Source organism: Cygnus olor, chromosome 1 (genome assembly GCF_009769625.2).
Source record: "Cygnus olor isolate bCygOlo1 chromosome 1, bCygOlo1.pri.v2, whole genome shotgun sequence".
NCBI lineage: Eukaryota > Metazoa > Chordata > Aves > Anseriformes > Anatidae > Cygnus > Cygnus olor.
Genome location: NC_049169.1, coordinates 164,296,159 through 164,422,621, shown reverse-complemented (window position 1 = coordinate 164,422,621; position 126,463 = coordinate 164,296,159). Strand labels below are relative to the sequence as shown.

General features: G+C 37.9%; 1 protein-coding gene and 1 long non-coding RNA gene across 38 annotated transcripts; one reads left to right on the top strand and one right to left on the bottom strand.

Annotated features, from left to right (window-relative positions):
* Positions 1–9,605: 9,605 nt before the first annotated feature.
* On the bottom strand, positions 9,606–15,910 carry LOC121061145. 2 transcript variants are annotated; one of them, XR_005814972.1, is made up of 5 exons: positions 15,825–15,910; positions 15,652–15,699; positions 14,377–14,433; positions 13,871–13,994; positions 9,606–10,332 (listed from the first exon to the last, which is right to left on the bottom strand). It is a non-coding gene; the product is annotated as an uncharacterized LOC121061145 (long non-coding RNA). The 2 variants fall into 2 exon arrangements; XR_005814973.1 differs by lacking the exon at positions 15,825–15,910 and having other exon boundaries at positions 15,652–15,709.
* Positions 15,911–39,676: 23,766 nt separating this feature from the next.
* Positions 39,677–121,843, top strand: SCEL (sciellin). 36 transcript variants are annotated; one of them, XM_040539264.1, is made up of 23 exons: positions 39,681–39,967; positions 60,723–60,831; positions 61,467–61,501; positions 63,062–63,184; positions 68,236–68,768; positions 70,115–70,188; positions 74,589–74,703; positions 75,405–75,467; positions 75,789–75,860; positions 82,489–82,557; positions 84,415–84,480; positions 88,095–88,160; positions 89,602–89,697; positions 90,196–90,231; positions 91,424–91,495; positions 102,317–102,376; positions 103,433–103,489; positions 104,558–104,617; positions 106,097–106,186; positions 107,954–108,028; positions 109,377–109,485; positions 112,243–112,345; positions 120,397–121,843. In XM_040539264.1, the coding sequence occupies exons 6-23, from the start codon at positions 70,146–70,148 to the stop codon at positions 120,456–120,458; spliced, it is 1,314 nt and encodes a 437-aa protein (XP_040395198.1). In that variant the 5' UTR covers positions 39,681–39,967; positions 60,723–60,831; positions 61,467–61,501; positions 63,062–63,184; positions 68,236–68,768; positions 70,115–70,145; the 3' UTR covers positions 120,459–121,843. The 36 variants fall into 36 exon arrangements, with proteins under 36 accessions (XP_040395316.1, XP_040395309.1, XP_040395198.1 ...); XM_040539368.1 differs by having other exon boundaries at positions 39,682–39,967; positions 60,796–60,831; positions 70,115–70,185; XM_040539326.1 differs by lacking the exon at positions 68,236–68,768 and adding an exon at positions 40,449–40,671 and having other exon boundaries at positions 39,682–39,967; positions 60,796–60,831.
* The last annotated feature ends 4,620 nt before the right edge of the window (positions 121,844–126,463 follow it).

The window sequence follows — 126,463 nt, the reverse complement described above, 5'->3', positions numbered from 1 at the left end:
TGCTGAAGACTTAGCATGCCCACATCCCCCCATACTGACATAATTTGTCAGCAATTACTTCATTGCTAGTCCATTTGAGTTTAGAAGATAAATAAATAAGCGCATGGTATCTCTGTGCTTTATTCAACTTTGCTACTAGAGGCTACCCTGTTAAACATCTTAGATGCTGCTGAGAACAAGTGTGGGAGTTTAAAAAAATGTAATGAAATATAATGGGCATAATATAATATAAAAATGATAAAAAATATTTCACTCTTTTTCACTCTCAGATTTATTACAAAACATTTTTAAGATGTTTCAAAGACTCCTTACTAATTTCAAAACTATAAGAATGCGGGGAAAGAGATCTTTGGGTAAAAAAGTTAAATTTCTTTCTTAATCCATCCTGGGATATTTAACCTCTGAAAGGTCAAAATATATAGTCATTTTTGTTTGCTGGAAGAAGAAAAGAACTTCAGACTTGGGCTGAGAAGATATTATTTGTAATCAGGTTGTTCTTCAAATCTGTCTGTTCCTACAGCAGCAGGATTTCTGCTTGCAGAGACAAAATTGTAGTGTTAAGCAAAAAGCAGACTCCCCATTTTCCAGAGCCTTGGCTGCAGGGAAGACTCAATTAACCCTCTGCTGCTGAGGGAGAGGAGCTCAGGTGAGAGAGGAGCAGAGGCTGACTGCATTGCAAATGTAGTAGAGAAAGGAGAAGTGAAGCAGGACTGGTTGTACTTCCATTGCCTTATGTCTTCCTGGCCTTCATTGACACATTGCGTTTACAAGGCTGGACTCTGACCACATCCTTTCTTCCAAGCGCATCCAGCTCTAACTGAAAGTGTCTGAGATACTGGGAAGGCTGTGACAAAGCCCAGCAGCATGATGCTTTAATAGAATGATGTTAAGGTAGGCATGGTGAGTCCTAAACGTTGGCATAGGGTTCAAAACCTGCTGGAATAGCATTGGAAGATGTTTAGGGCTAAGGGATCCAAATCTGTGTTGTGCTTTTGGACTCAGGAGTGTAATGTACACAACAGCACACGTTTGCTCATAGAAGATTGTCCTGGTTTCAGTTAGGACAGAGTTAATTTTCCTCCTAGTAGCTGGTAGGGTGCTATGTTTTGGATTAGGATGAGAAGAGCGCTGATAACATGCTGATGTTTTAATTGTTGTAGAGCAGTGCTTACACCAAGCCAAGGACTTTTCAGCTTCTCGCTCTGTCCTGCCAGCGAGCAGGCTAGGGGTGCAGCAGGAGCTGGGAGGGGACAGACCCAGGACAGCTGACCCAAACTGGCCAAAGGGGTATTCCATACCATCTGACGTCATGCTGAACAATATATAGGGGTGGCTAGCCGGGGTGGGGGGGGGCCAGCTGCTCGGGGATAGGCTGTGCATCGGTCAACGGGTGGTGAGCAATTGCATTGTGCATCACTTGTTTCGTACACATTATTACTATTAATACTATTATTATTATTATTATTGTTATTATTTTTCCTGTCTTAATAAACTGTCTCTATCTCAACTCACAGGCTTCACTTTCCCGTTTCTCTCCCCCATCCCAGAGAGGGAGGGGGGAGGGTGAGCGAACGGCTGTGTGGTGTTTAGCTGCCAGCCGGGCTAAACCACAACAGTTCTTTTGGAGCCCAACGTGGGGCCTGAAGGGTTGAGATATCAACAGATTTGACCAGAGTGTGTTAAACTAAAATTGGTATAAGTATTCGACCTGCTTAATAGTTGCTAGTCACAATGTTGATTGCCTTAATCTCAAGTCTGCTGTGCCTATTTCCCAAATTAAGTTTTATAGCACGTTACTTTCTGTATGTGCTCCCTGTCTCGCTGTTTATCCTTTCCGGGCCCTGGTTTAAGATTGTTATGGTACTGTGTGGTGTAACGATGGCTTATGAAATGATGAGATTTCTGGTCATGACTCTAACCTGGTATTTGTACTCAGCACCGTCGTCGACTCTATACTTCGGAAACCATATCTCAGAAACTATTAGCAATTACACCTATTGCCTTTTTTCATCAGGGAGTCAATCTGTGGAGGGGACAGGGGAAGATATTTTTTCCTACCTGTTCACTCTCCCTTTCTCCTTCACCACCCTCTTATCCCCCGAGCTAGTTACGGTAGCTCTCCAAGATGTTGAATATCCGTGGGATACTCAGACCAGCATGTTCTTGTTGTTATGTCTCCTGAATGCGCTTCAGGTTTTGTTTAAGGTTAAACAGCTACTTAGGAATCTCATCTGGAGATCTGTCTTGAGTCGGGATAGTTGCGAGTGGCAGGGAGTGTGGGAGGATATGGGCAGGTTTCTAGAGCAGTGGGCACCTCCAGTGTTTTGGACATTCACCCCTGAACAACTGCAAAATCCTAAAAAACTGGTAGAATGCTTGAAAAAAAGGTGTCATGACTCTGGCAGTTCCAAAGTGACACAAATCACTGTAGTGTGCTGGGGTCTGGCTTGTGCCTATTGAGCTGCAATTGATGCTACTATCAACCTAGTGACAGACCCTACAGCCGCTCCAGCTCCCACAGCCGTTCCAGTTCCAGCTCCTGCAGCCGTTCCAGTTCCAGCTCCCGCAGCCACTCCAGCCCCTGCAGCTGCTCCAGCTCCTGCAGCCGCTCCCACTCCTGTGGCTGGGTCAGAGAAACGAGCCATAGCAGTGCAAGTTGCCCCTGTAGACAAAGTGAAAAAATGGTATAGAGACTCAGGTCGTTTAGAACGCAGACAGTCTTCTGCTAGGTCTAGGTATAGAGAAGACAAGGCTGGGCCATCAAATGTGCAGGAGGATGAAGATGAGGATGAGGATGTTGAAAAATCAACAGTAACTACCCGAACCCTATACCAGCGTGAGCTATGAGATGTGCGAAAAGATTTTGGTCGCTGTATAGGTGAGTAGCTTGTCACCTGGCTGCTCCGGTGCTGGGACACTGGAGCCAATTGTGTGGAATTAGAGGGCAGGGAAGCCAGGCGGCTGGGATCCCTTGCTAGAGATGCAAGCATTGACAAAGCAATTGGAGATGGAGCATGATCTCACAGCCTCTGGAGGCGTCTCCTGTCAGCAGTGAAGGAAAGGTATCCCTTCAAGGAAGAACTTGTATGTCTACCAGGCAAGTGGACCACCATGGAGAAGGGAATTCAGTACCTGAGGGAATTAGCCGTACGGGAAGTAATTTATAAGGACCTAGACGACGCACAAATATCCACAGATCCAGATGAAGTCCAGTGTACCCGACCCATGTGGCGGAAGTTTGTACGGAGTGCACCATCATCATATGCCAGCTCATTGGCAATAATAGCCTGGAAAGAGGATGAGGAACCCACAGTGGATGAAGTGGCTAAACAACTCTGACAGTACGAAGAAAGTCTCTCCTCTTCCCTACAGGCCTGCGTCTTGGCCGTGGAGAAACTCTCTGAAGAGTTCCACCAACTTAAAGAGAATTTATCTTCCCCCCCCACCTGAACGAACCAGTGTCCACCAATTAAAAGAGAATACTTTGGAGAAACTTTCTGAAGAGGTCCACCAACTTAAAGAGAGTGTATTTTCTTCCCCACCTGTACAAACCAGTGTCTCGGCTATTAGGCGTAAACGTTCATCCATGCAAAGAAGACAACATGGTGGGTACACACCCCGCGCCACCCTGTGGTTTTACCTACGTGGCCATGGAGAGGACATGAGAAAATGGGATGGAAAATCTACTGAGACCCTAGAGGCATGGGTACGTGAGTTGCAAAAGAAAACAATCGAGAAAAAGGGGTTCTCTGAAAAGTTTGCTGCTCCAACTTCCAGCAGGCAGTCCTTTAAACACAGAAACGAAGATTCTGACCAGGACTAGAGGGGCCCTGCCTCCAGCCACGGGGAGGAAAGGGACAATCGGGTTTATTGGACTGTGTGGATTCGATGGCCTGGCACGTCAGACGCACAGAAGTATAAGGCTTTAGTAGACACCGGTGCACAACGTACTCTAATGCCATCAAGCTATAAAGGGCCAGAGCCCATCTGTATTTATGGCGTGACAGGGGGATCCCAGCAGTTAACTGTATTGGAGGCTGAAGTGAGTCTAACCGGAAATGAGTGGCAAAAGCACCATATTGTGACTGGCCCGGATGCTCCGTGCATCCTTGGCCTAGACTATCTTAGAAGAGGATATTTCAAGGACCCAAAAGGGTTCCGCTGGGCTTTTGGCATAGCTGCCTTAGAGGCAGAGGACATTAAACAGTTGTCTACCTTGCCCGGTCTCTCAGAGGACCCTTCTGTTGTGGGGTTGCTGAGGGTTGAAGAACAGCAAGTGCCAATCGCTACCACAACTGTGCACCGGCGGCAATATTGCACCAACCGAGACTCCCTGATTCCCATCCACGAGCTAATTCGTCAACTGGAGAGCCAAGGAGTGATCAGCAAGACCCATTCACCTTTTAATAGTCCCATATGGCCAGTGCAAAAGTCTAATGGTGAGTGGAGACTAACAGTGGACTATCGTGGCCTGAACGAAGTCACGCCACCACTGAGTGCTGCAGTGCCAGACATGCTAGAACTCCAGTATGAACTGGAATCAAAGGCAGCCAAGTGGTATGCCACAATTGATATTGCTAATGCATTTTTCTCCATCCCTCTAGCAGCAGAGTGCAGGCCACAGTTTGCTTTCACTGGAGGGGAGTCCAATATACTTGGAATCGGCTGCCCCAGGGGTGGAAACATAGCCCTACCATTTGCCATGGACTGATCCAGTCTGCGCTGGAGCAGGGGGAGGCTCCTGAACACCTGCAGTACATCGATGACATCATTGTGTGGGGTGACACTGCAGAGGAGTTTTCGAGAAAGGGAAGAAAATAGTCCAAATCCTTCTGAAGGCCGGTTTTGCCATAAAACAAAATAAAGTTAAAGGACCTGCACAAGAGATCCAGTTTTTAGGAATAAAATGGTAAGATGGACGTCGTCAAATCCCAATGGATGTGATCAACAAAATAACAGCTATGTCTCCACCAACTAGCAAAAAGGAAACACAAACTTTCCTAGGTGTCGTGGGAGAATGCATATTCCAAATTACAGTCTGATTGTAAACCCGCTCTACCAAGTAACTCGTAAGAAGAATGCTTTTGAATGGGGCCCTGAGCAACGACAAGCTTTTGAACAAATTAAGCAGGAAATAGTTCATGCAGTAGCCCTTGGGCCAGTCCGAACAGGACCAGATGTAAAGAATGTGCTCTACACCGCAGCCGGGGAGAATGGTCCCACCTGGAACCTCTGGCAGAAAGAACCTGGGGAAACTCGAGGTCGACCCCTGGGGTTTTGGAGTCGGGGATACAGAGGATCTGAGGCCCGCTATACTCCAACCAAAAAGGAGATATTGGCAGCATATGAAGGAGTTCGATCTGCTTCGGAAGTGGTCGGTACTGAAGCGCAGCTCCTCCTGGCACCCCGACTGCCGGTACTGGGTTGGATGTTCAAAGGAAGGGTCCCCTCTACACATCATGCAACTGATGCTACATGGAGCAAGTGGGTTGCACTGATTACTCAGCGGGCTCGAATAGGAAACCCCAGTCGCCCAGGAATCTTGGAAGTGATTATGGACTGGCCAGAAGGCAAATACTTTGGGATATCATCAGAGGAGGAGGTAGTCCGTGCTGAAGAAGCCCCACTGTACAACAAGCTACCAGAAAATGAGAAGAAATATGCCCTGTTCACTGATGGGTCCTGTCGTATTGTGGGAAAGCATCGGAGATAGAAAGCTGCTGTATGGAGTCCTACACGACGAGTTGCAGAAGCTGCTGAGGGAGAAGGTGAATCGAGTCAGTTTGCAGAAGTGAAAGCCGTTCAGCGGCCTTAGATATTGCTGAACGAGAAAAGTGGCCAGTTCTCTATCTCTATACTGATTCATGGATGGTAGCAAATGCCCTGTGGGGGTGGTTACAGCAGTGGAAGCAGAACAACTGGGAACGCAGGGGCAAACCCATCTGGGCTGCTGCATTGTGGCAAGATATTGCTGCCCGGGAAGAGAACCTGGTTGTAAAGGTACGCCATGTAGATGCTCATGTGCCCAAGAATCGGGCTACTGAAGAACATCAAAACAACCAGCAGGTGGATCAGGCTGCTAAGATTGAAGTGGCTCAGGTGGACCTGGACTGGCAACATAAAGGTGAATTATTTATAGCCCGATGGGCCCATGACACCTCAGGCCATCAAGGCAGAGATGCAACATACAGATGGGCTCGTGACCGAGGGGTGGACCTGACCATGGACACTATAGCACAGGTTATTCATGATTGTGAAACATGTGCTGCAATCAAGCAAGCCAAACGGTCAAAGCCTCTTTGGTATGGAGGACGATGGCTGAAATATAAATACGGAGAGGCCTGGCAGATTGATTACATCACACTCCCTCAAACCTGCAATGGCAAGCGCCATGTACTTACAATGGTGGAAGCAACCACCGGATGGCTGGAAACATATCCTGTGCCCCATGCCACCACCCGGAACACTATCCTGGGCCTCGAAAAGCAAGTCCTATGGCGACATGGCACCCCAGAAAGAATTGAGTCAGACAATGGGACTCATTTCTGAAACAACCTTATAGACACTTGGGCCAAAGAACACGGTATTGAGTGGGTGTATCACATCCCCTATCATGCACCAGCCTCCGGGAAAGTTGAATGATACAGTGGACTGTTAAAGACTACACTGAAAGCAATGGGTGCTGGGACATTCAAAAATTGGGAAACACATTTGGCAAAGGCCACCTGGTTAGTCAATACTAGAGGATCTGCCAACCGAGCTGGACCTGCCCAATCAAACCTGTTACGCACTGTAGAAGGGGATAAAGTTCCTGTAGTGCACTTAAGAAACATGCTGGGTAAGACAGTCTGGGCTACTCCTGCCTCAGGAAAAGGCAAACCCATTCATGGGATTGCTTTTGCCCAGGGACCTGGATGCACTTGGTGGGTAATGCAAAAGAATGGGGAGGTCCGGTGTGTACCTCAAGGGGACCTAATACTGGGTGAGAATAGCCCATGAGTTGAATTGTAGTATGTTAATTATTATATAATACTGTATGTCATCACTACCATGATTGCTATATATCATAGATGAAAATGGTGATTAATTTGAAGGTATTGGAAAGAGTGTAACCTGAGCATGACATAAATGGTGTGGAATAAGGGGTGGATATCTGTCCTGGTTTCAGTTAGGACAGAGTTAATTTTCCTCCTAGTAGCTGGTAGGGTGCTATGTTTTGGATTAGGATGAGAAGAGCGCTGATAACATGCTGATGTTTTAATTGTTGTAGAGCAGTGCTTACACCAAGCCAAGGACTTTTCAGCTTCTCGCTCTGTCCTGCCAGCGAGCAGGCTAGGGGTGCAGCAGGAGCTGGGAGGGGACAGACCCAGGACAGCTGACCCAAACTGGCCAAAGGGGTATTCCATACCATCTGACGTCATGCTGAACAATATATAGGGGTGGCTAGCGGGGGTGGAGGGGGGCGGCTGCTCGGGGATAGGCTGTGCATCGGTCAACGGGTGGTGAGCAATTGCATTGTGCATCACTTGTTTCGTACACATTATTATTATTAATACTATTATTATTATTATTGTTATTATTATTATTATTTTCCTTTCTTAATAAACTGTCTTTATCTCAACTCACAGGCTTCACTTTCCCGTTTCTCTCCCCCATCCCAGAGAGGGAGGGGGGAGGGTGAGTGAATGGCTGTGTGGTGTTTAGCTGCCAGCCGGGCTAAACCACAACAAAGATATCTTTTTTATTTGTCCTTAGCTTTTTTGTAAAAAGTATATCTTATATACAACTACACTGTATTACACTAGGCTAAATTTACTTTAACCTTTTAGACTCACAACAAATAGTTTTAGTGCTATGGTATAAACCACAAAAGTCTGAAATGACTTTTGTAAGTCATGGATATGCATGATTTGCTGAGATTAATAAATAGATAATTGCCACATCTTGTTCTCAGCCATCTTTCCGAAAGGTGTAGAAGTCTAGAAACTCATCATACAGGGAAATGGGTTGTCACCTTGATCTCATCTAGTTTGTCAGAATTTGCCCTGCAGGTTTGTTACGAAGTCTTCCAGCATTACCAACACAACAAATGCTGCACACTACTTCCCAGTGCTGGGATGTTACTGACATGCAACAAAATCACCTTGAATCATGCTGGAATGTGGGTAAGGTACACATAAATAATTTTCATATAGTTTTTAGTATCTTTTTTCAAAGCTTACATCTGCTGTCCTACAGCAAATGTTAGAGGCAGCTGAATGCCCAATTTAAGATATTTTCATGCCAAGATTGAAAAAAAAAATAGTTTTGAACTTAAACGGATATATATATAATTTTTACAGACCTAAAAATCTACTTGGGCCGTGAGATTGTTTGGATTGTTTAGAAGTTAAAGTAAACAGTCTTACAAAAGAGGTCTGTTGTGCACTTTGTGCAGAGACCAAATAGATAGGCGGTCCATATAGCTTGACCTGTCTTTCCTGTTGTCAGTGGACCTTGATGAAGCCCATGTACTGATTCCTCCTTATTTTCAGCTGGTAATTTCATTAAAAAATCTTCTGTAAAATACACAGTATTTTCTTTGGGGAAAAAAAACAACAATAACAACAAGCCAGGTGCATATAATAGGTAAGACAGATGCAGAATTTCTTTGCGATTATAACAGGGAAAGCAAAAGATTCATAGGATTAATCTATAAACTGACCAACCATATATCCAGATTTTTTTCTGTTAAAATATAGGTCATATTATTAAACAACTTACATTTTAAGTTCCAGGATCTAACCCAACAGATTATCATACTTTTAAGAAGTTATAAGTAAATTTAAAAGATGTTTTAAATATGCGAATTCTGAGTTGCCTTGGGATTTTAATATTCATATTAAGACTCAAAATGGAAATGATTTCAAATACTTAATTTAGCTCCATGAATATTTTAGAAGACCAAATTAATGTGTAGGATGTAACACAGTGCCTAAAGTCTGTTTGCAAATCAGTGAAATTAAATGAGATGGTCTCTTTATTGTCTGTATTTTAACAACTTTAAATGAAAATTTCCTAGGGAGTATCACATGAATCTTTTTGCTTATCGCTTGCTAATATACCATATATTTTTTAAAATACTGTATATTATTTAGCTTTATACTTTTCTTAGCAGAATAATCCAGTGAATCACAGCAGGTGTCAACATTAGGTATCAGTCTCCTGTTTCAAGGAAAAATGAGCACAAAAGCACAGAGATTACCCATACAAAGTATTATAAATAATAATCCATACAAAAATGTTTTGGTAGTTATTGACATTAACAGTCTAGGAAAAGACAGAGCAATTTATTTTTGAATGAAAGCTTCAGACATTCTCCCTGGTTGTTACTCATGCTGTCAATACAAATTCATATTGACCTGTCACATATATTGTTATAAAAGTTAACTGTTGTAAATGCTAATGATATCGAAATCCTAAGATATTATTCCAGAAAACTGGTATACAAATACTGTGACTGATAACCTTATTTTGTGTCCTAAGAAACAGAAATCTGTTCTCAATTGCAAATATTCCAGAAATAATTACTAACTCCACTAATAATAAATAAGGTCCAATTTTTATTTTATTTATTTATTTATTGCCACACCTGGTAAATGCTGACTGTCATGATACTGACCAGTTACTACTGTGAATACGAGGAAGGAAAAATGACCAGACACATAACATCAGCTCTTCTACTTGCATAATAGAGAAATTGCTGTATGGGATTTCTGGAAACTTGAGCATGCACGTGACAGTACTGTGCTGAGTACAGCCCTGGTACTGCCTGCTTTTCTTCCCTCAGTCCTGCCCCAGTGGGTGCCTTCCCAGAAAACACATGAATGCAAAACGTGCCATAGTGGTCGCTGTGGTTGTAGTGGTGAGGACGGCTATCACCCACATCAACCAGGAGGATGCCTACAGCTAACTATTCCTATCTAGCACCTCTCCTCTGAGTCATGTTTGATGCCCCTTTGGCCATAAAAAAAAATGACCATTTTCAATGCTCTTTATTTTGTTCTCAGATTAAGAGGTCTGTGATCATGGTAGAGCTGCATTTTTTGAAGTATAAAAATGAGAGTATGCATCCAAGCTGTCTTCCAGCAGGCATCTCAAAATGAAGTAGCCTCTCAGGACTTGCGTCATATCTGCCAACCCGACGTGGATGCGGCATACATCATAGAGCATCTGAAATAGCACCAGATGACCACATTTGGGTGTTAAACATCAGCTTCACTTCCTCTGAGAGGAAGCATGTGTTTAAAACTCTGTTCTAAAAACTGGAAATGCTGCATATGCATATTCTTGCTGCAATTAAAAAGAGGGATAGTCAGTCAACTTCACCTTTAAAATATCAATGAGTTATAACATATACCATCACTTGCCTAATTGCCTTTGAGACACAGAAAAGAGAGAATTGATAGCAACAGAATTGATTTTATGTTTAAAAAAATCATGCTGATTACCATCCCATTTTCAAATTCTAACCATCTCTGCAGTCTGTTTAGAGACAAAAACTCCATCATCTCATACGTTGAAAGTTGTAATGGAGCCGTTCAAAGCAAGAAAACATTTTAAACATGAGCTCTTTAACCCATCTGACATTGATAGTCTTATCTCAAACTCTAATTTCCTCTGCCTTTGTATTTGTACTCTGATATGAGAAAACATGAATTAATCGAATGCAAAATGAATAGAATCAGTACTGAATATTTGTCTTAGTATGAACTGAACAAATATACAGTAGTAGAAGAATGTGATGTGTATATCTTATTACCAAAATGAATTTAGCCAACTACTAGGGAAGCAGAATTATGAGGTAGCTCTATGAAGAATAAATCTTACATTATGAGCACATTTACATGCTTGCCTTTTTCTTCCTTTCATTTGTAACATTTTTTTTACTGTATCTCATCATGTTCAAGATGATTTGTTCTGAAATAGCTACAATTGAATCTCTTTTAGTTAGGGTGATAGATATGTACCACACACCTTCACCATAAATCATTTTTGAGGAAAATCTTCCAATATCATTTAGAAATACAAGCCTACCATCACATATATCTAAATGGCTACACATTTTTCCTTATTCCTTAGACTTTCCTCAAACCACATGATTAGAAATGGTTTTCTTTAGATTCAGCATGCATTACATGAAGCAGAATTTATTACCTTACTGGACCTTACTGAGGAAGAGGCCTCTTGTCCATTGAGTATCCACAAACACAAGACTCTCTATATTTCTGGTGTCCATCTCTCTACCTCTCCAAACTTTGCTTGCTTTCTCTGTCACATTCATCACTTGTAATATTCAAAAGTTCTCTTGTATTTTTGAAAAAGTTTTTTGTACCAGCCTGAAAGAATACAACTCACTATAGTTGAAATTTATTTGTGCATGATCTGTGGTAGCTTCTTGCAATGTATTGTGTGTACCAGTGGAATTTAAGCTTAAACCCCTCAATTTCTTCCAGTGCTGAGATTAAAAACTCACTTTTAAACTTAAATGAACTGCTTGAAGTGAGGACAGGCAGCAGTGCCCTTTCTGAGCAGCTCAGACTCTTCCCTCCACCAAAGATTGACTGGGAGCCAGACAGCAGGCATTCCTCTCTGCTGCTGAGTCCTTCAAGGAACGCACATCCCAAAGGAGCTTTTACAGCAGTCCCAAAGCATGTAATGAATTGGGATCCTTGGAAAGCATTCTTGAAAATGTCTTCTCTAGAACACACCTAGAAGAAGGTGGGATTCTTTCTGCAACAACTAGGAAGGGATACCCCATCCCGCTGGCCTGGATTCAATGACATATCAGAGAGAGTTCAAATCTTGGATTGCAAGGCAGTGTCTGAACAGAAGGCTGTATTCTGCTCCAGGTCAAACCTGGAAGCCATTCAAAGCACTGGGGAGGCAGAAAATAGCAGGAAAAAAAGATTGTTTTAACATATAATGATCAGAAGAATCACTGGAGATGGAAAATCTGACTTCTGTGCTCTAAGATGATTTTACTTTTAGCAGTTAGATAAGTATGGGACAAAACTTCTTGGGTAGTGACTTAATCTGCTAGTTTTTAAAAAGTCATTTGCAATCCTACAGAGTTTTTTGAAAGAAAGGATTTAACCTGTATTTTGAAGAGAACATTATGCACATCAAAAGGCCCTGAGCTCTAGAGAATAATGGGATTTTAGATGTCTTTTGGTTAAGTCTAGACATTTTCCTGCTTAGCATGCCATCTGTTTGGAATTCCACCCTGAGACATCTCCTTTTACAGTGACAATGCAGGTCATTCTCAAGAGACATTTTGTTCACTTAACTTTTAGGCATCTAACTTTTTTCTCTGGATTAGTCCCAAAACAACCTCTGATTTATTTTTTTATTTTGTACTACTGATTTTCTATGAAATTAAAGTTAAGCATCATTCTGAAGAAACAATATTGCTTTTTGCATATATAAAATTTTCTCCTGTTTTGACAAGCAGTTAAAGCAACAAAACTGTATCTCTTTCTAAAAACACACACATATGTTGTATTAAAAGGCAGCACAGCCTGTGTTAAAGACAGGTGCAGTCACACTGCTGTCAGAGGTGGTGAGCTGTGAGCTAAATGAAGCATCCGTGAAGGACCCCAGTAATTAATCCTATTCCTGCTCTATTCTCTACTGAAAGGGCACTTGTGAGTAGAGGAAGCTTGACCTATTATTCACAAATATGTAGTTTCTCAGCTCAGGATACTCATAAGTGTTTGAGAACATGGCCAGCGAGTCCTCCACAACTCTGTCAGATGCACTTTACATTGATCGCCTAACAACCAATGGACAAAATTTTATTTACTATTATATGCAGTGCAGGTTGGCAATAGATTTGTAAGGACAATTGCCTGAGCTTATGTTGAGAATCATTTAAGTCTAACACCCTTTTTAATCCCCTGAGCCATGCCAGATCTCTAACAATCTTATTATTAAAGAACCAGCACATTTAAATTAATATTTAATTTACAGAGCATTTTACTTGTAAAATGCTAGTTGCAATGCAGTAAAGATTTGCTTGGGTATCTTCCAAAATTATGGGGAATTATGCTATCATTTTAGCAAATAACTTGAGACGTGGTATTCCTGGTGAAATATCAACAGGACAATGCTGTATTTTCTGCTTACTTGTATCACCCCGCTTGCAAGTCTCTGCCTGCACCATGACCCTGTAACAACTGTGGTTAACCACTGTCTGTCCGCAATTCAAGCAGTTCTTTGAAGAGCAAAAGTGTTTAATCTGTACTTTAGTATTTATTTATCTATTGTATTACTGTGTTGAATGCATCTAAAAAGTTGATATGTTAAATACACAACTTGACACCAGATTTCATCATATTTGTTATGTCTCCTTACAGGAGCTTCTAATGTTTTTAAGCCAGATCCTATTTTTGACTTTGCAATTAACCCATAATATTTCCAGGATGTTCCTTGCTACAAAGACGGAACTGCCAGCTAATTTGTTAGTTCCTTCCAATTTTTTAAACTTGATGAGGATTTGGCATCCTAGATTCCTACCTTGTAAGGGGAGCACTGGCTCATCTCCATCAAAGGAGTCTTACTGCCAAATCAGGGCAACACAACAATGAAGCCAAGAGGGTTTCACTGGCAATGCATTAAAACCAAAACAAAACCAAAAAACATTAAAGCTTCAAGAAAGAAGACCTGAAGTATTGATTCAGACAAGCATACCAACTCTTTTGAGTTCTTACTCTTCAGTCACAATCCTGGAGGCATAGATTGCACATCCCCAGGGATCATACTGACTTTTGGAGGACCAGCATAGGCAAACACAGCTGTAAGCCTGACGTCCAAACACTGAGTAAAGTACCTGCAGTTTCTGAAGGTTACACAAAATATGCTGCTTCTAATGAGCTCCATTTTTCAAATCATCTCTAAGTTCTCAAGGCTGAACATTTTAATATAGATGGAAGACACTCATACAGTGATTCTAGCTGTAAACCAAGAAATGCATAAAATAGAGTATGTCATTAAAAAATATGGTTTTGAGACAGTCTAAGTGACGAAGACCAGATTATATAAATGTATTAAAAAAAGAAAAAAAGAGAAACAGTTTCAACACTTTTTTTGTGCTCTGCTAAATTGCATTTTTTCTTTGTTTTACCTTTTTTTTTTCCCCTTTTAATGCTTCTGTTTGAAACCCAACCCTGTAGTATGATACATAACCTTGTAACATCATTGCTTTCCTTTCTCAGTAATTTTCTGTAATATGTAACATCAATTTATAATCACGTTTTTACAAAATTAAAGACATTATACCATGGGCCTAGTGAGAATTGTTATAGTGTGCTTTTCCAGTAGAAAGGTAAAACTTACCTTTAGTATCAGACCAAATAAATGATCAACAAGAAGTTCTAGAAAGATTCAGCCTTGCTATGAAAGAAACATATACATCATACAATTAGTTTGGGAGAGTTTCAAGACACTATAAGACTTCTGATAAACATAGCAACAATCCCTTGTACTGAATATTTCAAATCATTTAGATAAAAGCAATAATAAAATGTGAATACTGTCCCTGCCTGAAATAAGTATTAGGTATGTTAAAATAACAGGTTACAGATTAAAATGACATTTCAGATCAAAATATGTTCTCAGTAACAGCTGAGTTAACAGTGAGTGATTTATTGAACTCAGTGGAGACATTCTAATGAGCGCAGCTATAAAGTGGTTTCACAAGATAGTCACATCAGTTGTAAAATAATGCATATCAAGTATTAGTATCTCTCCCTCAGCAACGCAGTGCGAGAGAGAGGTGAGCAAAAGCTTGTCTACATAAAAGGGAAAACAACTATAAAACCGCAGTGGAAACTAGAAGTTCAGAGATTCAACTAATTAATGCAACAAATTCCCCATGAAAAAGTTTTTCTGTCCTTTTTGATATATATACAAATATAATTGTTAGAACACCTATTGTTCCATTTCCATCCCAATTATTCTGTCAAGGATGGGTATGTTTGTGTTAGAGTGGAGCCTAGGAAACACAGTCAGGACCTCATCATGCTAAACAACCAACAGAAAAGTCGCGCTGGCGATCGAGAGACAACTATTTTGCATTTGAAACAGAGAATGAAATTAGTTTGCTACACTGAGGTCTTAATCCTTCTACTTCTATTCCTGCAGGTAGCTCAATTCAAGTCAATGGGATCACTTGCTTGAGTAAAAGAAGCAGGATTTAGTTCCTCCTTAGTGCTGTGCATTAATTAAAACGAGGGGAAGAGAGCACTAGACAAGTCATACAACAAGCTTGCCTTCAAGTCTTTTGTGTCTGTCGAGAGGAAAAGGGACACTCAGAACTGCAGTTTTCCTTTTCAAAAGACAGATACATGCTGTTCTTTTTACATTTCAGTCTTTCATCGAGGAACAATAAAAGATATTGCACTTTCCTCTGCAAGACTTGTTTGTGCAGGAAAATTCACTAGTGCATTTATAGTAGTATGTATTTAATCAGACTAGTGTAACAACCCATTGCTAATACTGTTATGCCAGAATAGTTACACCATAAATTTCTCCATTTTAGACAGCAGCTTTGTTCTGGAAGTATGATCATTTGACAGGTGAACCCGCTGCTACAACTACAGAAGTACTCACCGCCCAGGATTATTTCCCATGTAGTTTAAGTGTCCTCCTGCATACTGCCTGGTGCTCCCATTGTTAAAAAAAAAAAAAAAAAAAAAAAAAAAAAAAATCAATTTTGTATTTACCAAAGAGCACCAGCAACATCCACAATGTCACCTCTATATGGGCTTATCACAGATACCTACAATGCCTCCTATCAATATGATTCAGGAGGACTAATGCCCATCCAACAAGAAATATGGAGTTGCATATCCCCATCATATAATTTGGACAATTGTACGGTCAGCCTTGACTTCTCCACTGTGATACTTGTTAGCCCATTGCTCCCTTATCTCCAAAGCCACTGCTTCCCTTCTGGCTAGGGACCAGAAGTAAGTCCAAGTTTTTTGGCAGTGCAGACAGGTTTTGTGGACAAGCAGGTTTCTAGGAAGCTAGTGGGATCCCACGTGGGTAAGAGAGGGTGGGGAAAGGTCTGTAGGGCTCCAATGAAACTACAGATAGGACCAATATGTTCAGAGAAAAAAGGGTTTTGAGATGCTGCAAAAAGACATGAGGACTCCCTCATTCCTCTCCAAGACCACCACACCCTCTCAGACTTCCTTCTTTCTCATTCCTGTAGTGATCTGCACTGACCTTTTGCTTATTACTTTTCACCATCTAGAGTTTCCTGAAGTCATTGAAGAGGACAACAAAGGCAAGGTTCTCCCATTGCAGGGGAAGAAAGGAGTGAAACATACAAAAGCCAGAACTGTACCATATATTTGTAAAGTCCCCAACACATTCCCTTCCCAAGAGGGACAAAGGATTATGTAGTCAGAGACATTACTTCTCAGGCTAAAGCAGCTCCATCACCTACTCTCCAGAAACAGGCAAATCAATCCACCTTGCCTTAAAATAGCTGCAGGATAATATATAGAGCCAGCCTCAGAACTTAATTCAAACCGTAGGGCAAGAGCTCCAGATGAATTGACTAAAAACAGACAAAAACAAACAAAACAAAACAAAACAAAACAAACAAATATAAACCTTATCTGTCCCTTATTTATCTTCCCTCCTCAGTAGTTCTCCCTGTACTATTTTTTTTTCTCTTAATCTGCAAGACCAAAATACCTCCAAGTCAAGTCTCACACCTGGCTCCCCTACCAGCTGCTTTTTATTGTCAGCTTGGGCACAGGTGGAAAAAGAAATTAGGACCATCATTAACCATTTTTGTGCTGTTTCCCTATAGGACATGTATACCTCATTTTATGAGCCTATACGTAAATGTTTTTTGTTCTTTTTTCAGTGTTTTCATAACTAGGTTAAAAACAATAAACCAATACACCCAGTGCTCATTTCTAAAATGATGCCCCAGCCCTGTAATTCTAACAAAAGGCAAGGTGAAAAGTGTAATGAATCTGTTTAAGCACTTCTTAGGAGAGGAAATGAAACTACCCATTTTTTCTTTCCTTTTTTGTAGGAAACAGCAGAGCAAACATTATTATAACCAAAATGGGAATATAAAATGAGTACAGTATCATAGCAACAGACAGAAGTTTTTTGTCAATATTTGTATGGTTTTGAACATCCCTGTTATTTGTGTAGTATATTGATATTTCATAAAGAAAATGTAGTAAATTAACTATATAAAATTAAGCTGTCAAAATGGAAGATTTTACATTCCTTATCATTGGCATTTATTTAGCACTGTAAGAGTGAATTCTGATTTCCAAACATCTTTTTTAACTGTGGAAGACAGATCACAAGAAAAGGACTGGTAAGTCCTGCCACACTGGGAGAAAAAAATCCTCAAACATTTTTGGAATGGACTTTGTGCTTCACAGTTTTCAAGTCAATTTGCAAATTAACAGTTTTCAGAAATTAACTTTCATTCCAACTGAGTAAATTGTCAACATGGCATGTAACATGAAAACCTTGTTTTATTGAAATTAATGGCAAAAATACTATCTTCTATGGGATTTAGTGTGTATCAATCTAGAAATGTGGTTTAGTGGTAGCTTGAACTTGATTTTCTTTTTTAGGCAATTTCTTGCAAAAGGTTGCTTAGGTCTATTTTGTCTAAGCTCTTAAATATTGTGTGCTGTAACCAAGCAACACGACTAGTATTTTGCAAAGCACCTAACTAGCTTCCTAGACCAGGGCTAAATTCACAGAAAAATGTGCTGTTACAATATGTGCCTTGCAAAGATATTGCTGCCTAGCAAAATCCCTCCATAGCACCATGGGATGAGGGTACCATGCACACCTGCAGAGGTATTTATGTCTGTGCATGTGTGTGTGTTTGTGTGTGCATGCATGTGTGTGTAGAATCAGGGCTTGTGAATGGGGAGTGTAAAACAAGCAAGAAAAGTAAACAGCTAGTCAGTAAGAAATATGGGGGAAAAGGCATTTAAAAAAAAAAAAAAAACAGTAATTTAATCCTGGGTTACAAGATGTACTTGCATTAAACTGGGATCCAGAGTAATGAGTAACTCTGGAGATCAGGTTTCATTCTTGTGCTATCTGCCTGTCCTTGTCACATTCCAGTTGTTTTATTCAAGGCAGAAAAGATTCAATAGGAAGGCTTGAGTGTATTTCCTCTTTCCAAGATAGCCTTCGTACTGTATAAAGAATGGAAATGTTTTTGAGGGACGTGGAGAATGCAGCCGAAATCACCTAATGCAGCTGAATCACCCTCCAACTATATTTTAGCAAACAAGCATGGCTTTTGAGACATGATTTTAATTTGTAGAAATCAGTTCCTGTGACCAGTTTTGACTGGAGAGAGGCACTTGCTCCATCTGTGACCTAGCCTCTCTGTGTCTGGCTAGAAGAACTGCCAATGGTACCCTTCTCTTTTGTCAAAGGGCAGTTTGGAGGAAGCAAAAGCATCCCTATTCCTTTGCAAGGTAACTTCATCAGTTTTCCCTAAAACTCAATGAAAACTGGCACTTCTTGACACATTGCACCAGTTAGGGCTTGACAGAATGCCCATGGTTAGCCAAGGGGCACTTGTGTAGAAAGGGCAAAATGGTCTTGGCTAAATATGTCCAAAATAGAGGCAGGGAGTAGCTAACACTTAGGCAGCATGGACAGACAGGGTCTAGTGGTTAGAAGTGCAGCTTCAGTAGGATTTTAGTTTTCCAGCCTTTTAAAATATGGTACCGAGGCTTTGAAAGTCCTTCAAAAATTGTGTAACTTCCTCTAACAAAGGGAAGGCTTTAGATAAGACATTACAGTTCTGGTTGTTTTGAACCGCAGTATTTTGATCTGATTCTAAACTAAAATTTATTGATTTTTCTGATGATGGGGGACAAAGTCATCTTGTATGGTCCTTTATAGAAGCTCTGCCAAGTATAGAGAAAATCTAGAAAAATATAATGGGTTTATTCAGATATGCATGGAATGTCAATTTCTCTACAAACTGGGCTAGCTCCTTTTAATGAATGGGATGATAAATAAAGAAATATTCAGGCTGTTGTGTCTTATCTTCTCTTTGCTTTATTACTCCATGGTCTTTTTCCCCTGATTGGCATAAGTGCATGAGAAAAATCAGGCACTTTCATTTTAAGGAGGAAATTCTTGAAATCAGAACTCTCCTCTTGCACCAAAAGTCAGTGTAGCACAGGAAAGACAACTGCTTCCCTGAAATGGTACCTGAGGGTGTTATCACACTCTGAAACAGCTTGTCTGCACCAGAACATTATTTCTTTTGGAAAAAATTATACTTTAATTTTCACTGGGGTTTCAGTCAAGCTTCTCTTTTCCTGTAACTGTTAATCTCCCCCCGCCTCCAAATTGCTATTGTAGAGGTAGCTTTTTCTTTAAATTAAAAAGACAGTTTCATAGTGTCCTTCTATTGTGCAATAGCAATGGAATATGGCCTATAGTCCTTTGTCATTCAAAAATACATGCTTTCAGTTGAAAAGGTGCATTTTTCTTTTCCTTGGTCTTTCTTCCCAGATACTTTGAAGTCTGAGAAATGATGCAGCAGATGCTGAGCTGAAAACTAGAAGATATATAATGATTTAAGTGTCAGCTGCCTATTATTTACTGTTCTTTTAGTTCACTATGATAGAAGACTGCAGCTGTGCAAATTAGAAAAGAAATTTTAAAAAGCTCATATATTTCATTACATCTTTCTACTGCTAGGGTTGTTTATTTTCAAAACAATATATTCTTTGCTGATTAAAATCAATATATATTTTATTATGATTTTTACATAGTAATTTTCCTGTTGCCAGTGGCAACTACGAAAGGAGTAAATACAAACAGCTAGAGTATTCCATGCTTGTTTGCTGGTTGTTACAGTGACATGGGCAAAGCACTTAGGGGATTAACCCATTGTCATCATTTTGCACTGGTAAATTAGGGGATTATTGTCTTTGTTCATGACAGCCTCAGTAGACCCCAAGAAGGCATTGAGTCAGAGGGGTTATTTTCTAGCTTGTCTCCATATGGGAATTTTGGAAGGAGGTGGGTTTTTATAGTTGACTTCATCACGTCTTTATACCAAGGATCATAGATGCTATTAGGCATTGGCCATTAGCTATTGCTTAGGAATGTTTTAAAAATCAAAGCCCTGGAAAACTCTTTTTTTTTTTTTTTCCTCTTTTGTCTTAAGATCTCTTATAATTCAAAACTAATTCCTGACCAAGATCACTCAGAGGGTTAGGAAACATGGCCTATAAGGAAGGATTGACTGAACCGTGTCAAGAGAGAGAAGATTGTAAAGAAAACATGTTCAGATAGTAAAAAGCAGCTTCTAAAGTGGTGGAAATCTAGCTATTCTCTGACGCATGTGCTTAAGATAAGAAATACTAGGTTTAAACAAGAAAAGTTAAGTTAGATATTGAGATAAACTTTCTAATGGCAGAGAGAGAAAACATTAAAAATATGTTATGGATCAATTTACCAAGAGTGACACTGGCATAGGCAGGGCAAGGAAAGGTGCAGGACAGGGGTCTTTTTCCCCTTGTGCTTGTCTTTGGTCTTTGTCCTTGTCCTTGTCCTTGTCTTGTCCTTGTCCTTGTCCTTGGTCTGCTCAGAACAGTGAAACCTGAGAAGAGATGATTTTGTGCTGTGCCTGCCAAAATATGTGCCATCTGAGCTGCCTTCAGATAGCAGTTACCTGCTACCTGCAGTAGCAGTCTCTATGACACTTATATCACCTTAGGGACACCATTAATACATGGGTTTTCTTGAAATTTGCCCTACCTTTCAAGGAGTTATATATACAGTAGTAGAAACAAATATTTTGGCTGGACTACAGCTAAACTGTGAACATGGTATAGGGGAAGCTCCCTATATCATTTTGCAATTTGATGTTTACATTTTAATCTCTTCTCCTAAAACTGTTATAATTCATCATTGATTTAGCTTCAGTGTCACAACTCAGTCCTGCAGCTCAAAAGAGATATTCCTAAGAATGACAATTTATAAAGCTGAAAATTCATGAATGTTCACAAAAAAAAAGCAAGCAAACACCACCAACAACATTTTTATTCCAGATATTACACTTGCAGATTTTCCGTTTTATATCGTGTTTTAGGCTTCAATCTAACCTGGATGCAATAAGGAAAGCCAACTTTTCCCTCTGAACCTGTCTTTTCAAAATTTTGGCACAAATTACAATACAGAAATGAGCAGTATCACTATATTTTCTGCTGATATTAGAAAAGATACTACCTGAAGTGGTTACAGAGATCAGTGAGGTAGCTTTGCAGGAGATGACTAAATTACTTAAAAATTACAAACTATGGAATGACTGAAGATATTGAAGAGAATACTCAGACTATGGAGCCAGTGACCTCTAAAACAAAAGGTTCAGTTCCGATTCTATTCACAGAATCATAGAATCATTAAGGTTGGAAAAGACCTCCAAGATCATCTGGCCCAACCATCACTCTACCACAAATGTCACCCACTAAACCATGTCCCTAAGCACCAAGTCCAACCTTTCCTTGAACACCCCCAGGGACAGTGACTCCACCACCTCCCTGGGCAACCCATTCCAATGCCTGGCTACTCTTTCTGAGAAGAAATGTCTACTAATTTCTAACCTGAACTTCCCCTGGTGCCACTTGAGGCCATTCCCTGTAGTCCTATCACTAGTTACCTGAAAGAAGAGGCTGACCCCCAGCTCCCCACACCTTCCTTTCAGGTAGCTGTAGAGAGCAATAAGGTCTCCCCTGAGCCTCCTCTTCTCCAGACTAAACAACCCCAGTTCCCTCAGCCGCTCCTCATAGGACTTGTGTCCCAGGCCCTTCACCAGCTTTGTAGTCTTTCTCTGGACATGTTCCTGGGCCTCGATGTCCTTCTTGTAGTGAGGGGCCCAAAGCTGAACACAGTACTTGAGGTGTGGCCTCACCAGAGCAGAGTACAGGGGGATGATCACCTCCCTGGTCCTGCTGGCTACACTATTCCTGATAACAAGCCAGGATGCCGTTGGCCTTCTTGGCCACCTGGGCACACTGCTGGCTCATGTTCAGGCGAGCATCAATCAACACCCCCAGATCCTTTTCCTCTGCACAGCCTTCCAGCCCCTCTGCCCCAAGCCTGTAGTACTTCATGGCGTTGTTGTGGCCAAAGTGCAGGACCCGGCACTTAGCCATGTTGAACCTCAATTGCAAATACTTGAAAGTTGTCATAAGGTTTCTGTGGGCTACAAAGAAATCTTAGGTTTTAATCTGTTACTTTGCAGATAAAACTCACCCTCCATATATAAATAGCAAAATGTTTTAAGAAACGCGAACTGTTTCATAATATTTTGGTGCTCTCTTGTGACACTCTCACATCTTCTAAGAGCAGACTCATTTTTCCTTCCTTTTTGTACCCATCACCCAATACTGTGACGTTTTATCTGTTGGATGGATAAGAGATTATGCTGCTGTGGCAGTTAATCACTTGTAGTCAGGGATACAAATATCACAGCGGAGCTGGATGAGTTAAATTTAATGGGTGTGTAACTGACAGGAATATACAGGATAAGCATTTTTTATTACGTACTTCTCAGTGCCACTCAGTTCACAGCATGCTCCACAAACATTGGCAAGGAAATATGTCATGTGTCAGGGAATGAGTAATAGAGATTTGTGTGAATTATGGATGCCAGAGAATGTCTAATTATAGCTCATGAAAGGCCAAACAATAGGGGTTAAAAACACCAGAAACATTCCCCAAAACAGAAGATGGATTAACAAGTCTTGGAGAGAACTGCCAATATTAATAGTCACTAAAATTCCTGTGTGGCCAAGAACCCATGGGTAAAGGACTAGCCTAGATCTGTGGAAAAGAGGGTCTGGTTGTGACAGAGTACAGGATGAAATGAACTTCACTTGTTGAAAAGGGTTTCCAGAATCTTAAATATAAAGCAATGTGTTAAACTAGGCTGGAAGCAGGGAAGGAGCAGCTTTTTCCTAACTAAAAAAATAATAAAAATCTGACTTGTACTTCCAACATACAAAATAAGGCAGCAGATGGAGTTGCTAGGAGACAGAAGGCAAAGAATGAGAGTATGAATGTGCTCTAATGTCTACACAATAGCAAAGAGTACATGAAACAAGCCAGAGCTACAGATCTTGCTGTCAGCTATTACTACTACAGGTGATGAAATTTAGTCTTTGTGCTAACCAGGTAAATGGTAAACCTGAACAATTTTAATAAGATGATCGATGAGGGTGATACTATGTGATATTTAATGATAGTCTGTAGGAGACCTTTGCAGCCACAGAACTACAGTACAATTCAGGTGGGAACGACCTCAGGATGTCTCTAGTCCAACCTCCTGCTTAAAGCTTGGCCAGCTTTTTTTAGTCCAAATGAAATTGGCTACACCTTCTGTCACACAGGTTGAAAAACATCTCATAAAGCTACAGAAAGTACCAGTTTGAGAACAAATACTGAATTCAGGAGATGTCTACTAGTTTTCTGTGGAATTAAGTGTTATCATCTGAAAATAGCTGCTAAAGATCTAAAAAAAAAAAAAAAAAAAAACCTTGAAAGATCTGTTTGTATTCTTATGAGATACAGTATTGCAAACATCAGAGCTGACATGAAAAATACCAAGATAAATTTAGCAGAACAGTAAAAAATAACAAAGCTATTTTGGGATCCTGGAAAATACAGGTAATAAAGCATTTGAACAAAACCACAAAAAGCACAGAAAATAGAAACAGGCATTAGGGTGAAAGTGGACAATGAATTAGGGAGGAGTCACCAAACACAAAGACTGTGCAGTGCAGGAATCTGTACACAGTGTGAAGCCCTGGAGCAATGCTGGTGGTTAAGCAAACCTGATCTACAGCATTCAGCCATTCAGCACAAGCCAGCTCAGTGATTAAACGAACAAAACAAAACAAAAACAGTGTAAAGATGTTCAGTACATGGTCAGCTGATACTAGTTCTCCAGGACTGGCTTGTGCACAACCTGTCTCCAGTGGGGATAGGACGACTGTGTCTGTGCTGGTGCCACCATCTGCTGCAGGGATGTATTTCCCATCCTTTAATGAGTGAATTGTGTCCTACAGCTTGCCACACTCCCCGTTGAGCAGCCCAGCCCTATCTGTAGCATGTAGCATTTGGATATTGCTAGTACAGCAGCTATCCCTTGCAGTCACTTACTCACAGGCATCTCTAATGCTGGTGTATTTGTGCGTGATGCCAAGGGTGTGTTTGCCTAAGGAGTTGTGTATTATGGCAGCTCATCCCCTGGTAGGATGGTGTTCAAAGGCTGGGCTGGGTGGAGGTAGTGAGAGTTGTCTTGACTCACCCTCAACCCTTATTGGAACAGGCCCTGAGAGGCTTTTATCAGGGAATCAGTTGCATGTTTTAGCTGCGTGGAAACCTAGCTGTCCTAACCCATGAATGATCAGCAAGTGCACGTGGGCAATAGAGGCAGCCCCAACTGGCAGCTCAGATGTACCCAGAACTTGTGCTTCCAGGTGCTTTAACTCACTCCAACATCTGGCAAGCCTTCAAAGTGAAAATGGGCACATTTATTCTAGGAAACCGAGAGGTCACAGTCTTCATTGCAATACTGGAAACCCTCTTTCTGCTAATTTTCATGTCTCCTGGTCCAAAGGAGCATACATATTTACAATGTTTTTCCATGTGCCTATGGAATATAAATATGTAAACACCAGACTTGTAGAGAAATCAGTTAATAAGATTCAGCCCCATAACATATTTAATATCAGTATAAAAATAAATACCTATTAATATTCCTTCTCTTATTATCCAGTGGCATTATGTCTATTGCTCTAAGAGGCAGAATTTCCAGGATGGGATTAAATTAGATAAGGAAAAAAAAAGTCAAAGTGAGTGGTGAGAACATTTTGCAGTGTCAGCATGCGTTGTGGCTGGGACAAGTTTGCCAACTGCTTACCAAAAGGTTTGTCAGGGCACTGCACTTTCACCGTGCCTCAGTTGGAGGAAAGCTAGGAGGGAGCAGAGAGCAGAGGATGAAGCAAAGCCATCCCTCAAGATGGTTCAAGTGTTCTTCCATGCCCTTGCCACCATGTTTTGTCATCTATGTCTCTGCATATACAACTGAAGTGTTAAAGGTTTTATATTATTTTCCTAAGGGTACTTCATTGAGCAAGTGTTGAAAGAAAGACTGTACTACGTTAGGAAATGTAGCATAAATGCTGAACAACATCAGGCCAAACGCATTACCTGATTTGGTGCAGCAAGTGGTCTATGACTCTTTTTGTGCCTTGCTTCTTTCTGCAAAGTCAGCTTTATTATTCTTTTTCTCTGCCGAATCAGAGGTCTTAACAATACTGCTATGAAATTTAAACAAACAGCACAACAAACAAACAAGTCAGTACATGGCCTCTCATGGCACTGTGGTCTCATTCACATTACCATGTATTTCAACAGTCTCATTAATACCTCTGATTACAATTCTGAAATTCTCAGTAGCTCCATTGTGGAATATTTGACAATTTATTTAGGCTTCTTCATCATTTTGAACATTAGAAGTGAATTGCTCTTCAGGAATGTCATGAAATTTATAGGCTTTAGTTGTCTGAATGGTCAGAGATCTCATCTTTGAACAACTTATTACAATTAATTTTTGTAAGATGAAACCTTGCAAATGATCTCTCTATTTTTTTTCCAAAACTTTGCCCAAAATATAGCTCTCTGTTAGTAAAGCAATAACTTTTGGAATCTTCATTTATCTTCATTTCAAATCTGGTAGTATATTAAGAACATCAAGATAATTGATACAACAGAAAAAAAATAAAGATAGTGAGAAACTGTTTTCAAAGAAAGTCCTCTTCCCACCCACAAGAATTTAGAGAACAATGAAAAGTGAGTTAAGGTAGCAACACTCTCTGTAAACTTGCTCGCAGCCATTCACATTTTAATGCCACATGTAACTCAGTGAATTTTTTTTATTTGTTCATTCTTTGTCCTTAAACTCAATAATATAATAATGATTTTAAAAAGTAATACATTTTTTAAAAAATGCATTGTAGCCTGTATGCAGAAGAATGGCTCCCTGACTCACACCTATGTATGCATGTCAACTATTATATTTTAAATACACAAAAGAACAAAACAATCGTTCAGATACCTTGAAGTGTTTGTTCATGTACGAGGCAGGGAAAGAGAAAATTCTGCAGTGATACAGAATTGGGTGATACAATCTAGTGGAGGACTAGATCTGATAAAAGCTAAGGCGCCTGTTCATCCCAATCCCTTTTGGCCTCTTCAGAGTGCCTAAATTAGGAACTAAGTGCTGTCTGAAGCCTACATAGTCAGTAGTGGGAGATAAGTTAGTGTGCCCTGCAGTCCTGTACCAAGCCCTGATTGCCCAGATGGGGGAGAGCTGCTAGAGAACATGGTGGTTCCCTTTTGTCTTCTGCACCTGTACCTCATTCACCTGGAAATCAAGACAGACAATGGTGTCTCACTTGGGTGTCTTGCATGTCTTAGTGCTGGGTTGGGCATGCACCCAAGTCTGGGAACCCTAGTGGGTTCCCAGGGGCATCTCCAGCAAGTAATTCAGCTCTGACACACTCCCTGGAGCTGAGTCTCTTAATAGACTACAAAAAATCTCTAGGCATGTTAGTTAAATGGCCAGAGAGGTAAGGTGAATCCAGGTCTTAGGAACCCAGACATGAGGACAGCAACATCCTGAATTTTGGGTATATTGCTGGATTTAATATTATGTACATAGCCTTTCTAAATGGTGAAATGCCTCACTCAGAGGGTGGTGAGGCACTGGAACGGGTTGCCCAGGGAGGTTGTGGATGCCCCATCCCTGGAGGCATTCAAGGCCAGGCTGGATGTGACTCTGGACAGCCTGCTCTAGTGGTTGGCAACCCTGCCCAGAGCAGGGGGTTTGAAACTAGATGATCTTTAAGGTCCTTTTCAACCCAGGCCATTCTATGATTCTACGGGAGCCAGTGGCCTGTTCCAGTGCCCGACCACCCTCTCAGTGTTGGAACCTATTCCTGATATCCAACCTGAACCTACCCTGTCTCAGCTTCATGCAACTGTCTTCACATCTGCCCTTACACTGTACCTAGAGAACAATTAAAGTTAAATTGCTACTCTTATGTAACCTTATTTTATTGCAGTTGGTCTTATTCTCAGAAAAAGTACTGGACTGGGATCTGTGGGCAGGTGAGGCAGGGAAAGGGTGTCAGGGGACACTTGGGATATGAATGGAAGGTCAACCCATAAAGGATGTTAAAACAAACAAGAAAGTGGCTGGTGAGTCTGGATAAAAGGCAGTCAAGCCTCAAGTGTTGGATATTGAGGGGCACAATGTCAGAATACTGCTTCCACTTCAGTCCGTTTTAGGAAGAAAGAAAACTAATTGCTTCCAAAGGCTGCCTATCTGTTCATCTTTCACTTCACATACATGTCTCAGGCATATCTGTGGTACTTGGACTACTGCGTAGTCTGCTATCATTCCACACCTTGGCTTCCCATGTCATGAAATCATTAGTTGGTTCAGACTTGTCAGGATGAGCTCTGGGATGCAGTGGGAAGGCATCCCTGCAGAGCCAAGCTCAAAGGCAATGCTGCCACAAAGGCAGCAGGTGCTGCGGCAGGTGGCACCAGTGAATCAGGACATAGATTTTTCATTCCTATGTCCATATTAAAACCCACTTTCAAGATACCTCTGTCAGATCAACCATTTTTTGTGACTCCTGTTGGAACAGAAACTGCTTAAGGGCACTTACATTCCCCAAATAGATCTGTTCTCTGCACTCCAAATTGTCGTCATGAGTTGTTATACGGGTGTGGCATTTTAATCAACATGGAGGTAACGGCTGAAGCAATTTCATGTTGCAGTAAGAAAAGGTTTAAGATCTCTTATCTTTCATTAGAATCTAGCATGTTATTTGTTAGTACAAATGCCATTGCAGAACAGGTTGGTGCAGGAAATGAAGAAACTTCAGTGTAAGTAAATGTAGGATGAAATCAACATTCATTTTAGTTCACTCCCCTTACAAGGAAAATACCCACATCAGTTTTGGCTCAACAACATGAAAATATTTTTTTCTGTTCTGGGGTTTGAATTAACACCTAGCTGAAATAATTGCTAATATGCTTTAGTGATTCATTGTGTAACAAAACTAAATTTATCTTCTGATAGAATGAAACAGTCAAAATATAGCATTTAATCTATTTTAATGACTTCCTAAAGAAGGGTCAGAGTCTAATATCCTCTTTTGACTTAGTTGCGGTAAGAATGCTAGAGGGAAGGAATTTAAAACTAATGAGTCTAAATATGTTTTTCTTAATTTACAAGTGCCATTGAAATAATCCTTATTTGTTTCAAAGTAATTTTGAAGGGAATGGAAGCAGGTTTGTAACCTGGCCAATTGGATAATCTCAAAAGGTGTAATGATATAAAATTACCACTCCTTCCTTGGAGGAAAAAAAAAAAAGCAATTATTACAATTTACCAACCTGACTGTTGGGGATTTCATTTGACTTCTTACTACAGCTTCAGTCATGGTGAGCCCCTCCAGCAAATTCGAATAATTTAAAAGGGTGTACTTTTGCCACTGAATTTGCTGGTTAACTTTGTCTACAGACTGTAAATCCATTTTAAAGATTTTAAAAAGTGGTCTTCAGGTTTACAAGAAATAGACTCAATATTCCCTTCTGAGTAAAGAAAATAGGAACTAATACTATTTATACACATATATGTTTAGGACTAATTTGCACCTTTTAAAATTAAATCATTTTGCCTTCTTGTTTTTATCTAAGTGATATAGTATATTTGCTCCTTCCATTCTGCTTGATTAGCGCTCAGTACCTAACAACAGTTTGTCTAAAAAGTTGGCCAATCTGGGGGGAGTTTACTCTGCATTTTAAATTTCCAACAAAAGCCCATAACTTGGGAAGCCTGTCTTAGCTTGCTGTAATACACACATCTCCCAAAGTAATGGAAAATAGTGAGCCAAAATACAAAGTAGCACAAAAAAATCTTGAATCGTGAAAATCTTGAGCACACCAGCAAACACTGTTAAGTAAAAGAATTCATGTATTTTAAATACACAAAATTTTCTGAGGACCCAGTTTCCCTTGTCTCCTTAGAAGAGCAAGCACATCCATTCACTCCACCTGCTTCCATCTCTACTTAAATTAACATCAACCCTTATCCACCCACAGGATATAAGCTGGTTTTTTTTCACCTCTTGAAGTCTCCTGGTCCCTCCACAGATGTTATTAATGTTAGGAATCTTACTGATTTCATGCCATTCCTAGCACTGAATGTTAACAGCTTTTGTCTCATCCACATGTGAAACACAAGGGCTACCCCTGTACTCATAAATCCTGTAGTCCCAGGATCTTCTGGCCAGCTGGCATGGACCGATGTTGTTTGTACTATTGAAGTCTCATAAACAAGCTTGCTACATTCAAGCTGCCTATTGGGAAATGGTCCCTGGCCTTTTCTTAGTCTGAGGGTTTGTTTGGGAACTTGTTTGCTGGTCAGGGCCAGAAACATACCAGAGTCTTTTTTAGCAGTTTATCAGTAGAGATAGCAAAATAGCAGTGTCACAGTCTGTGTGCCAATCTACCAATATAGGCATAACCAGGTGGATTTGTTTTTAAGGACGTCCTTGGATCTCCATGTCCTCTGGACATGGTGAGGGTACCTCCAAGTGGTCATCTCTCCCTACCCAGCTTAGCTAGTGGTGGTACAAGTGAGGAGGGCACCCCTTGCAAAACTCTTCTGGAGTATCCCTGTCCTGTCTTTGGGAAACAGAGAGAATTCTTGGTTTTGCTGCAGAGGAACAGTGGTGCTTCTTTTTCACAGACAGTAGTTTCATTGTCTGCCCTCTCTGGTAAAGCAAAAGTTTCTCAAGGGTCAGAATTTTATGGAGGAGCTGTAGGAGAGTCTGAAAATTTTTATTCGACAGGGATAATTGTATTTCTGATAGGTTCATGATTGGAAGATTTGTTTCATCTAACACTTTTTAGAACCTGGAAAAACAGGTACTATTTCCTTAATTACAGAAATAACAGGTTATCAGTCCAATATTTCCAATCCAGTACAAAGAGGTCCTTAGGAGAGCTGAGGTAGCAGTTTCTCAGCCCCATGCAAACTTGACTCTGCTTTGTGATTTTTTTTTTCCTGTAAACTTACAGCCACAAGCACCAAATCATGAAGCTGAAGTGTAAAAATATCACTTTATTGTATTAAGGAATAACTTGCATAATACCAAGCTTCCAAGATTTTTCTTTCTAATTTTATCATGGCCTTTATTTTTAATTCCTTTTTTTTTTTTTTTTGTCACACAGTAAGAAGGGCAGAGTCACATTCTTGCATCTTGTGATTAGGTATGTAAGTCAGCCGAGTCCTAGTGTGAAAAAAGAAAACAAAGCATTTCTAGTTCACTCCAAACCCTTCTTTTAACTGTAGCTCCTTTAATTCATTATGGGCCTACCAGATTTGAGGCAACAGAATAAACAGACTTTCAGAGATGCTGTTAGCTCCAAGTATGGTCCTTTTTCACTGAGGCAATTTTTAGTTTTATTTGCTACAGATTATTTTATTCAGTGTTGTTTTTAGGCTGAATTGGAATGTAACATTGTCATGTCAGGTCAAAAGGGAAAATGCCAGTCAGTGTTTCCCTGTGGTTGCACACACGTAAAACCATCATCATGTCCTTTCAATGAACTCTGCCATTATTCCTGAGACAGAACTGTTATGTTAGCTTGCATCACTGCAGATATTATCAGTTATAAAAATATGCAGCTTTCTATAAGCCTTGTGTTCAACAGTCAAAGGAAAATACCTACAAACCTTGTCATGAAATATTATCAAGTCTAACTTTCCAGAACTGTTTTTTTTTTCTCCCTTCCTTCCTCCTTCCCTTCTTTTCTTTCTTCTGTCTGTCCATCTGTACTCTCATATTGGATTTTTTTTCAGGTGGGAAGAGAGAGTGGTATATAATATAGTTAGTAAGGCCCAGACCTTGGACCAAGTTTATACTAACCTTTGGCAGTGTTTGTCTGTATAACTTGATCAAACAAATCCCCCTTTTCTCTTTAGTTTCTAAAACAGATTAACAATGCTTGCCTTTTTTTTCCTGTAAACTCTTCAGAGTCTCTTTATAAAAATCTATTATTATATCTGCTAGAATTCCTCCAAGTAGTATTTAGAGGCTTTTAGAGAATGAGAGGAGAGGATTAATTCATTATTTGATTTATTTTGAATCTCAGTCTTTTGAATGACAGAAATGCAATGCCCATTACCTTGGAGATAGACACATCTGCAAATCTGTTAGAGTTAAGTAACAGAGTACTGCTTGCACAAGCTGTAATTTAAAGGTTGAAAAATCTTGCATCATCCCTGAAATATAATACCACAGATGCTCAGTTTTCTAATGCTGCATTTTAAAAAGCTCTGGGACAATTTCTTAAATAAGTCCTTACACAGTCCTCTTCAGTCCTTTTGAAGAGAAAATACCTAATTCAGTTTATCTCCTTTATTTTGATAGGAAATTATTTTGAATAAAGGTAAATTAAAAACTAAGCAGGTATAGTTGAGTAAATAGCCCTGTATACGTATTATCTCAGGTTCTAGAAGCAATAGATCTATATCAGCATGGCAATGGCCCAAACTATTCATACCTCTGAGGAAGAGCTACTTACCATAGGCATAGTGCTACACTGATAATGTTACATAGCTTTTAGCCTAAATTGAGCCAAAATATCTTTACACAGTAATATATTTCAGATATACACATACCTAGATACACCCAGCCAGATAGAAACTGATTTTTTATCTCCAAAAGGGCATTTACACTGTGACATTGGTTATTCTCTGTGTTTATCCCAGGTTCCAGCTCCCAGTACTGCAGACAAGTTAGTTCAGTCTGATCTGGAGCAGAGTAGTTCCGTTGGAGGGTGAGAGGGATACAGCTGGGAACTTGTTTATGCTGGAGTCCGTGTTATATCAAATGAGCACGGGGCCATCTATACCTCCTGCCATGGAAGCCAGGGGCCCTCACGCTTTGGTGGGGATGAGAAAAGCAGATAAACCATGTCCACACAGCTTTACAAAAAAAGTTGTCCTTGATTTGGAAGGCTCCTGGCTCAGATGCTGGTTTCTCCATGGCTTGGCTGTTTTTGTTTCTTTCCTCAGCTTAACAATCCATGTAGGTATCAAATCAAGGTGTGTGGTTACAAACACAATGACTGCTGAGAAACTTGCAGAAGAAATGCAAATAACTTTAATTTGGATGACAGAAGGCTAGGCCTCTGCCTTCTGAGATTTAGCTTAAAACTGGAAATCAGCTTCTCCTTTGCTACATTTTGCAGTGAAGTCATAATTATGTGTTTGGTGTTAGTCTGTTGCCATGGATCGTAGGAATCAGGGGAGGCCATGATGATGTTGAAAGGTCACTTCAATCTCTAATGGCTATGGTTCTGGGAATGACTAATGGCATTGTGCTAGTACAAATGTAGTGCAGGAATGGTATGATGAGTAGTGACTGACTTGCGTTTAAGCATAAATATCTCCAAGATTTAAAAGAAAGGATGACAGAAGCATATTAAAAAGGTTTATTTTTAAATTCTTCTTTATTTTTTTCTTTCTGCCCTTCTCCCCTTTTAAAATTGGTATATGTTCATTTTGTTCTTTTCTGAGTGAGATTGTATGGTCATTGGATGAGGTCATTTCTCTTATACAAATTATAACTTAACAAAGTGGATGTATCAATAGATGTTATTTCTCATATAAATTTATGATCATATTTAAACTGTCATCCTTAGATAATGCTTCACAGGGGAAAGAGTTTGACTAATAACCATCATTATTTTTGTTTTCCTATAAATATTTTAGGACTGTCTTTAAGATGTGACCCTTCTTGTCTCATCATAGGAAATAAAGTATATTGTTTATTTTCCAAAGCACATGTTTGAAGTGTTTATCTGAATTCACGGAGTTTGTGCTTGGTTTGGGACAGTTAGGTTTGATCTGGCAGAACAGCATGACTGAGGCATTCTGAACTAATATAGCCCTAATGGTTATGTCAGAAATGTTTTAGGGGATGGGAAGGAGACAGAGCACAGATTTCTACTACAGCAAAAAAATGGTAAAACAAAAGGAAGCAAGGAGTATGCCAACAGTGAAAGCTGTCTTGCAGAATTTCTGTGCAGCTCTGATTAAAACCTTTTGTTTACTTAGTGAATTTGACAGGAAATTTAAAAAAAAAAGAGGCTTCCCAACATTACTTTCTCTTTTCTGTTTCTTTATATCTTTTCCTTCCTTCCTTCCTTCCTTCCTTCCTTCCTTCCTTCCTTCCTTCCTTCCTTCCTTCCTTCCTTCCCTCCCTCCCTCCTTCCCTCCTTCCTTCTTCTTTCCATCTCTTTTTCTCTCTCTCTTCTTCCCTTCCTTCCCTCCACCCCTTCTCAAATTTTAAAAGTGAATCCATTCTATAGTCTGTCTTTTTATTAAATGGACTATTTTAACTGTAATTTTTTAGCTGTACCCATTTTCTAGTTGTGAAATGTTTATTAATTGATCAGTATTACCACATATGTGTTGTTTTATATTTCACTTTGTCATTTAGAGGAGTTCATTTCACATTTTGCATTCTTGAGAACTGTTTGTAGAAGGTTTCATTTGTTTGCAAATAGACATCTAGACCAAGCTGCTACTCACTGCTACTGTGAAATAGTGGTATCTCCATCTCTGTTTGAACAATACACACAGCTTCATGACAGGTCTGAACTGCTCTTTGTTTTAATGCCCTCTGTCAGTTGTGACATTTAACATTCACAATTCCCACAACCAGTATTCCGGATGAAAATTTCCTCTTGCCCCTCAAACACTGTTTCCCAGAAGTATAACTGGAAGATAAATTAAGTGTCCAGAGAAGAGCAAGGCTTAGATTAAAACCTGGATAACCCAGAATGCTCTTCCCACTGCCAATAAAGACTGTGCTTTCAGCAACTGACCCATACCATAGAAAAGCACTTCATTTGGGCAGTATTGCCTGCCAGTCCAAAAGCAACCCAAAAGCTCAAGTATCTTCAAGTTTTAGCCTGTGCTGAAATAATCCAGTCCTGATATGAACCAGTGTCAGTGTGCTTGCCAGCCTATGCTGACTACAATACCTTTGGCAATAGTTTGGCACGTGACATTTGGATACATCAACACAGCTGAAAGGAGAGAGAAAGGGGTGAATGTTTGAGCCCACAGGCTGGCTTATGTCTGCACTCCCTGTGGCTCATCCCTTCTCTAACAGACCTGTCTTGGAGACAGTTGTTGTGGTCCACAGCAGAGCCACAGAGAGAAGAAAAGTTGGGTAATATGAGTGGTGGAGGATCCTGAGCAGGAGCTTATTTATTTATTTATTTATTTATTTATTATTTATTTAGCAGTGTGTTAAAGACCCTTTGGGACTAAATCAGTGACTGGTCTTGAGCTGGTAAGAAAATCAACAATGAATAAATGAAACCCAAATCCACATTGATGAAAAACCCTCCCAAAATGACGACAGAATGTTCTGGTCAGTATATTACTCTAAAGCTGTCCTTTGGCAACAAAGGAGATTTTGCATTGTGCTAGCAGCTTTAATGGGAATTTCTTCCTGAAGGCTAGGGAAAGGGTGATGTTGCCCGTATTTCCCCAGTTCTGCTAGCAGAGAGGGCTCTCCACGCTTTTCCGCATCCCCTGTCATTAGCAAGTCATTTCCTGCCCTCTATGGGCTCTGCCTCCTGAGAAGCATCTTAGGTATGGCATGGTGTTCCTCCTGTCCATTCTCACAGCTTTTTCTTCTTTGAAAAGCAGTGAAATCCTTTTGCTTCTAAAGAAAGACTGCAAGTTACCTGAGGCTGTTGCTCAAAAATTCAGTAAATAATCAAACATTAAGTTGCCTTTTGTGTTGCACTTCATAGTTAGGGGACTTGCCTAGGTGACAATGGAAAATCAGGATAAAAATCTCTAACTTCCCCTGCTTAATCCTTTGCATTAATCACACATCTCCACTCCTCTTTGTGTGTACATTGCCGTTCTCAGAGGCAGCTGCACTGTGCCATCAGCAGGAGAGTAAAGAAAGGAAAAGAAAATCCCTGTGTTAATCTCAAGTGCAGAGATATTTTTTTCTCCAATATTAAGATACCTTCTGATGTTGCACAACTGCACCATTGGAGCATGTCTTGTGCCTTGGCACATGCTGCAGATGATCAAAGCAGCAGAATTTGTTAGTTTAAAACAATATAAAAAATAAAGGGTGGCAGAACATCCAGGGTTGAATATAGCACCACGAAATAATGATGAAACAGGGGATTCAGACTTTATAAAGTGCTTTTTCAGCAGTTCACCAATGCACAGAATAACATTGTCAGGTAGATCAGGTGACTAGTTCTGAAATAATTTATTCAACAGATATTCTCCCCATTTTCATTCTCCCAGAAATTACTTATATAGATTTTGTACATGTAGATTTTTTTCAGTATCCATTTCTCGATTCCATAGATAACCGTCAACATAATGCTGTCTTCCACGACATTGAGAAACACATTTTTCCCCAACATTTTTCTTTGCTTGCTGAGCAAATTTAAACTGCATTATTAAATGAATAGTGATCAATTCTATTCAATCTGTTCATTATGAACTATTTCTCAAAATACAACAGATTCTATTTGCAACATTTCTTTGTTTATACAAAAATAATATTGAAATGAATAATAACCTTTTCATAGTATTTCTATGAATGATTGCTTCATTCCATACCATCAAACAGTACAGAGAAGGCAAATATTCTCCATTCAGAACAAATCTTTGCAATACATAGTTTTAGGCACCTGGTTCTTTTCAGGAACATGAGGTCTAAAGTACTGCTTGTGAGTAATCGTCAGTATCAGTAATCTTCGCATGATTTATTAATGCCTTGCTAAAAAGCTCTGATGTAACTGTCCAGCGCTGTTTTATTTTTCCTATAGGGAGAAAAAAAATCCCAAGCACGGTCATCATCAGCTGGCTTGTGTCCAATAATTCCAAGCAGCACTATTTAAATAAAATAAATAAAACCAATCAGTCAAACCTAGCAGTCCTTTCCTCTGTAATAGTGGGAGGAGAGGGTGAGATCACCAATTGTGCAAAGCTTAAGTGACCAGCTGACTTCTTTGTCTGCCAGCCTGCATGCTCTCCACTAGCAAAGCAAGCTAGGAAACATTTCTCCCCAGTACTTTGTGAATAAGCAGCTTTCACATATAGCCCCATCTGCACTATGAGCCTATGTGATATGGCGAGAGTCCTCCTGAAGACAGTGTATGCCTCCACAAATTGTATTCCTTCTTACATCGCACCTGTGAAAAGAGACACCTTAGTTTATGAGTGATGCATAGCTTTAATTCTCATGGTTGTGAATAAGAGCAAGGCACCTGAGAACACTGAAAGTAATTACTCTATTTTGCCTTCTGTTTTAGCTCCTGGGACTGGCTTTGTTCATAGCAGACATTATGAGAATTTCTCACCGTCTTTAAGACTGTCACTTGACCTTTTTGGCTTGGAATGGTTTATGATGTGTTGCCTCAATTCTGAAGAATGGATGCAGGCAGTTAGGGGCTGAGCTACCTTGTATGGAAGAAATAGTCTCTGCTGTCGAAGTCAAATTTTCCTTCTGCTTAATGTATTAAAGGACCACATGACCTTCCTGCGTGGTAATGGGCTTCTTTCATTTGTGAGTTCTCTATTTGAGAACAAAAGCAGTCTATTTCAATTTATATATAGTATGCATGCCTATGATTTGTGTTCAGTCTTCTGGAGATTTGTAGGAGATTTTGTACTGTAGGTTAACACAAAACTGTGAACTGAACTCATTCTTAAGATACAGCTCATGTGCTTCTGTATATTGCATGTAGGAAGACAAGATTTCTTTTTTCACATGCCAAATAGACTTATATTTAAAACTCAGGTATAAGAGGATGTTATCTGTCAAAATCCAACTTGTTTTTTCATTGTTGTTTCATAAAATGAAGGAGAAGTTGTGCCTCCTTGTAACTGTTGTGATTTTTCAGTATATTGAGGAAAAACAAGTGGGCAAGAGTTCAACAGTTCCCTTCATTCCTGCTGGAAAGGGAACTATTTTTCAGCACGTCCAGTTAGAAACTGCAGCAGACAGGGATGAATGAGAGGAGGGGCTTAATACACTGTAGTTATTCTGAATTAAGATTAAAATGCTGCTTGATAGCTGCTGGCTTTTTTTAGTAGCAATTATTCTGAGTGCATGATAATACTTGTTAGTGACTGCACCTGCTTTAAGCTCTCCACTCCTTGATATGTTCTTGAACTTCTGCCATTTTGCAAGGGGCACTGAATCGAAGGTTTTGATGGGTTGGGGGGCACTGACATTATAAAATTAGCATGTCCTGAATTACTGCTCAAGAATCAGTCTTGCAGGCAGTGTACATTTTGTGGAATTGCATTCATGGTTAACTGATATTAAATTACACTGTTGTCTTATTAAAATGCTGTTAAAACTTCTACTTAATCAACGACCATGATTTTATTCAGCTATGTTAAAATTGTAACATATTGTTAGTTATGAATTATTTTGATAGAAAATTCCTGTGTCAACCTAATATATCAATGTGTAAGTGCCCGTACTCTCCACTGAGTACTGGCAGATACTGGGTTATTTGTGTACTACCATTATAATTTATGCTATCCATGATTCACTTATAAAAATACCATTCAGTCCATCAGTCTGAATAAATAACTTAAAAGAGATTTGATGTACAGACTGAATTAAACTCAACTGGTTAGTATGTTCAGGCATGAGTGCATCTATATATACAGAGCTCATAATAAATTACTTTCAGTACCTTTCAGTTACAAAGATGAAGACCAGCATCCAAAAGCTCAGCACACAGATAAACTATTTTTGGCTTTAGATAAGGCTTTTACTTCTAAAAGTATTCTACAGGCAGCAGTTCTGCATCTAAGATGCTTATGTTTTAATCAAGGACTGTCAAACTTTGTGATAACTAAGGGAGAGATTACTTTATTGCTGTTTACTCAAGGATCAGATGGCAAATAAATTTTACAGTTTTAAAGGATGATGGAAGATGATCTGAGGACCATGTGAGAATTCCTCCATGGCCTGCCACTTTGATGGCCTAATTTGAGTAATGAGCAAATTTTACTATGCCCTGCATACAAATTCCACAAATAACTGCGTTACAGATGTAGCATTGCTGCAAAGATCCAGTTTTCTATTACCTTTGATAAAGGGGAATCTTTACTGCAGTGTGATAAAGTAAAATATTACCCACATCATGTGAAAAAACATTATCTATAAACAAAATTCAAGACAGTTCAATGGCCTTGACTCTACAGGATGTCATGGTAAAGATCAAAGTGTTCTCTTTCATGATAATAATTTATGATTGTGCAGTATCATAGGGACAAAAAAGCAGATTCATTAGTGGATGAGTAGAGTAGGTGATATAAGTAAACAATCCAGAACAAATCCTGACTTCAATGAAGTAACTCTTATTTGTCTAATTTCATATCTTCATTTATCCTTGAATTTTCTTAACAAACATTTTGCAGACTGTATTTTATTTGTTTATTTATTTGTTTAGTTTACTTTATTGAAGATAGCAGGAGTCTGCAAAGAACATGGTTATGTCTTTCTCTTTCTATGTACAGTTTATTTCTATGCCTTTGAAACACAGATTTCTGAAGTCCTCTGTTGCAAAAGCACAGCTCTAGCTTGCCTGTTTGATATATTCCTTCAACAGTTTTTATACACAGTTCTTGTTTTAGAGTGGCATTTAGTAGCTTTTGTGAATGAACACAGATTCCTGCTGGCTACCTGCTTAAAACAATGTCTGTCTGCAAAGATACTTTACAGTGCCAAGACTTGTGTAACATGAGATATTAACCTGGGAAAGTAAATTGTTATTCCCGCAGTATGTAACATAGAGACATGCTCTAAAGAGCTCAGCTGAATGGCTGTTGCTTCACTGCAACTTTTCTCCTGGAAAAAAAAAAAAAGTATGGAAAGATTTTAGATTACACTATTAGCTGGAATTTATTTTGACTAAAACAAACTTGAATTTAAAGGCAGACTGTTCGAGGAAAGAGTGGAACCAGGCCAGGGAAATTTGTCATGAGGGGTTTTCTGGTAGAAGAAGCTGGCTGGAAGCAAAGATGGAAGAAGAATGCAAAGAAGGTGCTAGAAGATTAAGATGGAGAGCAGGAAAGTAGGCTCTGTGGGAAGCCTCCCCTCACTGTAGTGCTCTGCAGTGCCTTCTGGCAATGCCATTATTCTGTTGAGATCAATGGGATTTTTGCTCCTGGCTTTTGTGCAGCAAGGATCCCACTCTTGATGCTTATCACTAATACGTGACCTTGCAGGCAAGGAAGTTATTGCAATTTAGAGTGCCTCAAAAAATAACTTGTGTCACATGCCTACTGGGTTCAGTAGGAAGATAGCCTTCATGTGTCAGAAGGGCAGATATATTTATTGCATCTAAAGATCATCCCAGTCAGATTTCTGTATCAGATCACTTTGTTTACAGAGCAGGAGGAAAGCTGGGCATGTCTGGATTTATTCCCACATGTTGACTCACAACTATCCTACTCAAAGCCAAAACCACTCCTAGTAACACAGTCACCAGCAGCAACTGCCAACCAGCCAGAGCAGTTAACAGCAGAGACAAACTTTCAATATGTTTTAACCTGAAACTTGAATCTTGGTAGAAGAGGGATTTGAGCTATAGGAAGTAGTAACTGGAGGCATATTAAGGGACATCTCATCAGTGATCAATAGACCCACGGCTTTATAAACAGTGGAAATTCTCGCATCTGGAAAAGTCTTTCTAGCTACTCTCTTCAGTGCCAAAATTGGTAAGTCAATGTTATAGCGTTAAGCTTGCCTGGGGAACTTTGAAATGGGGATTAATTTAAAAAACAAACAAACAAGCAAATGCATTTGTGTTTGACACTCAGTGTTTTCCATATAGATTCTTCTAAATTTACAAGCAGCATTTCCCCTTCCACTCCTGCCGTGTGTAATCTGGGCTCTGATCGTCATGTCAAATTCTTTTTTTTTTTTTTTTTTTTTTAAATTCTCTGCCCTAATATTTAACTTTTTTAAGTTGATATCAGGAAATTGATCAGTTATTTAGATAGACTGTATTAAAATGACCCATTGATATAAAATCCAGTTCACACATACTTAGCAGGGTGGGAATAGTAAGACAAATAGAAAAGATGCCAAAGTTTTCTGGTATTGTTTCAAGTGGAGATGATACGGAATGTACACAGAACGTTGTTTCTTAAGGATGTGTTGCCATTCTACATTTAACAATTGCTATATTTTATTTAGGAGTTCATTACCTTTCAGTCATAACTGAAGGATGATTGACACTGTTTTATTGTACTGCAAGGAGATTTCCATGATATTTAACAAGTGTCTCCTCTAAAAGATGACCTTAAGGATAAGGACTGGGATAATCATCCACTGAGGGACAAAGAACTAACTTAGACACTGTTTGTTCTGCAGAATCTTTTTCTTTATAAAAGCTTTGAGGAAATATAGTCTTTCAATGGTAGGTTGAATCAATGGCAACTATACTGACTTCCTCAAAACTCTTCCAAACCCAAAGCTTTTACTTCATTGTTATATTTATATCTTGCCCTATCTGTGTCCTTGCACCCATCACATATAAACTTTCTTCAGGAATGATGACAGTAGGCCTTATGCAGCTACTTGATATATGCTCGTTGAGTTTAGCGTAGCATTTGTTCCTATAGAGTTTAGAAAATATACACAAAATCATTTAATCTAAGACATTGAATAGAAGTACTCAGTAGACAGGGTTATATTTACTTGGATCAGGAACAATAGGCTTAGTTATTCACCAAGCTTCAACAGGTTTCAAATTCAGTTAAGGTTTTGACTTGCATTCCACCAGTATGAATACTTGCTCTGGTATGTGAGCCAATTGACTAAGTCACCTCAGGCAGTTGAAATCTACTTTAAACAGTCTGTAAAACCAGCCTGTGAGGCTAGCATCTGCCCTCTTATTGTGTGAAAAGATGGACAAAGAGGCAGAACTCAGACTAACATGTAGAATGAAATAGAGCAAGGTACTGGGGATAACCAATGTATTAATTAAAAAATTAGAAAAACTTGGAAGAGGTGAAAATATTGCTGGAGACCTCATGGTTTGTTATGTATTCATACTAGATGCAGGCAGGGTACCATTCACATTTTAAAGAGTATGTTATGAACTATAAATAAAACTAGGGTTGTCCCTTGCTGTTATACCAGCTTCTTAACCATTTCAAATTCTGCAAACAGTACTGAAAGGGACTAGGGATCACTAGGCCAGTCTCTTCTGAATTTGTGTAAAACATGGCTGCATCTTTTTAACAGGATGATCTTATGCTAAGATTGTTTTTTTCCTGGAAAGAAGATGAAAATGCCTGAATGTCAAATCCTGACCAGCACTGCTGTTGTGCAGCTCAGTTCTGCATTGTGGTTTGCAGTGAAATGCTACATCATTCCTCCTTATTTATGGGCTTTTGCTGCAGTTGCATTCTGCATATGGATTTTTCCGGAGCCAAGTTTTCCACAAGCAACAGAATATCTAAAGCCATCAAAAGATGGCTATCATCCAAAACTAAATATCATTTCAGTTCCCTTTCTTGATCTGAGGAAATTTGGAATTATAATAAAGAGGCTCCTAGAACTGTGTTACACAAAAGAGTAAAATGAGGGTGACTCTTTTCTTGCTTTGCTTTTCTTGTTGCATAACCATGAGATGGAATATATATATACATTTCTATTTTCACTATTTATCTGTTCATAATCTATGACAAGCAAAGGGCAGCAGACAAAAGCTGCTCATTCTAAGTATACATTCAATCTAAAGTTTTGCAAAACTGAAAAACAATAGAGGAAAAATTTTACGTGTTGAATTCGGGTACCAGTTTTCACAGAAATACTTGAAAAACGATCAATACGAATACATCTGAGCATTTGGGGTACAAGTATCCCAAAATTTAAAGTAAGCCATCAAGGAAAGAAAATCAAATATTCAAGTTTAAGAAGTCTAGGGAGATTATTTCCTCTTCTTGTGCCCAAGTAGTGAGAATCACAGAGGTGTCCGGTGCAATTAAGCAGGTTTAAGCTGCCATTTCTGGCTTCTGGGATTTCAGTCGTGTGTTGGAGAAAGCTCTTCCATTTGCTGTGCTGAAGATTATTTGATAACAGATCTTATTTTTATTACTTTGTTTCCACCTAGTGTTCAAACTGCAAATTACACTAAATTGTAAGTATGTTCTAGAATCGGTACCTGTAGATCAGCATTGGGCTCAGCTAGGAGGGATTTGCTTGTGAAATGTAGCAGGAGGCTTAAGGACAGATAAAAAGCATGTATAGACAGTGATGTTTTAAATTCTGTTGTGTTCTAAGACAAAATAAATTTGGCCTTGGTCTTATACATTTTAATATGTTATATATGCTTACAAAAAGTAAAAGAGTAATGGTATTGCTAATGTCAAACAGCACTTCATACAACACAATTATGGCAACAGCTTTGATAACTATATGATGTTTTGTATTTATGCTTTTCTTATGAAAAACTAGATACAACAATTCTGTTTATTTGCCTATTCTTGTAACTAGAACAAAATAGCTAAATGACCTAACTGCACCATATACACCATCTGAAAAAATACAGGATTATTATTTATCCAAGCTTCTGATGTCTGATGTGTGGGGGGACAGAATGTCTTGTCTTGTCTTGAGGATTTGTAATTTGGACATTTTCTTTAGGAAAAATGCTTCAGTTCTTCTTCTTCTTTGTCTTTTTTTTTTTTTTTTTTTTTTTTTTTACCCTTACATTTTCTCTTTGAGCACATGCAAAAGTTAATGTCCAGATTAAGGAACTAACTCATAGTTTCTTGGTCCTTCATTCAGGACAGTGTACTAGCTGTTGTGGTCACCTTCACCCTTTTTTTTTTTTTTTTTTTTTAAGTGTCCAGCACTGGTTACTGCATTAGGCAACCCCTAACAACATGTACTGCATTCAACTTCTTTCAGGCCTTCATCTGAGGAAGTATCTCCTCTAAATGAGGAGATACTTGTCACCCATTTGAGGTGTGGCTTGGACACCAAGCTGCTTGCTCCAAACCAGGCAGATAGCTACGCAGAGGTATACGTGTATGTGGCTGGAGAACTCTGAATAAAAGGGAATTTACATTTTGCAAGAGATAAGCAAGTGGCTGGCTAATGTTTCCAGAGTTACAACTTTGTATTTAAATTTCATTTTCCTAACCAATCTTTTTCCTTGATTTGTAAAGTGGTGTATTAATATCATAGATGTGTAAGACAAAGAGTCCTTTCTGTTGAAATGTGTTTTTGTTTTGATTTACAGACTGCTTATAGTGACAGTAAAAGACCAATTAATTTAACTTCTCTAAAGACTAAGTGCATACGGGTCTACAGGTCAGCAGTTGTCTATCAGAACCCGCTTGTTAAAATATTGGATTATTTTTACAACTGTGAGCATTACTGTCTGAACTTGGAGCTACAGAATGGTTCAAGCCTAGATCAGTTGCTATTACCCAACCTTCCTGCTTGAGTAGTAAACCCAAATTTTATTTATATATTTTTTTGTTTTTGTTTTTTCTTATTTGTGAAATAATCTTAACTGAATTGAGCTTTTAATGGAGACTCTATGGGCAGGGTTAGGAAGGAAAGAGCACTATTTTATGATATTCTCTGTTGCTACCTGAAAGCCCTATCCCTGACAGAGAGATTCCTGCATTGAAGTGTAGATTTGCTTGGTCTGAGTCCCAAAATCATCTGGCAGGACCTGTAAACTAGGGAAGGCATCACTGTAGATGTAGCTCTACACTACAGAAAGCAGCCTCTGAAGGGGTAGGGTCTATACGTGGGGTCTATGGGGAAGATGCACTCATCTTGGAACAGCTGCTCTTGTTTTGGATCATGGTAAGCTGAGGGGCTATTTTATTCTGCATAGTTACCTGATCATATGAAGACAATCTCAGCTTTTATGGTACTTTAAGCAGAGTGGGACTGGAACGGTGTCCTTCCAAGGGGATGGAAGGCAGGACTTTGCTACAGGAGAAAAGACATACTGACAGTATCTAAAGCCAACAATAAACTAGTGCAAGCAGAGTAAATTATTTTTGACAGTATGGGAAACCTCAAGATTACCTGATATAATTAAAATCAGTACATTCACCTCTAAGTAATCATTTGTAATAATAGGTGTCATATTTCTTACCCTGTCATCCTTTAAGGAACTGCTCTTGGCAAAATAAATAGATTTCCTTGGAGGACTGCATTTATGCAAATAGATGATGATTAAACTAAATTAGCATTATGTATTCTCTTCAGCCTTGTATATACAATCCTGTCCTGGGATCTTTGGGCTAATGAGTATGCGGATGAAAATGTTTTATGAGATACTGTGGAAAACTAAATAAATTATTAGAGCTTAAAGTAAGGAGGAAGGTGACTTTGATTTTTGCAACGTTTTAATGCTGGTACTATATTTTGAATCACTCTTTTCTATTAAGAAGGCTAGTAGAAAGAAGGACACCTTTGACTAATGTTCTTTTTTGATGCTTTCCTTTACAGAGGAATGGCCACACTAGGTTAGACGTAAAGAACCATCCAGGTGAGGAACTTGTTTCTGACAGAGCTCAGTCAGATGCCTCAGAGGAAGGATCTGCATTGCAAGGCTCTTCAGTCAGACTTAAGGGCACAGCTCACCCTCTAGCATGAAGATAATAAAGCTGTTCATCTACCTTGAACAGTCTTGTGATACCAGAAATAATGAATTAACAGTTCACAAATTTTCTATCTATTGTACTGAGTGTGAAATACAGCAGAAGCTCCCAAGCCTTATCCTTGCTTGAACCCTGGATGTAGCAAATATAAGAGTTGCCATAACCTGGAGGCACCACGGAGGGCTGGGAGGCGGGGGCAGCAATAGCTGTGGGCAGAGCAGCCCAAGACCCATAAGAATTCATACCTGCACATGCCTAAGCAAGTGGACTGAAAAATCCTATCTGCTGGTAGAGATAAACGTTTTAAAAGGGAGTAATCTAACCCCTTGTGTTTGGTGCTGTTTTGTGAGGATTTCAGAACTTCCATGTGTCCCAAGTTTTATGGGGAGAACTTCTGGAGGTCTCAGCAAGAACATCAGAGCAGTTTGGGGAAAGTCAGACATAGCCACAGCATTCAGGGAGGCGCCTGCCACTTACACTGGCATGCAAAGCTCTGAGTCAGCTTTGTATGGAGTCAGAGACCTTAAATGAGGCATGGAAACAGAGACACCCAAACATGGAGCTACTTGAAATTCACTTTTTCTTTGTGTAGACACTTAGGAGTAGTCAATACAAAAACACTGAGGGTGGGGGATTTCTTACATCTCACAGGTACCTTTTTCTGAGGTCTGTCCATCTGGGACCAGAAACAGATTAGTGTTCGTTTCTTCAAAACATTAGTGTTTGTTTCTTCTTCATTGTTTCTTCAGAGTGCTGACTAAGGACTACTCTACCAAAAACAAATTGAGGAGAAAGTAATACAAGGGACACACAGCCACCTTGTTTTCTCTGTATGAGCAGAACTCCTCCTGTTATTATGGCATGATGCTCATGACAACTATAGAGAAAGCTTGTCATCTGGAACATTAATTTTGTACAGGATTATGTTTAAGTTCAGTAAACTAATATATATATATATTTTACAACTGTGAAATATAGTGTGGAATTAAAATATATAAATTTATTGTTAAAGTTTCCCTCATAGGTGCACTATGATGTCTGCTTCTAATACATACTTGTCTATTTGCCTGAATGCATATTCTGTACCTTGTTGAATAAATCAAAGTTGTTATGTATTTTAGCTTTCATAGTTCTACTGCTTATGAGATATTGTGCCTGTGCATTCAGATTAGCTTGGATGTTCATCACAGATGAACATCTTTAGTACTTACACAAAACTGCAAGTGACTAAATACTATTTGGCTCAGAGTGGAGCATCACAATATAATATGCCTTCTTATGATGTTCATCTTTTCTCATAACAGAAATTTATATCTGTGTTTAAGCAGCCTCTTGTACATGAATTTCACTTTTTGAGCTTGTACTATAGTTTCTTTTTCCAAACTTCTTAATAGTCACCTCTGTTGCAACAGAAGAATGAAAATAAATCAGTACATTTTCATAATTAATTAATTAATTATAAGGCAAAAGAGGAGATAGTTTACATTTCATTGACTTTATAATAATAGAGTTGCAAATGTACGTGTGATTACTTCCTTCCGTCTTGTTCATTATTACACGAAGAGCTCGGGGAAGCCCTTAATCTTTTTCACCAACCATGGTTGTCAGAGATAGGATGTGGCAAGGATGGGAGGAAAGAAAAAGGAAGGAAACAGGTTAGCACTGTCCGATGGAAAGATGCACATAATTACAGACAAAGTGTGGACTGCTTTTCAAAGTTATTAATTCTAGCTTCATCTTCCCTTTAGGGAAGTAGCCATTTATACAGTGTACATACAGCTTAGGAAATTGACACTTGTAAGAGGAAGGAAAGCCTATGCTTTAGATGGTTGAGTCTAACCTAATCAAGTCACTGGTGGTGTATCCCAGGGCTTAACACTGGGCCAATACTGTTTAGCATCTTTGTTAAAGATCTGGACAAAGGAACAGAATGCTCTCCCAGCAAGTTCGCAGATGATGCAAACTGGGTAGGCTGGCTGATGTGCCGGTTGGTTGTGCACCCTGACAAGCTGGAGGATGAGACAGAGGGGAATCTCATGAAGTTCAACTTCATGGGGTAAAGCATGGTTAACATCGGTAAAGGCAAAATCCTATGTCCTGGGAGGATTAACCCCAGGTACCAGTAAATGCTGGGGGCCAGCTGGGAAAGCGGCTTTGCTGAGAAGGTCCTTGGAGTGGAAATTGTCCAGGAGCTGGAAAACGAGATGACCATGAGTCAGCAATGCACTCTCATGGCACAGGGCCAGCAGTATCCTGGGCAGGTTGAGGGAAGTGATCATGCATCCCTACTTTGCACTGGTGAGGCTGCATCTGGAGTACCATGTCCAGGTCTGGGCTCCTCAGTACAAGAATGATATGCACTTACCAGAGCAAGTCCAGCACAGGACCACGGAGGTGATTAAGTGCTGGGAACATCTCTCATATGAGGAAAAGTGGAGAGAGCTGGGACTGTTCTGCCTGGAGAAGGCTCGGGGGATCTCATCAATGTGAATAAATACTTGCTGAGAGAGAATCAAGAAAGGGAAGCCAGACTCTTCTCGTTAGTACCCGCTGACAGGATAAGAGGCAATGGGAAGAAACTGAAAATCTTGAAATTCCATCTGAACACAAGAAAATACTTTTTTTATTGTGTGGTGTGGTCAAGCACAGGAACAGCTTGTCTGGAGAGGCTGTGGAGTTTCCATCTTCAGTGGTATTCAAAACTTGACCAGACCACCATCCTGGGCAACATGCTCTAGCTGATCATGCTTAAGCAGGGGTGTTGGACTATATGAGATTAAGAGGTCCCTTCCAACCTCAACAATTCTGTGATTCTGTGAATTGATCCTATTATTTGATTAAAGTCTGCCTGCAAGTGTAGTAGTGTAAAAACGTAGGAAAGTATTTCTTTTGTCTTTTGAGTTGTTGACCAATTTAGTGGTCAGTCGACTTCCTTAATGCCTAAAGTGATAATGGTTCCTATCACTCAAATCCCATCCTCAAGTTTTGTCCTTCCCATTAGTGCTTGGAAGATATCAAAGATCACTAATTTAGGAACAAATTTTGAGATGAGGAAAAGTCTTTCCATATGGAAAATATGATGTACCAATAATATTTGGCAAATGCTGATGTTTTTAATAGCTTTTCCCATATGTATACATGTAGAGATATGAGCAAGGTGTGATTTGTAGATGAGAGAAAAGCTAGCACAGTACTTTAAGACTTTAAGAGAATCAGGACATACTCTGAAAGAACGTAGATTGTTCTTTCTAAATGTTGTCATGTCCTTTAGGTTGAAATCCTGTGGGAAAGTTGTATTGTAAAAGTCTGTAGCTGCTAGGGCAGGGAAAATACTCTGTACTCTGGAGGAAGAATATGACTAGAAACAACATGGCTGACTTTACGGAGAAGTTAAAATACTAATTTTGAGGTGTGAACTGTCCTTTTGTTTCAATAGTTGCTAAATTAAGGTACTAGCTTTAAAAGATGGTTTCATGACTGGTGTAAACCTCCTAATAGTACCCTGACAAATTGGTGGTGTTGCCTTACCCAGTATTTTATTTTATTATTATTTTTGCTATAGGCTTCTTCTGTTCTTTTGATCATGAGACCTGCAGTGAATTGGATCAGTTTACTGATCTGACTGAGTTGATGTAAGAGACTATTGCACGAACATGGCCAAGGGCAGGACGAGGAAGGCAGAACTGCTCCTCCTGGTGGGAATGTGGTATTAGATCAGTTTAAACTGATAATGAAACCGTGCCCTTGCTGCTAACCACAAAAGCTATTGTCAGCACCCGTTTACTGGATCACCGCACTGTACAGTTAGGTTAGTGACAGAGACACTGATTCATGGCAATCTCTGGGGTGTTCCTGAACGGATAGTCACTGCAGTTAGACCTCTGAACATTTAGGAGGCTGAACTCTCAAAATCCTTAGAAAAATTATATTAAGAGGCTATCACTGAACTTGGCCTTCTGCACAAACCTCCGCAGGCTGTTTATTTGTGGTATTGTCTTCAAATCTCTCAGCTCTCATGTTTTCAGCTAAGCAACCATCCTTCCTCATCCTGTGCATTTGCCTTTAATTGCTCCTTCTGCAGCATAATTCAGATGCTACTCTGTCCCGACCACAGGCCGTGTGGAAAGCATTGCTAACATGCCACACATTTTTCATGACAGTTCTCATGCAGTATCACTGCTCATCCTTTCTCTTCATCTGATCACAGATTTTCTAGAATGTAAAATTTCTGTAGAAAGCTTTTTTTGATTTGTTTTGTTTGTTTGTTTTATATAAACACCTCTATCCACCTTGCTTAAAAATGGTAGGAGATATATATCTTCTGTATATACAAGACTCCAGTTCTCAAACCCTTTCATAAGCACAGCTCTGTATGATTTGCACTGTCAGTATATGAGATCAGACAGATCTTGACCTTCCTTTTCTGCTTGCTTCCATTTTCTCTTTGACATTGCCCTCCTTCCTAATTATTTCAACTCTTCTTCAGCTACTTTGCTACCTACTTTCAAATTTCTTTTTCCATTTACTCTCCTTCTTCCAAATATTGGCACTTACAAGTCATGTCCACACTGTGCTCTTTTCATGAATTAAGTTTTGGTCTGACTAACAACGATCTTTGTGTGTGTCATGGTGCTCACCTATTACCTTTGGAAGGGCAAATTTAAAACATGTATTTTCTCAAATAACTAAGTACTGGAATTTTAGTTCTAAATGTTTTGATTATACAGAACAAGATAGCACCTCAAGTAATATAGTATAATGTAATGGAAAACATCCAAATTTTAACATATTTATCAGCCTAGGGAAAAAAAAAAAAAAAAAAAGAAAAACGGTCTCTGAGAAAGTGAGGTTAAATGCTTCCAAAAAAAACTTTAATGTTATTTACAATAATGGCACGCTAAAATTTGTATACACATTGTGCTCTGCTAATTTTGTTCTCCTGTAGTAAGCAAGCAATTGAAATTGATATTCCTGTCATCTCTTGTGAAAGCAAGAAAGATTGTTCTTATTTTCAATTGAAATTATCTTTAGTTTCAGTAGAGATCTTTACCCAGAAAGAGGAAATAACCTTTAATTCTCCAAGGCTCAAAGCCAGTACTATGTGTAAGAAAGATTCAAAATAATGCCCATTCTCCATGCAAAACATCTGGGAAACAAGAGAATCCAAGTTCAACAACATGTGATTTTTGAGAAGGTACCTGGGAACTTGAAAACCAGGTTTCATACTGGGGTATTTCAGACACTAGAGTGGTGGCCCCAGCAACACTAGCAAATAACTTCTGTACTGCTCTGAGTAGAGAATAATTTGATCCAAGTGTTGTTTGTCCTCACCACAGCTATTTTTACAGAAAACCACAAGATTTTACTGGCTGAGCTTGATGGCATGTGAATTCTGCTCTCCAAGGAGCGTGAAGACCAGCAGTTTTGGCAGTTTCATTTCCTTACTGATGACAAAAAACGAAAAAAGACAGAGAGAGACCAGTGTGACACATACTGCGACACTGGATTTTGTGGTATCACTTAAACGGAGAGGCAGGGTGCAGCTCAACTGTTTTTAACCACAGAAACAGAAAATGTTATTTGGCAGGAAGGAGGAAGTACACCAAATCTACTATGTCTCAAACCTGACTGTGTCTCTTTAAAATGTTCTTAAACCTGTTTAACACACCCCTACTTTTCACCACTCCCTGGGAACATGTTCCTCATATAGCAACTTGTAAATCAAGAAAAACCAAACCCAGCAATTTATTCTCTAGTATGTGGTGGCTATTCTCACACACCCATGCTGGCTGTATAATTAAGCTACAGCATAGCTCACTGACATGGAGCTTTCTTCTGCAACTTAAAATGGTAAAACCACTATGGGTTTAAAAGTTTAAAATATTCTAGAGCAGAATTGTTTCAAAATAAAAATTGAGAAAAGATAAAGAATTCAAATACTGTCATTTAGGCACAATACTATGGAGGTTCTGCTCGCAGGTACGTAGATGATGTTAAATCTCATTTGTACTGGTTTATCTGCAGCTCAGGACTCTGAACAGAATGAATAAAGTTAACTACAAGACAGCTAAAAATTAAAGTTTTACTTTAAGTATAGCTAGAGGCTTTGAATCCAGAAAGATCTGACATATTCCTTCTAGAAATAGGAATGTTCCCTTTGTACCCATGAATGAAAGGGAAGAAATTGCCTAAAAATCTCAACGATTTTTTTTTTCTCTCCATCCCCTAATCTGGCATGTTCTCTGTGGGTCAGACTCCAATGTGCCCATTTTATAGTTTCCTTGCCACGCTTTTTCTGTAAGTGGCCACAGTATTGCTGGGAAGCTGTTTTCTACAATGAATCACAGGACAAGCAGTTTACTTGAAGATTAGACAAGTTTTGATTTAGTATAGGTGCTGTTATTTTCCAGGGTGCAGAATGAGATTTGCAACTTGAATTTTGGCCAGAGACAGAGAAAAAAAATCTGAATGCATTTTTCTCTTTGTTTGAAATTTGGCAAGAATCATGGCTTTCTGCAAGAGCAAAAATTTAATTTGAAATCCTGACATTACATGGGATTCATCTGACATGTCTATGTGTTTACAGTGTAGATGCCTACATCTGACTTGTCATCTTAGGCTCCCTTTCAAGACAGCAGAAAGAAATAGCAACTTCTGGAGCCCAATGCTCTGACCTACTTTAGTCATTTACATTAGAGTGAAATGAATTTCATTAGTGGAGTCTTGGGTGACAAATGTAGAAGTCTGACTTTTGATGTTGCCTACCTTTTTTGCCAAACAAGGCCTGCGATGGAAAGTCGTGCCCAGCACTGAGGAACCAAGTGTTTGAACATAGCTGTCACCAGTTTGGATTCTCCTTTCATTGAGTAGAATTCAGATTATTTACTTAGGCTTTAATTGTCATTTAGTTTTCTCAGAGCAACCCACACTTGAAATTACTGGGTTCTTCATGGTATGCTACTCTAGTACCATGGCAGGATCTGGAATGTCAGGAACTGATCTGGGACTCCATGATTACATCCAGATAATTACAATAATTCTGTCCAGACTCTTTTCCTTCTAATAACACCCAAATTATTTTGGAAACATCCTGTTTTAAAGCCCAGCCTTCTTTCCCTTGCACCTAACAACAACAACAAACAAATGAAAAACAACAGCAACAAAAATAAATGAAAAAATCTTCAGCCCAACCCTTCATGTACTGAACATTAAAACTCACTTGAAAGACTGTTTCTGTCAACATTCTTTCCAAACTACTTCCAGTTTTTAAAACAATTATTCAAAAAAATATCATTTACTCAGAATAAGAGAGAAGGAGAAGTTTGTATTTCAAATATATTCTAACAGTCTAGTGGCAAATTTCAAGATATATAAGACAAATATTTTATAAAGGCAAGAAGAGAACTCAATCATTTATTCAACTTCTCAATCCACTATGACTTACTTGGTATGTGTTGGTTTTGGAAAATTATTTTCCTTCCTTTCACATAGTGTCTTTGTGATTGAAATCTGCACCTGAAATTTATTCCTCAGAATACGCTTAGAAATGCTATTAATCCTTCTACTTCTGTGGACAAGGGAGGACAACAAAACAGCTGAATTATTGTTCAGAGAAGCTTGGAGGGGGACAAGGAGGGAAAATGCCACATCTATAATGCCATTTTCTATTTTACTCCTGCAGCTGACCTACATTTCAACACATATCACAAATCTGCCTTGTGATTTTATCTGTCCTTTGAATAGATGAGCAATTTTATTTGACTGCAAAGGTAGTTTTAAGAAAAGGGTCTTAAACATGCACTAGCAAAATGCAGTGCTCTCCATAATCACATATGTACATACTTTTCCCATTTGCCGTGTAACTAGAGAATAAATTCAGTCTGAAGAAACTAAAATAAATTTGCTGAATGATTCAGTTAAGTGGCTGAAAGGCAGCCCCTTCACTAAGGAGACTGGCTTATTTTAATACTGAAGCATAAACTCAAAAAAAATCTGGTATCACTTTGATGTGGTTTAACTCGGCAGGCAGCTAAGCATCACACAGCCATTTGCTTATTCCCTGCCTCCCCCCAGTGGGATGGAGGAGATAATAAAAAAAAATGTAAAAACTCGTGGTTGTGATAAAGACAGTTTAATAGGGCAGAGAATGAAGGGATAATAACAACAACAACAACAACAACAATAATAATAAATAATATACAAAGCAAGTGATGCACAATGCAATTGCTCACCACCCACTGATTGATGTCCAGCCAGACCCACAACAGTGGCTGCCACCCCAACCAACTCCCTCCACCTTTATAGCTGAGCATGCTGCCATGTGGTATGGGACATCCCTTTGGCCAGTTTGGGCCAGCTGTCCTGATTCTGTCCCCTCCCAGCTCTTGGTGCACTCCCAGCCTCCTCGCTGGCAGGGCAACGAGAAGCTGGAAAGTCCTTGACTCTGTGTAAGTACTACTCTGCAACAACTAACCAATGGTGTGCTATCAGCATTATTCTCATCCTAAATCCAAAGCACAGCAACATGCCAGCTACTAGGAAGAAAATTAACTCTATCCCAGATGAAACCAGGACACAACTTAATCATATTGCTATTTGTTTACATCAGCATCAAAGAATTAGGAATAATTTAATACAATTTTAGTTATGTACATTATAAAAATTTTGACCATAGGGGTAAACCATTGGAGTGGCAGTCTTTGGTCAGCCCAGAGGTCTACTTAGCCCAATATTCTGTCTCCAACAGTCGCCAAAAGCAGATGCTTAGGGAAGCATGGAAGAACAGGGAAAGCGTATGTACTGATTTCCCGAAGTGCCCTTGTAGGCACTATCAATTTGCACGTTTGAGTCTTAGCCAAATGTGGTTTCTGTTTACTTAGTAACAATCAATAGATTTGTCTTTGACAAGCTTATCTCCATTCTTATTCAACTCTTTTACATATGGGTACATACTAATGCATATATGTGTATACGTACATGTACACACTCACGGAGCAACACAGATATATACAGATATATAGGGAAAGGGGGAAAAGCTACCTTTCTGCCATTGTCATGTTTGACTTTGATGTGGATAGGGAATGGGATCGTGCTCTGTTATGCTTGGAAGGCATACACAGCAGTTATGTGTGCTGGTAACACAAATGTGGAAACACCAAATGAAGATTTCATTAAATAGATGGAATATTATTGCACTGGTCCATCAGTTTTTTGACCGATATAAAATTTCCATATAGGTTTTTAAATGACAGGCAATTGTTAATTTCTGTATCACCTAATTCATTCCTAATAGTAAAAGATATAGTCATCATTACAACAACAAAAGCTTCTTAGCCCTCACAGATGAATCCTGCACCATACCAAGCTAAAGAGAGAAACCCAATCTATCAGATAAGTATAATTTGAACCTCCTCACATAGATATAATTTTATGGAGTAGATACATCTCTGTATCTACTCTATTAAAAGAACAGCCTGTGGGGATGTCTTCAATGTATTTAAAGTGCCCATGGACAATAAATTGCTTTAAGAAAATATTAGTTAGGTAGCAGGAAGGCACGTTCTTCTCTTCAATTTCTCCTCTAGCATCTTTTAACAAGATGTCTTCCTTGAGGCTGCTAACTTTGCTTCTTTCCTAGAGCTCTCAATGAGGATTTCTAGGTGATGGGGATATTGTAAAGTCTTGTTTATTCTTTAAGGAAAAAGCACAGCTAATCATAATTCTTACAGTCCCCCTACTATTGGTCAAGTCTGATTTTAATTTCTTTAGCCACTCCCATTTGTGTTCTTCGTTAATGATAACACATTAACAAATAAGCTATTTATCAATAACACAAGCTACAAAACCAGTTACAGCCATTCAGCTGGTACCATGCAAATGTCACTTGACTTAGCCAGATTTTCAGCACAATATTCTTTAGACAACTGATTTTATTAGTAACTTTTTTTTTTTTTTTTTTTTTTTTTAGCTGAGGTAGTAATGGTAGTGGTGCAAGATTAAGACACACAGGATTAGCATACTATGGATGAGACTTTCAGGGATTTTTGCAAGATATTCCACTCATTTGCAGAGTAGGGAGGTATTCAAATTATGCAAAAAGCAGACCTATTAACATTGAAGATTATATATCTGCCATGAAATGTGCTGGCACCTGCTATGATTAGCATGTTTTCTCTACAAAGCAATTTTAGAAAAGGAAACAGAAGAAACTGCTCAGCCATTTTCTGTGGCAACTAAAAGCAGTGAAATGGTTTAGACACTTTGCATACTATTTATAGTATTTCTATTTTTTCCTTCTTTAGATTATGAACTCTACCACACCTTTTGGGAGAACAATGGGCTGCCAAATACATCTGCAATGTCACTACTGATTTCCTAGCATTTAAAAAATGCATATGAAAAAGCTCTGATAGTGCTCCTTCCTGTACTCAGGAAGGTGTGGTTAAACAACCAAGTGCATACCTTACACTTACCAGCCAAAAGGTCTTCCCAGGAATGGCAATCTGCAGTAGCAGTAGCAAATGCAAGCTGGGCTGGCAAATAAATAAATAAATAAATTTTTAAAATCCATAAAACACACCCTTATGGGGTGTGCATTTTAGTGTTTTGTATCAGCCTAAGACTTACTGAAATATTTTTCTCAATTTAACAGAAACATAATCTACTAAAAGTGGTTTAATTTTTTTTTGTCTCTGCACAACAGCTCTTTCTACCTGATATTACAAAATGATCCTCCTCTCTAAATACTTCAATCACACAATTCATAAACTTCTGAAAAATAACATATAAAAAGAAAGAGAAAAAATCCAAATATAATATATAAATCATTTAGGCAGAGGTGAGATCAATATCTGTATGCTTTAGTAAAAGCGTTGTAGAGCTATTCTCTCCAGTGAATATTTAAACTTTACGGAGGTAGAATAACTGTGGTGATTGTGATCCCTCCCATGGAAAACACCTTACAACTCAGCCGTTAAAGTAGCTTACTGGTAAAAATGGGCTGCTTTCAAAAGGAGGATTGATTTGAACCCAAGCCTCTCCCCATCATATTTGAAAAGGCCTGTCAGTCAGGTGAAGACCCTGGTGACTGGAAAAAGGGAAACATCACTCCCACTTTTCAAAAGGGTAGAAAGGAGCATCTGGGGAACTACAGACCAGAAAGCCTTACCCCTCTCTGCCTGGCAAGATCATGGAACAGATCCTCTTGGAAGTGATGTTAAGACATGCAGGATAAGGAGGTGATCTGAGAGAGCCAGCATGGCTTCACCAAGGGCAAATTGTGCCTGACAAATCTGGTAGTCTTATATGATGGAGTGACTGCATCAGTTAACAAGGGAAGACTGACCGATGTCACCTACTTGGACTTCTGTAAGGCCTCTGACACAGTCACAGAATGGCTGAGGTTGGAAGGGACCTCTGAAGATCATCTAGTCCCACATGACATCCTGATCTCCAAATTGGATTTGAAGGGTGGACTATTCACTGGAAAAGGAATTGGCTTGAAGGCCACACCCAGAGAGTGGTGGTCAATAGCTATGACCAGGTGGAGGCCAGTGATGAGCAGTGTCCCTCAGGGGTCTGTCCTGGGACTGGTATTGTTTAATATCTTCATGAACAACATAGACAGTGGGATCGAGTGCACCCTCAGCAAGTTTGCACCAAGCTGAGTGGTGCAGTAGATACAAGAGAAGGAAGGGATGCCATCCAAAGGGACCTGGACAAGCTTGAGAAGTGGGCCCATGTGAACCTAATGAGATTCAACAAGGCCAAGTGCAAAGTGTTGCACCTGTGCCGGGGCAATCCCAGATATGAGTACAGGCTGGGAGAAGAACTCATTGAGAGCAGCCCTGCGGAGAAGGACCTGGGGATTCTGGTGGATGAAAAGCTTGACAGGAGCCATCAGTGTGTGCCTGCAGCTCAGAGGGCCTACTGCATCCTGGGCTGCATCAGCAGAGAATTGGTCAGCAGGTCGAGAGAGGGGATTGTCCCCCTCTGCTCTGCCCTTGTGAGGCCCCACCTGGAGTGGGGGAAGGATGTGGGGCTGTTGGAGCAGGTCCAGAGGAGGGCCACCAAGATGTTCAAAGGGCTGGAGCACCTCTTCTGTGAAGAAAGGCTGAGAGAGCTGGGGCTGTTCAACCTGAAGAAGTGAATGTGCCAGGCTGACCTCACTGCACCTTTTCAATACTTAGAGGGGGCTTGTAAAAAAAGATGGAGAGTAGTTTTGCTCAGGCAGATAATGATAGGACAAGGGGGAATGGTTTTTAACTAAAACAGGGGAGATTTAAATTAGATGTTAGGAGGAAATTCTTTACTCAGAGGGTTGTGAGGCACTGGAACAGGTTACCCAAAGAAGCTGTGGGTGCCCCATCCCTGGAGGTGTTCAAGACCAGGTCGTACCAGGCCCTGGGCAACCTGATCTGGTGGGTGGCATCCCTGCCTATGGCAGAGGGGGTAGAATGATTTTTAATGTCCCTTCCTACCTCAACCATTCTATGATTCTGTGAACTTGGGCTTAATAGTCTAAATCTAAATGATTTTTCCAAATTGGGAGGTTGTTGCTTTCTCTTTCTATCCTTTGATAGGTTTAGGCATGTTCTGAGATGAGCCTGGCAGGCAGATTAGACAGAGAAATTCTAACCTCTGAACACCAGGGGAGGAAAAAGAGTTATTAAAAAGGAGTGCAGGCTCTCGGCAGTGCCAGTAGTTGGGCTTTGCAAGACTGCCCAGGAAATTGCTTATCTACCTTTACAACATACATCCTAGTCTGAGCTAGGATGCCCATGGACATCTCCCATCAAATTGGTAGGTTTTTGTTTGTTTTCGAGATGTCTTCCCATGTGCAGGAGAACCAGAATCTATAGGGGAAAAGAAATCTACAGGTGGTTACAGAAATCCTGTGGGGATTTAATGATGGACTAACCTACCTATGGAAAAAAAGCATATTTCTTATTCCTCTATCTCCTCTCTGTTGCAGCTGTGAATCTTACTGGGATTCATGAACTATTTCTAGCCTAGTTCTGAGTCACAAATGTCTTGGTAACGGTGTACCCACTGGCAATATGTTCCCTTGGTAAACTATTGTCACTAGGGTTGAAATGTACCTCTGTACACAGACGTAGCAAAAGTCCTAAGCATACCCTTATTTTATGAAGTAGGGCTGAAGTGGAAATGAGGGGAGGAGTCACCTTCAAGGGAAAGATGTCACCCCATGCATGAGCACCACTTCCTCACCTAAGTAGCTTTATGTTTGCTGGGCTGGGTTCTGTCTTCCCTAAATCACCCACTCCTTTTAACTTACTTGTTAAAACTGCTGCATACATATGTAGGTGATCCTAGACCAAGCCTTAGCAAGAAAAACATGTTGGTAGCACAGAAGTACAACCCTCCTCCCAAATAAAGGTTACATTAACTATCTGTTTCTGCCTGCTAACCCATGCGGGCTTGCAACCAGTCATCATCCACTGCTGACACCTCTGTATGTTATAATTTTGTCACCTTTTGACACAAGTTATGTTAAACATGATTCACTTGGGAAAAATCAGGTTAAATGAGTTGGGCTATACTCGTTAACTAAGTAGGGGTAGACTTGAGCAATATCCCCTGTTTGTCAACGCCATTATCTGTTAGCGTACTCTTTGACGTAGTTTTGTCCTTGCCAGTGAGTCCCTTCTGAAACAAACAAACAAAACCAACCAACCAACCAAACAAACAAACAAAAAAAACAACACAAAAACTTAGGTATGAATATCTCTAGTAGAAGCCCTATGTTGTTTCTGATAGGAGCGAGGATGAGGCTACACAGTTCTTTTTGGAAAGCAAATTTAGCCCTGTGGATGCAAACCATGCTGTATCACTTCCCCTTATGCCAGGGAATGGGCTTGGTATGTTTAGCTACGTAGGATACATGTAGCTATTTTATTTGTATCTTGAAACTAAAAAATTAGAACGCCACTTGCTAGAATGTCTTTAAGTCTTCTGGACACAACAATAACAATAATAGCATCTGATGTCCCGGAAGACGTTTCGCAATCCTAACTGGAAGGTCCGAAGTATTAAAGGACTTTTCTTTTGGAGGATTGTGTTTATGAAAGTAATGTATTCAGTAAAGTATTCCTCCCTTTTTGGGAGGAGTCACAGAACAGTATTTGTACGAAAAGTTGCCTGCTGAGTCATCGCTCATTCCTGTCTCTCTCTTGTGTACCTGCATAACAGCTCAACAGGGCTAGGCTGCAGTATGCTGTTTTCATATGATGGGCACCCTATGATGGCCACCCTATCCTTAGTAAGGATGTGGAGGTAGAACAATACTTTGTAGTATATTTTGTCCGTAAAAATGGAAACCCAACAAAAAATGACAAGAAAATCCTGTAGAGAAAATACATCTTAGGAGCTGTAGAGAGACATGGACTTTATAGAAAAGTATAAGCTAAAGCTAAGTACATAGAATACAACTATCCTGTTTGGAGAGAGGCAGGAATCAGAAAGGGCAATAACGTATTATCACTGTAGGATGCTACATGGGCTTGACTTTAATAACACTGAATAAGCCATTCAAATCTAAATGATTGCCTTTCTGAATCAGTTATGCACACTTTTCTGCCAGTGCCACATAATTGTAAAAGTCAACACTCCCCACTGGAAACTAGCAATTTATTAGGAGGCATTTTAAGAATTCTTTGACTGACTAAAGAAGCTTGATTGTCAAAGAAGAATTTAAAATTAAAAAAAAAAAAAACAAAACTTGATTTAAAATAAAGTTGTTAAGAAATGGCCTCCAAACTTTGCTAGCAGTCTGATCAGCAAGAGATAGAGAACTCTGATTACTAATCACTAATGTGTCTATATTATTATTTATTTATTTATTTATTTTTAAATGAGTTAATATAAGGAAGAATTCTAAGTCACTTCTTGCTTTCCTTCATAAGCCATGTCAGACCATGTACTCTGCTAATATGAATCATGGTATCAGAATGATTGAATGATTTTGGTGGAGTTACACCCCATTGTATCAGCTGAGGATTGTGGCTATTTGTGTACGTATCTACTTTTTAAAGAAGCTTTTTTTTTTTTTTTTTTTTTCTTGAAAGAAGCAGAGTATTTGCACAATGGCAATGGGTAGATATGAAATTAGTCACCGTTGTCACCAAAGCTATCTTATAGTTTGAACTCATAAAGAATTCCTTCAACTCTGATACATCAATAGGACAGCATGGCCCAATGCTGTGAACTACTGGATTAGGTAAATTGCATTCTTTAGTTGAAAGTCATTGGTGGACAATACAAAGACATATATTCACTTGTATTTTTTGCATTCCTGTGTTTTGACACCGAAAAATCTGTGTCCAGAATACTATCTGTGCTATATCGGGAATTTTATCATAGGCAAGGAATGAATTGAGGGAGACATGATTCAAATTTACATAATCTGATCAATTGTTTCACTCTATGTTTCTGTCCCTCCTTCACTTAAATAAGGGCTTAAACTAGGGACTGAAAACAAAACTGTTCTCTAATGCTGACTGCAGAACAGTTCACACAATCTGTGGGTTATACTGAGATCCAGAGGCAAAAACTGAGTTCCCCTGAATTTCTGAAATCTAAATTTCTTCAGAGTATGGGAAGTTAGTTCACAGGAATTAGTTATGGGTCACTTTCACTGTACACTTATGCTCAAGATGTTCAATTCCTGATATGTGTTACTGCATTATATATTCCTCATTCACCAGGTAAAATACTTGTACAATTACTATAGAGAAAATCAGACAGAATGATTAGCAGTTAGTCATATTTGCTTTAATTTGAAGAATATGTATATATATTTTTCTTTTTCCAGCTTTGAAGCATTAAATAATTACCATAGCTAATGTGAAAAATTTACCAACCAATGAATCCACTGACTGTTGCAGATCAGACAGTCTGGCCTGCTTTTTTCCTAAGCTGAGGTAAGTACCATTGATAGAATTCCTTATATTTATGCATTTTCCTATGGAGGCTCTATACTGTCATGCCAGCAAGACTTTCTTAAAATAAGCCTCTGACTTACTTTGGGTAGCAGAACTGGCTTCCTGTGTCCCATGTTTTTGTTTTTTTTTTTTTTTTTCTCTGAGTTCAAAGGTTATAAATACAGGAAAGTATCTATTTAATTTCTCTAGAGTATTGGTTGCATCTCTTTTTGTGTTTCTCAACATTTTTGGCCAAAGAAAGCAGTGCTGTGAGACAGGTTAAGTTTATCTCTGATTTGGGAACAGAACGTTTTTGGTTGAATTGAAAACGCTGACAAAGTGATGTCATCCAGCACCTGGACTCTGAAAGAAGAACCCTTCAAAAGAAAAACATACTCTGACTCTCAGGTGTTGTTACAAATCAAAGCTATTTTTCCATTTCAACTGAAAACATTATTGTGCACTGCTTATGAAGAAGGACTTCTGTTTCATTTGAGAGGCATGCATGTTAGAAATGTAAAACTGCAATATGTATGAAGAGATGCATTCAAAACATTTTTGTCTCGATTGTAAAAATTTCAAGATATAGGATAGCGTACTCGAACACACTTGCTGTAAATATTTTTCATTTTCAGAAACCTGGAGGCTGAGATGTACAAAGTTCAGAAAGGTATGCTTGCATTCATTAATTGTGAAACTTGTGGTAGTTAGTAGTTTATACTTAGTGTTTTCTGGTCTGTGGCTTCATCAGCTGCATTTCATCAGATATAACCAATGTTTAGACTAACTTCATGTTAACTACCAAGCCCGTGAAGAGAAAACCATCAGCACAAATAAGGACTAGTAACATGGCTAAAGATACATTTACTAAGTTGCTTTTGTCAGAGTTTGCTTTTTTAGTACTGAAAGGTCGTAAGTTTCACAAAAGACAATAGGACTATGTGACACAGCATCTCGTACAACAACATCTCACATATTTCATTACAAAAGCTCCCTGAATATACAATAAGTGAATATACAACAAGGTTTATAAAAGTTACATTAATAACTGACCCTTTGTCTAAAACAGAACTATGGGTTCTTACACAACATTTCTGTCATGGACAGCGTCCAGAGGAGGGCCACCAGGATGCTGAGAGGGCTGGAACACCTCACCTGTGAAGACATGCCGAAGGAGTTGGGGTTGTTCAGCTTGGAGAAGAGAAGGCTGCAGGGTTGCCTTCCAGTACCTAAAGGGGGCCTAAAGTACCTAAAGTACAGGAAAGCTGGGGAGGGACTCTTTGTCAGGGAGTGGGGACAAGGGGGAATGGCTTTAACCTGAAAGAGGGTAGGTTTAGATCAGATATAAGGAAGAAATTCTTGACTATGAGGGTGGTGAGGCACTGGCACAGGTTGCCCAGAGATGCTGTGGATGCCCCATCTCTGGAGGTGTTCAAGGCCAGGTTGGATGGGGCTTTGAGCAACATGGTCTGGTGGGAGGTGTCCCTGCCCATGGCAGGGGGGTTGGAGCTAGATATCTTTAAGATCCCTTCCAACCCAAACCATTCTGTGATTCTATAATGAAGTGATTGTTTACTGCTACTGTCTTTATTAATAGTAAGTCAGTTTTAGCCCACTGAGAAACAAACTGCAGTTATTATAAAGAACAAACAAACAAAATAAAAAGCAAAGGCAGTCTCTTCTTTAATTTTAATATCGGCTGTGTTGAAGGAGAAAGTAAATATGCACAGATAAGAGACTTGGAACAAGATCTCATGTGGGAGGGTTTTTCCCCCACAGATGTTTTGCCTCTGCCCACATATGCAAACAGAGCAAATACCTAATGTGTGTCAGATTCCAGTGTACCTTCCCCACACAACACTTCAGCAGATTTTTCCTATGTTGAAATGCACTTTTTCTTTGTGTTTGCCTGTGTAAATACCTGAAACCCTCTACATGAGATGCAGCCCTACAACTCTGCAACATATATTTCTGTAGAAAATCCATATGAGAGTAGTATATTGTTTCAGATAGTAATTGCTTGGTTTTCTGTTTCAAGGTGTACGCAAGTATTTTATTTTGTGAAGCCCAGCCCTATTGCACTTGAAAAGTACAGCAAGCACAGAAGTATAACAACTTACCAGTACTTTTAATTGATTTGGTATTTCTACAAGGTGCCACCCTTTTCCACACCTCCTACCTCCTCCTTAAGTGACTCAGCCTCTGAAGGAGAAGTCTCTTGTCTTTTCAGACAGCTGGATGGAGAACAACAGTTCAGCTCTCCGTCTGCTTTGACTGTATCTCACTTGTGGGTATCTCCAGGTTGACTTACCACACTGAACCACACTAGGACACAAACTTCTGCCATATCTAGGTAAGGCATTTATGTTTCTGCTTATCATATCTGCTTTATCATGTATCAAAAGTCCTACATTTTCAGATGTTCTGTGATTTCTGAGTGTCCAGCTTAGGATCACACTTCAAGGGTTATGATTTTCAAGAAGTGCCGAGAATGTGTTATGAAAACCCAGCCCTTAAAGTGTCATAGTTTAGGTCTTCAGATTTCTTAGACCTTTCTGAAGTCTCTTACCCATACTCTTAATTACTCTTACTCTTACCCACACAATCTTAATTAATTGCTTACTTACATTTTATTACTAATTGTATTGTATTTTAGTGTTATTTCTCTCATGACAAACTCACTGTTCAGACCACTTTTCATGAATTGCTGTTTTAATGTCATTTTTGCTCTTTGGCTTGGTTTATTGTTTTTTTTATTCTTTCTTCAGAATTTTTATCTAAAATGAAATTAAAAATTATTAAAATCTCATTTACTTGAATTTGCCTTAGTTATATGATTTTGAAGAGAAAAATGGCAATAGTTTGCTTTTTAAGAATACACTGCTAGTGAAGTATTCAGAAATCATTTCCACTTTTGCAAAAGGTATAGTAGAAGTATCTTTTCTATTTTGATATTATGACTTATCCACACATTAACTGAACCCATGCATAAACAGGAAAGGTTCTTCACTAAAAATGTAGCAAAGTGAAAGGAATTAGGTTAATAAAAAAAAAAATCTAAAATTATTACTTTCCTTCTACATTCCATTAAAAAAAGGAAAAAAATAAAAACTGCATTTAAAACTGATCATATATTTCTAACTACAAAGCACATACAAATTTGAGTTATGACTTAGCAGCTCATTTTCAGCATACATTAGGGACAGTTCCAAAGCTTAATTTCTTTCAAAACAGGATCTCCTCCGCCCACGTCCTGAAAAACCAGTTTTGAGAGTTCTTTCTGCTACAAATAGATGAATGATTTCTGTTTTACATTCACGTGTTCTCTAGCCCAACCTTGCCTGTTCTAACCTTGCCTGGCTTATCTTTTATGTACATGCACATATTATTCCTATTCTTTATGAGGGTTGTTATCGTTATCAATTCTCTGACATAAAACATATAGTAAAATATTCATTTAAACACAATATATTATTTTCAGAAGTTTAAAAATGCATTATATTGCTATTTCTCTGACACAAAACTCAAAAAAAGAATCATTCTAAGAAAGTATTTTTGTTGTTCTTTAATGACTATAAACTAAATCTAGTTATTTTTACATATGGTTTTCAGCAAAAGGACAAAAGATGAATGGATTTCTGAATAAAGAGAGACAAGTGGCTTACAATTTTGAAGAATATAAATTATATTCATGTGTTTGTTTTTAAGCTCTGACTATGCACTTGGTACTGTACTGAGTTAGCAACAGCATTATTCTTTCTATTTCATGTCCTGACTTACAATCTTGAACTCCAGCAGTGGATGCTGGTGACAATGTTGGAGGCGGGAAAGTGTAGCATACTTACAGATCTGCATCTGACAGAGTGGACCTTTAAGGCTATTTAGGGGATCATATGCTTGACTGAAACAGCGAAGTTGGCAACGTAAAGGATGATAGAGATTTGGCTGGCTCTAGCTATGATGAGGACTTGAAGAACACCCTTTATGTGCAATGAGGAAGTGAACCCATGTTTAGAAAAAACAAATTATTATTTAATTAGGTAGGGTGATAGCATAGACACAACGTTCTGATAGGATTATGATAGATCTTCGTTTGAGGGGAGAAATGATGGGTATAGAGAACAGCAAAATTGGTGTTGGCTTCCAAACTAGCAAGACTGCATCTCACACATACGGTTTTCTATCTAGAATTGTAATGATGTGTCTTCCCAGTACCTTATTTCTAAGTCTTGGAGATCCCTATCATTAATCAAGACAAAGTGATTTCAATCAGTTCCTGCTCATCTATATCTTACTATATTAAAGAGAAATGATGGACAAAATAACAAAGTTTGCTGACCTGACATAGAAGATGTTAACTGAGGGCACAGAAACATTGTAGTGTTTTAGGCAACTGTGATTAAGTAGGATCAAATGTTGTTTTCTTTAAAATGTCATATCCTTGACATTCATCTCATACAAATGGAAAATAAGTTATGCATGACAGCATTGACTTAGACAGTTCTAATGGAAAAAATAACCAAAAAAAAAAAAAAAAAAAAAAGAAACAAGAAGATAAAGCAAAGTAAGCCTGCATTTTATTCAGTCATCGATGAAGTTATTCTGGCCAAAATTTCTCCTAGGTTGCAATGAAAGAATGAAAATCAGTTAAAACACAAAGGATGTGGAACATTAATTTCTAAACCATCTGTTAGATTTCTAATTGAATAATTCTAAAATTTTGAATTCTGATTACTCACAAGACACCAAATTTTCAACTTACTTTAGAGAAAATTGGGCTTCAAGATAACATTTGAGTGAAAAGTTTTGAATTTGGGATAAATAACAAACTATCTGTTCATACTCAAATGGCAGACATTTGATGTTTTTGAAAAGTTGGAACTTTAAGGACACAGTACATGTAATCAGCAAACTGTGGCTCTGTAGAGCCATGTGTAAGAAACCTATTTGTTCCATATGGCTTTTTATGTGGAAATGTTAAACTCAGAGGCTTCTCTACAATCTAGATTGTTTTAACAATATAGCACAAGAAGTTAGAAGACAGGAAAATTCTAATACTGTTTGGTTGTTTGTTTTAGAACGCTTCTTCTATAATCTTCTGTATTGTGCAGTTCATGAGTAATAGTAGGAAGTTTAATATTTTAGACATTGATGTTTGGCTATACTTTATATGAAAAACTGCTGTAGGAAAACAAATTTATTGACTTTTCAGAGAAGCGGGTGTACCTCCCTCTACATTTTTAGATTTCCTATGGTGAATTACTTGTACAGTGTGATGATATGCAGTACCTTTAAGCTGAGGAAAGAAATATTGTTTATTAAAAGCAAAATACATGTAATCTAAATATTTATAAATAAGATCTTAATCACTGTCATAGCTAAAAGCTAAAGAACAAAGATTTTTTCGGCTATAACTAGTTCAGTCTAATGTGGAAAAAATTATTCTTACCAGAAATGCTTCTATTATTCTTGTTTGTGTTTTTTTTTTTTTTTCTTCAAAATGCAGCAATGCATATATGTGAAACCTAATTATGTAGAAAGCTACAGCCCAGAACAAAACAAGGAAGGCAAGAGAACTCTGTATTGGAAGAATGGGTGTGTTCAGACTAGCTAAAAACTAGAAGGTCTAGCTTTGAAGATTTATGGTAGCCTGAGGTCTTCTGCTGATCAGGATGTGAAAAGGAGATGTAGACACGTGATTGTGGCTATTTGTGATAAAAATTGAATCGAAGACTCCTGCTGCTTTCTGAATAACTTGCTACTAGCTTGGAGAGGCATTTGACTGTCTCTGAAGTCATGCTTGAAGTTTTTTTTTCTGGGTTTCTTTGGGATTGTATTTGGATTTCCATAGAAACATTGAGGATTCTGAATCTAGGATTGGTATGCCTTAAAACTTTTTGGGAACAGCTCATTGGACTGGCTGGGGCAGTTTTCATTCTCTTTTAGTTTCCTGACGCTGTTTTTAAATTTAAATTGCACTGGAGTTGCATTCCTGTTTGTTTTTGTTTTGCATTCCAGCTGAGTTGTTTTGCTCCAGTGGCTGAGCTCTTATTAAGAATGCCTGAACATAATTTGCTGCTTTACTATAGAGGACTACAACTTCTCTGTCTCACAACTTCATTTTAGAGTAAAAAGTTTTAAAAAAACAAACAAACATACAAACAAAAACAGTTCACTGACTTGCGTGAATAATGTGATGGTTCCAGGTCTTTATAAGTTGAAGTTTTTAAAATAACATGATTCTCACAATCTTCTGTCCATTCCTATTTTTGCATACACAGATGTGCACACCTTCACATAGACAGATGTTTCACACAATAGTGAAGATCAAGAAAAAAATGCTTTGAGTTGCATCCTGCCTCTTTATTCAAGATTTTTTTCATTTTTAAGAAATTTAAATCTTACTCTGATGATTCTTAATTATCTGTGCTAGAGACTAAAGTAGGTGCTATTTTAATTTGCATTTTAAATTTTAATGGATTAATCTTTGATATACAACTTGAAAGTACCAAAGCAAGAAGTAAAGCTTGAGGACAACATGACAGTATTCTGTAAGACTAAAATGCCTGGGTCTGAAATGTCTGAACGCCTGACACATTTTCAGTACTGACTGTACAAAACAGTGAGCTTATTTTCATTTATGTGTACTACTTTGGAGCTTGAAGACTACATAGTAGTTTATTTTGGATGCTATATATATGTGCAACAGAAATATTGTTTTGCCCTAACAACATTAAAAAATGAAAATAAGACAAGAGACAATACAGAGTTTCAATTAAATGATGGAGAATGAAAGTACTCTTGTTATGTATGGACTGTTCTTAGTTCTCTGTTGACTTTCTTTTCTCATGCATGGACACAAGTGGGAGTAGTAAACTTGTTTTTCAGTTGTTTTTCAGTGTCCCAGTGCCATTAACATATGTTTATTTTATTTTATTTTATTTTATTTTATTTTATTTTATTTTATTTTATTTTATTCTTGTAGATTTTAAGCATGAGTCTCAAAATGTATGGATTGTTTACTTCAAAGATAATTTATATTTCTGAACTAATGGCTGAGAGTTTCTTGTTTATTTTATAACAAAGATGCATGAACGACACTTTCTTTGTCAGTTCTGTGAAAAATTTCAGATCCCATCAAGAATCTACGGAAAAAAAGTAGATAGTATACCATGAAGACTACAAAGGAATTTCCTGCTATTTTTAATAAGAAATATTTAAAGTGCAAAGTGTGAATTTTTTACAAGAAATTCCAAGCCTTAAAATGACCACATTTGGTCTAATTTTGACAAAGGAAGTCTCTGTTTTCAATGTGTTGTGATACATTTCCTCTAGGAAATATTTTTAAAAATCTTTATTAGAAAATAAATCAAAGTTCCTTCTACTACTGTATTTTTTCTCCAGGTAAAAAAGTGAAGAAATGCCAGCACTCATTGCTTGTGAAATATACTGAAATGTCAAGCTTCCTATTATCCAAGGACCAAAATAAAGGGCAGTATCAGATGTCCAGCTGGTGCTAAGCTGAAAACATAAATAAATCAGAACCTTTTCTACTATCTTGTTTCTTATATGACTGTGACAGTTCAAGAAAATATATAGCAAGACTAGTCATTATCTGAAACTGATTGCTTGATAACCTTGATAACTACCTTGATAGTTTCTAGGAAATTCAGTGCATATCTGCTTAAAACCTTGTATCAGTAATTTTGAAAGGTATTTTGTAACCTATTGCAAAATAAATAAGGCTCACGATAACCCTGAGCATATTTTTACTGGGTGGGAACCAGACCCAGCAGTCACATGTTTTCTACATGCAGTGTGCCAACATATGCTTGGTACTAACAACGAATGCTCAAAGAAAGGAGTGTGGGTCAGAGCTTTCTAATCAACATGTCAAAATATTAAACTCCTATAAACATCTGGAATTTCAGAGCTGGGTAAGAAATATGTGGACTTTTGTACTCCAATATTATTTTTGTATTTATAACTTTACTTTATAAAAAGATCTGTTTATATACAGATTTCCTTTTCCCTTTCCTTTCTCCTTTCCTTTCCTTTTTTTTTGTTTGTTTGTTTGGTTGGTTGGTTCGCATAAGCTCTTTTAGCAATCATCTGACAGTAAAAACATACCAAAAAAATCTGTTCTAAGCACAATTCATTGTGGCATCCACTGGAGTATTTCGTTTCCATGCTTTGTTTTAAGCATTGCTTTAGTACCTTTGCTAAGCTTTTGCCAAAATTCAACATCTTCACCTTGTACCAGTAAAGAAACAGCCATAGGCTCTGGTCTGTCAATCCACTGTTTACATCTGTAAATACACCCAGAGAACAAGGAATGTTTGTGATTTTTAATGATCGCCCCTGTCAAAAAAACAGTTTTATTGTCATCTTTAAATCTTAGCAGTATGACCAGTGGAGCTGGTTGGGAGCATTCCAGCTTAATGTTGGTTTCTTGGGAAATGCTGCTTTCCAAAAAAAATTAATTTGCTGAATTTCTAACTAACCCCTAAAGAGGGTCAATTTTGTCCACATGCTTAAGTTAATGTTAGAATTGTTTTTTTTTTTTTTTTCTGAAGCAAGATTTTTTTTGTCTTTAAAATGTCATTATGTTCTACTTGATGTTTTCTGTATAAAACTGATAATGGAAATTCAGAGTTTCAAAGCACAACATGAAATCTTTTGAGTGACTCAACTCCCAAATATATATATATTTTCAAATCATCATATTTGGAAGCTTGTTTTTTAACCTCATTTGGGACATGGAAAGAAGTCAGTGACTTGAGAACTGCTGCAGGGCAGAAGAAACTCCTCCTCCTCCTCCTCTGTCCCCAGAGCCCTGCACTAGCTGCAGGCCACTGAAGCTGTGAGACCTGTCAGCGGAGCTGGGTGAGCCCATGTGTGCTCCAGGCACTGCTCTGAGCCACGGGCTGATAAAATCTTCTCATTCAGCTCATCATCTCATCTGAGTCTTCATTACTATATCTTTTCCTCTGAAGGCTCTCATCACCCCACATATTCTCAGGGAAGAAGCTCCAGACAAGGAGAAGAGAGAGATGGGCACAGATGCAGGGTGCGATAATATATTGTCATAATGAGGGATGGAAAAGTGAACGTCATGTCTGAGCTTCATTTCAAAGAGGGTTGCAGCTATCTCTAAGTCATTCTATCTTACTAAACTTGTACAAGGAGGTGATCAAAGTGGCAAATGAATTTATGCTGGCTTTTGAGCTGATTCTAAATCTCACAGACTTTTTTTTTATTTATTATTGTCATTCTCTTTTAGATACCCACAGAAGGACACACCACTGAACAAAATGTCAGCTTTCAGCATACGAAAACAGTCTCCTAATCAAAGTGGTAATATTCAGTCTCCTTCATTTTCCCTCTGGGCACTTAAGAGGTTGAAGCATAGCAGCCTCCCTGCCTTCCTGCATGCAAGCACGGCCATACCCATTGCTCAGCTCCCTTTCCAGGGCACACTGCCACTCTTTGGTAGGGGACATGCTAGTTATGGGATTCACAGTCAGACCCACGTCAGCTGCAAAGCCAGCAGTGTTGTGTGTAAACTTCTGCTGGCAGAGATTCAGGCCAAACCACCGTGCTGGGTAGCAAGCCAGGCAGTGTGGTACAAGATGGTGGTTCCTTGTGGGTGCCTTGTGGAAACTGCAGGGCAGCATGGCAGCTGGGAGGGTAGTGGGCAGGCAGGGATATCTGTTACCCTCTGACTTGGTAAATTAGGAGAATTTGAGGAGAATTACAATGTAAGGAAGGAGGGAGAAAATCTGTTTAATCCTTGTCAGATAGGACATAATATTTCTAAAGACTTACATGTTTTGAGGTGTGTTGAGGGCCTGGTTTTGGTGAGACATTAGAGGCCGCAGTGCATCAAGATGGTTGTGGCCTTGCTTTCAGTGCTAGCCAGGACTGGAAGCAGCTTGACGGCAGGCATAAGCACTGTGCAACCTGCCTGGCAGATTGACCGCAAACAGCTTTATTATCTGTGGGTTTATCTATTTACAACTTTCAAGAGCTTGTGCTGATGTTTCCATTCTCTGGAGGCAGCGCACGTGGTGAGGCAGCCCTGCTGCAGAGCAGTAGAGGGCAGGGAGGGGATGAGCACTCTGCCCTCTGAAGAGGGCTCTTCAGAAGCAGCAAAATTGGAAATGGACTCTGGAAACTGGTTCTGGGGGCTGGCACCCTGAAACAGACTGTACCACCTGTCCCCCTTGAGCATGCTGGAAATCAGCAGTTTATTTCTAATGTTCAGTACTTGTGGCTGAATTCATCTGGGGTTTGAGAGGTAATTCCTCTGCTCCTGTTTTCAAACTCTGCTGAAAAGATTAAGGCTAAAATAGTGAAGAAGCAGTAAATGGAAAAAATAGAAAGAAAAAAATTGAAAGGTAGTTAGAAACACCATTATTCAAGTCTCTCAAACTATTGACAAAATAAGAAGGGGATAAATTCCCTGCACTCATGTGATGTAAACTGTTGTATTGGATCTATATTTAATTTGTAATTGAAACTTGGGAGGTAATTGATTAGACCAGAAATGAGTATTGTTCAGCAAACCCTGGGCCTTAAGCCTTAGCAAATTACTTGTGATCTTTTTTGAAAAGAAAGGTCAATATGTATCCCTTGACTGCTGCCTTTATAGGAGACGTGCTGAAGCCTTGTTTGTGCTAAGCAATTAAAAAAGCCATGTTTTCTATGAATTTCAAGTGATTTTTGGGTGGGTGATAAGAGTTTTTCTAAAATGGCATTGGAAAAGAAAAAATATTGTATATAACAGGCTAATTTTAATAGCTGGGTATATACTGAGTACTTCTTCAACATACCAGTGTGCTTATGTTATGTTCCTGTCATTGAAGAGTTCTTTTTTTCAAGATTCAGAGGAGGTTATGGCTGACAGCACAGCACAGATTTAAATTTATTGCAGACAGTTGAAAGCATCTCTGGCTAAAACTATTAGTATGAAAGGAATGCTGGAGTTATTTCCACCCCTTCAGTTGCCATTAGCTATCTCTGCTGAAGAGTTTTATCTCTGGAATGCATATATTTGAACTCATATTTTTCTTACTTTTAAAAATTAGTTCTATTTTTATTTCAATGCAAATGATTGCACCCAATTAAAAATATCTATGTATTTATTGTATCTTCATTCAAGTCCTTTATTTTTGTCTGTTGCTGGTTTTTTTTTTCCTATCTATATGTAGGTTCATCGAAGTCCCTAGTACATTCCAGTCATTACTAATAGTATCAGTATATTCAAAACAATAAATATTTCAAGCAAATGAACTTCATGTAGTCTTGTTTGCCTATTACAATGATCTCCATGCAGTGACTGTGAGACAATGACATTATTTAAACTAATGGGGTTCCAGCCTCTCTTCCGTTTGCATGAAGTCAAATAGATTTTTAATAGATATTTTAATGAACCATTGGAGCTATGCAGGCAAGGCTATGATGTTTCCTTCCTTCCTTCCTTCCTTCCTTCCTTCCTTCCTTCCTTCCTTCCTTCCTTCCTTCCTTCCTTCCTTCCTTCCTGTTTTGGAGTCTTTAGGTCAGGTTTCAATAAATATTTTTTAAGGGAAAAACTATCTCAAATGGAAGTGAACAGGCTGATACAGAAATCATGTAATGAGGATAGATGACTTTATTCTTAACCTACTGTGATGGTAAACATGTTCTTATAAATCCCATCTTTGATGTGCCTATTCATTTTGTAATAGTCTCAAAGGACTGCATCTGTGCAGGTCAAAAAAAGAAAAGCAAACCTTGGGATGAGGGCCAACAGCCCTGTTGTGACAGCAACACACATATATGCCGTCACATCCATGCTTCTTAAATGTATGTCCCTTCTCTAGCAGCTTAGTCTTGGAAAGAGCTAGTCAAACAAAAAGCCATAAAGCATGCCTGCAACTACACAAATACAAATGATGAAGAGTCCAGTCCTTGAATTCCTTCACTAGTCTTCTTTTATTTAGTGGTCTGGACATATCTATAGTGAATTGCAACAGTTAAGAGCAGGCACAGTTTGGTTTGCAGTCAGCTATAGATTTTTAGATTGAATTTTATCATAGTATTGCAGTGTTTTTCTTTCATGAAGAAAATGTATTTGAAAGATCACTCTTGGCCTCTGTCACTTAAAGTAAATGTTTTGGTGCTTTGTTATGATTCTGTGTTCCCCTCGCTGTAGCTATTTGTCATTTTTCATGTTATCAATGCAGCTGAAATTCTTGGATGAAAAGCAAGAGCTATATTTTCTTATAAATCACAGCAGAATGCCAAACACAGCTCTGACAAATGATACAATATGGACTGTGAAGTGTGATCTTTCTATACACAACGTTTACGATCTAACATCCCTACTGACCACCAGATAATAACATGTCCTGAAATCTGACAGTATAGAAATCCTTTTGCATGAATGCTCAAGGATTTAGGACTTAGGAGAAGATCATTGAAATCTCTTAAGAAAAACCTGATAAACTCAGTATTCTTAATCAGTCAATTTGTTGATTAACTGGATACTGTCAGTAAAGGTTTTTTGTATTTAATTTTTCATCTTTTGTCTGGGAAAGGTTGGGCACGTATTACAATTCAAATTACAATTTCTAGTTTCAAGGAGTTGGACTTGATGATCCTTATGGGTCCCTTCCAACTCGGGATATTCTATGATTCTATTAGGACTCAACTTACAGTCTTCCATTTTAAAGGGAAATGTTGTAATGGTACTAAAAAATATTCAATTTCAAAGAGGATGATGATATGAAATTTAGTGGGAAGAAGAACAAACGGGAATAATGGACAATAGTCTTTGAATATTTCTCCTTGCTCCTGGGTCAAACTCCTCATAAAGAGAAACCAAAGGAAATAAACATCAGATTTCTAACATAGTGAAGAATATATATTCACATAGATCAAGTGAACATCATATTGTTAGTCACTCAATATACTAGATATTAGCATTGTTGGGCAAAGATATTTTAGGTTGTTAGCATAAGTAAGACTTCTGTGTTCATACAGCATGTGAGTGTGCATGGATGTCTGATTGTCTGTCTGTTCCTCCTGATAACCTTTGAAAACATGAAGGTATTGCATTTATAAAAAGTTAAGTAAAACTAGATAGCTGTTTAGAAAAGAGAGCTTTCACTCTCTTTCAGCCACTCTGTTCAGCCACTGAGGTAAAAGCTTCAGAGGGAGTCTGACCCTTTTTGAGGAACCTGAAAATCCACACATGTTGGGTTGAGCGTGGGTGGAGGACCATGTGATCATCTCAAGATTAGCTTTCATTTGAAATTTTTATCTTGTCGCACATCTGAAAATCCAACCACAGACAACCCCTTGAGAAATAGGATTCATTATTTTAGCTTTTCTGAAATTACAGTTGCATGTATATTTTATAATTCCTTTATCAGATCTATAAAACTTGTTTACATTAAAAAAATATTCCAAGCTGTCTCATATTAAGGATGAAACTGAATTCAGTTTGGTAGGCTGGTCTTCTGCATTCCCTTTAGGGTTGTAGGCATTAATTTGCAAACTTCAAGAAAAGAGTCTGTACTAAACGGGATCTTCAAACATAATGCTTGTGCTTTTTCTTTTCTGATGTTAAAAAAGGTATTGTGTCTGTATCTGATAGCTGAAGATTCAAACTGTGCTGAACTTTTACAGATTTCAGCTCTTCTAACAGTACTTTAACTTTCCAAAGCTTTCCCATACATTCATTTTCAAGACACATTTATCTGCATTTGTAGATAATAAGAGCCCTTCTGTTGCAATTAAAAGCAGACAAGTTATTCATGATGTTAACAAGCGACGGACCCTTTTGCAAGATAACAGCTGGATAAAGAAGAGACCTGAAGAGGAAAGGTAGGAAAGGTCTGACGTACATTTCTTCTGTCTTTGGTTTAGCGTGCTATGTATATTTTCTGGGATTGTCCACTTATTCATGAATCATAGTACCTAAAATTACATAATTTTCATCAAATAACTATTACTTGCTCATCTTGATGAAATATTGATTGCCTTTTGGAACTATTAGTCTGTTGGACTTTCACTGACTTTTTTTTTCATCAGGACTTTCATGCAATGATTATTTAATGAGATGTAATGAGCATCTCAATCTTCTTCCCTACATGCAAAATACACATTTCTTATATTTTGGTTGCAAGAATACCATTTGACTCATTTTTACAGGTGTGAAGATTATAAATATTGACAAATCCTTTAAGGAACTTAGTGAAGTTGGAATCATTTGAAATTTACTGTAGTGCAAACTGGGACTTGTATTACAGTAGAAACTCCGTCTTGAGACCAGGCCCTCATTATTTGGTCCATGAACAGCACATAGGAAGAGATGATTCAGACATTCCAAAATGTCTGTAGTAATCTAATCTGGAGATGTGTAGTTGGTGTGCTACTGGTAAATGTCTGTAAAATCTTGTTGAGGACATAAATCTTTTGAAAAGCAAAAACAAAAAACAAAAGCAAAACCAAAAAACAACCACAAACAGTTTTTTATTTTTGATAATTCAAATTTTAACTAACCTCTCTCTTTCTTTTCCTTGAAGTGCTGATGAAAACTATGGAAGGGCAGTACTTAACCAGTACAAATCCCAAGATGGCCTACACAGGTATGGTAGACTGTCTAACTGTCTTTCTAATGATATTGGCAAAGAAAACTGAGGACCCTTTTACTATATCCTGTTTATAGCAAGAGCTTTCTTTAATCAATTATAGTGTAGTCATGCTTCCATTGTATATCTGTTCTTATTTCAAATCTGACTTAATTGTTGAGTCAGTGATTACAATGGATGCAGGGTTGGATTCGTTAACATCTGAATGGTCTGAAATTCTGTATGGTACTTTAATTTAAGACCTATATACTGTTTTATTTGTGACAAGTTGTTTGATAAAAACACTGACCAAATTGTCATTCTTAACCTTTTTTATAGCAGTAGCACAAATGAAAAGGAAGATCAAAAAGCTGTACTTGGACGATACAGGTCTGATACTACCTTGGACAGGTAGGGCTCTTTTCCATATGTATTGTATTTTGTGATTCTCATATGTATGAGTGAACTTAAACATGAAGGTGTGAATGAAATAAATTATATATTAATTTTTGTATTTATTAAGTGTCTAAATAGAAGATTATGTATGATTTTTGCATGAACTGTAAGTGAGACAAACAGAAATATGATTTGAGAAAAGGTTCTTTTTGACATCTTGCTCTTCTTCCTTTGTATCAATTTCTGTGAATTCTTGTGCTAATAAATGTACATATCCTTGTGCAGATGAACTATCCACTTTCCTGCTTGTCAAGCTATAAATCAGAATCCTATCTCCAGTAGTCAAGCACAACATGTCTAAAACCACAGCTCTTTGCAAATCTTTGCTGCCACTTCATAGCGTGATCAGTACAAATATCAGAACCATATGCTTATCTTAAAGGTGTTTAATTTGAATGTCCTCTCCAGCCTTGACCTCTGTCAAGACATGACTACATCTGTATTTACAGATTCTTTCTGCATCACTTCTTCAAAATTCAGTCAACATTAATATCTGGTATCTGAAACACCCCGAGTCTATCAGTACCAGAATTTAAATGCACACTCTGGAAAATGTGCACACATTTGGTTGGATCTTGGCTCTTTGTAATTTTGTTCAATGATCCTTGCTTCTTGTGTTGTAGGAAACAATGAAAAATTGTTGTATAAAATCTAGTGTATCCATGGAAGGCTGGAATAGAATGGGCTACAGAGCTCTTTATCACCCCTCCATCAATTATTCCATGGGCTGATGGATACAGGCTCCTACTGTATTTGCTTCCTCATTATGAGGAAGCCAGTCTGTAACCTTATTTTACCTATTGCTCTTCTCCATATCTTTTCTATTTCCGTATTAGTCTTTTTGATCTTAGGATCCACTTCAGAACATACGTTCTATATGTACAAGAGTATAACAATAGCTTCAGGTTCATTTGTTATTCCTTTTCTTCATAATATTGAATTTGCTCTTTTGAGTGCTGCTGAGAATTGAGCTGTCGTTTTCACAATATTGTATGTATAACTCCAAGACCTCTTTCCTGAGTGATAATAGCTAGCTCAGAGATCAATTGTTTTTCTTGACAGGCATTACTTTGCATCTAAGAAAAATGAATGTCATCTGCCATTTTAGAAATCTGACATTTTAGCAGATGACTTCTGAAAGCCGTGCCAGTCAGCATTTATTTTGACTGCCATGAGTTAGTGTTTTGGCAAGCAACATCATCTCACTTTTCTTTTCCAGATAATTTCTGAGCATATGGAAAAAACACAGGTCTTGTACAGATCCCTCCTTCCATTCTGAAAAAAAATGCCATTTATTCCAAACCTTTGTTTCTGACTTTTTAACCAGTTATTTGTTCATGAAAGAACCTCCTCTATTACCATGTAGTAGATGAGCTTATTTAAAAGTCTTTAACAAGGAAGTTTCTATGAGTCTATCTGGAAATTCAAGTAGAATATATCAGCTACATCACACTTACACACACACTCATTGACTTCAAAACTATTTTAAAGCTTTAATTTCCTGCATAGAATCCCTGACTATTACTTCAGACATTGTAGGGCAATTCCGGTTTCTCCAGTGTTGCTGAACAGCATTGTTCTTTGGGATGTACACATCTCTATCTCTCTATGACTTTTTGTTCTATGCTAAGATAAAGATGCCTGCAGTATTTTAGGTTGTAAGCTGCCTGTCTTTGTGTTCTCATACACACAAATATCTAAGATAAATAGTTCTTATTATGCAACAGATGACAAAAAAGAGAATACATAGAGAAAAGATTATACGTGTGAATATGCATTTCTCTTAACTAATGTGGAATATGTCAATTAATGGAGTGAATAATGTTGGTTCTGTCTTAAAATTATCAAAATGAGGAAGCTCTAGTCAAGTAGTTTATTTTTTCTGTCATCACTCATCTTCTCAAAACTGAAGTATAGCCATTCCAGGATTAATTTGTGCACACCCATTGCCAGCAGGCACTTCTGCAAGGGAGGACCACATGTTCTGCATCTCCTCAAACTTGCAACCTAAGGCAAAAAAGGGTGTGTTGATGTATTTTCCTTAAACACCTCTTTGTAGCCTGCAGTCAAATTTGGTACTTCTGCTTCCTCTTTGAAGGATGTTCTCCACCAGGTACAATACCCTCATTTTATTATAAATTGTTTCTGGCAAGCATACCCATAGTAAAGAAAATCCCAAGCTTAGAATAAACTAGTCTCCAGAACAGCCATGTTGTTTAGTTGCCTAAATTGTTAAAAAAAAAAAGGCGCATAAAGAAGCATTTTTTTTTTCATTTCTTTTCAAAACTTTTCTTTTCAAAAGGCATAGTTGAAAAATGGAGTATGATTCTGCAATGTAGAATAAAATCTAAAGCTCTGTTCCAGCTTGACAGTTCTTGAGAAGAATATCCTCAGTATTCTCAATATTGGAGATCTCTCTCAGCTGTTTATCAAGTTATTGTAAGTCATGTTGTCTACATGGAAAATAATTTGTTTCTAGCTGAGATGTTGTAAAATGGTAATCTGCTATCCTGCAAAAGGTGTGTGAAAGCTACCAGTTTTTAAGCCAGAGATTGGAACATCTTTCCACTCTTATACTTTATATGTCTTGTGGCCATGACTGTAGTATTCCAAAGGAAAAGAATTTTAAGAATATGGTTCTATCTGGATGAATGTCTTTTCAATACCAATTTTTCAAAATGGCAAATGGTCATTGAAGTTCTATTGAAAAAGTTCAGAAATAAACTGTTTGAGGAACAGAGGAGTAATATTTGGTTCTTCACAACACGTAGAAATCTGACAGTGAAAGAATATCTACAAGCCATTTTAAGTACAGCTCTGCTTCCTGGATACTGCCATTTCCATATTCAAAGAACCTATTTTTTGATATGAATTTAGCCTAGCCCAATATTTACAAAATTTGAACTTCAGTTTTAGTATTAACGTCCTGGAACAGATGTTGGGGATGACTACATGTTTGCACCATTGGTTGCAAGCATAAGGACAGCTGACCTGTTAGAGATCCACAGCTTAACTGCAGTAGATGCACATATACTTGTACTGGCATGTAGATCTACACATATCACAGAGAAAAATTGCAACATTCAGATGGGAGGAAAAATTTTATTTATCCATTTATTCCTCTCTTATAAGTAGCAACTAGCTAAATGTTAAACAAAAGATGGGAGAAAGCTTAAAAATCAGATAGTGACAATTAAAATAATGTTGCTGTTTTTCCAAGTGCTAAATGCTACTATGTCCAGAATAACTTCCAGGAAGAATAAATACTAACTGCATTTATAGCAGTCAAATCACAGGATATGGAACTGAAGCAAAAAACAAACAAACAAACAAACAAAAAACCCACATTCATTGTCTGCTTTATTAATAATCTAATCCTTTGAACTGGTAGAAATTGTTAGAAAAGGAATTGAGAGCAAACCAGACACCACTGTTCAGTCATGGTATGAACCAATTCTGCACATCTGTAGTGGTTTTACTCGGGTAGGCGGCCGAGCTCCACCACAACCGCTCTCTCACTCCCCCTCCTCAAAGAGGAACGGGGAGAAAATATGATGAAAACGGCTCAAGGGTTGAGATAAGGACGAGGAGATCACGCAGTAATTATCGTGATGGGCAAAACGGACTCAGCATAGGGAGACAGTAAGATTTATTACCTATTACTAACAAGCTAGAGAAGTGAGAAACAAATGAAAGAAACCAAAAGCATCTTCCCCCTCATCCACCCTCGTCCACCTCCACCCCCTGAGTGGCATGGGGGAACGGGGGTTACGGTCATTCTATAGCGCTTCTTCTCCGCTGCTCCTTCTTGGTCACTCTCGTCCCCTGTGCTGTGGGGTCCCTCCCACAGGATGCAGTCCTTGCTGAACTGATCCGACGTGGGCTGCCCACAGGCAGCAGCTCTTCAAGAACTGCTCCAGATATGGGTCCGTACCACCGGGTCCATCCCTCAGGAGCGAACTGCTCCAACCTGGATCCCCCACGGGCACCAGCTCCTGCCAGGTCACCTGCTCCTGCGTGGGCTCCTCTCCACGGGCTACAGGTCTGGCCCGGAATCTGCTCCGGCAGGGGTCTTCCACAGGCCGCAGCCTCCATTGGTGCAGGTCCACCTGCTCCACCATGGTCTCCTCCACAGGCTGCAGCGTGGAACCCTGCTCCACCGTGGTACTCCATGGGCTGCAGGGGGACAGCCTGCTTCACCATGGTCCTCACCACAGGCCGCAGGGGACTTCTGCTCCGGTGCCTGGAGCACCTCTCCCCCTCCTTCTTCACTGACCTTGGCGCCTGCAAGGCTGTTCCTCACTCCTCTCACTCTCCCAGCTGCTGTGTGGCGCAGCGTTTTTTGATTTTTTTTGTTTGTTTTTTTTTGTTTGTTTGTTTTTTTCCCTGTCTTAAATATGCTCTCACAGAGGCGCAAAACAACATCGCTTATTGGCTCAGCTCTGGTCAGCACTGGGGCCCTTACCAAACATGGGGCAGCTTCTAGATTCTTCTCACAGAAGCCACCCCTATGGCCCCCTGCTACCAAAACCTTGCCATGTAAACCCACTACAACATCTTGAACACTGAATGCAATATTCACTTATGTGAAGAAAATACAACAGAACCAGATTAAAAAAAAAAGGGGGGGGGGAAGGTCCGAAGGTATGTTTGCAGGTACAGAATAGCGTTCATATGCGGAATGTCTGAAGAGAAAAAAAAAAACTCAGTTCGGAAAAGAGTGTGGTGTAGGGAAAGTGAGTAAGGAAGAAGAATTTGCTATTTATTTCACTTTAAGAAATAGGAAAAGGTGTAGGTAATGATTAAAAATAAATAAATAAATTTGTTTTTCACTTAACACATATACTTATTATAGGAATCACCGTTGTAGGATATTGTTGAGTTCAGATGTTTAAATCGGTTTAGAGAAATGTTAGATGGATAAATGGATTACTGATCCAAAGGTGTCTGTTGGAGACAGCACTGTGTGCGCAAACGGATATTTTTTAATCACTGCTTATCAGAAGCTGAAAAGTTTTACAAGTAAAAGTTAACATCATAGTTACCTTTCTTTGCCTTTTTTCAAAATATTGCTACATTGAGCAGCAGTAGAGTAGGATGCCAGAGGGGCCCTTTAAGTCTTATCTAAAATGAGAAAATACATCACTACCTAAAGTATTGTGCTTAAATCTTGAAAACTTGAAATGAAACTCTGATAAAATGCTGGTTCATTGGATAGCTGTGAATTAGAACACTCATGTTTGCATCCACAGCAACGTTTGCAAGTTTAGTGAGACCTCTAGTGATCTTTTGAGTAACTGTAACTGCCAGTCACAGTTACAAGATGCCCATGGTATGAGGTAGTTATCTGCACAATTAAATTTAACAGATTGTGCCCCAGAGCCCACTTGAAGGGTTTCCATTAAATACTTGTAATACATGGCTGACAGTGGCATACAAAAAGTTTTGTACATAATATTGCATTATAGTTGTAGACTTAATTATTTTGTATCTTCTATTGTAGCTTCTGTAGTATAGATGTGAATACATAACTAAGTAAAATTATGTAATTTATATATGTAAATAAGTTGTGGCTCAAAGTATTCTTCAGCTAATTTATCAGAATATTTAAGACAAACACCTCAACTTAGTACTTGTGATCTGTTTAAATACATATCAATTTATATTTGAGAATTTTGTACTCTCCTTATTCTTATTAAAGGATATTCTGTCTGTCTACACATGGTCCTGCTGTCTACACGTCTACACATCCAGCCTGCTCTAGTAAACCTTGTTTAAGCAGGGGGGCTGGACCGGATGACCTCCAGAGGTCCCTTCCAACCTTAACCAATCTGTGACTCCATTTTTGGAATGAAAATTGAAATATATCAGTATTTAAGCTATGTTTCAGCTAGGATAGCAACATAATGCTTTCTGTGAAACTGTGGATGGGTTTTGGGCAGCAACTGTAGAATCCATTAAGGGCTTAAAAAATCACGTTGGTTTTAGTGTAAACTGAATGGCTTAATAAAATCCATTTAGGCTAAAACAATCTAACTGCTGTGATGGATATTGCTCCTACAGGTCAATACTACGCTTTATCATGGATTTTACACTAGAGTATTTTCAAATCATTTTGATCTCTAAAAACCATAAAGAAGACAAGACTTGCATCTCTCAAGGGATAGTGAGGGAGATGGAAAGGGGTTTTTGTACTGCTTCCCTGAAAATCATTGCCTTCTTTCTAGTATTCCAATCTAATTTAAAGGAATTGTTATCTACTCTGTTCTGTTCTATTCCATAAATTAACTGTTGCGGCAATAAAGCTTGATATATTATTCAGTGTATGAACTTAATCTTTTAAAACAGTTTTTTTTTTTTTTTCCAGTGAGCTACTTAGACTGTTTGTATATTAATACACTAAATTTATATTAAGTCTACTTCTCTTCTAAACATATAGAGATACTGATGATTTTTTTAATCTGTACACAGGGCAAAGTGATACTTCATTTTTAAATTTTATTCAAATTGGTTTTAAATAAAGATCTAGGGTATGTATTACAAATAATGTCTGTTTTTTGTTTGTTTGTTTTTTTCTTTACAGAATTCCAGGCAGAAGTGATATTGATAACATAAATAAGTCTCCCACTCTGAATAATAAACAAAACAACAGGTAAGAGTTTTGAAACTTTATCATCTAAGTATTATATAGCATTTATCGTATATTCATCTAAGTTACATATATGTATCAAGAATATATAGAGAATTTGTATGGTATATAGCTTAACAGTAGGCTTCATTTCACCATCTGTCATCTGGAATGTAGTCATCCATATCTAAGTTATCATAGACTCTTTTTACAGTCAGTGAGACGAAAAGGAGTCTTTTGGAGGACAATTCATCTGATGTCTTTCAGATGTTTTCTTATTCTTCAGAGTAAGAGGAATTTTCCCCCAGAACTGCCACATTTCTCCACATAGATTAAAACAAGGACCAGCTCAGATTTACAAATTTACATTCATAAACATTTAAGAAACACGGGATTTTAGATACGAAGCAGATACAAAAAAGAAAGAATATTTTGAAACTAGTTCGATGTCATTATGTTCTAGAGCTCTATATATGTCTGCATGAATTCTATCAAATACAGTTTTTCTGAGGAAGATCTACATGAAAAAAAAAATCTACTTCATGTTTTCAGTGGAAAATACCATTGAATATTGACCAATGGAAAACTTGAGAATCAAAATGTAAAATATATTTTTTGTTGATAGCAAGGCTAACTAATTTTTCCAATTGAAAGCAAATAGAAAATGTAGGGTTTATTTGACAGATTTTCTCTTCTCAGAAGATCCCTTTTTCATTTTGAACAGGTTGAAGCATATTTTTCATTTGAAATAAGATAGTATAAAATCTTTGATATGTTATAAATAAGTCAGTTGTGGTGCAGAAGTGGCCACGATATATATAACATGTTTCAACATTACTGAAAATTTATTTTCTAAAGAACTTAAAGCTCTATTAATTGATTTCTTTTTATTGTTATTATTATTTAAAAAGTGGAAGTCAAAAAAGCTGAGTTGCCATACTTGTAAAGGAATAAATATATTACTGTGTGCCTTCAGCAATGTCAGTAGAGTTCTACAAGCAATAAATTGAAATGAATACAATTGCTAGTGAAGACTGAGCCCAGCAATTAAATGGTATCTTATGAAGTGCTGAGATTTCACTCTGAAGAGCAAATGAGTATCTCTGGCATTTAAGGTTCAAGCAAGGTCATTTTTTTTTAAATTATGATTTTGTACCATAATGTTGTAAATCATAGTGATGACGATGTATGAAATATCATATAAATTGGATTTTGTGTTATTTTGTATGGAGATAATTTATGAATCCTACCATGAATTCTGAAGTGACACTTAAGTGAGACATATATATATATATTTATATATATTTATATATATATATAAAAATATATTTTTTTCCTGCCAGACAGTGATAAATAAGTTGTTAAAACTCTGTTCTTCAATTATTCTCATTACATTAAGAATTGAAGATAGCAAGACAATAACTTTTTGATGAACTTTATGAGAAAAATCACTGACTTGGAATTTCTGTAGTAAGAAATATGAGGGATATCAGCTCCGTTTACAGGCATATCATATAATAGAGCAGCATTGACATAATTAAGTAAGAAACATAAAATTTAAGGTACAAAACCCAAAGATATTAACATTTTAGCAGTTGGAGCCTGAAGTGTAGATATAGAAGTAAAGGTTTTCAGAAGTCAGAAATGAATATCAAGTAAAGACATTTTTAAGCATCAGAATACCTTACAGTGTTCCAAATTTGATGTCCTTTGAAGTGTTTCCAAAATTTCAGTTGGCCTATGTAAACATAATTAGACCATACCAGAAAGTTATATCTTTCTGATAAAGGAAATTTCATTTTTTATCCTTGTTTTCTTATTTTAAATGGTGCACTTATTGAAGATGATTGACTGACTGAATGAATTATATTTCCTTAACAGACAATCTTGGACTCCTAATGCATCATCCACAAACACTGCTGCCACTTCTCCAATCAAGAAAAAAAGGTATTCATTGCCACATTGTTTGATTGCCAGAGGATATATAGCACTGAATTATATAGCACTGAATTATTATAGCACCTCATTATATTATAGCACCTCAGTATTGTATCACAATTGTACTGAAAAACTTTTTCCTCTATCAAGCTCTAACTTTTCTGCAAGCATGAGGAAGAACTCATCTTTTCCATGCTCTGTCTTTTTCCTTAGGAGTACTGTATTGCAAGATTGCCTCTGTACAGCCAATTTGTGAGCTTTGCGGACATAGCACAATAGATGCTAATTCTTCACTGCAGCCCCTAACTCAGCAAGAGCGTGTCTTTTCAGTGTCTAAGTTTAAAGAACTGTAGCTCACGCTAATTGCAACCAGCTGAAATCTCTGATGCCAAACCTGACCTTGTGCTGTTTTCAGTACATATGAACTACATAAAGGTTTTTGGCATGTTACAAAGCTAGCTTTAAAAATTTGTATTTCAGATAGTATTGTCTGAACAAGAGAAAAAAAATAGGGTTTAGAACAAAGAACTACATTTTTTATTTAAAATGTACTGCTGGGGAAAGCTGTACTTTCATCACAGAATCCTAGAATAGTTTGGGTTGGAAAGGACCTTAAAGCTCATCTAGTTCCAACCACCCTGCCATGGGGTCATTGAAGTCATGTTTGCTGTCTCCGATCACTTCCATGTCTTCCATATGTCTTAACATGGTTTCCAGGAGGATCTGCTCCATGATCTTACTGGTCACAGAGGTGAGGCTGACCTGTCTTGTAGTTCCCTGTGTTCTCCGTTCCACCCTTTTAAAAAAATGGGGTATTGTTTCCCCTTTTGCAGTCACTGGGGACTTCACCTGACTGCTATGACTTTTCAAATGTGATTTATAGTGACTTAGCAACTTCATCTGCCAGTTCCCTCAGGATGTAATACCTCAGGGTATCTCAGTAGGTCCTGTGGACTTGTGAACATTTAGGTTCCTCACAGGGTCTTGAACTTGATTTTCTCCTAAGCGGTGTAGGACTTCATTCCTTCAGATCCTTCTTCTTATTCTTCATGTTCTAGTCAAGTTTAGCTCTATCTGTACTTTGTCTTTCCTGATTCCATCCCTATACTCCCAAGCCATATCCCTATAATCTTCCTAGGATGTATGACCCTTCCTCCACTGCTAATACATTACCTTATTGTGTTCTAGTTTGGTTAATAGGTCCTGACTCAGTCATACTGGTCTCCTGTCTTCCTTGCCTGATTTCTTGCATGTTGGAATTGAGAGCTTTTCTGTCCTAAGAAAAATGTCTTTTCTGCTCCTTTATCCCTGAGGGCAATTTCCCAGGTGTACTCTCCATTAGTCCTTTAAACAATTTAAAGTTTGCCTTCCTGAGCTTTAGGGTCCTGACTATACTTTTTCCTTGACCTATATCCCTCAAAATGGTAAATTCTACTAGGGCACAGTCACTGCAGACCAGGTTACCTCCAGTCTTGTGCTCTTCCATAAGTTCCTCTGCACTGGTGAGCAACAGGTCCAGCAACACTTCTCCTCTGGTTGTGCTTTCAATCCTCTGGACTTTGATTAGAGGACTGGAGCACCTGTCGTACGAGGACAGGCTGAGAGAGCTGGGCCTGTTTAGCCTGGAAAAGAGAAGACTGAGGGGAGAGCTCATCACTATGTATGTAAATATCTCAGGGGAGGGTGTTGCAAGGATGGAGCCAGTCTCTTTTCAGTTGTGCCCAGCGACAGGACAAGAGCCAACGGGCACAAACTGAAGCACAGGAGATTCCGGCTGAATATGAGAGGACACTTCTTTACTGTGAGGGTGACAGAGCACTGGAACAGGTTGCCCAGAGAGGTTATGGAGTCTCCTTCTCTGGAGATATTCAAAACCTGCCTGGATGCCATCCTGTGCAATGTGCTCTAGGTGATCCTGCTCAGCAGGGGGGTTGGACTGGATGATCTTCAGGGGTCCCTTCCAACCTTGTCCATTCTGTGATTCTGTGAATAGGAAGTTATCTTCAACACTCTTGAGGAGTCTCCCAGGCTGTTTGCAGCTTTCTGCACCACTTTTCCAGCAGATGCCAGGGAGGTTGAAGTCCCATAGCAGGATCAGTGTGGGTGAGCATGATGCTTCCTGTAGTTGAAGAAAGAACTCTTCATCAACACCCTCCTCTTGATCAGGCAGCATGTGGTAAATACCAACCAAGAAGTTTCCTTTGTTGGCTTGATACCCAGTTTTCACCCATAAGTTCTCAATCTGTGTGTGGCTGTTTTTTAGAGACAGCTCTGTGCAATCAATCCTGTTGTTTTAGTTTGTTTGTTTTTGCATAGAGGGCAACCTCCCACTACCTTTCCTTCCTTGCCTGTCCCTTCTGAACAGATTATAGAAGCTGATTGCAGCACTCTAATCATGTGATTCATCCCACCACATTTCAGTGATAGAGATCAGATCATAGCTTTCCAGCTGGACAGTGGCTACCAGCTCCTCCTGTTACAGACACTTCAATTGGACTGTCTAACTTTTCTGGCAGAACCTTTTTGGAGGGCTGGGGAGCATTCCTCACTACTCTGGTAGGTGCATTCTTCCACCTTGTAGCTTGCAAGTATACAAGTGTCACAGCTTTGAACCCCACCGCCCAAGTTCATTAGGTTAAAGCCCAATTCACTAAGTCAACCAACCTGCCAGTGAAGATTCTTCTTCCTTTCCCGATCAGGTGGATCCCATGTCTCTCCAGTGATCTGTTTTTGTTGAGATTCATTACGTGATCAAAGAATCCAAAGCCCTGGTTATAGCTACATAGCCAGGTGTAAATCTGCATGAGTACAATTCCTCCCACACTCCTATCTCTGGCAATATACAGGAGGCTATCTCTTGGGCCCCCATCCCTTCACTTGTGCGCCCAGGTCTGTGAAGCCCTGCTTTATGTATCCTTTCCAGTTACAAATTCTGTCTTTGATTTTCTTTTCCATATTCCATGTGCAAACATTATGGTCAGCAGTATTATGAAAGTAGAAATTAGAATGTCATTGTCTTCATATTAAAAACCTTAATTCAGTGGAAGTTTATGGTGTTTTCAGCCCAAGTAGCTCTCTCCAGGCCCTTTGAATATGTGAAAGGCAATCACTGAATTGCATTGTTTATGGTACAATTGCTTTTTCTACACAAACAACTACTTGAGTGATAAGTTTGAGGAAAATTAAAAAAAGACCTGAAGGTGTCTGTGATGCTTATAAGGCATCTAAAACCAGCCTGAATGTGTTTCTTGGGTTGGTATTTGACACCCTCTGCTTTGTACATTCTGTTGGATTGTGTTTTCCAAGAATGATCCACTTAATTTTGAATCATTCATGTTGCAGAAAAGACCTGCGGAAGTCTGAAAATGAGTCAGAAAATACATTTTATAAAACAGTAATTAAAATTACTATGTTATTTCCAGATCCATTCAGTTGTCTGAAAAAAAAATCTAAAAAGTATCATTATGAAGTTTTCAAAATACTAATAATTCAAGAACATTTACAGGCATTTCTGTAGCATTGCTGAGATTCTAACATTCATTTGAAGAGAAGCAGACCGAAATTACTTTTCAGCCCCATAACATTATACTAATACTTAATAATTTATTTGTTAACACTGACAGACAATCTTGGATGCCTCCCCCAGTTTCAAGTAGTAAGACCACAACAGAAACAGCGGAAACCAAACTGTAAGTACTGATGAACTTTGGTTATTTCCTCTTGTAATTTTGGGCTAGAGTTGATTTCAGGAGGGAGCCAACAGGACAATTCTTTGAGGAACATAGTATGCTAAGATGGCATGGGTAGAGAAAGCATCCCATGTCTAAATACTTGTTTGGGCTCTTAGATTGATGCTTGTCATTGACGAGTCTGAGTATGTGAAGTGCCAGTGACTTGAGGTTACATAAGTGCTCCCAAAATTTTCTACAATGCTTGTATGCTTTCTCTGTGATTTTACTTTGGACTGTTCCAGTTAGCTCTATACAAGACAAGTCTGCTATAGAGTTACTAGTCATACGGGCAGGAATCTATTGGTGCCATTTGGTCAGACAGTCAGGGGATAACTCTGAGCCCTTTTAGTTAACAGTGTGGACATAACCTCGAAAACTGCTTAGTTAACTCCCAGTAAGGGGTCCAAGAAACAGTTCAGAAGAAAATGTCAGGCTAAAGTTACTTGCATTTGAATGTTTAATGTTTATTTCTAAAATCACAGTTGTTTCTGGCAGATCAGAAAGAGAGGGAGGACATTTCTTGTGCGCACATCTAAAAGCAGAATATGGGTGACAAAATGTTTGTGAATGAACATTCATGATGTTCTTTGTTTAGGTCCCCTACTGGGTGCAGCATGATCTTGTGCCTCCCTACTTTTAATCTGGGAAGCTTCCAACATGAGTACAAAAGTATTATCAATGATCAAAACTAAATCAAATAGAAGTGAATGGATATATTGTTGTATTGGGTAGGATTCCTTGGCATCCTAGGTAGCATTTCTATTGAATCTCTATCACTGGAGACTCTAAGATGAATCCTTAAATCCAAGTTTAGCAATTATTTTAAAGCATATTCTGTGTTTACTACTGTCCATCTGTTTGGCCAGGATTCAAAGTCGCTCACCACCCAGCAGAAAGATAGCTCCTAGATGCCAAAGTTTATTTTATTTTAAGTCAGTGCTTAAAAGAAAAGTTTATTATGTCAACTGTCATGAATTTATCTGGCTTCATTTGAATATCTTACTGTATCATGGTAATATTAAAAGCATGGGGTGTATCTTTACATGACACCTGCCCAGCTTCCAGTAAAATGTTGGGATTCCTCCACAGCACTAATTATCCAATTACTCCTTTATTATACAGAGATGACCAAAATAAAGGCATATTCTTTATGAAGTTTTCATGACCCTTGCCATCATATAACAACAATGCCATCAAGGATGCTTGGTTAAACAGTGATGGGCATTAAATGATTAATTTTTTTATCTTTGAAAAGTTCTTTGAAGATGTGTGAACTGTATGAAATTGCAATATTACTATAACTAATAATAGTCAGCAAAGAAGAACCTTTTATCTGCTTGTGAGTTTCAGGAAATAAAGTGTCATGCATAGATGCTAATAATAATTACAATTTTAAAAGGTCACTATCAGTCTTAAAGACAGCTGGAGCGAAGACCCATGTCTTTTCTTCAAATATGAGAATGGCCTGTCTTCAGGAAGGGAATTCAGCAATTAAGTTTTTTTTTTTTTTGTCAGTTTATTTTTTACTTTGCTTTTCTGATTCTGTGACCTGATTCTAGCATTCTCTATTCAAGCATGACATGAACTTCTGTAGTGCTTTGCCTTAGTTCCAAACTGATTAAGAACACTTTACAGAACCCTTAAAAGAAATTGCAATTGAAGCTAAGAATATAAACAGCTAACTGTAATTGATTTTTTTTTTTGGCTGTGGAATATGTGCGGGAAACAAAACACTACTGATCAGAGTGATTTACTGGAGAATGTTAATTGAAGAATGACTGTCTTACTAACATATAAAGGATATGATCAGAATTTAGTATTATGCTACTTGGGTTAAACAAGTTATGTTCTACATTAAGAAACAAAACTATAGTCTTGGAAACAAGGAAAAATAAAATTAATTGCTGATGATTGATCCAAAATCTTGGAAAGTGCTTCACTAATGACATTTTGTTGCCTGTTTTCTGAAATATATACTTTTCTTTCTCTACAGGACCACTTCTTCAGAAAATTCAAAGGCTCCAACAAGGTACATCTTGTTTACTTTGCTTCTTAATAGATTTAGAAATGCAACACACCCCTGTGCACACATATTGATTATTTTTATTTATTTGTTTGATATAATGTTTGTATATTTAATACAAAGACTGTATAATTTATTGGGGGGGGGGGCTTCCTCCATAGCCAGTGTCCCAGAAGTGCATGAAAAAGATATCTTTCCTTGCAGAACTATAATTATTTTGTATAGTTTAGAACACTTAATTGGATCTTTATTGAAATTGAAAAAAAACATAAGTAAATTAAAAACTACTTTACAATTTTAATTCCACAGTTGCATATGTTTTTAATGCAACTATTCCTTTATGCTAAACTGTTGTTTTAAAGTGAGAGTGAAAATAGGAATAGGAATAGGTAAGCTAAGTAAAGAAAATAGTAAATTAAAAAGCCATACAAATGCAGAGGCTTATAGTAAAAGGCATTAATATAAGACTAATTGATGTACTCATAAGCTAATTTGACTGTCAGCAAAGGTTGCTCTAATTTTAGAAAATAAATTCATTGAATCCATTCATTAAAGAAAAGTACATTTCACATGGCCTAAATTAGGAAAAGATTACTTAACTAGCTTGTAATTTCATGGCTTATGATTAAAGGAGCTACAAAACTTGTCACAGTTTAATTGCCATCCTAATAGAACAATTGTCTAAACAAGCATGGACTCTTATTTTCAATTGTATCGGCCACCTTCTTACTTTATTATCATTTTGTAGTATTCTAGTAGTGACCAATCTAACTGGTCCTGTCAGACCAATCTGACACAAATAAATAAAAATAGAAAAATGTAAATATTTACTTATTTTGTTTTTTAAAATTCAGTACCTTACTAACTAAAACTTCAGTCTTTACTAGATAAATAAAATTTGTTTAGTATGTAGTAGAAAAGTAATTAAAAATTCCTTTATTACTAAAATAATTGTGGAACAGTAAGAAGACTCCACTTTATTACTACATCCATACTAGTAAAACAGCTAGTCTTGGCATATTGATTTTTGTATGTATAAATATGTATAAAGAATATAATAGAAAAAATTCTCAAAAAATCCAAACTCACTGTGGTTATGTTTGTTAAAAATATACATCTACAATGATAGCCCGTATAAATGTTATAATGTGTTTCCAAATATCTGATGCATTGTTTCTTTTCACAATTTGTATTGTAGTGCTGCTTTTTCATCAGAACAAGTGACCCCTCAAGAATCAAAGACTGATGTGGAAGATAAAGCTACAGCAAGGTAAATAGCAGACATAGTCAAAACAATGTTATAGTGTGTGATAAATGTGATTTTAAGTACTTCATTTTTTTATTTTCATATTTGATAGCTTTTTTTAGACACGGAGTGTGATAAATGCAGCATTCCTCTATTCCTAACAAATGCCCTAGAAGTATGAACTTTGAGTTCCACCTTGCTAACTTGCTAAGTTACCTCAGATGTTTTCGGTTTTTATTCTTTCATTGTGTCTAGCCTGCATCATAAAGAGTAGTATATAGACAGTTGCTGCAAAAGAATAGAAGCAGATGAATTGCAGTAATATGGATTATATAGTATATTTTTTGGGGGCTTCAGTAAATTGTGGGAGCGGTAGTATCTTCACACAGTTATGTACATAAGTCCAAATTTATGTACTCTGGTGTTAAAATTTTAAATAGTAAAAAATAACATATACCATTTATTGTGACAAACAAGTATGTTTAAGCAGATGCATTTTTTCTTGTGGTATGTTAGATGGCATATGTAGTAATGTATCTTATAAATGTGTCTGTGTACAGAATATCTTGAAAGCTATTGGTGGAAAAGACAGAAATGTTTTTTTACTGAAATTCCAATAAACTGTAAGGTTCTCTACTAATGGAGATGGCATATTTTTCAAAACAATCAGCAATACCCATCTGTGGTGGTTTTAGACTGATGGGCAACTAGGCTTCACCATGCTGTTCTCTCACTCCCCCTCCTCAAAAGAACAAGGGGAGAAAATATGATGAAAAAAAGCTCGTGAACTGAGATATTTTGACTTAAAAAAATTGTCTTCAAGCATAATAAAGTGACTGAACATGCAATTAAAAAGTGAATTAATTAGAAATAGATTTCCAGATATGCATCAATAATTATGGTAGCTCATATTTGCAGTTTTTAACTGGTAATACTAAGTTGTGCAGGTTCTAAAATGAGTTTAGATTAGCTAGTTGGATTTCATTTGATTCACAGTGTACAGTTTTCTGAGGTCTGAAGTCACAGTCTATATTATTTTGAATCACATCCCCTCCCCTCAGTATGTAAAAACAAGACAAACTAGGTAAGAATAACATGCAAAAGACATGTGACAGTGTAATCCCTAGGAAAAAAGCAATGTTTCAGTGAAAGATTTTCCTGTCAACAACTGTGGGAAATCTTAAAGAATTAAGTATGCCACCGTATTAACTGGGGAAGTCACAGCCATTCACTTCTAAAAGCGTGTTAAAGTCTTACTTAATCCCCACTCTCAATCAGTCGACATTCATCATCCCCCCGGTGGTTCTCATTACCATATCAAGCTTTGTATTGCTTTCCCTCCATTGGTGGAGAGCTGGAGGAATATTTGGTCTACAAGTTACTATGGTAACCTTGCGCTACAGCTATTTGTGTCAGTATGTAAACTATAAGTAGCCTGTAATCTTGGTGGGCAAAATTCCGCCCTCTCTACTCTTGTTATAATTCCTTTAGATTTGGCTGGTGTTTCAGATGTCAACCATCTGCTACTCATGTGTCAATTTCACAAAACTACAAATTTTGCTAAATTTATGCTAACCAAATATGCATTAAGCAGCTGTCAGCAGAAGTGCTTTTCTTCTATTAAAGATGCCATTATAAATACTGTGCTTTTGGCAAAAATGATTGTGCCACACAGGGGAAGTAAACAGTTACATGAAAAATATTTGTAGTAACAGTGAAATTTATTAAAAGTAATCTTGCTTCCTTTAATTTAGTATATTTTTACTTAGGATGGAAAGATTTTCAGGTCATGCATTTTAAAGTTATTCTTAAATGATTATTTGTCTTTTGTCAAGGATTCTGATGCAGATGTTAAAGGCGTAATGGATTAATTTCAGTATAAAATAAATAGGAAATGGTAATTGGTTTTCTATCAGACTAGTCAGTGATACAAAGAAAAACTTTTGAAAGGGACTTACCTGAAAAGGATGTCAGATATTATATCTCTTTTGGCTAAGAATTAAGCTTCTGTGGGTACTGTTCCATGCAAGGCCTGAGCCTGCTTATATTAAAGTAGAAAACAATTTCTGCATTGTTTTCAAATAGAACAGTTAGATGTAGTATCTGTCTTAAAACAGTAACATATATAGAACGCATGGAGGTATAATTAACAAATGGGCCTCCACCTTTTGGATACAGTTAACAGAATAGAATAGTTATCTCACCATTTTTAGGGCGTCTAATGGTATACATCTAGTTAACATATATAAGTAGGCAAGAAGCCAGTAGAAGCAAAGATAACCCTGTCTAATAATTATTGTGTATTTTTCAGAATATAATACGTTGTCCTCAAATAAGGTCTCTTGGTCTTTTTTTTCTTTCTTTCTTTCTTTTTTTTTTTTTTAAACACTTTTTAGAGACTATATAATGCTTCAGCAGACCTATAAAATGATCTGAAAGACATTTGTGTCACTCAAAAAATGTTGGAAACAAAGGTACTAAAACAGGAGTCACATAAGCATACCCATAATTCAATAGTAATGACTACAGCCAGATCTGGCTTTGGCTACAATGACAATTTATTTCTTATGGTTAGGAGAAGTGGCTTAAAACTTTCAAAATTGTTTTTGATAGTAAAAATTAATACAGTTATTTTTGATGATACATTTTTGCATTTCAGTAAAAGGCAAAAACCTTAATTTACTTTCCAGTGACAGGGACCTTCTGCCTCCCCGTTCTGACAGATTTGGCTTTGAATGGAGTGCTGATTTACAGCTTTTCTGCATGTTGATATAAATGATTTGCTGTTGCAGAGCTTATGTGCTGAGACCCAAGCCCTTTATTCCTGACTGAAAAGTTAATGCAGTGTTTGCAGGGTCATACGTATTCTCCAAGCAAAACTGAATAAGTTGTTGTCCTTTCTTCAGTGATCTTTCCCAGTCTACCTTCTACAAAAGATCCCGATCAACAGCTTCTTCCTCTTTATTTAACACTGAAAACCTCAGGGCTAAGCATTACGCTGGTTTTGGCACAGTTTAAATTGGCTTTCACAGTTGACTGCAGAGCTCTTCAGTTCCTCAGCCTTTGGTCTGAATGAGGGCTCCTGGCACTGATTAGTGAGCATAGTGGTGTAGAAGGAAATGCATCCTGCCTCAGAATAAATGCCACTGTCTTCTCAAAGAACTTCTTTATTCTTTCTCATTTATACATGACTAAGTGTGATATAGAGACAGTAAAGCAGCCATAGATGGCAGATGAAAATTCAGACAGGCCTATGATGTTAAGCTTTATTCAGCGAGGTGCCTGACATACTTAATATATTATAGACTAACTCTTAGTTCAGATTTGGAAGGCTCACTTGGCAGCGATTTGTTTCTGTAACCTTAAACTGTCTTCCTCTGTGCTGACATTACTAGGTAAGGGCAGAAATGCCCTTAAGGTTTTAGCCAAATTTCATTAGTGCGGCCTTTACATATTCAGTCATGGCAGAGGGAACAGCTGTAGATCAGATGCTTTGTAGGAGGTCAGCTGTGAAAGATCACTGAAGAAAGAACAAGAAATGAAACTTGTTTGATGTCATATTTAGAAAAGTCAATGCTGAATATAGAGATGGAGGCTGCTTGATGGTTATCAGCAGATTTTAGGAATCATGATCAATACCCAGACCAAGGGACTTCTTGCTCAGTATAGCTCACCATGGCCTCTTGGCCTCAATTGACCAAAAGAGACAACAGTCAGCATGGTGTTCAGTTAAGGTCCTCAGGCAGCTGTTTTCTCCATCATACCTAACATTTAGCTGAGCATGATAGCAATAATGATGGTGCTAAGAGAATTTTGAATTCCCATGAATTTATAGGAAGTCATGCAATGTAGCTGCCATGAACTCAAATGCAAATTCTATGTAACTCTTCTGTCAGCGACATTATCTTCTTAGAAAAAGGGCGTCACCTCAGTAGTTTTTATAAGCCTGCTCATGGCTTGTAATCAGAAAAGAAATGGAGGTCTATTAAAAATCTTGTGTATGATTTCTTCAATATATGCATCTTGATTATTGAGGAAGTTGCTGATGATAGAGTGAGTAGATGTAAAACTTCATTGAGTATCCTGAGATTTGACACTAAGTGTCCCACCGATTACAGACATTGCAGCAAGTCTTGTGAAATTCGTGTGCTCCTGTTTTCTCATCCATGAAACTCCACCTACAGTACTGGAGTCTTTATGTGAATTGTTTGTGTATCAGCAAAAAGGAATGATGAAATCATAAGTAATAAGGCAATAAATCTTTCAGGAATTAGGGAACATCTAGACCTAGAAATGGGCTCAGCAAGACTTACAGGCTAAGTATGCATCCACTGAATGAGTAGGGACTTGTCACATATTTTCTTGTCTTATACTCAGAGGATGCGTAGTTCAAGAATATGGCCAGGGTTTGTTTAAAATTTCTTTTCTCACTCTCTTTCCCACATGTGTCCAGGATCAACTTCAGTTTGGCCTTAGCATAAGAACAGTCAGAATAATGTGATCAAAATCTTAAGATCTATTTTTGGATTATGTTTTTCTCCATTGCCTTCCAAATTTGCAAATACAAGTGTTAGAAAGGTTTTCATTGCTTTCAAAAAACAATAGGTGACATTGCTAAAGCTTTTTTTTTAGGCAATGATTCATACATTTCCTTTTTCTATGATATTTGGAACTTTATCTGAACGTTTTCAAGACCAATAAAGTATTAGCTGTGCTTGAATGTCAGGATGGGATTCACTTGCCTTTTCCTTTTTGATGGTGATCTGACTTGTCACCAGATAAACCAGAATTACAAAACCATTATCCACTGAAATAAGTGAGACTCGCAAACAACAACAAAAAAATATCTGACAGAACAGAAGGAATGGAAAATATTAGAGCTTTATCTCAAGTGAACTGAGTTAGAACTCAAATGCAGAGTGAAAGTTATAGCAAAATATAGACAACTCAATTTCTCCGAGTTTTTAATACAGAGCATAAAAGGAAACAAATCATACTTGGTGGTTACATCATACATTAATTTTGATATCTTTAAAAGTTTACTTACAGAATATGTCTATAGGTCTTTTATGCATTAAATCAAGAAAGACATGAGTAAAATGAGATAGCCAAAAGGAGAATTTTTGTGTAAATGAAGAAACTTTTGCTAATACTGATTCATGGTCACAGATATTAAGATTTTGAAAATTAGCTAATTTTCTGAGAGCTTGTTACACAATCCCTGAATAATTTCCCTTTTTGTTTGTGTCTGAGAAGCACAGAGGTTCAAGATATGGCAGAATAGGAGTGTCTGGTTAAAGTAAGCCATAATTTTTGCATGCAGCCTGCCTTGACAGTTTTTTTTAAACCTACTTTACTTATCTTTGCCAGCCTTTTATTCTGCTGGACTCTTCATTAGTTGTCAAATTTCTAATCCTATTTTACACAAGGTGCTAGAGGCAAAATAAAAGGCAGCAGCATGAGGCCAACAGTGGCCCAGTTGCACATAGGTTTTTCTGACCTTCAAAATAGGGCTTTCGTGTAGATTCATAGTGGTATTTTAAGCATTTTTCTGCAAGGGAAAGTTAAAAGCAGAAAATACTTTTTTTTTTTTTTTTTACTTTTTTAAAACTTCTTTTTAACTTTTTTTTTTTTACATTTTTTTTCCCTCTGAATATGGTTACTTACAAAGTGAAAAGTAAATGAATCAATAGAAATGTGCTCCATACTTCTGTGAAGATTACAAGCACAGCTAGGCCTTAATTTAAGGCTTAACATTTTTATTTTATAATACATGTATTAATTTTGTCAATACTTGATTTAACAAATCCTTTTGTATAAAATATGACAAGAAAACCCTCTGTACTGCCGTTCCAAGTCTTTTTTTTTTTTTAATGCAGAATACAAAAACATATATTTGTTATCCTGAGTTGGGTGTTCCTAAAAAATTCCAGTCATGTTCTGAGGTTGTATTAAAATATTTCATCTTCTTGAATTTATGAACGAAGAATATATTCTCCTCCTGGCAGGCTGTCTGACCTGCATCCTTTTCATCCATTTCTAAAAATACTCACCCCAGGCAGAATGTTTGTAGTGGTGTAATGGTTGTCTGAAAATACTGCATTTGGGGGTGGCATCCTTCAGAAGGACCTTTGAAAAATGTCAGTATCTGTTACAAGCCACCTACCATATTTGAAAGATATTTCCCCTAGTTTGTCTAAATTGCTGTGTGTAATCCCAGAAGTTTTATGCTGTTGTTTTCCATCATCATCTATATCCTAAAAAACTGTTGACAAACTTAAGAAATATGAATTCAATTCAGCCAGCCTTGGACACTGACATAGTTTATTTTTTTCAAATGACAGTTATACCTGAACTGGAAAGAATTCTCCACAGTGGCTTTTCACTGCATTTTTCTGGTATTAAAGGAGCTTCTTTAATATATGACCTTATAGGTTAGTCTCCTCCCCACATTAATACTTGACATCTCTTTTAGAATTGTTAATAAATGTGACACTTGGTTATGTGGTTCTATCAGCACTGATGTCCCATGTGTACTATTGCTAAAGTAAATGTCATTTTGCTAAGGACAGCTAGGGAGATTTAAAAAATCCTGGAAAGTATGCCCTATATCTAATCAGATAAATTCAGATTTACCCACTAATTCCTGCAATTAGCCCTATTTTATGTTTTATCCTTTTATAAAGAATAGCTGTCAAACATTAACTTCAGTTGCTAACCTGTGCTATGCTTGAACCAGTTGTCTGAAGTTGTATACCCTGTGACGTCTCCTTTGCACTAACCAGCTACCTTAAGTCAAAGAACTTGCAAGATGTCAGCCCTGATTGTGTGCCACAGTCATGCCAAGCAGCTGTTGCATGAAGCTGAAAGTTAGAGAACTCTTACCGGTGCAATAAATTAGTATCTTCTAAGGGTTATGTTTTACAGAAGTTCTCTTCGTTAGGAACCATAAAGCATAGCTGAACAGGTCAGTCAGCATGTATTTTTGTGCTGAAAGTTGCAGCTGCAATTATTTCTGTTCACTAACTAGGCCTCCTCAGGGTTAGTATTCTATAAATCAGGCTGCTTGTTGTCAGGGTGTGCACATGCAGCCCAGACTTTTATTACTTTTGTTACAATCCCTTCGGACAGCAAGTAAAATCCCCCTTGCATGCCAGTTAGTGCGTTCTAATACTCCAAGTATTGAAAATAATGTATGAGGAATTAAAAAATGCTGCTGGCTGCATAGTCACGGTGGTTTGAAGTCTACAGAATAGGCCTATCTCATCTATCCCTCACGTTGCGCCAGGATTAATACAGGCCAGGAAACACATTTATAAATTAATGATTCTTAAATTATTGCAAGCATGTGAATCTCTTTTTGTTGTGATTTACAAAGAAGCAGTGTGTAAAGGGCGAACTGTTTCAGATAACTTTTATTGTTGTTGTTGTTTGAAAACTCTGTAAAAAGTGAACAGAGCAATTTAAGGTAAAGCAAATCTGAAGTTACCCAGAAAGAGGGTTAATCACAGAATCACAGAATCAGCTAGGTTGGAAGAGACCTCCAAGATCACCTAGTCAAACCTCTGACCTAACACTAACAAGTCCTCCACTAAATCATATCACTAAGCTCTACATCTAAACGTCTTTTAAAGACCTCCAGGGATGGTGACTCAACCACTTCCCTGGGCAGCCCATTCCAATGCCTAACAACCCTTTCAGTAAAGAAGTTCTTCCTAATATCCAATCTAAACCTCCTCTGGCGCAACTTCAGCCCATTCCCCCTCGTCCTATCACCGGGCACGTGGGAGAATAAACCAAACCCCACCTCGCTACAGCCTCCTTTAAGGTACCTATAGAAATATTAAAGTACATATAAAATTTTTTAAAAGATTGGGCTTATGGCAAGAATATTTCCTGCTGATCTTGAGGTAGTTTCTGCCTTCGCCATTGACAGAAAAATGTTAACTACAAGAAGAACAAGAATGTAAGTGATATAACTTGCCAGTTTTCTACAATCAGTTTCTAGGGTATTATTAATTACAGTACACAGGTTTTGATACAAGACCATTAAGACATTTTAATACTTCTCCCAAAGATTAATACAAAAAGTTCTTGTATTTGGGCCTTGAAGTAGGAACACATTTTCAGAGAATCATAGAATCATTCAGGTTGGAAAAGACCTCTAAGATCATCTAGTCCAACCTTTAACCTAGTAACTGACAAGTCTACCACTAAACCATGCTACTAAGTTTTACCTCTACACATTTCTTGAGGACCTCCAGGGACTGTGACTCAACCACTTCCCTGGTCAGCCTATTTCAGTGCCACACAACCCTTACAGTACAGAATTTTTCTCCTAATATCAAACCTAAACCTCCCCTGGTACAACTTGAGGCCATTTCCCCTCATCCACTTGGTGCTTGGGAGAAGAGCCCAACTTCCACCTTACTACAACCTCCTTTAAGGTAATTGTACAATAAGGTCTCCTCTGAGCCTTCTTTTCTCCAAGCTAAACAATCTCAACTCCCTCAGCCACTGCTCGTAAGACTTGTTTTCTACTCTTCACAAGATTTGTTACCCTTCTTTGGACATGCTCCAGCACCTTGATGTCCTTCTTGTAGTAAGGGGCTCAAAATTTTGTCTGCATACTATTTGATTTTTTATAGGAAGGTGTCTTCAATTAATTTATCTGATTCTAAAAGAAGAATACCCAGGAGATATTAAAAAATACTAAACTGAAAATTGTAAAAAAGTGAATACAATATTTTATACATATAACTTGAGTAAAAATGTAAAGTGTATCTATTTACTGAGCTAAGTCTTAAAAAAGCCCATTGGAATTTGGTTCCCCAAATGCCTCTATTCCTTTGAAAATCAATCACAGAAGCAGGGTGCTGTAGGGCACAGATTTGATACTGTCATGGCCTTTCTGTTGCTTCATGCTATGAGTCATCAGAAGTAAGCAGAAAAGCTACTGACAACCCTGTTGAGTAAACTGCATATAAAGCCATAACTGTCTACTGAATGAACAGGAGCGTCAAATCTACTGCTTTCTGTGTTTTTGGTGAATACACAACCCTAAAGCTAATAAATACTTAAGGGCTGCAAGGCACATAAAGATGATAATTGACATAGCTGCATCCACAAAGCTTCAGTAGACTTTATAGAAGACTTGAGATGTATATTTTAAACACTTGCGAGAACATAAAGGCATAGAGGATTCAGGAGACAAGTAATAATGTATATTTTATGCAAGCCAGATACATACACATCTGCATGCTTAATAAAAATTGTAAAAATGCAAGTGAGTAAAGTAACTATCTGGGGCCTTATTCATGACTTAACTACTCATCTTACTATTGCCACCTCCACTTTTCCACTGAGGAAACAATATGTTTTCCAATTCATCAATTAAAGATGAGGTTCTTGCATAACTTCATGACTCCATGTTCTGGAGAAAAACTCTGAAAAGCATCAAATCTGTGGTAAAGAGAATTTGGAAAACTATGTAATATATAGGTTATTTATTCATGACTGGTATGGATTTCTAGCTAATTGGCAGTAGACTCTCTGTGCATTGAGCTGGTTCTGTTTCATTCATAAAGAAACAGATATCCTGATAATCTCATCAAATTGAACCCCAAAGCTGACCAACATGACCAAGAAGAAATTTGAAAGGTCTGTCTTTATCTTTCACTAAGATGCTGTTTCATGACAGAACTGTTCAGAATGAAATGTCAGTAACGAGACATATGGAACATTGTCAACTACAAAGTTATAAATCAGGCCCTATAGGGGAACACTGTCATACAATCACAAACATTGTTCTTTTCCTATTGCCTTCTTCTTAAGACAAATTTGCATATTTTTTTGTTATTTTTTTTTCCAGACAATTATTTATTTTTGTTGCAAGTTAAGGTTACTAGATGGTAATTTCATAGGTAAAATTGCTGAAACTTTTTCAGTAGAGTGGTTTTCAGTTGAAAAATGCATTTTCATGGAAATGAGGTGTTTTACAGAAACATATTGACACCATTTAAATCCTCTGAAAGGAAATAAAGGCATTCAAGCATCACCCTATGTTTGGCTTTGATACTATAAAATGTTCAATTAAAAAAAGTATAAAAGACATTGCATTACATTTCTAATAGTTACATTACTTTATTGTATATACGTTTAATGTTATTATATTGAAAAAGAGAAAAATAATTAACCAACAGGCTCTAATTTGAGAACGATTTTTTCCCCTTAAATCAGATAATAATAATAAATCAATTTCTATCTCTTTTATGAGAGTTCAATAATCGGTGGATGTAACTAGTGCTCAGTGTCCCTCAGTTTAAACTTGCAATTTCTTGTGAGAAAGGAGAATTTAATTGGGAAGGAGTAGGTCCAGACAGCCTACAAAATAGACTAAATGACTTTTTGACTGACTTAGACACAAAGAATTAGTCCACAATTACATTTTAGATAAGATATTGTTCAAACATATATCAGGAATATTTGGCTGATTTAGGATTCTGGTAAAGATACTTATATGTTAGAGAACAGGCAGTCTTTGAAGTTGCCCATGACATGCTCAGCAAGAATTATTTTTTTTTAAGACAAGTATAAAGCATAACTTGTTTCCGAAACCTAATTTGGTGCTTGTAGCAAGAGTGTGTGCTTATGTGCATATGGCTGATTCTGTGAATATCATTGAATTACTAAAGTGATGCGTACTTTGAACTTCTTATCAGTTTAATTTCAACTTTCATAAAGAATGTGTGAATTATCATTTCTGTTTAAGTAATTTTAAATTGGCTAATTTTTAGCCAGCTATACTAATTGTGATTTGATCTGTTTTTTGTTCTGTCTGTAAAGGAAACAAGATCTTGATGACCTCATCAAAGTGAATCCAAGGTCTTTCACAAGTGACAAAGAGTAAGTCTTCAAAGTTCTCAGGCCTTGATTTTCTAAGGCAGCGAGTAGTTTGTAATGATAAGAATGTCAGGAAAGGTAATGTTGCAAATCTGTAAGATGTTCCTAGATATTATAATAAGTAGAATTCCTTATACAGAATTATATTAACATGAATATAAAAATACAGATGAATTAAATGACGTGCACTGTCAGCTGAACAAGTGATATCTATGGCAAGCTTCCATACTTGCCTTACATTCTTTCTCATAAAACTATTACAGAAACATTTTAATATAGTTAGGGAAGGGGCATTGAGCAAATTATTGTAGAAATCATGGATGATAAGTGTTGCCCCAACGGGCTGTAACAAAGCTTTTAAAAAAACAGTTTAAAGTCAGTTTAAAAAAAAATCCAGAGGCAAAGCTTACATATAGTTTCATCATACTTCTGAAATTAAAAAAAGAAAAAAATCTTTTCTTATATGTGAAGTTTGTGAGTCTCTGGATACTTACATTTTCAGTACAAGGACAGACATAATCAATGCCTTCATTGTTAACTGTGATGACACACACAGATAACTTCTTGTCATTCCAGAAGCAAAAATTATGTAGATATTTGGACATATTTTTAGGTGTTGTCTTTAGAAGTATATATATATTTTTTTTAGTCTAAATAACACCTTTATTGGGACTAGGATGTTTGAATTGGAGTCTGTAATTTAATACTAAATTCTTTGAAAGGTTCATGTTTCTCCTTTACTATTTCCACTGGCAAAGAAGAGTTTTTAACTATTGCACTGATATGTTTAAACAAAACCTTCTGCATTTTCTTGTCTGTACTAGATAATATTTTTTATTTAATTTTACAGATCTTTACCTTGCCAGTGGAAAATTGTTAACATATTTTCTTATTATAGTCAAGAACTTAAGTGTCTGCAAATTCTGAACATAAATGTAGCCAACAATTTAATTTTATCCTTTTAAATTTGTGTATAAATATATTCCTTTATTTTATTACACTTTACCTCTTCCCAGCTTGAGGGAATATTGTAACAGCTGTATTTGTTTGTTGTTTCAGAGGAAAGGACCTTGAGGATTTTACTGAAATAAATGCTGCTTCTCAGAAAAATAGGAGGCAAGACTGTCATCTTTCCCTTACACTCTTGTAAAATGTGTTTGCTTACATAATGGTATTAATAGGTTCTGTTCTATAAAGATCATTAGGGGAGTAAATTAGTACTTTGATTTAATCTAACTTTTAAAAATTCCCTATTAAATATAGGATAGTAAAGATAAGTAATTCAATGTGGAGGAAACTTAGATAGTTTTTATATTATTGTAGCTCTTAATAGTCAGTGTGTGACCATCATTTTTTTTAAAGTTATAGACCATTTAATAGAAATATTATTATCAAATCAGTTTTTTTGCAGCCAGTGAGTTACTAGTATAGATGTGGTCATATAGTCCTAGAGAACATATATGGACCTAAATAACAGTAAGAGGAACCTGTGCTGGATATATCAACAAAGCAGATAACAGTTTTGCAGCATTTCTATAGCTCACAGTACTGGTGGCTGTCCTAAATGAAATTATGTTATCAAGTTAAAATGATATAGCCATAGTCCATTTACAAAATGTAGTCAGACTCTTCAGCTCTAGCATGGCAAGATGAGTGTGATTCAGACTGGATATAAGGCAGGCAGTCCAGCAGTGGAAGAGGGTGCCCAGAGAGGCTGTGCTATCTCCATCCTTGGAGATTTTCAGGGGTCAACTGGAAAAAGTCCTGAGCAAGCTGGTCAGACCTCAGTGCTACCCCTGCTTTTAGCAAGAAGTTTAGAGACTTCCCAAGGTCCCGTCCAACCTGAATTATACAATCCTATATAGGATTTAACTTAGCATTTTTGAGTAGCTAGTCATACTTTTGTAGTGATATGCTGGAGAGAAAATTGAAAAATACTGAGGTTTGAACTGATAACAATTCATAACTAAAAACTTGTGATGTGAAACAATTTTGATACAGAGTGTAGTGAGAAATCTTCTTTGTTAAATGTATACTATATTTTTCTTTAACGTAAATGATTCAACTCATTTAATGTATTTAAGTTGAATCAAATAATTTGATTGATTAAGTTGATAAATAATTTGATTGATTAAGTTGAATCAAATAATTTGATTAATTCTGAGGTGTTTCTAACTTCCACAGGGATGAGGACCTTGGTGATCACACTGTAGTAAAGTCCGCTGATGACCAAAGCAAAAAGGGGTGAGACTCAATTCACAATTCTCTCTAAATTCACAATTCTCTCTAAATTTTTAAGACCTAATATCAAGAGTTGTAGTTGTTTAGTGTGGTACCTGAAAATGCTAATTCTCATACAAACCAGAAGAATTTGCATAGCTTGAGTAAGATGTCTGTATTATTTCTAAAATGTGCCTGATTAACCAACTATAGCAATATAACTGCGTGTGTTCTGATAACGATAAAGAATAACTCAAACCTATAATCTCTTGTAGTGAAGGAAAATGAAGATCCACATAAGTATTTTTGTACTTATCTAGGTGTTTTGTGAGCTCAGCCATTAACTTCTCAAAGAAACATAAGTAAATGCATTCATAGTTTTAAAAAAAATACTACTGGCTTGTCAACTAATGTGAAGCTAGTATTATGTTTTCAGGTACCAGTAATATGGTATTTGAGTCTTCCATTTATTTGTATATCTAAACGATGAAGAAAAACAGCTACACAAGTACTTCTTTTTTTTTTTTTTAATATAAGTATTTTTACCCTAGCAGTCCCTCTTGACAGTCTGACCAGAGAAACATTTACTGAAAGTGTACAGTGAATGAGTTTCTCTTAGTTCTGAAAAGAAGCCTGCCAGATTAGGACTAAAGCACAATAGAGGGTGCTGCTTCATGCAGCATGCTATGCATATAAAACAGTGACCAGCACTAAGCGAGGTTCATTTAGCAAAGCTTCAGACCTTGGCAAGCTCACTGAAATAAATCAAGCTGCAGACCAAACACTCAGAGTTAAGGTTTATAATCATCAAGTTGTTTCAGAATATAGCCTTTGGCAGAACCAAACAAGAGCAGCCTTTGTCTCAGCTGCTTGGTAAAATCAAGAAAATTATTAGCACTTATTACTTATATCCTATAATTTGTCTGACAAAGTTTATTCTTATATTTGGTTGCATATCATGTTTATGGCATGAAAAACTGCAGGAGACAAGGTTTTTTCTGCTTGTATCATAATCCTGCTTGTACAAATAAGAGTTTATGTATCTGTTTAGCTGTTCATTTCAAATAAAAACATCACTGTAGTATATATAGGGGAGAAAAAAATGCCCATTGCTGAGTTGGAACTGAAATACAGTAAAAATAAAACATTACAGAATATGGCTAAGAACATGCAGAATGTTATCAACCATTGTAACATTACCATACAGTTGAAAACATCAGTGTGGATTTCAAGGAAAATAGGGTTCAATTTAAGTTAGGTGAAGTTTCTGATATGAATTTATCTCCCAACATAAACTGGAAGGCTTAAAATTATAGGTCTGATTCTGTTACTTTTCACAAGCAACAATTTAACAACAGTAAGAAAAAGATAAATTTCTTATACCTGCTGTTATTAGCACAAGCTTCTACTTTTATGGATGTAAGTGTAACTAAAAACTGTGTAGCTGAAAAGGACTTTTAAAGTCTTTGTTTTCTCATCACTTTTTTTTTTTTTTTTTTTTAGGATAACTAAGAAAGCATATGAAAATTGTCCAAGAGCTCCAAATAATCTCCCAGAAAAAAGCTACCCCAGCAACAGTGAAAGAAATATCAGGTACTGTGGACAATGAATTGAGAACCATAACATCTAAAGTGCCATTTCTTAAAAAAAAAAAAAAAAAAAAGAGAGAGAGAGAGAAACCATCTTTATGAAAGAAATTTCAGGGAAATCTCACAGTGGTCTCCAGAATCATGCCCAACCCCCTTCCAAATTCTGCTTCCAGAATCCCATGAATAGAAGCCCACAAAGCATATCTGTAGTACACAGGGTGGGCAGGACCAGACATACCCTGTGTAGCTCTAGAGATGTAGCTGAGGCATGAAATCTGGGAGAGCAGTTAAGCCAGCATTCTTATATAATCAATAGAGCAAAGTCATTTCCAGCATGTTACTTGGATGTGAGTTTCACCATGGGGTAGGAGGACTCATTTCTTTTTGAGGCTATAAGGAAAGCATTATGTTCTTCCGGTGCCTTGTGGAGTTCCTAAAGCTATATGGGATGAATGTGAACCCATGTACCTCTCTTACCCCAATCACTGAAGCTGCGACCTGCATTTATGACTTTTTAACTAGGTACAAACTATTTTTGAAACCTTTTTACTCTTGCAGTACTCTTGCTTTATATGGACTCTGTCCCTAGAAACACACATATTGCAAGTCGGAGTGAGAAAAAATGTGTTATAGGGGTATTTAGTAGAACTGACTAAACACCAGGTCTCTTGGTAAGGGGAAATCATTGGATGTTCATCTGATGCTTTCTGTATGATGAACAAATCCAGGTTTGCTACATTATTATTGAATAACAAGAATATTTTTATGTTCTATAAAACATAAATAAAACATCATCTAAATTTCTCACTACATCTGCAATTTTAATGCATTTGTGGTGTGGCATAGTAATCAAATATGACAAATATACATTACAAAAGACAAATAAGTGGAAAAGTATATCTGGGTTTTGTAACACCTTACACATCCATGTTTTTGGTCTGTTTTGCTTTCCCTGAAAATAGATATGTTTTGCAAATACACAGTTATTAAAAAAAATCCCAACATTGCTGAATATTAAACTAGCATAAAATGAAACATAATAATTGCTGTATACTTTATGAATTTCTGGAGGAATAGGATAATTAAATCAGTTCAGAAGTGTTCAAAACATGTATGACAAGATGGCTTCTTCAGCTGTCACATACTTGCTCATCCCTTCCATGCCAAACAAAACTGACAGTTCAGTAACTAGAACTGGGGCTGTTAAAAAAGGAAGAATTAAATGGTAGCTAAATTCAGTGTATTCCATCCTAATCTGTATATAAGGAACAATACAGTTATTGTAGGAGATGCAAATAACACATTGAACACCCTATATTTTAAAGACCCTCATTTTACTTCTAGGGACATACTGTAATTTTGTTTGACTGTTTCACAGCTCTTTGGGGACTAGCAAAAGAAAAAAAAATGAAAAAACACGGCATGCCTCCATTTCCTGATATGTATCATTTAGGCTGGGATGTGAGCACAGGCAAAGCCTGTGTAGATACCACAGTGTAGATTTCACTTAGTGGGCTTGTGGAGTTCACTTTTGAAATACTGAGGAATCGTACAACGGAATGCAGTCTAAGGACAATTCATGTCTAACTTACATTTTTTAAATTTGATATGTATTTCGCAATGGTTGGGAAAATAAAGAAGGAAAGAAATGACTAAGTGTGATTTTTTTTTACAAGCACATTACATGTTTAATTTTCATACTATCAGTGTAGTGAAGCCTTTAAAAACAAAAGTACTATTTAGTAATTGTTATGTACTCACTACTTCACAGCAAATCATCACATCGTGTCTATGAAGAAAATATAACTGGAAATACTATCAAAACTGTTTACTCTACTTCTGATCGGTAAGTACACATTAATAATGTTATATGGTATCAAAGGGCACAGACATTTTACATAAGCTTTCAGGTGTTCAGACAAAAGAGAGCAGTGGAAGTCATCATTAGACTAGTCAGGCAGCTTTTCATACAGAGCTCCCTTTCAGTGGGATCTTGCCATCAAATCATTACCACAATTTGGCAGCCTAATATTATGTTAGGCTTGTCAGAGCTGACATTTAAAATATCTAAAACAATAGCCAGTGCCTTAAGTGGTAGAATTGGCTTTGTGATTATGTAGGTTTCTGTCTTTTATACCTTCTTACTCCGCAAAATTTCCTTCCATTATGAAAATAAAATATTGTTTGTGGTGACCAAGTTTAAGCCCAGATGTGGGGGAATAGGTTCACATGATAATGCTGTTAAAAAATTAATGTTTTCACAGCAATTAATACATTCCCAAGTATAGAAACATATTTGCTCAAATCAGTAATATCTTATCTCTTGGGGAAAAAAACATTAAACAAGTTCGCTATTTTCAGTTCAGATAATTTGGACATTCCCATTGCTTGGAAACATACAGAAACATAAAAACTTGTATCCTTGCCAATGTAAGTATAAGGAACTCTGGGAATGATTAAGAAATGAGTACAACGGTTTATCATGGACTGTAAAGGAGCAAGACCAGTTAATTTTATAGTGCAAAAACAGCACCAACACCAATCTAGAGAAAGTATAGATTGATGTCATATGAGGATGCAAAAAGAACTGAAAAAAATATATATATTAAAATAGTATCATTCTTATGAATACCAGCTGGGCTGTTTTATGCATATGTTCTCTATAGCTGCCTTGAAAGTAGGATTTCTGTCTGCAGTACAATAAATAAAAAACGTTTCCAGGCACCTCTGCAGCATAGAGGAAAATTCTACACCAGACTGACTGAATGACAGCAATTTAAATTCAACTACCAATTTACTTTTGCAATTAAAATATTCTAATTATTACCCTCCACTTTATCCCCATTTCACATACATGCTCCTAGACATTCAGCAGTTTAGTACAGGCTCTCTTTGTACTCTCTTGAGTACGGTCTCACTGTTTGAAATCATTCTGTTCACCAAAGAAAATGATTCTTTCTCTCAAGGTATTGTTGCTATTTGGCAATTATGTTCATCAATTTGCCCATCACAGGAGCATGTATATTACACGTCAGCTAGAATGGAGGAAATACACACGTGACTCTTTTCCATTTATGGCCATTGTACAGTATACTAATGTCTTTCCCACATAATGCACTAAGTTTATCAATTTTATCCTTGAGATTTCAGTGGTAGTTCTTTTTCTGACAGCTGATTTTATATTATATCCACAGGAGTATAATTGGAAAAGATATATGTACATACTGCAGGAAGCCCTTGGGCATAGATGCCAAAATGATCTTAGATGCCTTGCAAATTTGCTGTCATTCGACTTGCTTCAAGGTAAGATTTCACCTGCTACTAAGAAATAAAACTTAAATGTAATACCTACTTTATATTACAGATTTCTTAGGCCTTCTCCACCTGGAAGAAGAGGAAGGCTTGCACACTGGAGGAGGAGATTAATCTAGGAAATACTAGTCTCTAGTCTCTCTCTTCCCTCCCCAGTCCTTTTCTCTCTCTCTCTCTCCCTGCCTCTCCTTTCTTTCTCTTGCAACCACAAGGATAAAGGATGCAACAGGACATAACCAGAATGTCATACACATTTATAAGCCTTCAGTTATATATGCTTCCAGTCTGATATAATGAATTCTATCCTCCTTACTGTTTCATCATACTGTATTTTTTTTTTTCTAATTTTCTATGAAGTTGTGTGGATTTACTTGATTGAGTGACTTCTAAAGTCATGGTTTGTGGGAAAGCCATACTCAAAGGCATTAGTAAGAGGAATTTAACATAAGTAGCGGAGGTGAAATCATTTTACCCATTGGGATCAATGTATTGGTTAAAATTGTGTTGCTATGGATAGTTTCTGTTGTAGGATAAAATAATCTTGGTTCTGCTTGCATCTCCATGTGCAGTTTGTTACTGTAACAAAGAAAACTCAGGGAAATCACCTCATTAGCATAGCTTATTTTCTGCCCAATCTTGCATGGCCTTGAACACCTCCAGGGATAGGGCATCCACAGCTTCTTTGGGCAACCTGTTCCAGTGCCTCACCACACACATTCCCAGCTCTCTCAGCCCTTCTTCATAGGAGAGGTGCTCCAGCCCTCTAAGCATCTTTGTATCCCTCCTTTGGACCCTATCTAACAGGTCCACATCCTTCTTGTGCTGGGGGCCCTAGACCTGGATGCAGCACTCCAAGTGGGGCCTTGTGAGAGGGGGACGTTCACCTCTTTAGACCTGCTGGCCACTTCTCTGTTGATGCAACCCAGGATGCAGTTGGCCTTCCTGGCTGCAAGCACGCACTGCTGGCTCATGTCTAGCTCAAACCTGTTCTTGTAAGTAAATACAGACTCAGGTTTGCTTCCATTCGTTTTAGATGGATGAACCCACATAAAGAGGAATGGGCTTTTTTATGCAGTTAGGAGTGTTAACATCTTCTGTTGGTATTGGCTGAGCTATTGTTTAAATATTTCAGATTATTTCTTAGATGGTATTCTTTTTGCTACCTATTCCCAAATGGCAATGTGTCTGGCCAGCAAAATTCAGCTTAAGTTTTTTGTAACCACATGCTTATGAAAGCATTGACAGAAAATTAAACAATTAATGTAGGTCTGTGGTTCATGCTTACAGTTATGTACTTAGCTAAGTAGTGCAATACCTCATTATTAATATTCATTTAGCGTCTTATGAATACCATATCCATTAGAGATTTGCGGTTGAAAGAACTTTACAAGGTCTTTGTTTCTTTGTAAAGGTATATGGCAAAAGTTTGGTGAGCAAATAATGTAAGTTCTAGGGTGTTTTTCTGTATAAAAATGCTAGTTGATCTTGGTTATCAAAGCTCTGAAAATATTCCTATCATCCATTTTGGCGATTTATGAAAGAAAACATAAAAGGAGAAGAGAAAGCAGAGTTTTTTGCAGTACCTTAATACTAGCAGATTATTTAGAAAAGGCATAATAAAACATAATTCTGTAATAATGAAAAAAAAGATTTAAAAAAAAAAAAGAAGAGTGATCTCTGGTGCTCTAATACATCAGTCAAACTGAGTATTACATTTCAATTTCATGCTAGCCCTGATGAGTATAGGAAAAGTACAGCAATTGCATGTTGTCTGGATCCTGGATCTGATAGCTCACATTGTATTTACATCCATAATGTTGACATTAAACAATTTCTTTACTCTTTTAGCTGCAAAGGCGGGTTATGGATAAGACTTAATTTTTCATTTTAATAAAGATTCTCAGTTGAAATTTATCTGAATAGACAGCCATTGTGAAAATTATGGAAAAACATACAACCCTTCTGGGATGGGTGAATATTTGTTTACTGAACTGAGCTGTAAAAGCAATGCTCATTTTCATTTATCAGTGAATAAAATATCCAAAGAAACCAGAATTTGCCATTCACTCATTCAGTCAGGAAAAAAAAACCACCACACAACTGCTCCAGTGGTCAAAATTCTATTCTGTAGATAGAATTCCTTTGCTACTTGATACAGTGTAAGATTTCCTTGTGAACTTGGCAAGTTAGCATCTGTGTTTATCTGTGCAGTTTCATATGTGAAAAAGGGGAAATACTTCTGTATCTCAAAATTTAGCTTTTCCATAAATTTATTGAAGTGGTCTTTGGAATCTACAGTAATGGGTAACATATTTTATGGTTAAGATAAATTATTATAAAACAGTTTGAAATTAGATTTCTTTGAGATCTACTCTGAGTCGGATGTTTAAGTCTCATTGTGCTTCCTTTACTCAATGAAAAAAAAAAAAAAGACCTTGAAAGGGTGAATCATCTTATTTTAGAATAAATTTCTAAGCTAACAGAGAAATTACCCTCTGGAAATGTCTGGGGGAGAGAAGGATTTGGTAAATAGAACATAGGGAACCAGTTGAGACAGATATCTAACTAGATGTCTAGTTTAGTGTTCATGAAACCTACTTTTTCAAAGTACAGATTTGACAATATTGCAGTTCTCATAACCCCTGTTCTTGTCTGGGTATGTTTACTTCCTGAAAGACAGCATGCTGGGAATGAATAGTGAAGGGGTTTATTTTAATTTTTCTTTTTACTTTTACGTGTGCATTGAAGTGTGAAGTATGCAAAAGACCACTGGAAGATTTGAAAGCAGGAGACAGCATTTGGATTTACAGACAAACTGTGCATTGTGAGCCTTGCTATTCCAAAGTTAAAGGTAAGATGCCAGATATATTATATTGAACATAAGGAAAAAAGCATAAAGAACTTCATTCAAATAACTTCAAGATATTACAATGCAGCTACTGCTTTCACTTATATCTGTGTACACAAGTCTTTTCAAAGTATTTAATTCAGTAAGACTGAGTTGCTTATGATTATATACAAGCCCAGGTTCTAGAAACAATAATTATTCTGTACCTGTGAGTGAGATGTCTTCAGCTCCCTGTGCAGTCCATGGAGACACCTACAGTAAGGCAAATAAATCTTGCTCTGAAAGTCACAAGAATATATTTCAAGGGTATCCAAGAATCAGGTTGTTATTCTGAAATGAACAAGCCAGGGTTCTGAGGTATTTTCACCTAATGTAGTCATTGTGACAAAAAAAAAAAAAAAAAAAAAAAAAAAGCAGTTACAAAATCTATTAAAGCATAATGAAAATATTAGACTATGAGTGCCATTCTTTCCCATGTGAGGAGGATAGGGAGTAAACAAACATGCAACATGGTGAAGAAAGAAGCTTTTGTTTTTGTTTTAACTCCTCTACTCCTCTAAAAGTTGCTAGATTTTAAGTCTTCCCTGTTCATGGCAATTATTAATTTATAATACTATGTCAGTACCTCTATACCAAATAAAGACAAATGGAAACCTAAATGAAATGTTCTGATAAACTGGTGTTCACCTCTGTACTTCTTTTGAGAGAAAATCATGTAAACTGTAATTATATCAATCATTGTGTGTTGTTAAAAAACATAATGTTATTAACCATTGCAAAATTGGATGAGAAGAATGAGTTCTACAGTTAATCAGATTAAAAAAATAAGGCATTGTGACAGTTACAAAACTGTATAAAGAAATACCAAAGTATGCATATTAAGTGTTATAAACTTATATATCCTATTTCAGCAAATGACAAGATGTGAGAGACAGACTCCAGCAGATTTTCTAAAAAACAATTCATTGTCTTAAAGTTCAGTGACATTTAGAGAATGTTTATGGGCTTGGCATTTCTGATCAATCTCTTCTCTCTTGCAGAAAAATGGATCTACTAATTTTAACATAAAGAAAACAAGACAAAGAAGTTCCACTACTGTTTAGTTAAGTGTATTGGCCTGCTACTTCAAACCACTGTGGAAAATTATCAATTTTAATTTCTAGAAATAAGTACTCTAAATGCAGTCCTACTGCATTGTTCCCAAAAGAATTAATTCCAGGAGAATTTAGATGCTTTTTCATACACACGTTCCTGAAAATGAAAAAAGATAGCGTTCAGTATATTCATCAGATCTGTGAAATTGCTAAACTGTATGGAAAACTAATGATAATTTATTGAAAAGTTTTGAACTGCAGAACCTACACACCCATTCTGAAGGATGTTGTATTCTCTACTGAAGAAATAAGGAACTGTTATCTTTATGTAGTATGAATGGGATTAATCTCCTCTAAGATTAGCCATCTGAAAATCAACTATTCATTTTAAGCTACCGGTTTCATATTGAGTGAGGTGGGTTTTTCTCCATCCTTTGAGGACAGATATCAATCTCCAGAGTAAGATTCTTCCCAAGTAACCTAGATGATAATTTTAAGATTATTGATTTTCCAAATAATCTTTGGAAAATAGATCTCTCTTTATAAACTGCAGAGGGATGCTAGACAAAAATTATTAGGAGGGTTAAATTAGTAGTATCAAACTCCATGTTTTTAAGCTTGGTAACTATTGTATTGCACTTTTTTTTCTTTTTTATGTGCACACTAATAGTTGCCATGAAATTAAGGAATGCATGCTTAGTGTGACATTATGTTGTATTTATCTTTTCTACTATTTTAAGCTGCCTATCTGAACACCTGGGACGGATTAATCTCTCCTAAATTTAAACCCCTACAGTGTGGACATCTACATTTAAGTTACTTAATCTATTCTGTCTTTATAGTCATTAGAGAGAAGTAGATATTTTTAGGAAGTGATTCAGTTGGTCAGATTGCAAACACCTATTTTGTGATGAGGTTACCCATACTCTGAACATATGTTTTACATTCCATTATTTCCAAAGGAACCTGGAGAGAATAGTTCAAATTTTAGACATCTCCATGAGGCCAGATGACCTGCTTCTCTTGAGCCTACAGTGAAAACATCTTTTTTTTTTTTTCTTTTTTTTTTTTTTTACAATGTATATCTGTTGAGGTATAGAAACTGAAAGAAGAGTTCGTTCTTTTTTATAATATGCTTCTGCAACACTAATTTGTTATCTGCATTATTTGCCTAAAATAGTAATTATTTCAGTGGTTTACTGGAGAAACAAAGGTGTTGACTACTAGTCTCCACCTTGAGAAGATTTAGATCATGGTTATTCAAAAATGCTTTTCCTTCCTTACCTCTCAGATGAAAAGGATTTCTTAGACATGAACATGGTAGCATTAGAGTGGTTTTGGAGGCTGCTGAACCTCAGCAGAGCTTAGAAAGTCAAAAAGTGACAAAGCCATAGATTAACGCTAGTGTTGAAAAATCATTGCAGCCAAACTTCCTCTCTTCACCTTTACCTACACTACTGGAGACAGGAGCTATGGATTTATGTGTAATTTAAACCATTGGACCCTCAGCTGAATAATGATACAATCTGTCTTGCCTGGCTTAAAGCACGTTTGTACTGTTATATGAAAAAGAGACATGAAACAGTAGATAATTTGTTTTGTTATTTTTATGAAAAATTCTTATGAATTAATGGCAGTACCTCCATTAAATCTGTTATTATCAATGTTTTTTCTTGTGTGTGCTTACTGCTGATGACATACTGTAGTCAAACTACTCTCAGTATTACCCAGTGCTTCAACAGGGTAATGAGACTTGCACAACAGGTGGAGAAAATCAGTAGAAATGTTTTAATATTAGGTCACAAATTTGGTCATGTTTGGAGACCAACATTTATTGCTAAGGCTGAGTTGCAACAGAAGATGTTGGATATTCATCTAAGCCAGTACATTAGAGTCCAGGACAGAGTTTGAGGGGATGTGAGAGTTTAGTTGTCTTCACTGGAGACCAGGAGAAAACTGTGGATCCAAATATCTGCTACTTAAATGCTCACTGACAGAGAAGTAGCAATACAGAAACAATAAATAATAATTCTGCACTCATTAATTCATCCTTGCTGACAGCCCTGGTAATTTTGCCTTTTTTTTTTTTTTTTGGTTCTTTTGTTATTTTTTATTGTATGTTGTAAGTTTCCTGAAAAGAAACACCGGTTATGTGTTGGTTTATATTTACTATATAAAAGCCTGGATAGCAGTACTCGTTAAAAAAAAATCATATTAACATCTCAATACCAATGTATCAAAACTTAATTGTTTTTTGTCCTTTTTGCATATCATTAGCATGTGGTGTTTTATTTCTCTTTGACTAATGCTTCCATGAAACAATCCAAACGAATAGTTTGCTGGCAGCTGTTTTAATGAACGCGTTATCTTCAATAATGCATTAAATTAGACTGAAAAGCTGTATTGAGAGATAATATACTAAATTACGTGGGTTTTTGTGATTCATCAGGCACATTTTCTCAATGTGTAATGGATACTTTATTTTACAAAGATTGGGCATAGCTCTACAGGGGGAAAATCAAGCAATAGGAGAAAAGGAGTGAAATAATGCATATGATACATATTGATGCATTTAAACATGTAGATGGTATCAAAACTACTGATATTTACATGAACAAGGAATGTCACAAGTACAGGTTCACAGTAGTAATGTATTCTGTTGTATCCCTTATAGGTTCTTACAGAACACTCTGAGCATCCCCTCCCTAGTGGTGCTTGAAGCAAAGTGACAAATGTTAGTATTGTCCTCCAGTCCGTTTCCTCTTGTAATAAGCATCTCCATGAGTTTGATAAGACATGGGCTCTCTTACTTTGGAAAACCTCATTAGCTTGTAAAAACCTGGTCAACAGCAGAGGATCTTTGCTTTTATTTAGTAGGTCAACTCAATATGTTTCTTCTTGGTGTGGAGACGCATGTTGTGTTGGGATAGTTTCATGTGTTCAGTTTATTTCCTCAGAACGTGTATAAGTCAGAACTATGCCCCCTCTCTTCCCCCCTTGATATTTTAACATAATCCTATTATTTAGGATAAAAAGTATCCTCTTTCATCGTTGTTTTTGCTTTTTGATCATAAGTGCTGCTCGTTGTAACTACTCTGTTACACCAGGAGACAGTTTTAGCTTCCAGTCAAGTCAGTATCAGACTACAAGGGAGAAATGTAGTCTTCTTTTCTGCTGTACCAAAACACCTTGTTTTTCTTCACAGCAGCATAACACCAGAGACACACATCATTCCATAAAGACAGTGAATAAAGACACTTAATACTTAGGTAGGTTTGATGTGCCAAAGTCTGAAATTGTTGACCAAAAATGCTCTGTATAGCTGCTTAACTGATGAATATCCTTGACATCTTAAGGTAATTAGATATTTCCTTCTTTAATTTGAAAGGCATCAGGATGTTTTGCTCTTTGCCTTGTCTGAGCAACTCAGTTCTTATCTCCCACATCAGTAAAATTGTGACTTAGAAACATTCTGTGCATTTCAGGGAGAAGAATCTACAGATATTCTCAAAGCACATTAGGCATGTGCTGCGAAGATCAGACCCCCTCAAAAATGTCATCTTTTAAAGTCATGCAGATGGTGTTGCTCTCCTCTTTGAAAAGCTTACTGACCCAAAAAGTGGGAGGGCCAAGTTCAATTTCTCCCCCAGTGTTACCTATGTTTTAACCAGGTCGTTTAAGGGTCTGTTGTGTGAAATATAACATGTTCCAATCTGTGCAGGGTGGATTCTTATAGCCCACGGACCACAGGATAGTTGCACTGCCTGCTCACTCACTATCTGTGCACCTATTAACCCCTCAGGAATTACTATGGAATAGAAAGTATGGGAACAGTCATGGGAACAGGAGCAAAGACCACATCCTGGAACTGACAATTTTTCAGGGAGTATAGTGATAGGACAAGGGAGAATGTCTTTAAACTAAAAGAGGGTAGATTTAGATTAGATATAAGGAGGAAATTATTTACTGTGAGGGTGCTGAGGCACTGGACCAGGTTGCCCAGAGAAGCTGTGGATGCCCCAACCCTGGCAGTGTTCAAGGCCAGGTTGGATGGGGCTTTGAGCAACCTGGTCTGGTGGGAGGTGTCTGTGCCCATGGCAGGGGGGTTAGAGCTAAATGATCTTTAAGGTTCCTTCCAGCCCAAACCATTCTACGATATGATTCTATGATTTTATCAATTTCTCCATGCCATCAGATTGGTCTAATTCATAATTAAAAGCAGTCTTAACGATTCTCTATTAATCTCTGTTAATGCCATGTTCACTTCTAGCAGTATTAGAGGAGTTACCTGTGCTCAGATTTGGTCAGAGCACAATAGCGAGGGAGTGGGAGTTTGGGGGTTTCATTTGATAGTACTAGAAATGTCTTCAGATGATGATCTCTTTTGAGCCTCGGCATTTTATTTGCCTTTTTAGTCTCTGAATTCTGCTGGTCAGGGACTAAATTCCCTCTGTCTGTGCAGTGCCCAGCACAGCAGTGGCCTCTGGGTGGTACTGCTGCACCTGTGTATGTGGCTCAAGAAAAACTGATTTCACCTCCCTTTGCAAGCAAGCTACTTGTAGATTTGCTATTTGCGTGGAGTTTTTATAACTGTGTCAGTTATAAATTGACAGCTACAGACTCATAGCCTGTGCCAAGACTTAAAACTGCTTGGTTTTGTCCTGTTAGATTCAATATCTGAGAATAATCGTGCCAAAAGCACTTGTCTGAGTATTGGCATTGCTGTACAGTCATCAGACATCTGTTTAGGAAGCTCAGACAGCTATTGTGGTCAAAACAACGGCAGCCAACATTCTAAAACTACCTCATCTGGAAAAAAAAAGAAAAAAGAAAAAGAAAACAATCATAACAATCATTTCTGAAAAGAAAATTCAATATTTTTCTGGCTTTCAAGTTTTTCTAATGGAGGAAAACAATTAGTACTAGTATTCACATGTCAAAATAGCCAAAAGAAGCAGAAGAGGGAGAAAAGATTAAGAAGAAGATGAAAACATTATGCAAAGAAGCCAGTTAAGGACAAGCAGAATCTGATTTTAAAACCAGGGATAAGAATTCAAAATGTAATAGTGTTGCCATAAATAATGGTGCCACTGAAATCAATAGTAAAACTTGACTGCAAGATGAATATTCTAGAAAATGTTGCTTTATCTTCATATCTTCTAGTTCCTCTAGGAAGTTTTCACATATGGAACTCTGAATTACAAAAACCCTGTCTTTAATTCAAATACTGGAATTAAGAATGTGGTACCAGCTAACCAAACTTGCAGAACTCTGACAGCCAATAATTTAAAATACTAACTACTATTTGGAAAATCTACAAAAGCATATTACTGATAATACATTTGAAAACTGCTTTTATCTGTTTACCAAAGTATCAGATAAGTAAAAGTAACAGTAAAGCTTTTTGAAGTAAAGTACCAGTTTTCACATGACAAAATTCTCTGTGGGAGCAAGCGTGTTAGTTTTGACATCTGTGGACAGCTTGGGGAAGAGAACAAGAAAGAATATTATTTTTTCTGCCTCTTCCACTGTAGTATGAGACATCCCATACACTCAGACGGAGGACAGCACATGCTTTGAGAACTCTTTTTTTTTTTTTTTTTTTTTTTTTTTTTTTTTTTTTTTAATTGAGCCTTCTAAGTAGGATCAGATCTCCTCAGTAGGAACACAAATGAAACAGTGAAGCAAGGCTAGGAGGAACTTTGTTTCTTATGAAGAAATCTGAACAAACACAAGGAAAAAATCTAGCTGAGAAGGATATGCTCTAAACCACAAGTCATATGCCCTTCATAAATCCAGTGAGAGCACTTAAAAAATGCTTTTGCCACAATATTTCTTTTATTTCCAGATTGTCTCAGAAAAGTCTGATTACAAGGTGGTTCTCCTTCAGCCTTGGAGGTGTGTCTGACACTGACTGTACACCTGCTGAATGGGCCAAAATGACACAGAGTCAGTGTATTGGGCTTATGCGGCAAGGTTTGTAGGGCAAGTGGGGCAGGTTGAACGGGTGGCCTCTGTGAGCAGAGCCCAGTAGCTACCCCATGTCAGATCAGAGCCAGCTCCAAAAGGGACCTGCAGCTGGCCAGAGCCAAGTCAGCAAGTGACACTGGTTGGGCGTCTGGGAGAACAGATTTAAAGGGGGAAAAACCTGCTGCACAACAGCAGCTGGGAGAGTGAGGAGTGAGAACCAGCCCTGCAGACCCCGAGGTCAGTGCAGAAGGAGGGCAGGAGGTGCTCCAGGCACCAGAGCAGAAGTTCCACTGCGGCCTGTGGAGAGGCCCCTGGTGGAGCAGGCTGTCCCCCTGCAGCCCATGGGTCCCACACAGAGCAGAACTCCACACTGCGCCCATGGAGGAGTCCCTGTTGGAGCAGGTGGATGTGGCCTGGAGGAGGCTGCGGCCCATGGAGAGCCCCCACAGAAGCAGGCCCCGGGCCGGAGCTGCAGCCCGTGGAGAGGAGCCCATGCAGGAGCAGCGGGTCTGGGGGGAGCTGCTGCCTGTGGGGAACCCGTGCTGGAGCACTTTGCTCCTGATGGATGGACCCCGTGGTATGGAGCCATGTGGGAGCAGTTCTTGAAGAGCTGCTGCCTGTGGGCAGCCCCCGCAGGCTCAGTTCGGGAAGGACAGCATCCCATGGGAGGGACCCCACGTGGAGCAGGGGCAGAGAGTGACTGTGAAGGAGTGGCAGAGATGAAGTGTTAGGGACTGACCACAGCCCCCATTCCTTGTTCCCCTGCACTGCTCGAGGGGAGTAGATATAAGAGAGTGGATGCGGATAAGGTGGTTTTAGTTTGCTTTTAGTTTCTCACCATTCTAGTATGTTATCATGAGGCAATAAATTACGTTAATCTCCCTTATGCTGAGTTTGTTTTGCCCATCAGGGTAACTAGTGACTGATCTCCCTGTCCTTACTCAGTCCATGAGCTTTTCTCACCATATTTTCTCCACCTGTCTTTTTGAGGAGGGGCTGTGAGCGAGCAACATGGTCGTGCTGAACTGTCCATCAGTGTGAAACCATCATAGCCAGAAAGACTGATACATCACTACCGAGACCTAGGAGGAATGGCAAATGTTTTTAATGCTGGAAAATGATTTGTTGCAGGAAAGTTCTCAAGATAGTGCAAGAACAGGTTTTTGAACACGAGGGCTTTTTTTTTTTTTTTTTTTTTTGTTTTTTCTTTTTTACTGATCCTATATGATGGGAATTAAAGAAATCACAAAAAGTAACACAGGTATTTCTGGATGTTCAGCAAAGATTTTTGCTTGAACGAAGTGAATTTGGATGAAAGTTCAGATACTTACTCTATGAAACCATTCCCCTCTCTAAGAGTTAAATACATGCACACTGTGACACAAGTAAAACCTTTCAAGCAACTGCAAACTTTCCATGCTCTTTAGACATTCATTCAACCCTGTTATCAGTGCACTCAGATTTGCCTTCTCAACAAACATATTTAGTGCTGGACTGTTTGTTTTGTTTTGTTTTGTTTTGTTTTTGTGTGATACTTATTTTTTTCCTAGATATATCACATGACCACTGCTGAGCATATTGCTGTTATTTTTTTTAATGTGGTAACTTCTAAATCACTTTACAATATCATAAAGCATTCAGTCTGCTGGCCTATACTTATTAAAATTTTACAAATTGTAAAAATTACTTAGTTATCTTTATGATGAGGTTCCTAACATGGATGATAATTTTTTCCCACTTTATTGCAAAGCTGCTGAATTTCTTGAATCTGCTTCTCCAAATAACTGTAGATAGAATTAAAGATGACAGAAAATATTTTTTTTTTTAAAAGAGAGAAAACTAATGACCAGAATTAGTTGAACACTCTCAGTATATTCATGTCATCATGAAGTAAAACATTTTTCCTTTGTCAACAGCCACTTTTCCCTGATGACAAATCAAGCTGAAGTCAGGCAAAATGTGAGCTGTGGATTTTTAGCAATTTGGAGTGTTATAGTTTTGTATGGGATAGGGTTAATTTTCTTCACAGGGGCTTTGTATGATGCTTTGTTTTGGAGTTAGGGTAAGAACTATGCTGATAACACACTGATGGTTTAGTTGTTGCAGAGCAGTGCTTTCACAGAGCCAAGGGCTTTCCAGCTTCTCACACTGCACAGCTAGCAGGGAGGCTGGGGGTGCATCAGGAGCTGGGAGAGGACACAGCCAGGACAGCTGGCCCAGGCTGGCCAAAGGGATGTCTCATACCACATAACATCAGGGATGTAGGGTAGAGGAAGAAGGAGGGGACATGATGGCGTTTATCTTCCCAAGAAACCATTACGCATGCTGAGCCCTGCTCTCCTGGAATTGGCCTGCTGATGGAAAGTAGCGAATGAATTCCTTGTTCTGCTTTGCTTGGGTGCACAGCTTTTGCTTTACCCAGTAAACTGTCTTTATCTCAACCGATGAGTTCTCACACTTTTACCTTTCTGACTCTCTCCCCCATCCCATCTGGGGAGAGTGAGACAGTGGCTGTGTGGTGCTCAGCTGCCTGCTGGGGCTAATCCACAAACTGTGAGCTGTATTTCTGTCATTCTTGGTGAAGACTCATAAGATAGAAACAAGCTATCCTGATTCAGGCTGATGCTCTGTGAAGGGAAGGGAAGGGAAGGGAAGGGAAGGGAAGGGAAGGGAAGGGAAGGGAAGGGAAGGGAAGGGAAGGGAAGGGAAGGGAAGGGAAGGGAAGGGAAGGGAAGGGAAGGGAAGGGAAGGGAAGGGAAGGGAAGGGAAGGGAAGGGAAGGGAAGGGAAGTTTATTGCACAGGCAATATTTTAGGTATCATAAATACTGGTTTCCTGGAGAAACGGGCTCATGGAAAATGAAGCAATTTTGAACTTTATTCTATAGAAAATTCATGCTAATAGTGACTGCAATGTACTTTAAATTTAATATTAATTTAATAAGGAAAAGGCCAGAAAGAATTATAGTAGTTTAAAAAAGGAAATTCTATAAAAATAATAAAGTCAATTAGCAGGAAATGGAAAGTAAGAACTAAGAAGGCAAAATGTTCTCAAGAGACATTGAAAAAGAAGGTTCCACACTGTAACTCCAGGAAAATGTTTATCTACTCAAGAACTTTAGAACAAATCTGTAAGTCTAGCTATAACAAATATCTAGGACCAGACAGTACCCGTGCAAAAATTCTCCAGCGGCTCAAATGTCCCACTGTTGAACTTCTCATTGGCATTTAACCTATCACTCAAAGCATGCCTGGTGTCAAATGAATTGGAAGCATCAGCTGTGACATCAGACATGAATAAATAAGAAAGCTGCTCTGGGGAGCTACATTGCAATTAGTCTGACTTTTGTATCAAGCCAATTTGTACAAGTTTTAATAAATAATGGAACACACAGGCATCTGGATATGTATAGTACATAGGAGGAGATTCTGTGTAGCTTTTTCAAGGCAAGGTATGCTTATGAATACATGAATGTATCTGAAGGCATCAATATGTTTTTGGTTAAGCCGGCTTCTTTAGGTGAATATATCGGGATTTACAAGCAAATTTTCATAGTTGTTCCCTAAGCTGTCATGATATAATAAAACAAGGAATGTTAATCAAAAGGAAATAATGGGCTGAAAAATTCAGTTTTTTCTTATGGGGGGAGACAGGAAACAATGGAAAGTTCAGCCTGGCTTCTGTGGGGGCAAGGCGATATAAATTAGGGCTTGTCAGCTTGGAATAGAAGTAACTGAGTTTTATAAGTCATGAATGACAAAAGAGAAGCTGAATAGAGAATGATTAATCATTCCGTCTTAGAAAAACAGAACTAAGGGACACCCAATTAAATTAAAAGGCAGCAGATTTAAAGCAGATAATAGGAAGTAGCTTTTCTTACAATGCATAATTAAATTGCAGTGCTAATTGCCACAGGGTGTTGTGGAGTCCTAATGCATAAATGGTTTGAAAATGGGGTTCAACAAATGTAATATTATTACACATTGGTGGCTATAAAAAAATAAACGATCCAGATGTCCCAGTCCACCAACTACTAAAAGCTGGAGAGAATCCCTCACTATTTTTCTTGTTTCTGATATGTTTTTCCCTAAGGAGTTGTTATCAGTCTTTGTTACTGGGTTAGATGGACTTCTGCTGGTACTTTAGTGGCTCTATTTTTATAAAGCTACTTTCATAATCGTTTTTTCGGACTGGAACTGCACTTTAAAAGTCTCACCAGACTTGGAGGTTACCATCCGTGCTCTGACCTTATTGTAACACGTCTTTTGTGTAGCCCAGACTGGATTACTGCAATTAATTCTTTACTGGCTTGCCTGAAAGGCAGGTCCAGCCTGCAGCTATTATAGAATAAAGCAACAGGCTTATTATCAGAGAAGAGCAGATGGGATTTGTAGACTTCCTGCTTCTTTGTTCTCTACATTGGGAGTCTATCAGCAACTACACCAATTCAGAAATTTCTGCTATAGCAGGCCATGTAAGTAGTCAAAATCAGCCCCTTCTCTGCCACCCCAATTTCTCAGGTTCAGGAAAGACAGGTTTCATGGGCATGCTCAGATGTTTGGGTGTGGTGTTAAAACACATTTTATCGATAACTTTATAAAAAGGGATGGAACCATAAAGGCTTTATTATGCTTTGTAAAGAGCTTATGGGTTCACTAACTCGTCAGCTAGTGTCGGGACACTGAATGGAGCTTGTTAACATTTTTTTTAGTAATGACAAATATTGTCAATATATATGTATTTTTTTAAACAGTTAGGTAAAAATATTTTAATGATGTTCAAACCATCTTTGCAGAAGACTAGTAAGCCAACATGAAGACCATGAGACAGTGTGTTTATGAGCACCCTTGGGTGAAGATGTTAGTGAAATTCTACATACATTTGAAATACAGCAACAAAAGCAGCACAGTGAAATAGATTTTTACTCTTTAGTAAATCCAGCCATCCAGGAAATACCTGGAAAACAAAACAAAACAAGACAAAACACAGAGTGTCTCATGTTGATTATTAGCACAGCAATTGAAGAGTGCACAAGTTTAAGCTCTTTTGCCAGATGGAGATTAGGTTCAAAGCAGTCCTACTCAAAGAAGAGCCAACCTCCTGGCCTGTTTTCTGGGGGACGAGATGTAGTGAACCTAATCCCACCTGTGATCAATTTGGCTGAACTCCCTTAAAAAGTTCTTGTACCCATGCTAAGGCACTATGCTCGGTCCTAAGCTCTTTCTCCTCTGGAAGTCTGCCTGAAGAAGTGTCTGCATGCAACATTTGTGTAGGCAGCACAAACAGAAGAAGGTAGCTGAAGATCTGCAACTACTTTTACTCATAACTGAGGACAAGCATTTCCATGGTGACTCTTAAAGTCCTGTGCCGTGGTGCTACATACTGTAGCTCATTTCCAGATTTGTGTCCTGATTTGCCTCCAAACTGGTGCGTCCATTAGACTTGTTGTCAATGAAGGGCCCTGACCACACCGCCATGTTCCTGCTCTGGCAGTTGGAGGACAATGTGACTGCTAGTATGCCTGGGACATTGGTTTTATGCTCTTCAGTGCAAACCTAGCTGGCAAAGTGATCAAAATACTGTTTCCAGATCCATAATTAATACTTTCCTTGAGGCTAAGCCTGTGCTAACAACATGAAAAAACACCATATAGGTAAAAGGTGAAACAATCGGATACCTGTTTCCTGGGTTTTGTTGGTCTAACTTTGTCCAGCTAAAAGAGAAAAAAATAACTCCTCCATTTTGAATTTCTTTTGAGTATTTCCTCTGCCTGATTATATCACAGGCACTGACATTACCAGAAACTTGTTTTTTTTTCTTGTTGTATATTACTGATGTCCAATAAACTCTATATGGTATATGCTGCTAATTATCACTTTACAATCTTAATGGATTAGCATATGTATTTCCAAGAATTAGCACTAGTACCATTATTAGCGATAACGACCTGAGAGATATGCCTGTTGCCTGGGGCTAAACATATAGAAGCTCAATTCTTCTTTTCCTGAGGGGAATAAAGAGTATGGCTATCTGTAGTAGTGGAAACTGGATTAGGTTACTCACTCCGATGATGCGTGGCAGAATTGGGGCCAGGAGTTTTTTACATTCTCAACATTTTTCTACTTCTCTCTTCCAAATGGACAGAAGAGACCAAATGAAAATTTTGGATTAAGCGCTGTCTGATTGCAGTCTGTTTCACTGGGGGCTATATGTATTCTCTTCAGCGTTAAAAGTTGTATTATCTGGAAGTCAGTGCTTTGTTTCCTGCTCTGGCTTCCTTTCCAGCCATTCTCGTAGTACTAGCTGTTATTACTTACATTGTAAGAGTGCTTAAGAGATTACCGAATAATAGTGGCATATTCCCATCCATGTGCAGAAAAAGGACTCTTTTTCAAAGAGCATAAACAAAAGAGGGGAAACTTGGACAGGCTGGATGATTTCCAAGTTTACTTATGACTTGGACAGAGAATCAAAGCAAAGCCTGTCCCTCCTTAAAACCTGAGATAGGGTAGGGACACTGACAGCAGTGCTGGCTGCTGTTGCTGCTACTCTGTCCAAAGCTGGTGCTGAGCAGTTGGGTGGCAATGATCCAGACATCTATCAGTGGTGGCTGGCCTGGCAATCCACGTGTTTCCTGGAGTTTTGGTCTGTATTTCGTGTCAGAGCTGTGAGAAACCCAGGAGGCTGTCCCCTGTAAGTGTAAAACAACCCAACGAGGGCCAGACCTGGGTGTGTAATGGCTGAGCTGCGTGACACTGAATCAGACGGGATGCAAAGGGAGGTTTCTTTCAGCTGAAGTACAATAAAAGATAGCAGATTGATCTGCTTATGTGGACTATGTTAAAGGGAATCCTTTCAACATGTTTTTTTTTTTTTCATCCAGGGGTTCTCCTACCCATCACCAATTTCCCCATATAGTTTTTTAGTATGCATTGTCCGGTTTTCTTGTTTCATCACCAGTGCATCTCCCGAACCCATAACCCCCATTCAGCACGTCTCGAAGCCACCAACTGGCATTTTTGGCTGCATCGGGGGCCCGACACGACCCCTGGCTGTGA

Excerpts from the sequence above, each read along its gene's own strand:
- SCEL (XM_040539275.1), top strand. The coding sequence starts at position 70,146 with ATGTCAGCTTTCAGCATACGAAAACAGTCTCCTAATCAAAGTG. Across the intron at positions 74,704-75,404 it reads AAGAGACCTGAAGAGGAAAG|TGCTGATGAAAACTATGGAA; the intron begins GTAGGAAAGGTC and ends TTTTCCTTGAAG. Across the intron at positions 106,187-107,953 it reads AACAGTGAAAGAAATATCAG|CAAATCATCACATCGTGTCT; the intron begins GTACTGTGGACA and ends ACTACTTCACAG.